The sequence below is a fragment of the Saccopteryx leptura genome, chromosome 9, assembly GCF_036850995.1.
Source record: "Saccopteryx leptura isolate mSacLep1 chromosome 9, mSacLep1_pri_phased_curated, whole genome shotgun sequence".
Taxonomy (NCBI): domain Eukaryota; kingdom Metazoa; phylum Chordata; class Mammalia; order Chiroptera; family Emballonuridae; genus Saccopteryx; species Saccopteryx leptura.
In genome coordinates this window covers 88,512,542-88,656,720 of record NC_089511.1, presented here as the reverse complement: position 1 = coordinate 88,656,720, position 144,179 = coordinate 88,512,542, and the positions used below count along the sequence as shown (strand labels likewise).

At 40.8% G+C, this 144,179-nt stretch overlaps 2 protein-coding genes and 1 pseudogene across 3 annotated transcripts; 1 reads left to right on the top strand and 2 right to left on the bottom strand.

Annotated features, from left to right (window-relative positions):
* Positions 1-28,512: 28,512 nt before the first annotated feature.
* Positions 28,513-34,426, bottom strand: LOC136381524 (WAS/WASL-interacting protein family member 3-like). The gene is made up of 4 exons (XM_066350234.1): positions 34,406-34,426; positions 31,951-32,399; positions 30,916-31,837; positions 28,513-28,553 (listed from the first exon to the last, which is right to left on the bottom strand). Exons 1-4 carry the CDS (start codon positions 34,424-34,426, stop codon positions 28,521-28,523), a joined length of 1,425 nt encoding a protein of 474 aa, XP_066206331.1. The 3' UTR covers positions 28,513-28,520.
* WAPL (WAPL cohesin release factor) lies at positions 31,379-134,463 on the top strand. Of its 2 annotated transcripts, none has more exons than XM_066348119.1 (19): positions 31,379-31,815; positions 34,910-35,430; positions 60,575-61,615; positions 65,134-65,234; positions 97,442-97,537; positions 98,935-99,087; positions 99,354-99,490; positions 100,179-100,290; positions 102,760-102,987; positions 106,009-106,120; positions 106,475-106,572; positions 116,354-116,430; positions 119,575-119,750; positions 120,071-120,186; positions 120,573-120,737; positions 124,667-124,874; positions 127,225-127,313; positions 131,728-131,823; positions 132,141-134,463. In XM_066348119.1, the coding sequence occupies exons 2-19, from the start codon at positions 34,932-34,934 to the stop codon at positions 132,204-132,206; spliced, it is 3,570 nt and encodes a 1,189-aa protein (XP_066204216.1). In that variant the 5' UTR covers positions 31,379-31,815; positions 34,910-34,931; the 3' UTR covers positions 132,207-134,463. The 2 variants fall into 2 exon arrangements, with proteins under 2 accessions (XP_066204216.1, XP_066204215.1); XM_066348118.1 differs by having other exon boundaries at positions 31,380-31,815; positions 65,116-65,234.
* Positions 117,214-117,329, bottom strand: LOC136381638 (small nucleolar RNA SNORA23; annotated as a pseudogene).
* Positions 134,464-144,179: the final 9,716 nt, after the last annotated feature.

Genomic DNA, 144,179 nt, shown 5'->3' with positions numbered 1-144,179 from the left:
AGAACAGGGAGTAGAAACTGAGGAAAGGTGACAAAGGAGATAAAAAATTAAGTAAAAAACATGCAAAATGCCACAAAGAAAAATATGAATGCAAAATAAAATAATTTGTTGATAAATGATGATCAAGTGAGAGAAAAAGAAAAAGAAAAAAAAGAGAAAAAAAGTAAAGGTTTTTAAAATGAAACCCTCATAAAAAGACAAGAATGAAAAATGTAGCAACTATGGATAATGAAGTTCAAAAGGAAAAAGAGACTAAAAAGGAAAGAAGATAAAATGACCAAAATGGAAAATAAAAAGTTATAAAAAATGTAATTTTTCCTGGTTTTGAGAGGTAGCTTCTTCCTTTTTTTTAGGCAGGTGGCGCTGTACTACGGGTTTTGCCTCTGTGGGGCTCTTGAGCAGAGGTTTGCTGTTGTGTCGCTATGGCAATGACGTAGGCTGGGCCTCAGTTTCGTTGATAGGTGGGGCATGTTAGGTCTTGGAGGTTCTGACAATGGAAGAGTCAGTTAGTTTTCCAGGTGCTTCTCCCCACGTCTCTCCCACCTGAGCTAGCAGTCTGGGGACTTCCCTGTGAGGTTGGCTCCAGCCACTGCTTTCAGAGCAAGAGTTATAGAAGCTCTTCTTCCTGGCACTAAAACCCTGAGCTGGGAGGCCTGGTATGAAGCTGGAACTCCTTGCTCCTCTGGGGGAAACTCTGCAGCCAAAATAAGCCTCCTGATCTTTATCCACCACATGTGGGTGTGGGACCAGCCTATTCCACATTTCTGCCCCTTCTACCAGTCTTGATATGGCTTCTTCTTTCCATCTCTAATTGTATGGCTTCCTTTCAGTTAGATTTAAGTCAGTCCATAATGATGGTTGTGTGGCCCTTCACGTCTGCCTATGACCAAACTTCCATTTCAGGCCATTATGGAATAAAAAGGACCAAATTTAGCATCCCCCAAAAGCCCAACAAACAAAAACTAGACAAAATATGTGACACAACAGCTTTCAGACATCAAGTTATAGGCAATGCACAGCTATATTATTTGGGAAAAAGAAAACAAAGGAGTTGAGCCTGCAATCATCACAGCATTCTGCTGGAAGGCATATTTCAGACCATGGCCTAAGAAAGAGGAAGCCTAACAGAGCCCAACAGTCTTGCTTGAAGACTGTTGATGAAGAGCCAGAGACAGAGTTCAGGGTGTCTGTGGTGGCTAGAAATTGCAAAGCAGAGTTCAGAGAAGAGGGAATCATGCAGAAAAACAATTCCAGAAATCTACATAGGTATCTCTATGAATCTTTGCTGAATACTAAGATATTAATACATAGGAGAAAACTCGACAAGTTTGGCTAGAAAGCAACCAGGAAGTTATGAGTTGAATGATTCCCAAAACTCACAAAGAGCTGAAATACACTTGAGTTCTGACCAGCCAGAGCAGAGATCTGTAGTTGATTACTTGAGGCATTCAGCAGAGGCCCTAGGTGGGCCATGCCTTAGTAAAAAGGCAAAACTATCCCTTGAATATAGGCTTCTCTGCATCTGTTTCAACAACACTCTTTTTGCTTTGGCCTGGTAGCTCATTTAGGTAGAGCATCTTCCCAATATGCCAAGGTTGCAGGTTTGATCCCTGGTCACAGCATGTATAGGAATCAACCAGTGAATGCATGGATAAGTGAAACAATAAATTGACATTTCTCTTTCTGTCTCTTTCTACCTTTCTCTCTCCCTAAAATTAATAAAAAATATTTAGACCTGGCTGGGTGGCTCGCTTGGTTATAGCTCCGTTCTAAGGTAGTGCAGGGGTTGCCAGTCAGGGCACATACAGGAACAGATTAGTGTTCGTCTCTCTCTCTCTCTTTCTCTCTCAAATCAATCAATAAAAATTTTTTTACAAATCATTAAAAAATATTTTAAAAACCTCACTTCTTAAAAAGCCTTTAAAGGATCAAACTGAACTGCAGGTAACTTCATTGAACATGAGAGCAAAGTCCAACATCTATTGAAGGAAGAAAACAAAATTCAGGCACTCAACAACTTAAAGCAATTGTCCAGCATCCATTCAAAGTTACTACACACAGAATGAGCCAGAAAATGTGATCTATGACTAGGAGAAAAATTAGGCAATAAAATGGAGTTTAGACTGTCTTTCAAGGCTGCCAACCATTTGAACCCATCTATAACTCGTAGTGGAAGCCATAGACCATTATCTTCCACGTTGGAAACCATGAAATCCAGACACTCCATTTTCCAGCTTCCTTTGCAAATCGGGCATGGGCACATGTGACACAGGCTGAGCCAATTGGTTGTATCTTCTCCAGAACCTGAAGTGGGAGCTGGTGGTCTGAAGAAGCCTTTCTATGGTCATCAGAGGCAGCAAGGGTGCCACTCAGGTCCTGGGAGTGAAGGTGTCCTGGAACCAATGTTAGCAGAGAGCCCAGGGCTGACAATGGTGATATCTCAGGTCCCAGGTTGACAGGCCAAGCCAATGCAGCAGTGACTTCATTTCACATCACCGGTTTCATTTTACAGCATAATTTTTGCTGTGACTTGGGCTGTATAGCTTCCCTCAGACCTCCCTACTGATCACACCTGGTTCCCCAAGTTTCCTCAGTCTTATTTTATAATATCTTTTTTGGAGAAATGTATATATATTCAAGTCATCTGCCCGTTTTTATTTTAAAATATTTTCTAAATTTTATTTATTGATTATAGAGGGAGAGGAAGGAGAGGAGAGAGAGGCATCAATTTATTGTTTCACTTATTCATGCATTCATTGGCTGATTGGGGATCAAACCCACAACCTGGGTGCATCAGGACAGAGCTCCAACCTACTGAGCTACTCAGCCATGGCTTCTGCCCATATTTAAATTGGATTTTTAAAGTTGTTAATTTGTAAGAGTTCTTTATATATTCTGAACATAATCAGTTTTTTTTATCAGACGTATACTGTATTTTCCCATGTATAAGATGTACATTTTTTTGGAAATATTTGGGGCCTAAAAACTGGGTGCATCTTATACAGTGGTTATAGATTTTTTTAGTTGCATTTACCACTTTTTCATGCTTGTTTTTGAACTCATTGTTGAAGACAGTGATCTGTCATCAGACACAGATGAGGACAAGCTAATGGATGAAAGTTTTGACCGTGATGAGGAGTTGTATGAATTTTATGATGAATAAAACTTGAGTTCAATAACTTTATGTAATACATTTCAAATTTGGGGCTCCAAAATTAAGGTGCATCTTATACATGGGGAAATACTGTAATTTGTAATATTCTTTTTTCATTCTATGGTTGTCTTTTCACATTCTTGATGGCGTCCTTTGAATCCCCAAAGTTTTTAAATTTTGATGATGTCCAATGATCCTTCTCCCCCCCCCCCTTGTTTTCTTGTAAATTTGGTGTCATACCTGGCGAAAGTCATGAAGATTTCATTCTGTGTTTTCTTCTAAGGTTTTATAGTTTTAGCTTTTACAGTTAGGTTTGCCATCCATTTTGAGTTGATTTTTCTATATGGAGTGAGGTGGAGATTTGACATCATTTTTCTGCATGTGGATAGTCAGTTGTCTTAACATCATTTGTTAAAAACACTGTTCTGGCCCTGACTGGTTGGCTCAGTGGATAAAGCATTGGCCCGGCACACAAGAGAAGTGATCGTCTGCTTCTCTACCCCTCTCCTCCTTCTCTCCCTCTTCCCCTCCCACAGCCAGTGGCTCGATTGGTTGGGGTGTTGGCCTGGGTTCTCAGGATAGCTCAGTTGTTCCAAGTGTGCCAGCCTCAAGCAGTAAAAATAGCTCAGTGGAATTAAGCATCTGCCCCTCACAGGGGTTATTGGGTGGATGCTGCTCGGGGTGCATGCAAGAGTCTGTCTCACTATCTGCCCTCCTCTCAAAAGAAAAGAGAGAAAGAAAGAAGGAAAGAAAGAAAGAAAGAAAAAAAGAAAGAAAGAAAGAAAGAAAGGAAGGAAGGAAGGAGGGAGGGAGGGAGGGAGGGAAGGAAAGAAAGAAAAGAAAGGAAAGAAAGAAAAAGAGAGAGAGGGAGGGAGGGAGGGAAGGGAGAAAGAGAAATAAGAAAAAGAAAGAAAGAAAGAAAGAAAGAAAGAAAGAAAGAAAGAAAGAAAGAAAGAAAGAAAGAAAGAAAGAAAGAAAGGAAGAAAGAAAGAAAGAAAAGAAAGAAAGAGAAAGAAAGAAGAAAGGAAGAAAGAAAAAAGGAAGGAAGGAAGGAAGGAAGGAAGGAAGGAAGGAAGGAAGGAAGGAAGGAAGGAAGGAAGGAAGGAAGAAAACACTGTTTCTTTCCCATTGTATTGTCTTGGCATCTTGTTTAAAACAATTGACCATAAATGTAAGAGTTTATTCTTGGATTCTAAATTCTACTTTCAGGGTTATTAGTTATGAGCAACAGAAACCAACTCTGGCAGATTTAAGAAAAATGTAATAAGGGAAAAGTCCAATGAAATAAGAACAGAAACCTCAACAAAGAAAATATATGAACGCTCAATGAAAACGGGAAAAGATGAATACCATCTGTTACCATTAGGGGAATGCAAATTAAAACTATGATCAGACACTGCTACACAACCAGTAGCTCAACTAAAATTTTAAAAGAGTAGCAATTGTTTATGATTATAGAGATAAATCAGAACTCTCATATATTTCTGGTGTGAGTGTTAGTTCTTAAAACCAATTAGAAAAACAGTGTGGCGGTTTAAAGTAAAAATTAAACATAGTCTTGCCATAAGACTCAGCCATTGCACTCCCAAAAGAAAGATAATATATATCTACACACAGGTTTATATGTGAATATTCATGATAGCTTTATTTATAATTGCCAGAATCTGGAAACAATATCAATGTCCCTTGACAGGCAAATGGATAAACAAATGATTATCTATTCATACAGTGGTATACTATACAGAAAAAAAAAAAAAAAATCCAGACACCTGGATTGCACCAGGGTTTCTTTGGCTGGAAATTAGAGCAAATGAGGGAACTCACAACTCAGCAAGGATCTCCAGGCCTGTACCTCTGGTGGAAAAGAAAGAGGAGCCTGACCAGGTGGTGGCACAGTAGATAGAGTGTTGGCCTAGGATGCTAAGGACCCAGGTTCAAAACCCCAATGTTACCAGCCTGAGTGTGGGCTCAACTGGTTTGAGTGAGGGGTGGCCAGCTTAAGCATGGGATCATAGACATGACCCATGATTGCTGGCTTAAGCCCAAAGGTTGCTGGCTTGAGCAATGGGTCATTGGCTTGGCTGCACATATGAGAAAGCAACCAATGAGCAACTAAAGTGACGCAACTATGAGTTGATGCTTCTCATCTCTCTCCCTTCCTGGCTGTCTGTCCCTCAGCTCTCTCTCTCTCTCTCTCTCTCTCTCTCTCTCTCTTTCTTTCTCTAAAAAAAGGAAAGAAAGAGAAGAGGGTACAGAAGTCCTATCAATCTTAAGAGATAGGGGTCAGAAAAGAGGGAGGAAAAGGGAGAGGGAGCAGGAGAAGGAGAGGGAAACAAGGCAGCAACAGGGGTAAGAATCAGACATGAGAACACAAGAGGCTTTCCTGGGAAGAGTCTACTGGGCCTAGATCCTGGCTTAGGCTGGTAACTGAGGCTTCCTGGGAATGGTTGGCAGGTGCATGCAAGTGCATGCAGGTGGTGGTTTCAGCCAAGTAGGTATTGAAAGTAAATGTGAAAGTGAAATTCCACATACTTACAATTTGAAATGAAATGATTTTCTTTAATAAGAACCATGAATTTATATCCTGTATTCCTTTTGAAATTTAAAAGACAGAAAAAGGGCTTCAGGGGTGAAGGTTTGCTGTATATACTATATCTGAAAGACTTCCACTTGATCTGATTCATTTAATACATATCACTTAGCCGACAAACAAGTGAGTTAAACATGTGCATCTAATTTATTTTTAATTTTATTGAGAAGAGGGGAGGCAGATACAGACAGACTTCTGCATGCGCCTGGAGTGGAATCCAGCCAGAATGCCCACTAGGAGGCGATGCTCTGCCCATCTGGGGCCCTTGCTCTGTTGCAACCAGAGCCATTTTTTATAGTGCCTGAGGCATATATATGGAGCCATCCTCAGCACCTGGGGCCAACTCGCTCTACTTGAGCCTTGGCTGCAGGAGGGGAGGGGAGGAGAGGTGGAGGAGGAGGAGGGAGAGAGAGAGAATGAGAGGGAGAGGGGTGGAGAAGCAGATGGGCTCTTCTCCTGTGTGCCCTGACCAGGAATCAAACCCAGGATGTCCACACACCAAGCCGATGCTCTACCACTGAGCCAACCGGCCAGGGCTCATGTGCATCTAATTTTAATCATCCAAAAGTGCCAATAAAACTACAATAAAAGGATCCATTTTTTTAGTATATGGAGCCATCCTCAGTGCCTGGGGCCAACTCGCTCTAATCAAGCCTTAGCTGCAGGAGGGGATGGGAGGGGAGGTGGAGGAGGAGGAGGGAGAGAAAGAGAGAGCGAGTTGAGTAATCATCCAAAAGTGCCAATAAAACTACAATAAAAGGATTTATCATTGCCTTTTTCATTTGGATCTCTATATATTGATATTTTATTGTTGTAATATATATATATAAATTGTATTATTTTAACCATTTTTAAGTACACAGTTCAGTGGCAATAAGTATATTAATAATTGTTAGGTTTGGATTTAAATCCAGAGCCCCTTTAAACTCAAATTCCCCTCACCCAAACTCCCACTAGGGCAGCTTTTTCATTAAGCATCTCCCTTACCTGTCCTCCCCCTCCCCTTAAGCAACTCCCCCCACCCTGGGAAAGTTCTGGGAAGTGTCCTTGGGACAAGGCCATTGGGAAGGACCTGAGGGTTGGGAAGGGGAGACAGTATGTAACCAAGGCCACAAACCAGGATATGCTCATCTGAGCATGTGCAGGTGCACCAAAACCCATGCCAGCAAATGCCTGCAGCAACTCCTATATCAGACACCTGCTTCCTGCAGCTCTCCACTGATGCCACTCGGGTCTCAGCCCATGTTTGCAGATGCATCAGGCCTGTGCATCTCTCCTTTGGCCAACCTAACAATAATGTTATTCAATCATCACTACTATTCATTTTTAGAACTATTTCATCATTCCAAACAGAAACTCCACACCCACTGCACAATAATTCCACATTCTTCTCTCTCTGCCTGCCTGGTACCTTTATTCTATTTTCTGTCTCCATGATTTTGCCTATTCTATGTACTTCATGTAAGTGAAATCATACAATATTTGTCCTTCTGTACTAGGCTTATTTCACATAGCACAATGTTTTCAAATTTCATCTCGGTTGTGGTATACATGAGAATTCCCTTTTTTAAAGCTGAGTAATATTCCATTGTACAGAAATACCACATTTTATTTATCCATTCATCTGTTGATGGGCACTTGGATTGTTTCCACCTTTTGGCTGTTGTAAATAATGCAACTAAATATGAACACTGGTATTACAGCTATCTGTCTGAGTGCCTATTTTCAGTTCTTTTGGGTACATGCCTGGAAGTGGGATTGCTGAATCATATGGTAATACTATATTTAATTTTTTTAGAACTATCATACTGTTTTTCACAGAGACTACACCTTTTTTTTTTTTTTCCCAGAGACAGAGAACCAGAGAGAGGGATAGACAGGGACAGACAGACAGGAACAGAGAGAGAGATGAGAAGCATCAATCATCAGTTTTTCATTGCGACACTTTAGTTGTTCATTGATTGCTTTCTCATACGTGCCTTGACCACAGGCCTTCAGCACACCGAGTAACCCCTTGCTCAAGCCAGAGACCTTGGGTCCAAGTTGGTGAGCTTTGCTCAAACCAGATGAGCCCTCGCTCAAGCTGGTGACCTTGGGGTCTCGAACCTCGGTCCTCTCTATCCCAGTCCAACACTCTATCCACTGCGCCACCACGTGGTCAGGCCAGAGACTACATCTTACTATATTTCTACCATTAATATGTGAGGGTTCCAAGTTCTCCACATCCTTGTCAACACTTTTTTAAAAAAAATAACAGTGGCCCTGGCCGGTTGGCTCAGCAGTAGAGCATCGGCCTGGCGTGCGGGGGACCCGGGTTTGATTCCCGACCAAGGCACATAGGAGAGGCACCCATTTGCTTCTCCACCCCCCCTCCTTCCTCTCTGTCTCTCTCTTCCCCTCCCGCAGCCAAGGCTCCATTGGAGCAAAGATGGCCCGGGCGCTGGGGATGGCTCCTTGGCCTCTGCCCCAGGCGCTAGAGTGGCTCTGGTCGTGGCAGAGCGACGCCCCGGAGGGGCAGAGCATCGCCCCCTGGTGGGCAGAGCGTCGCCCCTGGTGGGCGTGCCGGGTGGATCCCGGTCGGGCGCATGCGGGAGTCTGTCTGACTGTCTCTCCCCGTTTCCAGCTTCAGAAAAAAAAATAAAATAAAAAAATAAATAAATAAAAAAATAACAGTGTGGGGGAGAAACAAACTTCCCTCTACTCTCATGGTTCTTCTGGCTGGTCAAATATTCATATAGACATGAAACCAGATTATCAAGAGAAAATAATCAAATTCAATACGTACATATGTATGGGAACCCCACATACATGAGACAGAGACCCCACATGCAGGAGATGTTCAGAGATAGTAAGGGTGACTGATGTACATTAGACACTGTGAACTGGGAATGAGGCAATGCACCAGAAGGGTTTCAAATGGTCATTGCAGGGTGATAAGAAGAGCAGATAGTTAGTAAATGAAAGTTTGCCCTTGCCATATACATGAATTAAAATAAGATTATCACTTGTCTATTATGGACAAGGTCCTTAATTCAAGTTCTTCTAGGTCAATGGTTGGCAAACTCATTAGTCAACAGAGCCAAATATCAACAGTATAATGATTGAAATTTCTTTTGAGAGCCAAATTTTTAAAACTTAAACTATATAGGTAGGTACATTCCTTACTGAGGTAGCGTCCGCACATGTTATTTTGTGGAAGAGCCACACTCAAGGGACCAAAGAGCCGCATGTGGCTCACGAGCTGCAGTTTGCCAACCAGGGTTCTAGGTAATTCAAGGAAGCAGCAGAAGTTTCTCTTGAGCCTGATATAAAATTACCTTTAGCTCAAAATAATCCTCATTCTGAACCCCACAGTAGAACCCTAAGGTATGAAGGGGTATGTCATTGTGGTATAATTACTCTTTAAATGCATACTTTCTCAAAGCAAGGGCTATATACATTCAACCTTGTCTGATTATCAGCTTTCCACTCCATACCCTGGCACTTTTGAGGCCTAAGCACATTTGTTTTAACAAAGCAGAAAGTTTTCCCGGCATTGTGGGATGTAGCTTAGATATGTAGTCTTTGGTCCTGATGCCATGTATCTCGTCTCTAGGCCCACATCCCAAAATTTCACTTCAGGAGCTTTGGTATATAAAAATGGATGTCCGTGACAATATTTGCTTATAAAAGAAAAAAAAATCTAGAATGACATAAATATAAAACAATAGGAGAATGACAGAAAAATTACAGCATATCTTCTCAATGGATATTATGCAATGATTAAAAAAGGGTAAATATACAGTCTTTGTTGACCCACTGAAAAACACTTTTTTTTCTTTTTTTTTCTTTTTTTTTTTTTGGTATTTTTCTGAAGCTGGAAATGGGGAGAGACAGTCAGACAGACTCCCGCATGCGCCTGACCAGGATCCACCCGGCACACCCACCAGGGGGCGATGCTCTGCCCCTCCAGGGCGTCGATCTGTTGCGACCAGAGCCACTCTAGCGCCTGGGGCAGAGGCCAAGAAGGAGCCATCCCCAGTGCCCGGGCCATCTTTGCTCCGATGGAGCCTCGGCTGCGGGAGGGGAAGAGAGAGAGACAGAGAGGAAGGAGAGGGGGAGGGGTGGAGAAGCAAATGGGCGCCTCTCCTGTGTGCCCTGGCCGGGAATCGAACCCGGGACTTCTACATGCCAGGCCGACGCTCTACCACTGAGCCAACTGACCAGGGCCAGAAAAACACTTAATGGAGAAAGTGATCTATGGTCGTATGATAATATGAAGTTATATGGACAAAGGCCAGAGAACACATTCCCCCCAAAAGTTGCAATATTAGGGTGTGGGATTATAGGTAATTTTGGTTTTAAATCGTGCATGTCCTTTCATTGTATTTCCAATAAGAAAAGGGAAGAAAAAAAGTGAACCAGACACTTCACTGAGGTTGCCTGACGAGCGGCAACCAAATATCAGTTCTCATTTTTTAAATCGATATATAATTGACACATAAAATTACAAAATTTTAAGGTGTACAACATATTGACTTGATGCTGATACCTCTATCAGGTCACATAAGTATCATTTCTTCTAGTGGTGGAGACAGTGAAGATCTAGTCTCTTATTATAACACTGTTGTCTGTAATCACTATACTGAATTTCGATTTCCAGGACATATTTATCTACGGGTTGCAAGTACATACTCTTAAATGACATTTCTTCAAGTCCCCCACCCCCCAGGCCCTGGGAACCACCATTCCACTCATCCACTGATGGACACTAGCTTGTTTCCATATCTTGGCCATTGTGAATAATGCTGCAATAAACATTTTTGTCAAGCAGTACATCTTACTATGATTTTGAAATTTATTCTGAATTCTCTGCTGGGGCTTTTTGCTTGGTTCCCTCCTCAGATGAGTTCCAAGAAGGGTGTGATTTAAAATGTGGTGTCCAAATTCCAGGAGGCCTAGACAAATGTCACATTTGGATGAAACTATCACTAAGGTTTTGATTTAGCATTTGATTGTGTGGGAATATCCCAAACACATTTTCCCATGTATTAAACGACCACTAGATGCTGCTATAGGCTGTGATATCCCTCCCAAACAGCCAATGTTTGCCTTTCCTCCTTCCTGTGTGAAAATGACAAGCATTCATTTTAGATGTTTTGTGTCAGGACAACTTGTATGCATTTTTTATATATATCACACAAAGCCCAGCAAATTGTAAGCACCACCTTTCCTACATCTTGAGCAGGGATTTGGAACTAAGGTCTAGAAAGTGCCTTCTCTGGGCCAGGCAGTTTTCATACATTTTTTTCTATTTAATCTCTGTGCTGGGTGTCTTCTGCTTCCTGTTCTATGTACACTTTCCATCCCTCTCCAACCACTGTGTGCCCCAGAGGCTGAGCTGAGATGGCATCTGCCAGCTTCCTCCTCCTCTGGCTTCCCATGGGGTTTGGCCAATGAGGAGCATCAGCAGGAGATGAAGACACACACAGGAGAGAGCACCTGAGGTGTCAGTTTCCGGGTTCCCTCCATGGAATCCACCAGCTGGCTGGGTCCCGGAGCCAATGGTTCCACCTCCCATAAGATGGCCCTCCTCGCAGCCTTTTTGTCTCTAGGTTTTGTTCTCCAGACCCAGGGGAGGTGTCACCTGTTTTCTGCTAGAACCCTAACTGATATAATCCCTAAAGAGATAGGGAGTCACTTATCCACATATAAGAGTTAGTCAGTGTCATAACCGGGCTGGAAAAACAGGTCTGCCTGCATCCTTTGCCAAGTCAGACTACACTGCCCAGGAAGAAGCCTGCTTGAAGAGTGGGCAAATAGGGCACCTGAGATGGGATGGGGTCCAGCTCTGGACACAGGAAATGAATACTTCTCCACGCCGTAGACCACTGCACATCCAGGTCCACTCCCACCTGTCTTTCCTGAAGTTGGTGTGTGCCCTGTAGGAAAATGGCTGAGAGATTAAACTGCAGCCTTGAGACAAGTCTTTGGTGTGGACTTCGGAAAGCCAAGCCCTGCGAGGGCAGAACGCTGACCAGCAAGCACTACCGGGATTGTTTATAGAAAGCAGCTGAACCCTATAGCCATTTTCCTACATGCTTGGGGGGGCATTGGTCAGTCATCTTTCTCTGCACCTGAATCCATTGTAGACTAATTTCACCCAGGCGCTGCTAATTTGCTTGATGAGCAAAGAGACCAATAAATACGATGAGGCTGCAGAGATCTGGGCTCTCAGTCCTAGAGGCTGGGAGACCCCTGTACCCATCTTTTCTCTGTTGTGTCTTGTGCGTGTTTTCTTAAGTCCTGCAGCACCTTTTGTGCACATCTATGGCTGAGCTGGTCTCGGCAGTGTCCCTCTCATCATCAGCTGTCATTGCATTTGTCCACCATGACTTAGCTTGGAGAGCCCAGAATATTCTCCTTAATGGCTCCTGTGATAGTTTTAATACATGTTTACAAATTCTTAGAGATTCTTCCCATCAGGAGTGAAGTAATTCTTTCCCCCTTGAATATGGGCTGACCCTAGTAATTTGCTCCAACAATTAGAATACAGAGGAAGTAATGTGACATTACCTCTGAGCTGAGGTCATAAATGTAGATCAGCTTCCACCTGCCTCTCTGCTCTCGGGATGCTCATTCATGACGTTCAGCCGCCATGCTGAGAGGAGACTTGAACTACGTAGAAACATGAACTGGGCAACCCAACCCCCGCTGAGCTTCTAGCTGTAAGAAAGCCTTCTGAAGAAGAATAGTAAGAAGCTAGAAAAATTTCTTGGCAAGTACAATGGGGAAACTGAGAGAGATAGCTGAAAACGAACTGGCCGAGCAATTTACACCCAAATACAGGTCACCTCCCTATCTAGAACTCCATTGTATTTCAGCTCTAGGCCCAGAAAAGCAGCAAAACCATGTGGGTGATGCCAGGGCCAGCTGCAATAACTAATGACCCCCTGCCTGCTGCTGACCAATCAATGGAGACCACGACCCTGAAAGGCTGATGATATTCTATTGAGATCTCCCCTGAAACCTTTAAAAACCCTCAAACAGCCTGAACTATGGTAGCACAGTGGGTAATGCTATTCCACCTGGAACACTGAGGTTTCCAGTTCAAAACTCCAGGCTTGCCTGGTCAAGGCACATACAGGAAGCAGCTACTATGAGTTGATGCTTCCTGCTCCTCCCCATTTCCTTCTCTCTGTTTCTTTCCTCTCTCTAAAAAATCAATAAATAAAATCTTTAAATAACCCTCAAAACAGCCCTGGCCGGGTAGGTTAGTTGGTTAGAGCATCATCCCGAAGCACAGAGATTGCTAGTTTGATCCCCAGTCAGGGAACATACAGGAACAGTTCGATGTTCCTGTCTCTCTCTTGCCCTCTCTCTTGTTGAAATCAATAAATAAAAATAAAAACCCTCAAAACAAAGGGCCCAGGTCACTACGCCTACGCCTTTCCCTTCACCCTCCTCCTCCTCTTCTCCCACAAGCGTGTATCTCCTAAACTCTAAGGGACCCACAAGACTTGCAACCAGTAGCTTGTCTTGGGCTAACCCCTTCCAAGGCCCCCTTTTCTCTTACTTCCCAGTGTAGGCTCATTTCTTTCTCAGAAGGTTCCTAGAAAGCCAAGGCAGCCCCACCTAGGCTCTCTCCTGTTGCTTCTTTTATTCTGGGTCCTTCCTTGTTTCACTCTCCCCAGCTTAAATAAACATATTCTCAAAATCACCTGGACCCCTGTTGTGAAGTCTTCTTTGCATGAAGCCAAGAACCCACAAACCACTGGCTGACCCTAGGCAGACCTGAAGGGCCAAATCCCCTTTCTGGTAACACTTCAACCCCAGCGATGGTTTGGCAGCTTTCCAAGTGAATGAATATAGGGATCCAGCTTTTTTTAAAAAATGGCTTTACAGTATGAAGCTCTAGTTTTTAAGAGTTTTCCCACACTGGCTCTTTTTCATGGTGTCTCAGAGGTGGTTGGCTGCTTCAGGTTTCAGCTGCACATCTCTTTCTGGCTGCTGGAAACTCACTGACGTGGATGATGAACGCAATCTTCATATTTTTCATAAGAAGTGTGTGGGCACAGAAGTTGCTGCTGATGCTCTGGGAGAAGAACGAGAGAGTTATGTGGTGGGAATCAGTGGTAGGACCAACAGTTTCCCCAGGAAGCAGGGAGTCTTGACCCATGGCCGTGTCCACCTGCTACTCTGTTTAAGGGGCATTCCTGTCACAGACTGAGGAGGACTGGAGAAAGAAATCTGCTTAAGGTCTCACTGTGGATGCCAATCTCCGTGTTTTCAACTTGGTCATTATACAAAAAGGGGGAAAGATATTCCTGGTCTCACTGATACTACTGTTCCTCGTTGCATGGGGTCCAAAAGAATGAGCAGAATGTGCAATTTTTTTACTCTTTCTAGAGATGATATCCACCAACATGTGAGAAAACCTCTAAACAGAGAAGGTAAAAACTTAGGACCAAAGCACCCAAGATTCAGGGTCTTCTTACCTGACGTGACCTGCAACACAAATGTTGGCATATTGTACTAAGAAAAATAAGGAAGAGGCTGCAGAATATGCTAAATTTTTGGCTAAGAAAATGGAGGAAACCAAGAAAAACATTAGGAATGGATTGCCAAGAGATGTAAGTTGTCTTCTCTGAGAGCTTCTACCTCTGAGTCCAGTCAAAAATGAGATTTTCGAAGAGTAAGAAATAAATAAAAATAGCCTGACCAGGCAGTGGCGCAGTGGATAGAGCATCAGACTGGGATGCTGAGGACCCAGGTTCAAGACCCCGAGGTCGCCAGCTTGAGCGCGGGCTCATCTGGTTTGAGCAAAAAGCTCACCAGGTTGGATCCAAGGCCCCTGGCTCAAGCGAGGGGTTACTCGGTCTGCTGCAGGCCCACAGTCAAGGCACATATGAGAAAGCAATCAATGAACAACTAAGGTGTCGCAATGCGCAACGAAAAACTAATGATTGATGCTTCTTATCTCTCCGTTCCTGTCTGTCTGTCCCTGTCTCTGTAAAAAAAAAAATGTAAGAAATAAATAAAAATAGACACACATGCACACACATGAATATGCCCCCAGATAACATCCAGCTACTGCCAGAGAATTTGTTAATTCATTCATTTATACATTAATTTTCTCACTTGCTAATTCAAAGCATCATAAAATGTTCCCTACATACTTAGTGGTAGTTTTTGAGAATGTTAAGAAGTTTTAAAAACTCTAATCCTTATTATTATTTTTTAACAGAGACCAAGAGTCAGGGAAAGGCACAGATAGGGACAGACAGAAAGGGAAAGAGATGAGAAGCATCAATTCCTCGCCAGGGCACCTTAGCTGCTCATCAATTGCTTTCTCATATGTGCCTTGACCGGGGGGCTACAGCAGAGTGAATGACCCCCCACTCAAGCCAGTGACCTTGGGCTCAAGCCAGCAACCTTGGGCTTCAAGCCAGTGACCATGGGGTCATGTCCATGATCCCAAGCTCAAGCCAGCGACCTCGGGGTTTTGACCTGATTCCTTCGCATCACAGTCCAACGCTCCATCCACTGTGCCATGGCCTTGTCAGGCTCTAATCCTTATTTTATAGACAGTTTTTGCTCAAGTTAACCAATGTTGGCTTTTAATTTTGCAATGACGGACCCTGAGTAGAATAGCAGTTCATATGAAGTGTGAGGTGTAAGCACGGGAAATGGAGAGAATCTGAGACTGAGTATCTTCCCTAGATAGGGTTGAAGATAACTGTGGTAGGCAGTCTTTAAGATGTCTCCCAAAGGTTTTCCCCTACTGCTATTCAGATTATTGTGTAACTCGAACCTAGTGACTTGTTTCTAACAAATAGAATATGACAAAAGTGATGCCATCTTGCTCTATTGCCTTCTATGTTTGTATACTTTGATGAAGCAAGCTGACATGTTAGAGAGGTCCAAATGACAAGGAATGAAAGGTGATTTCTGACCAGCAGCTCTTAAGGTACTGAATCCTGTCAACCACCACATGAGTAAGCTTGAGCATGGGTCCTTCACCAGCTACACCTTCAGCTGAAACTACAGCCTGAACTGATACCTTGATTGCTACCTTGACATAAAGGGTGCAGATGAACTGTGCCCAGATTTCTACCTCACAGACACTGTGAGATAATAAGCATGTGTTGTTTTAAGTCCCTACAGTTATTTGTTATGCACTAATAAATAACTAATAGTAATTATTTAGAGATGGGAACTTTCAAGTCTTGGCATGTAGTGATGAAATGCATGATTTAACTTTTCCTTAGGGTTTTCTATAATGAAGTATCCATTGAGACAAGGCTCTGAGGAACCCAGTGGCTGCCACGAAAAAAAATCATATAGGAAATGAGGAATTCAAGGACGCAGGGTGATGCCATTTCTTTGAACTCTGCAGGACAATTTAAGAAAAGAGATTGATAAGCACAAGTTCATAAATTCTTGTTCCTCTTCCCCTTCCCTTTACTTTTACTATTTATTCCCTTCTCTTCTTTTCCTTTACCTCCCTGAAAAAGTCAATCTTAAAAAGGCAGTAGGAAGGACAGAATAAGAAAGACATTTGTGCCTGAAAAAGAAGAAACTATGGAGGCACAGAGTGAGGTATTGCAACTGAACTGGATAAGGAGAGTATTTGGGTAGGAGGGCTGTCCAGCACGGAGAGTCAGAACCGCAGCTGGCTGAGGGGGACATTTACACAGGAGGGTGGTGTTGCATACATATCAGAGCCCAAGAAGGGTGAGAAGGACAGCCCTGCACAGGAGTAGCTCAGTGAGGTATCATAGCCTGATTACGGTGATGAAACTGTGTTAACTATCTCTTGTGGCATAAAAAGCTACCCCCAAACTTAGTTGGTTAGAATTATGATCTTTTACCATCTCAGTTTCTGTGGGTCAAGAATTCAGGCAGAACATAGCAGAAAGGGCTTGTTTCTGTTCTGTAACACCTGGGAAAGGAGTTCTGGCCATTTTGTGTCTTTATATGGACTTTCCTTTTCCTATCATGGACGAGTATGTTGTTTAGTATGCTAATATATTACAATAGGTTTATAATGAGGATAGAGGTTTACCAGCAAGGTGAAATTAGTTGCCATGTTGGATGGAGCTGCTCTTCTGCCAGTTTTAAGCCACAAATGTGTTAGGGGTTGGCTTTATTATCTTTGTGATAGTCCTTGTAGCCCTTATCGGTTACAGCTATTTGGCCACATACCCCATCTCAGTAGCATTTGAGAGGTAATGACCCTTGGCTGCAATGGAGCATGGAGGCAGAGGACTTCAAGGGGGAGCATTTCCTTAGTCAGTTCACTGCTAACAAAAACACTAAAGCTGGATAACAGAGTATCTGCTGGAGAAGAACAAAGGCCAGCGAGGCAGGAGATATGAGAATAAGCAGGGAAATGGAGTCTGGAAGATCCTGAAATCAAATTTTTGTATCTGGGTCTGGACAAATATCATGATCTGGAACTGAAACCGGGTGCGAAATTGGGAGACCACCTGCATTTTTCAAGATACATTATTAAAAAGGGGTAAGTGTTCTTTTCTCAATGGTTGCAACTACCAAGGAGTCTCGGTAACTGTCAGGCAACTGCTGCAGCTTCTGGGCAGAGCAAGATAACACTTGAAGCTGCCTGGGATGGGCCTGAAGTAGCATGGCATTTATCTCACTGGCGCCCCCTAAAGAGGACTGGCATAATTGTTCTCATTTTATCGAAACTGACACCCAGTTCTCTTAGCACAAATCCAAGGATACCCCTGGGGTATCTCTGTGATTGTGGAGAAAAGGGTGCACGTCCCGAGGTGAGTAGGGGAGGCCCAGGGGAGGCCCGTCCGGAAGGAAGCCAAGGCCTGGGGAAGCCGAGGGCACACATCGCTAACTATAACGACGACTATAACTTTGTAGAGTGCTATCGGGGGTCACCGAGGCACTTGGGGGCAGAGAAGAGGCCACGGGTCTGACACTTCCTGTGTTCTGTGTCGATCAGCTTCAGCAGAACAGTGGAAGCAAAACAGACTCGAAAGCGGGAGAAAGAAAAGCACAACAAAGGCGCGCAAGAACCTTGCACCTGCGGGTGGATCCCCTCGGCTGCACCGCGCCCTGGCTGGTGGTCACTGCAGCCCGCGACGCGCCATTACGCGGCCTCAGGTGAGCAGAGTACGCGCCCGTGGCGGGTGTGCGCCCACACTTCCTGCGCAGCAGCACCTGCACGGGACGCAGTGGGCGGGGTGTTCACGTCGTCGGGGCTGGCGCAGTACCCGTTGCTAAGTACTTTTGAACTCAAAAGCTTCAGACTAGGCGATCAAAGCCCAGATGGGGGGTGGACAGGCCAATCTCACAGCCGCTGAGTCGGTCGGGCCCTGCAGCTCGCGAGCACCCAACTGCAGAACCGGTGCACTCGCGTAGAGGCGGCCGCCGCGCGCTCCCCCGCGGGCCGGAGCCCCAGGGTCCGTCTTCACCCAACGCTGTGCCCGCTTCCCCGGCCGCGGCCTTTCAGCCCCGTAGCCTTGGGGCCTTCGACCCGCCCAGAAAGTAGCCGCGAGGTCATCAGCACAACAAAGGCGGTCCTAAGCGGCGCCTCTGTTTGTCAATGTTGGTCCGTTCCCGGGGGTCAAGTGTGGCGCGGGGGTACCTCGAGCCCGCTTCGCCCCTCCCCCAGCTCCTGAGGACACTCTGGGAATGAATGTCAGTGTTTTGAAGCTACCCTTTTGGCCCGGGCCTCGCTCTTTGAAAGCAGAACGAGGCCTCTGATTAGTAAACAAACCGAACCCGCATTTGACTGCGTGGGAACCGGATAAAACATTTATTGGTGGTTCCAAGGAGAGAGGCAGGTGGCACGGAGACAAACACGGGTGAATAATTTCACAGCCCCGCCACTCTCTCTCAAAAGACTCCTTTGTGCACCGATTATTCCAGGAGCTGAAGAAGTCTCCTCAATCCATAGCCCCTTACACCCCACAGGCTGAGGGCTCCGGCTGTGCGCCTCTCGGACCCAGCGTGGCCGGGAGGAAACTGGGTCGCTGGTGGAGAGCGGGTCGGGGCCGCGGCAGGCGGAGCCAAACCCAGATCCCACCTGGTCCTGCTTGGCCGGAGCCCAGCCCGACATTCCTCTGCTGACTGGCGGCTGGGTGATCCTAGTACCCGCGAATGATAAAGTACCCGCGAGTACTTCGGAGCGCTGACACGTGGATTAACCTGCGATGAGACGTAAATGATCGATTCGCTTCTTTCTAGAAAGGGTATAACACCTGCTATACTTCTGTCTTCAGGTGGTGTGAACAGAATGGGGGCGCGCCCCGGTTGTTTATGGGGTCCCTATTGTGCACGTATGACTCCCAAGGCGCGGTGCACTCGTGTGCTGGTGCGGGGCTGCGGCAGTCACCAGGGCACCGTTGAAGTCCTTGAGACGCCGCCAGGCCCTCACAATTCCCCAACTTCAAGGTTCTTTAATCCACTAAATCCTCTAAACAAGCGCTGTCTGGTCTTCCAAAAGCTTTTGCCTCAAGCTGGGAAAGCCCAATAGAGGAATGATCATTTTTCAACCATGGGAGCCAACAACACTCATACATAATGAAGCAAGTCACACAAAGGGCAGAATTCTTTCCCATTCTCCTGGGAGAAGCCTCTCTCAGCCCAAGGAATCTTCAAAACTGCCCAAACTACTCAAACTATGGGCCAGGCTGGGTGTATGGGGGGGGGGGGGGGCAACACTTGCTGAGGAGCTCTCCTACCCACCCAATGGCTGAAGTTAGTCACCCAAAGAAATCCTAGCCCAGGGTTATTCAAAAGCATTTCTTAGAAATCTAAGTCTTTCTTTTTCTGTCCCAAGGGCAGTTGTGGATGCCCTGGACCAGCTGAGGGACACAAAAAAGGCAAGAACAGCTTATTGTAGAGGAGCCCCCTCCATTCCAGTGATAGCATCTGGGTACTGTCAGAGAACCCAATGGACAGGGTGGGAAGAGAATATACATCACCTGGTTAAGACAAGGCTCTGTGGCTTCAAATTGGTAAATAAGCCTAACTTTGTACACATCAGCCTGCCCTCTACCCTTGATGCTCACAGATACATTACCTCCCAGGTCTGCTATACCTTCCTGTAGGCACTAGACCATTCCTGACTCCTCCAACCTGGCCTTTTTCCTCTAAACACCCCTGAGGTCCCAACTCGATCCTTATTCATCCCAACAGGTCTAGACCTCCTGCTTGAAAGGACATCAGGAGGATGGGGTTCCTCTACCTGGCATGATATTTAGGGCCAAGGATAGCACACGCGTCATGCCTATAATCCACGGAAAGACTGATACCTCTTAAGTAGATGGGTGACCTTGAGTAAGTCATTTATCTTTGTTCAGTATTCCTGTAGTTTTCCCATAAGTGAAGTGGTGGGATAGTACCACATCCCTGAAAGGGAGATGTAGAGAAATCTGCACTGTAAATTCAGCACCTGGAAGCTTGCTCACCTGTTACTGCACGATCTCCTGAGCCTCCACTGTTGAGATGGGTAGAAGGAAAAGGTAATGTCACTGCCACAACTGCCATTAGCCCTGGAAGTGAAATACCTGAAACCGAATCACACTGGCATCCTGGTTTGGGTGAGCAGCAGTCAGAGGCAGATTGGCTTTCAGAGCAGGTGACAGCCCAGAGGCCTCTCTCCTATCATGGTAGGGAGGTGGTCAGTTAATACCACCTCACTACTAAGATGGATCTTGCTTCCAGCAAGGTATCCCACTGCCACCTGCATAGGAGGTGAGACCAAGGAGACCTTCACTGACATTTAATCCCTTGTTTTGCTTCCACTGTTTCCATCTTAACGATATTAATCCCTAAGCCGGCCCATTGTTATCAGAATTATTTTCCAACATTTCCAAGATTAATATATAAACTCATATTATCTATTTGGAAACTTACTAGAAAGTGGCAGAGAACACCATATGCCTGGTTTTCTGTATTCACTTTTAATTTAGAACCTATGAAACTAAGGAAAAGAGGATGATTGACTTATATGGGAGTGTATGACACACAATAAGATCCCACAGGTGGAGAAGGAGAAGGATGGTCCAGGCAGAAGGGACTACATGAGTTCCTCCATGGAGGCTTGGGAAGCTTGAACAGACTTGTTACAGCTGGAGAGGAGCGGTGGTGGGCCCCAGGGTGTGGGGAGGTGGCTGGAGGGGAGCGGTGGTGGGAGCCCAGGGTGTGGGGAGGTGGCTGGAGAGGAGCGGTGGTGGGAGCCCAGGGTGTGGGGAGGTGGCTGGAGGGGAGCGGTGGTGGGAGCCCAGGGTGTGGGGAGGTGGCTGGAGGGGAGCGGTGGTGGGAGCCCAGGGGGTGGGGAGGTGGCTGGAGGGGAGCGGTGGTGGGAGCCCAGGGTGTGGGGAGGTGGCTGGAGGGGAGCGGTGGTGGGAGCCCAGGGTGTGGGGAGGTGGCTGGAGGGGAGCGGTGGTGGGAGCCCAGGGTGTGGGGAGGTGGCTGGAGGGGAGCGGTGGTGGGAGCCCAGGGTGTGGGGAGGTGGCTGGAGGGGAGCGGTGGTGGGAGCCCAGGGTGTGGGGAGGTGGCTGGAGGGGAGCGGTGGTGGGCCCCAGGGTGTGGGGAGGTGGCAGAGAGCTGTGAATGCCAGTGCAAATACCAGTGGATGACATGCACTTATCTCCGGGAGACAGTGGGATCCACTAATTTTTTTAAAAGGGGAAAGTGGTTTATTAAACTTATGTTTAAAAATCCCACTCTGGTGGCGGTGCAATAGTGGATTCATTTTTTTTTTTTAATTTTTAAAAAATTGATTTTAAAGAGAGAGTAAGGGGGAGAGAAAAAGAGAAAGAAACATCAATTTGTTGTTCTACTTATTTATGCATTCATTTGTTGATTCTTGTATGTGCCCTGACCAGGGATAGTACCTGCAACCTTGGTGTATCAGGCTAACCAACTGAGCTATATCTGGCCAGGGCTTGGATTAATTTCTTTTTTTCTTTTCTTTCTTTCTTTTTTTTTTTTAGATAAAGAGGAGGCAAAAAAGAAGTATCAATTCGCTCTTTAGTTATGCATCCATTATTTACTTCTCTGTATTCATTTTTTAAAATAGACCTTTTTTGTGTGTGACAGAGACAGAGAGAGACAGAGAGAGGGACAGATAGGGACAGATAGACAGGAAGGGAGAGAGATGAAAAGCATCAATTCTTCGTTGTGGCACCTTAGTTGTTCATTGATTGCTCTCTCATATGTGCCTTGACCCAAGGGGCTACCGCAGACCGAGTGACCTCTTGCTCAAGCCAGCAACCTTTGGCTCAAGTTGCTGAGCCTTGCTCAAACCAGATGAGCCTGTGCTCAAGTGGGTGACCTCGGGGTTTCAAACCTGGGTCCTCTGCATCCCAGTCCAACACTCTATCCACTGTGCCACCGCCTGGTCAGGCAAAATAGATTTTTTAAGAACAGTTTTAAATTCACAGAAAAACTGAGCATATATATACTTAGAGAGCTCCCACATGCCTCCCTTCCCACCACTACATTTTATTATTAATGTCTGGCATTAATATGATATAGTTGTTACAATTAATGAGTCAATATTGATGCATTGTTAACTAAATTCCCTAGTTTATATGAGGGTTCACTCTCTGTGTTGTACATTTATCCTGGTTTTCAAAAATGCTTAATATTATGAGCCCACCATTACAGTATCAATCAGAATTATTTCACTACCCTAAAATTTCTCAGCACTTGGCCCACTCATTACTCCTTCTTCCTCCTCATGAATCCCTGGCTTGATAGCTCATTTATTTTGGTAAGTCTACTCCATATTTTCCTTCAATAAATATTTACTGAACTTTTATATCAGTACTCTCATAGAAATATGTCACAAATTTTTCTAATAGCTGCATTAAAAAGATAAAAAGAGATGAAATTAATAATATATTCTACTTAATTCAATATATTCAAGATTATTCCCTGGGCATCAATTCAATATGCTAAGGTTGTGGGTTCGATCCCTGGTCAGGGCATATATAAGAATCAACCAATGAATGCATAAATAAGTGGAGCAACAAAACAATGTTTTTCTCTTTGCTTTACTCTCTCCTTAATTATTTCAACATTAAAACAGAATAAGAATTGAGATTTTTTTTTTGTACTAAGCCTTTGAAATCCAGTTTGTATTTTATATTTACAGCACATCTTCAGTTGGACTAGCCATATTTCCAATGCTCAGTGGACACATGCAGCTAGGGAGTAGTGTATGGTGCTGGGGATAGAGCTGGGATCAGAACGAACAAAGTCTCTGCTCTCACATAGTTTACAGTTTAGGGTAGGACACAGAGTATAAAGAAGTAAAATTATTTCAGAGAATAGTGTTATTGAGGAAATAATGCACCCATGTTATACAGAGACTGGGAGGCTGATTTAGATTACCTAGGCAGTCAGGAAAGCCTTTCCAAGGCTGAAATCCAAATGAGGAGGCATTAGCCATCAATTATCTATTGCCACAATGATGCTGTAGAACAAACCATTCCAAAATTCAGAGGCTTAACATAATAACTAGTTACTCATGAGTCTGTAAGTCAGCTGAGCAGTTGTGTGTGTGTGTGTGTGTGTGTGTGTGTGTGTGTGTGTGTGTGTGTGTGACAGAGAGATAAAGAGAGGGACAGATAGGGACAAACAGGCAGGAAGGGAGAAAGATGAGAAGCATCAATTCTTTGTTGTGGCTTCTTAGTTGTTCATTGATGGCTTTCTCATGTGCCTTGACGGGGGGGGGGGGGGGCTACAGCAGACCGAATAACCCCTTGTTCAAGCCAGCAACCTTGGGCTCAAACCAGCGACCTTGGGCTCCAAGCCAGTGACCATAGATTCATGTCTATGATCCCATGATCAAGCCAGCAAGCCCCTGCTCAAGCTGGATGAACCCACACTCAGGCGGGCGACCTCAGGGCTTTGAAACTGGGTCCTCCACATCCTAGTCCAGTGCTCTATCCACTGCGCCACTGCTGGGTCAGGCAACTGGGCAGTTCTTTTGGTCCTAGGTGGACTCACACATGCATCTATGGGTGGCTGCAGTTCAGGTAGGTGGCTATGCTGATCTGGCTAGGTTTCCATGTTTGAGGCCTATTGGCTACTGACTGGTGTTGGATGACCTCAGTTCTTTTCTTTCTTTTTGAGAGAAGAAAAGCATCAACTCGTTGTTGCTTCACTTTAGTTGTGCATTGATTGTTTCTCCTATGCATAAGCCAGTGACCCCATGCTCAAGCCAGAGACCTCGAATTTCAAATCCACAACCTCATTCTTCCTGGTTGATGCTCTATCCACTGCTGCACCACCAGTCAGGCCTCAGCTCTTTTCCCTGTGGCTTCTCATCCGCCAGCAGGCGAGCCCAGGCCTGTTCTCATGGCGGAGGCAGGTATCCAAGAGAGAGTGTGGAAGCGTTCAAGGATTCTTATTCTAAAGGCTCAGGCTCAAAACTATATCATTCCTGCCACATTCTTCTGGACAAACACAAGTTACAAATCAGCCCAGATCCTCAGAGGAGCTGCAAAGTCACATTGCAAAAGATGTGCATACAGGGAGGAATGGAAAATTCAGGCAGTTTTTGCAAGTAATCGCTCACATTACTTAAAAAGCTTTCAATTTCACCAGGAAATTATAACAATTCTATACTACTTATATGTGCCAAATATTATTATCCTCAAAAATATAAAAACAAAAACAGAACAGAGAGAAATTGACAAAATTACTCTTAAAGTGGGAGGTTTCGATGTACCTTTTGTAATATTGATAGGTCAAGCACACACACACAAAATTACTATATTTTTGTAAAGATCTAGAATAGTTGAACACTATTTACAAGGTTTTGGGTCAACAAATATTAATGGCACACTTTCTGTGTGTGAGGAACTATTCCAGATCTGGTGGGCATAATAGCAATTAACAAAAGCCAACAGTCTTCCTCATAGTTTATATTCTAGTGGAAGAAAACAACAAAAATGTAAACAAGTTAATATGTAAAACAAACCTGACTGTTCTGGAGAAAAGACAGGTGAAGGATATGAGATACAAAGTGCTAGGATGGCAAGGTGAATTGAACTTAAAAGCATGGACAGGGTAGGCACCACTGAGCAGACCTGAGTGAAGATCTGAAGGTGAGGGAGGAGTCATGTGCGTATGTGTCTTCAGGACTAGTGGAAGGACCAGCCAGTACAATGGTCCTGACTGGAGCTGGTTTGGCAGGTTCTAAAGTAGACAGTGGCAGCCTTGGCACTGTGGGGAGGGGTGGGAGTAGTAAGGAGCCAGATTATGCAAGACCTTCTGCCATGCTAAGGATTTTGGAATTTGATCTTGATGATGAGAGCCCCAGGAGGGTTTTTGTTTAGGAGGGGGGGGGGGAACCATGGAGAGAAGAGTGCTGTTTCAAGGCAAGAGTCAGCTAGCTGGAGCTTTAGAGGTTGCTGGGTACCATCCTTATCAGGCAATATGTCCCCAGGGAATTACCCTAGCTTTGTCTTTCAGCTACCTAGACAGCAGTTTATTTCCCAAAGGATGTCACCATCTCCAGAGAACATATTCCAATTACCCTGAAAAAACAAGGTAATTGGGATTATAGTAGTATTCATTTTCCAATTCTCAGAATGAAAACATCCAATGCAGGAACAAAAGGTAACTCCAGAAAGCACTCCCCTTTCCACTGGGAAACCCTCAACAATCTGTGCAGCCACAGATTCTGTGAAGCTATTGTTAGTTTCAAGTCACTTTCCTTTCAAGCTATAATTTTACATGAAAAAAGGAAATAAATGAGGACATTTATTCAACAGATATTTGTTGAGCACCTACCACATGTCACACTCCTTGCCCTCAGAGAGAAAATAAATATATGTAAGAGAAACACACAAAATAGGTGATACGTTACACGAGAGTATATACTGCTCACAAAAATTAGGCGATATTTCAAAATGAATATGAAGCGATAAAAAGAAGCATCTTTTTTTTTTTTATAAATTTTTTTATTTTATTTTATTTTTTTTACAGAGACAGAGAGTGAGTCAGAGAGAGGGATAGACAGGGACAGACAGACAGGAACGGAGAGAGATGAGAAGCATCAATCATTAGTTTTTCATTGCATGTTTTAACACCTTAGTTGTTCATTGATTGCTTTCTCATATGTGCCTTGACTGTGGGCCTTCAGCAGACCGAGTAACCCCTTGCTGGAGCCAGCGACCTTGGGTTCAAGCTGGTGACCTCGGGGTCTCAAACCTGGGTCTTCCGCATCCCAGTCCAACACTCTATCCACTGCGCCACCGCCTGGTCAGGCAAAGAAGCATCTTTTTTTTATTAAACAGGAACATCAGAAAAGCAAACAAGTCAAAGAAAGTTGTTCAATTATGCAAATGAGATGTAAAACTAACTTTTATTTCATTGGTGAGAATGCACTATACAAAAGGCTGAAAGTACTGGAGTATCTATCTGCATGTTTCCTGATCTCCTAATTTTTGTGAACAGTGTATATGCGTGGAGGAAAATAAAGTAGAAATAGTGAGCATTTGGAAATGGAGATATTACAGTTTAAAAGTCTGGCCAGACCTGACTGGTTGTGGCACAGAGGCTAGAGCAGGGGTCCCCCACCCCCGGGCCGCGGACCGGTCCTCAGAGAAAGAATACATAACTTACATTATTTCCGTTTTATTTATATTTAAGTCTGAACAATGTTTTATTTTTTAAAAATGACCCGATTCCCTCTGTTACATCCATCTAAGACTCACTCTTGATGCTTGTCTCGTAAGTTCAACAATTATATTTAAAAATACCACAGTTTTTACGCCGGTCGCATAATTTTATTTTGTGCATTTATCCGTCCCACCCTAAAGGCTGGTCCGTGAAAATATTTTCTGACATTAAATCGGTCTGTGGCCCAAAAAAGGTTGGGGACCACTGGGCTAGAGCATCGACTTGGGATGCTGAGGACCCAGGTTTGAAACCCTGAGGTCATCAACTTGAGTGCCAGGTCATCAGCTTGAGTGCAAGGTTGCAAGCTTGAGTGTGGGATCATCAACATTATCCTTTGATTGCTGGCTTGAAGCCCAAGGTCACTGGCTCAGCTTGAGCCTCCTAGTCAAGGCACATATGAGAAGCAATCAATGAACAACTAAAGTGCCACAACTATAGGTTGATGCTTCTCATCTCTCTCCCTTCTTGTCTGGTTCTCTCTCCTGTGTGTACGCAATAAATAAATAAATAGGCTGATCAGGGAGAGATCAACTGAAAAGTTACATTTGCCAAATATGGGCAGAGCTGAAGGAGCAGGGGAATGTCAGAGAGAAAAGGGCAGTGCCCAGCCCATCCCTTGAAATACAACCATTACAAGGTCCAAGCGTACAATTTATAATCTTATTCCACATTCTATTCTATGACAAAGAAGAATTTTTTGTAACCTATGTGGCAATTTCTGACTTCTAGTTCTCTGAACTGAGTTTTAACATTTTAATTAAAAAAAAATTTTTTTTGAGAAACATCTATTTGTTGTCCTACTTATTTATGCATTGATTAGTTGATTCTTGTATGTGCCTGGTGGACTGAGTTTTATATGTTGCAACCTATTTTACTAACAGCAGAAAAAGACTAAATAGCTCTATTTAACAACTCCAGTTCTGACAGTTCCCACGTCTGGGAGAGAACAAAGGCACAATAATGTCAGAACAGATTCTTCTATTTTCTTTGCAGGATTTCCTTTTTTCAGCTAAAGCAAAGTATGTGTCCACCTGGGTCATGGGGATTCTGCTCTCCTCTATGCAGTATACAGGAGGGGAGCCCGCTGTATCAAAAACGACAAGCTTGGCTCAAATCCAGGATGTTTCTGGCATAAATATGACATTTAATAGAGGAAAAATAATCAGATGTTTGAGAGCTTGCACAGAGGCATTCTAGCAAAGAAAGCACCTAGCTTGACCAGGCGGTGGCTCAGTGGATAGAGCGTCGGACTGGGATGCGGAGGACCCAGGTTCGAGACCCCGAGGTCGCCAGCTTGAGTGCAGGTTCATCTGGTTTGAGCAAAAGCTCACCAGCTTGTACCCAAGGTTGCTGGCTCGAGCAAGGGGTTTCTCGGTCTGCTGTAGCCCCATGGTCAAGGCACATATGAGAAAGCAATCAATGAACAACTAAGGTGTTGCAGTGAAAAACTAATGATTGATGCTTCTCATCCCTCTCTCTGACTCTGTCTCTGTTAAAAAAAAAAAAGCACCTACTGGCTACCTGCTGTGTATGTGGGAAGATTCCAATGAAGTGAAGAGAATCAATCTAGGTGGTGGAGTATAAACTGAGAAACTCAGAAAACAAAGGCAAAATAAAACTAAAACAAAAAGTTGGTTGTCTTTGTTACCCACACTGGAGTCCAGTTTGCTCACTCTGGTGTGGAACTCAGGGCCAAGTCAAGAGAAGGGGGTGGGGCCTTCAGGGCATTTGCTCGCCACATTGGGACCAAGGCGGTGGTGGGACAGCTTGCAAGCCCAGAGTCTGGACTTCCTCCAGGAAGGGTCCTAGAGTGGGCACTTGTTTTCAGTGTGAGGCATATAAGGGGGAGAGACCTATCACAGCTCTGCTCAGTATTCACACACTAAGCTTCCATATACTTAAACATACAGAATTCTAAATTAAAAAAATTTTTATTTATTGATTTTAGAGAGGGAGGCAGGGAGGGAGAGGAGAGACAGAGAGAGACAGAAACACCAACCTCTTCCTATATGTGCCCTGACCGGGATTGAACCGGCAACCTCTATGCTTTGGGATGATGCGCCATCCAACTGAGTATCTGGCCAGGTCCAGAATTCTTTACTTTTCAAATCATGTACCATCTTCTATCAGATTCAAGAATGTCTACAAGAGAGAAATTAAATGCTGAAGAAAATGTTTGATCCCCTCATTAGCTGCAATGCCTTGAGCAAATGTGAACCTTTCCATCCATTTCCTTGCCTGTAAAATAGGGATGACAGGAAGGGATGCAAATGAAGCATTGCAGGAGAGCTTGGCACCATGCCTGATGCTGAGTAGGTTTTTTATGTCCCCTCCCCCATGCCCCCCCCCCCCCCAATCAACCGCTATGGGTGTGCTTCAATGCTTGTCGGGCTTTAATGTGTGGCCCAGTAATGTGGGGGAATCCTGTAAAAGTGCAGATTCCGATTCAGTGGTGTTTGGGTGGGGACAGGATGCTGTGTTTCCAAATCAGCTCCCAGGTCAAGCCTATGAAGCCCACTGAGGATCATTGTTTGAATAACAAGATGTTAACACAACTAAGTTCCCTATTTAATACTGCTACCTCACAGAAAGCCCTCAAAAGGGCTCCACAGATTGTCTACTGCTATGGGAAAAGTTAACTCTTCACTTCCGTTTAGCAGTCACCTACCCAGTTAGGTTCCCAGCACCAGCCAGACCAGGGCACAATGAATTAATCCTGAGGTCCTGGAGGGTTCACAGCACTCTTCCACCTGAAGATCTTGAAATTGTGACTTCAGCACTTTTTGCTCTTTGATCTTAGCCTTTGCCTCTGATAATTAGCCTTTAATTAGCACCCACCGCTGTGTCATTTAAATAATTATAGTAAGGGCAGCTTGCACCTTAGGGGGGCAATCTTCAAACAAACTGATAAAACAAGATCCTAGGCTGATTTTTAAAGACTAAACTGACCCAAATAAAAAAGTTATGTGCACACCAATCACAGTGGATTATTCAGACCTGATATAACTTCCATCTACATGGGCTACCTAAGAGTTGATTTACTTTGAACCAAAGAAAAGTACAGATATAGCATATGGGAAACTGTAAATGTCAGAATAGAAATTCTGCAAGTAGTGGTGCAGAAGTAAAACATTTCAACCACCCCAAGATCCACCTTAAATTCCTATTGGGAAGGTCTGCAAGATCTCTAAGCTATTTTTTTTTCTTTTTTCAGAGTTTTCCAAATATACTGGAGAAACTTGGTAACTTCTGGGTGCCTTCAAAGCAAATTATCCATTTGTAGAAGAGGTGGGCTTTTCACTGAAAGCAATGAGCAGTTTTCTAACTTCCCAGGTGGATCTACATTAACCGCCCACTAAAGACAGGGCTGTCGCAGCTGGATGAATCATGCACTTCTCAGCAGGACCCGACTGCGCTAGTCTTGAGAACGCAGTTTTCCCCCCTGCAACTTTTTTTTTCTTTTACAGAGACAGAGAGAGAGTCAGAGATAGGGACAGACAGAAACGGAGAGAGATGAGAAGCATCAGTTTTTCGTTGGGACACCTTAGTTGTTCATTGATTGCTTTCTCATATGTGCCCTGACCACGGGCCTTCAGCAGACCATGTAACCCCCTTGCTCAAGCCAGAGACCTTGGGTCCAAGGTGGTGAGCTTTGCTCAAACCAGATGAGCCCGCGCTCAAGCTGGCCACCGAACCTGGGTCCTCCGTATCCCAGTCCGACGCCCTATCCACTGCTCCACCGCCTGGTCAGGCCCCCTACCCTTGAAACCTTAAAACAACTTTCTGTCACCATAGGTGAGTGCATTGATTTGGAAAAAAACCTTAATTTCCCCTCTCATTATCTCCCACCTCCCCGTTCTCCCAGGCAATCACTACTTCATTTATTTAAACTTAATTTTTTTTAAAAAAATTAATTGATCTATTCATTGATTTTAGAGAGAGGATAAGAAACAGGAAGAGACAGGAACACGGATCTGTTCCTGCCTGGGCCCTGACCGGGGACTGAACCGGCAATTTCTGCCTCGGGAGGATGTTCTAAACAACCCTGCCACCCTCCAAGGCTTAATAAAAAAAAATAAACTTTTTATTAAGGAACGTTGTAGCTACACAAGTAGACTGAAATCATGAGCTCGTTTGTACACATCACGCAGCATCAAGTGAAAAGCATCCCGCTGGTTTGGGTTACTCTCCCCCCCCTCGCCCCAGTTTTTACAGGAGTTATTTCAAAGTATATTCTAGGCGCCTGCACACCAGATCATTTTTATCCGTCAAAGTTCTAGCGTATTTTTTTTTTTAACACAACTACATTACCGTTATCACACCGGACAAGGTTAACGATAACTCCTTAATACCATTCAATATTCTCGGGGTCACTTTTATCGGGTGCAGGACAGACAGATGGAGAACTACAGAGGTAAAGGCCGGTGGGCGGGAGGGAGCGCATTATAAAGCCGCGGCCCCCGTGTGCCCAGTCCCCAGGCCTCCCCGGTCCCGCTCTTGTTACCTGCGCCGGGCCAGCACCGACCAGGCCGGGTCGAGGGCGGCTCGGAGACAAGAGCTCCCCGCTCCCAAGCCGCGGCCCCAGCAGGCCCAGTGCAGCTGCATAACCCACCGTCCCCAGACACCGGCGGGTCCCTAGAGGGGAAACGATTGACACAGCTGCCTGCACTGCACCCCCAGCCCACCCCCGCGACACCTGCGTCTCCCGGCGGGGCCGAGAGCTGGACCAGGCTACCGAGCAGAGGCAGGCCTTGGTCGCGGGAGCAGCTCCGCCCGCCGCCCGCTCCCGCGCGGGGCTCTCAGCCCCCGCGACTTCGCGGACCAGGACTACAACTCCCGTCGGGCCCTGCGGCTGGGCCAATGGCGGGCACCGGAGCATGCGGGGCGCAGCGCCTGCGCGGCAGTTTGAGTAAGCGGCCGCGCGATTGGCTGCGGGGTCCAGCGGCCGCGCGGGGTCTGTGGGAAGCGGAGTGACGGAGCGAGCGGCTGTTGGAGGAAGGAGGTGGGGGCCGGGAGCGCAAATGGCGTTGAGATGGTTCAGGGCCCTGTTCAAACTCCAGCGCTGACCATTCACCCGAGGAAGCGGCGGCGCAGGAGGCGGCGGCGGCCCAGGGAGGGCACGCACTGGGCTCCGGTGGCCAGGGAGGCCTAGGCCCAGGCCCGGCTGGCGGCGCTCAAGGCGAGGAGGGAAGTTGCGGTGCCGCCGCTCCTCCCCCCCTCCACCGGGTTTCCTATTTACCGCGAGCGGAGTCCCGGGTTCTGACGGTGGCGGAGCCTCTTGCCACTCTTCGCGCACCAGCAAGCCCTGCTCCTCCGCGCGGGACTTCGGCGCCCCGCCCGGGGGCCGTTGAGGGCGGGAGAGGCGGAGGCGGCCCGAGGCCAGAGCACCCGCCAGGCGCGGAGGGTAAGTGAGTCTCCGCAGCTGCCTAGGCCCGGAGCGATCCCGGGAGGGTGGGGGAGGCCGGGCTCTGGCAGGGGCGATGGAAGTCTCGCCCTCACGCCCCTACCCCCAGCCCCCGAGGAAGTTGGGCAGGGGAACCTGGAGAAGTCTTTTTTCCTCCATTCTGTGTCCTTTATTCTGAGTTTTTCCGAGTGGCTGCTGATTTCCTTCCCATCCCAGGCGCTGTCGAGTGCGTTGGTTTCAGCCCTGCCTCCTGGGCCCTCTCTTGCGCCCCGGACCGCAGCCAAGGCCTTGCTGTGCCCTGAGGAGTCGGTGGCGAAGTCTTCCGGGGCGTCGGAAGCGGCGGCCCTTTCCTGGCGGTGGGGGCGGGGAGGCCAAAAGTTGCGTGAGCCTGCGGCCGGGGGCGGGGGTCTCCTCTCGCTGTGCCCGCGCGCAGCCTGCCGGCAGGTGAGGGTTTCTAGGTGGCTAGCTTCGGCTTTTACGCTCACATTCCCAAAGGGGAGCCCCTTAGCCTTTGGCGAGCCGGAGGGCTCGAGATGTGGACGGGTAGTGTGAGGACTCCCCTGAATAATCGACCTGGTTTGGGGCTAAGGAAGGAAAAGACCCAGCGACCGAAAAAACTTAGTTTTGACTCCTGTCCTTCATAGTAGTATGGTAGTCTGTAGAGGTGGAAGTCGCAGCAGGAGAGCCTGTGTACTTGAAATATAATGTCAGGTAGGTCCGCACACTTATTTTTGAATGTACACGTACTTTACGCTGGAGGCTTAGGTAATACTATCACGGTAATCTGTCTGGTGAGTGTTAGAAAAAGACACCACGGAAAACTAAAGGAAATCAAAAGTAGGGGATATTATGTAATGAACTCCCAAGTACTCATTTCTCAAATTCAGCAGTTATTAACTCCCCTAAAATTTTCTCGTTTACAGGCTTTACACTCTATACCCGTTAAAGTGAGAGTTGACATTTCATCAATATTTAAGTGTATCTTAGTAAAAGACTAAATTCTTTTTAAAAGTATAAGCATGATTTTTTCTTATCCTTTAAAATAATTAGCTCCTTAATATCAAGGCAATCAATCACCTGCAGACTTTCAACCTGCAACTGGTTCTAGGGCCATTTTTGCAATGAGTTATTCTGGTGTGGGCCTAAAGGAGCTCAAGTCGAGATTTTTGGTTTGGCCTCCGGTTAACATTTTTAGGTCATTACCATGCAAGTGTATCCAAAACATTCCAGCCTTGTTGGGGTATGAGTGTAAATGTAGGTCTGTGTATGAGTTTTTACATTCGTGGAGGAATAAAATCACTTTTATTTTGTAATTCTTGTAGCTGCCAAATATACTTAGTTTTGTTTAGAGTATACTTAAGATTCTTTAGTGTACATCTACAGTAGAAGGGAAAAATAGATCTCCCTTAGCAAAAAGTTTTGCGATATGTTAAAAGGTTTTCAAACAGACTTTATGAACTCTTAATGCATTTGTGTATGATGACTAAATTATTTTGTTAATTTAGAATTGGCTTCATATCAGATGAGAGGGGAAAATTGTCTAGTGAATATATATATAAAACAAGTTTATAGTGGTTAAATTAATAAAGGGAGAACATTTAAAGTATAGATAGGAACATTGAGAAGTATAAGTCAAGTATCATTCCAGTTGAAAGTATAAAAATAAAAATTTTTTTTCAAGGCCCTAGACAATTGTTCATTTTTTTTCTTGTTATATTTAAGTTTTGATATTTGAATTTTAGAAAGCCAAAGTGTAAGAAATGGATAAGAGTTGGTAGTGTTTAAAAAGTACTCTAACTTGTTTTTTCAAATGTTTGACTCTTGATTTACTGTTCAGAAAATTTTTGTCCTAGTATTTTTTATTAAAATATAGATAAGTCAGATGAATCAGTTTTCATTTTTATGAAGTGAAAAGGAAAATATACTTTATCGTAGCCAAAAGGTGCAGAAGTGATAAGAGGAAGATAGTTATGGTTCTGTTGCTTTGTTTAATAATCCATGGACCACTGGAATATGATGAACTTCACCAGCTCCAGAAAATGTAACTCAGCAAATGAGCACAGCACTATAGGGACAAGGAAGATAGAATAAATATGGTTTCTTGTGCTCAGGGAGATGACCAACTAAGGAATATTTTTCAAGTCACACAAAATTATATTAGAACAAGAAGTAGAATTTAAGGTTCTGTTAAAAGCTGCGCGTTTTAATATGTGAGAAAACCACACAATTTTCTCTATTTCTCCCTTATTTTAATAAGTATTATGAAATTTCAAAGAACTAAATTTAGTTAATTATTTGATATTTCTGAGATCCTGAAAAGTATGGACATTTTGTGCTTACGGTCTTATATTACGGAAAATTTCTCTTCAGGTTATTTTTAAGGTAAAAAAGTTAGGTTCATAAGAATAGTAAGTAGATTCATTTGAAACAAACAAACAAAACTGACAATTTGCCTGACTGGAAGTGATGCAGTAGATGGAGCATCGACCTGGGATGCTGAGGTCCCTGGTTCAAAACCCTGAGGTTGCAGGCTTGAGTGCAGGGCTCATCCGGCTTGAGCACAGAATCACCAGCTTGAGCGCTAGATTACTGAACATGGGATCATCAGCATGATCCCAAGGTCACTGGCTTGAGTCCATGGTCTCTGACTTGAGCAACGGGTCACTGGCTCAGCTGGAGCTCCCCAGTCAAGGCACATGTAAGAAGCTGCCTATGAACAACTAAAGTGCTGCAACTATGAATTGATGCTTCTCTCTCCCTGCCTGTCTCTTTCTCTTGCTAAAAAAAAAAAAGAAAAAAAAAGAAAAAAATGATGTTCCACTATAAGTTGGATAGTCTTACTTTGTAAGCAGCATTTGAATATGTACTGACTGTAAAAAAAGTTGACATATGGGAGTACATAGTGTAAAAAAAGAGTCTCTCTCTCTCTCTCTCTCTTTACATCCCCTCCCCATATTTAAGAATTTTTAGAGATATGTATCTTGAGAATGTTGAAAAGCCACATGGGGAGAATCCTGGGGGTCTTATTTTTGTGTTCAGTGTTAACACTTAAGTATTTGGTGATTATATATTCTTATTTTCTTTTCCCCCACAGAGAATATGAAACAGGTGTCAAAATGACATCCAGATTTGGGAAAACATACAGTAGGAAAGGAGGAAATGGCAGTTCAAAATTTGATGAAGTCTTTTCCAATAAACGGACCACCCTTAGCACAAAATGGGGAGAGACCACATTTATGGCTAAATTAGGGCAGAAGAGGCCCAATTTCAAACCAGATATCCAAGAAATTCCGAAGAAACCTAAGGTGGAAGAAGAAAATACTGGGGACCCTTTTGGATTTGATAGTGACGATGAGTCTCTACCAGTTTCTTCAAAGAATTTAGCCCAGGGTAAGGGTTCCTCTTATTCAGAAACTAGTGAAGCTGCTCAGCTTGAAGATGACACTTCTGTACTTGAAGCTAATAACAAAATTAGTCATGTGTTGGATGAAGACAGTGTTGTATCTGATAAATGCTTACATTTGGAGGATACTTTGCTTGAGAAAGAAAAGAGCACAAACCAAGTCTTAGAAGATGATACAAGCAAAAGTAGTTGTGCTAAATTAATGACTTTAGGTAAGTTTTGTTTTTTCTTTATTGTGAGCCAAAAGAGCTTTGTGTAAGCCCTTTAGTTAAATGATTTAAATTCTAAAATAATATATATACTCCTTGGGTTTTCTTTCTGCTTTATGATAATGGGAACTTCAGATTTAAGAACTTGAAAGAAACCAGTTTGAGGTTGAAATTTTACTTAAACATCTTGGATAATGTTTCCAGACTTAATCATTTTGGGAGCAGTCTTTTGTAAATCCAATTCCAATAAGAAACATCTCTTTTTGTTGTGTTAGGATTACACAGTATCTCATTTCTATTACTGTGGAGCATTTGGATGGTTACTGATAGTGAAAATGAGATGAGCATTTACAATGAGGATTAGGTTTAGGAGTGTTAGGCTTTCCTCCAAAGCTAGTTCAGAAAGATTAAGGAGGTATGGAGTGCAAACATTGAAGAATTTAACGTTGCAATTTGAGATTAGTTTGCAGTCTCTTTGGCGCCAGTAGCAACTTGTATTAGTAGATTTTAATCCATAAAATCAGATGTAGTTTTAAAATGTTAATTTGTAAATCTGGCATCTAATGTTCATTCCTAAAACAATATATTTTATCAGTCATATTCTTGCTTCTTTTGTAAAGGATTTGAGACTAAAAATAAATGATAAAAGTGCAATTAACTAAAAGACTTAAGGGCTAAGATTGGAGGTGGCAGGGGAGACAGCAAGTGCCTTACCAGCAGTAGGACAAGGATGGCACTGTAGTTGAAAACAAACCTTAGTTCTTGGCAGAGTTTAGTAATATGAAAGGTTATCTAGATCTCATCATATTTTGAAAAGAAGTTAAAGATGAAACTTTCTTAGTACTGAGTTAAGAGGAATTTGTTCTTTGGAGGCTTTTATGGGGGCAGGGGCTCAAACATGATAAAAGTATGATAAAAGATGTTGCCTTGCATGGCTTTAGTATACATGCTGAAACTTTTTCACTCTTTCTCACTCTTGGATGAGAGGATGAGCCAGCTGTTAATGTCATTCCCTTGATTCTCCTGGTTAATTCTGATTTGACTGTTCCTTATGATTTGCTCATATTTTTCCTGAAGTGTGTTCGTAACTTAAGGTTAGGTAAACTTTTCATTTAAAAGCAGAGCATAAAAACTGCTTCCCAGGTTAGCCCTAAAAATGAATTATAATTGAGCCAAAATGCACTTTTAACTCAGCTCTTCTCATTTTATAGATCAGTCTCAAAGAGGTCAAGTTGACTGTCCCAAGGTCAGCTAGCGGCAGAATTGGGATGAGATTAATTTATTGACTTTCAACATGTTGAGCAGCTACGGTGCTGAGGCTCAGGGAATGCTGTTTCACTTCAGTTGTCTAGTGTTCTAATTGTCAAATCTTGCTGTCCTCTGGTAGTTGATCCACATTGTGGGGCATGTAGGCTGGAGGAAGGAAGGTGAGGTTGGGGAAGTGGTAAAACTGGTCAAGGAACATAGACACAAGTTTCCCCAAGAGCTATCTTTTGTAGAATAGGGTATCCACAGGCAGAGGATATCAAGAGGATGAAAGTTTCTGTAGAGAGAGAACAGGAACTGGAAGTGAAATATTTAAAGGCAAGTCCATATATATAGTTTTGCTGGTGTTAGGTCTATAATCTATATGCCCAGACTGCCATTTGAAGTTGTTTGGCGGGAATTGGAAGCAGTATTTTGTAGAAATGAGATACTAGTTTCCTAGGCTGATGTAGTTAAATTGTAGTTTTTGGTGCTGATACTATGGCCTGATTGGGAATTCAAACTCCATTATTAATGGATTTGTGAGGAGAATATATATACTAAAATACAGACAAGTAAACATTCACGAACATTCTGTCATTCTTCTTTTCTCCTTCACAAGGCACCCTTAGTGGGAAGGGTATAGAGCTGTATTTCCTTTTTTTTACCCTCCTCTCCTTTGGCCACCCAGAGCTGCTGCAACCCTGGCAGCCCTCTATAGGATAAGAAGGGAACTTTGAGGGAGTGCTTTTAATTCTCTTGGTAGTCTTATCCTAAGTTGTTCTTATAAAAACATTTATAAGTTTCTATGTTTACAAGTTGGCTAAAGTTCTGGGAATAATTTTATTACGTTATGACCTTTTTTCCTCTTTGCTTCTCCCCTCTAAAATTTGGATTCCTCATGTCTAAACTTTTTTTGCATTATGTTTGTTAAATTGTCATTGCTTTTACTCTCATTTAGAAAGCCTTTTGATTTTATAAGTTTAGAAACCCAAACCTAAGTTTTTGATCAAAGGAATCTATAAATCTGAAGTTGTTCTTAACCTGTTTTGAATTAGATCCTTTTGAGAATGATAAAATTTTGGACTTCAGATAAAAGTTTGATATACCTGCTTAGGTCTCAGAAATCTCTGAAATCCTTTGCAGGTCATGTTCAGACATTTTATTCAAGAACCTTTGAGAAATTTTATCAAGCTTATTCAGAGTGTGCAAGTTAAATTCCATAGTATCCTTCCAGTATAATGTTCCTGCTCATTCAGACCATTTTTCAGTGTGTAATTAGAGTAGACCCCTCCCCCCTTATCTGCAGGAAATACATTCTGAGACCTCTCTAGTGGATTCCTGAAACCATAGATAGTACTGAACCCTATACATACTGTGTTTTTTCCTCTACTGTATGTACATAACCTGTGATAAAGTTTAATTTGTAAATTAGGCACAGTAAGAGATTAACAGTAATAAAATAGAACAATTATAATAATATACTGTAATAGAAGTTATGTGAATGACTTCAGTTAAGTATGGTTTACTTGAAACAAGCACTGTGATACATGACAGTCATCTGATAACTGAAAATGCTACTAAATGACTAATGGATGGGTAGCATATCCAGTGTGGATATACTGGACAAAGGGGTGATTCAAGTTCCTGGCAGGTTGGAGCAGAATGGTGAGATATTTTCATCATGCTACTCAGAAGGGCAGACAACATAAAACTTATGAATTGTTTATACATGTAATATTCTACTTAATCATTTCGGATTCTGGTTGACTGGACAGTTGAAACTGGAAAATGAAACTGCAGGTAAGGGAAGGGGGGCTTGTTGTACATCATATCGGTGTAAAGGGCTTATCTGAGCTTAGACTTACTCTATTATTTCTCCTGGCATTACATTTTCAAGTGATCTCTTTCACTGTAGGGGAGTTTGTAGTTAACTTTTAGGTACTATTAAAATTCTTTGTTTTAAACATTTTATATTAGATAATACTTTTAAAAATTGTGGCTTATATGAAGAGGAAACTCAATGAGGTCATGATAAAACATATAATGTTTGGAATTTTCAAAATAGATGCTTGATGGGTAAGGAAACAAGAGGCAAGATTACAAACTGAATGGAAACTGCAAGGAATAACTGAGTTGGTAAAATGTCCTGACCCTTGATTTAAAAAAACAAAAATTTATCAGCTTCAATGGTTGTCATCATATGGTTAATCTCGTTTCATCTATTTTACTCACTGTTTCCACCTCCCATTCTCTACCCCTTGCATTATTTCAAAGCAGATTTAGGATTTCCCATTTTATTTGCAAATACTTCAGTTGCAGTTGCTATTTAAAGCCAGTGAGTTCTCAGGTGTGCCATTTAAAAAATGACTGTTAACAGGAGCGAAATGTTTGCCCTTTTAAGAGATCTTGGAATATTCTTTAGTGTTGCATCTATGACTATGTGGCATTAAGGGTAAAAAAAGCTTCTCTTGCCTGTATTCCATTTTCTGCCGTGCTTTCTGCTATAAGTTTTTAAATCTGAAGTCTAGAATGAAGTGTGCAAAGACATATTTCTCCTTGGCACACTTTACTTGCTAACCAGCTGGGGTTCAATCTACACACCCTGCCAAATATTGAGATAACTGCTGCATAGGCTCTTAATTTACATGACTGGTTTTGTGGCCAGTAAAGTTTTTTCCATTTGCTTAAAGCTGTACTGAATATTTGTGTAAGTTAGAGGGATGATATTGTCAGGAAGAACTTTGATTTAGAACGGAGGATGATTTTCAGAAAGGCAAATGATTATTCTATTCCTGAAAACTTAAAGTAGGCCAGGAACTTGTGACCTGAGATGAGATTGTCCTCTGCTCATTGGATAAAAGACAGGTGATTAATGAGGATTATTGAAGAATTCTGAAAGTACAGTATCAGCAAGTTACTTGTTTTAATTTAGATATTGAATGTATTTGTTGTATAAAAAATACTTGTTATACCTAAAACTCTTCTTTTAAGATAAATAGGTAAGACTCAGTCATAAAAAAGAATTATTTGCAACAGCATGGATGGAATTAGAGGCTATTATGGTAAGTGAAATAAGTCAGAGAAAGACAAGTACAATATGATTTCACTTATCAATGGCATGGAAAGAGCAAAATTTATGAGCAAACAATTGAAACAGACTCATAGATACAGAGAACACAGACTAATAGTTGCTAGAGGGGTTGGGGATTGAGGGATTAGGTGAAAGGTGAAGGGATTAAGAAGTACGAATTGGTAGTTGCAAAATAGTCCACAGGGATCTAAAGTACAGCGCAGGGAATATAGTCAGTATATGGTGTCAGGAGGGTATTGGAAATACTGGGGGAGAACTTTGTGAAGTATATGATTGACCACTGTGCTGTACACCTGAAACAAATACAAATTAATATTGAATGTACTCTGTAATAAAGTTTAAAAATAAAGAAGTGGGTAAGATACCTATTTATTCAGTTCCTACCTTATGCTGAGCCCTTTGTGTATCCTTTTTTAAAATTTTTTTTAATTATTATTTTTTTTACAGAGACAGTCAGAGAGAGGGATAGATAGGGACAGACAGACAGGAATGGAGAGAGATGAGAAGCATCAATCATCAGTTTTTCGTTGTGACACCTTAGTTGTTCATTGATTGCTTTGTCATACGTGCCCTGACCGTGGGGCTACAGCAGATCGAGTAACCCCTTGCTCGAGCCAGCGACCTTGGGTCCAAGCTGGTGAGTTTTGCTCAAACCATATGAGCCTGCACTCAAGCTGGCGACCTCGGGGTCTCAAACCTGGGTCCTCCATATCCCAGTCCGACGCTCTATCCACTGCGCCACTGCCTGGTCAGGCCCTTTGTGTATCCTTAATCACAACTGTGTAAGGCAGACTTTTCTCCCATTTTATGGATGGTAAAGCACAGTTCAGAGAGGCTGAATAACCTGGCACTATTAAGTGAAATAACTGAGAAACATCCAGAGTGTTTCTTCATATGGTGCTGCTGTGTTCTGATGCGAATAAATTTACTTTTATCATATTTGAAGATTTTTATTTTTTTGACAGAGAGAGGGACAGACAGACAGGAAGGGAGAGAAATGAGAAGCATTGATTCTTCATTGCAGCACCTTGGTTGTTCATCAGTTGCTTTCTCATATGTGCCTTGATGGGTCAGGGGGCTATAGCAGAGTGAATGACCCCTTGCTCAAGTCAGCAACCTTTGGGCTGAAGCCAGCAACCATGGGGTCATGTCTATAATCCCACACTCAAGCTGGTGAACCTGTGCTCTAGTGGGATGAGCCCACGTTCAAGCCGACGACTTCGGGGTTTTGAACCTGGGTCCTCCACGTCCCAGTCAGAGGCTCTATCCACTGTGCCACTGCCTGGCCAGATGAAGATTTATTTTAAAAATAATAGACTGTCCCTATATAATCTATGATCAGTATTGTCTTATGTTGGAAAGAACTATTTTGACGACAAATTATGGATTCCCTTCTGCCTCTAAGTAACTTTTAAAAGTAATAAGTAACTTTTAAAAGTAATAAGAATGATGGTCAAACTACTTCAATGAATAAAACTGACCTTATTTTTACAGGTAATAGGTATCTTCTACTTTTTAATTTTTAGTGCTGTGTATAGCGTGTAAATTCTGACAAGGACACTAATTTTAATTAAATTCATTTATTAAAAAAAATTTTAAGACCATTCATTAGAGGGGGAGAGAGAAGGAAAGAGAGAGAGAGGGAGGGAGGGAGAGGGAGAAAGAAGGGGGAGGGGCCGAGCAAGAAGCATCAACTCCCATATGTGCCTTGACCAAGCAAGCCCAGGGTTTCGAACCAGCGACCTCAGCATACCAGGTCAGTGCTTTATCCACTGTGCCACCACAGTTCAGGCCTAAATTTATTTTGTTTTAAAGTAGAACTTTAATTTCTTGTAAAAGATTTTCTTAGTGAAAGGATCATTCTTAAGGCTTGAGCAATAACAAAAGTGCAGCTGACAACACATTTTTGTAAAGTACTTGATGCTTTTCATATGTATTCCATATTGGAATTTAGAGCCAGATGACACATCATAAATCTTCCTGGTCTATCCACTGACTCTTTAGGTAGCAGGGCCTTTCAGGGCCCTGATGGTAGAGGAAGATGCCTTTGTTCATCAGAAGGTATGGGGCAGGCCTTCCTTCCAACCATCCAGCTCTTTTAGAGTCCTTCATGTTCTGAGTGTTGGGTGTATGTCCATGAACAAGATTTTGCTTATTTCATTCTAGTGGGCAAGGCAGAGATTGAATAAAGAATTACACATGTGCTGAAAATCAGGGAAAAATAGAGGGTGCTGTAATTGTGTGTAATAGGCTCATGTATCTGGTTTGAGGGAGGGATGGGGGCAAGGCTGACATCTCACTTGAGACTTACTGGTACACTAAGAAAGGATAAAAGTGTTAGCTTGGTTACATAGACTGGGAGGAAGAAGGAGACATCAAAAATGATTCCTGGCCCTGGTTGGTTGGCTCAGTGGTAGAGCACTGGCCCAGCATGTAGATGTCCCTGGTTCGATTCCTGGTTCGATTCCTGGTCAGGACACACAGGAGAAGCGACCATCTCATTCTCCTCCCCTCCCATCCCTTGTCCCTCTCTTCTCTTCCTCTCTCCCCTCTTCCTGCAGCCATGGCTCATTTGGTTCAAGTGCATGGGCCCGGGTGCTGGAGGATGGCTCCATGGAGCTTCTGCTTCAGTTACTAAAAATAGCTTGGTTGCGAGTATGGCCCCAGGTGGGCAGAGTATTGGCCCCAGGTGGAGTTGCTGAGTGGATCCCTGTTGGGGCTCATGCGGGAGTCTCTCTGTCTCCCCTCCTTTCACTTGCAAAAAGAAAAAAAAAACATTAAAAAATGATTCCTAATTATTTGCTGTGAGCAATTGAGCTTACAAAGGGATGTCACAGGAGGGTGTATTGTAGTCAAGTTTATCAGTTCTTGGCACATTGGATTTGAGATATTTGTGATATATTCAAGAGGCAGTAGGATCTGCTGGTGTGGAACTTAGATAAGAATCTTGGTTGGAGATGGTAATACATTTGAGATTAAGCATATAATGTTACTTGAAAATATAGGATTAGATGTAGTTATTAAGGAGAGTGTGAGGAAAAAATACTGAGCTATGAAGAACTTGCAATACTTAATAGATGGAGAGAAGAAGAAGGAAAACAAGAACAAAATTGAATAGGAGCAACTACAGCACCTGAAGGAAAATCAAGCAAGTGATATTTTATGGAGGCCAGCAGAAAGGTGTTTCATGAGGAATCAACTGAATTGGAACGCTGCTGCAAAGTCAGTCATGGAGAAGACTGCAGAGCAGGCATTGGCATTTCCTTACTGGATTGGAGTTGTCGCTGAGTAGTGAGTACACAGTGAGGAAATAGGGGTAACAAGTATGCATGACTTGTTAAATATGCTGGGAAGGGAGAATTAAAAGGGCAGCTAGAGATAGATGAGGTGTTCTGGAAGGTTTGATGGCATGAGAGAGCCTTGAAGCATAGGATCCAATGCATATGGGGCAGGAGGTCTAGGAGAAGGGATGCTGCATTTCCTGGACAGGAGGGGCTGAGTGGAAGAATAGAAGATAGACGGCTTTTGGATAGAAGCATTTTATTTTCTCCCGTACAGTTGCAGAAGTTGTCTCTGAAAGGGAGAAAGTAGGGCAGGAGTAATATGATGGGGGCTCAAGGGGAGAGGCAAAGGGTTCAAACATGCTATAGAACAGGAGTCCCCAAACTTTTTACAAGGGGGCCAGTTCACTGTCCCTCAGACTGTTGGAGGGCCACCACATACAGTGCTCCTCTCACTGACCACCAATGAAAGAGGTATCCCTTCTGGAAGTGCGGCGAGGGGCTGGATAAATGGCCTCAGGGAGCCGCATGTGGCCCGGGGGCTGTAGTTTGGGGACGCCTGCTGTAGAAAGTGGAAGGAGCTGTCTAGAGAGGATTTCTGGACATTATTGGGGCCTTAGTTGAAGTTTGTCACTAAAAACTCATGGTCACTAATCTACCCATTGTATGAATGAAGGTGCCCCCTGCCCCAGTAGGTCCTATTATCCAGAACCTACAAAGAATATAGAATATTGGATAGGATAATTAGAATTATCCTGAATTGGCATTTCATCTGACAAGATATGGAATGAATAGGTATAGAGGAAAGAGAATGTAAGGTATTGACCAGAGAATGATTAAAGTGAAAGATTGTAGGATATAAAATGTTCAGTAAATTGGCCTGATCTGTGGTGGAGCAGTGGATAGAGTGTCTACCTGGAAAGCTTGGGTCACGGGTTCGAAACCCTAGGCTTGCTCAGTCAAGGCACATACAGCAAGCAAGCAATGAACAACTAAAATGAAGCAACTATCATTCGATATTTCTCACTCACCCCCGTCCCCCGTAAAATCAATAAGTAAAATCTTTAAAAACAAAACAAAATGCTCAGTAGTTGAACAAATCTGGTGGGTAAGAGAAAGGAGAGAAGAAGGGTCAGTATACGGAGAGACATATTAAGTAAAAGTCAAGAGTGGGATTACTGGAACAAGCAAGTTAGATAGTTGGTAGGTTATAATTTAAAAGTGGGTTCTTTGATTTTAATACTTAAGAAGAGAAGCCTTTTAGGACATGGCAACTTCCTGATGAAATTGAGACATGGTGGCTGAGATGGAATGTAGAAGACTTGATAGGAAGTTAAAGAACTGGGAGGTCAGGGAGGTTGGGATTTGCTAGAATTCAGGGTGATAGCAAAACTGGCATGTAGAGGTAAATTATAATTCTTGTGTAAAATCCTTAAATAAATGAAGAATATGAGGTTGTTAGATGACAGGTATAGGGAAGGTTAGAGGTTAACTGGATAGGTGGCACAAGCCTCAAAAGCATGAGCTTTTTATAAGAGGGGCAGAATAATAGTTCTATAGGGAGGCTCTGGAGAACCAGCATACCAGTGAGCCCAAACCATCCTACTTTGAGATACTCTGGGGCTACGGAAGAAAAGAGGCATTCTTAGGTTTCAGCTAGGACAAGGTGTATATGAGTCTGCTGATGATACTCTAGACCAGTGGTCCCCAAGCCCCGGGCTACGGACCGGTACCAGTCTGTGGGCCATTTGGTACTGGTCCACAGAGAAAGAATAAATAGCTTAAATTATTTCCGTTTTATTTATATTTAAGTCTGAACGATGTTTTATTTTTTAAAAATGACCAGATTCCCTCTGTTACATCTGTCTTAAGACTCATTCTTGACGCTTTTCTTGGTCATGTTATACATTTATCCGACCCACCCTAAAGGCCGGTCGTGAAAATATTTTCTGACATTAAACCGGTCCGTGGCCCAAAAAAAGTTGGGGACCACTGCTCTAGACTTCAGGGGTGGGTGGTAGGTGGGAAAGAAGTACAGATAACATTTTTAGTATTATATACAGGAGAAGGTAGATGACAGGATGTGTTTACATTTTGGATCATGACTCAGAAATGGATGAGAGCCATGGTGGCTTTAGAACTATATTTTCCTCAAGTAGTTTTCTTTTTTAACTTTTTTAAATTTTTTTATTTTTCTGAAGTTGGAAACGGGGAGAGACAGTCAGACAGACTCCCGCATGCGCCCGACCGGGATCCACCCGGCACGCCCACCAGGGGTGATGCTCTGCCTACCAGGGGGCGATGCTCCTCTGCCCCTCCGGGGTGTCGCTCTACCGCGACCAGAGCCACTCTAGCGCCTGGGGCAGAGGCCAAGGAGCCATCCCCAGCGCCCGGGCCATCTTTGCTCCAATGGAGCCTCGGCTACGGGAGGGGAAGAGAGAGACAGAGAGGAAGGAGGGGGGGGTGGAGAAGCAAATGGACGCTTCTCCTGTGTGCCCTGGCCGGGAATCGAACCCGGGTCCCCTGCACGCCAGGCCGACGCTCTACCGCTGAGCCAACCGGCCAGGGCCAATACTCAAGTAGTTTTCAAACCTTTGTTCATAAATCATCTGAACAGTTTTTGAAAACCATCCCCACTTCATACATTCTCCACCTTCTCCAATAAGTTTTTAAAGTTTGCATTTTGATTTTATCAAAGTCCTAAATGGAAACAGATATTATGCCCCAATTAGTCTAATACCAGGAAGGTTTATTTATAAAGGGGTTACTTACAAAGATGTGGGAGGAGTGTTAGTGAAAGCACTGGGGGATGGTGCCCTGGCCTTGCTCAGCTGCAGTGAAGCTGTTATCACCCGTTTTCACAGGTACAAAGGATCATCTGAGCCATATAGAGGAAGCCACCTTCTGTTGAAGGGCCTCATAAGGAAAGCACTGGAGGAGTTACATACCTGAACCTAACTCCTTCCTTTGTTCTTCTGGGGCTCCCCTTGGGTTGAACCCAGTGGATACCTGAGGGTAAGGAAACTTTGATACAGGTCAGCCTCCTAGGGCTGAGATTAGTGTGGAGAGTGGATCTAGGACAGGTGGAAGCTATCTGGTGTACTGTCTAAAAAACAAACACCAAACAGTAAAGTTCTATGGAAATGTATACAGTTATGTAATCACTATCAAGAGCTAGAATAATAGAATTTTCCATTACCTCAAAAGTCGGTCTGTGGTCAGTCCTTTCTCTTGTCTCCAGCCCCTGGCATCCACTGATCTGTTTTCTGTCCCTGTAGTTTCGTTTTCGTCTTTTCCAAAATGTCATACACATGGGAACATGTGGTATGTAGTCTTAACAATCTGGCTTTTTAAAATTTAGTATGCTTTTTAAGAATACTCCATGTTGTGGCATAAGTAGTTCATTGCTTTTTATTGCCAAGTAGTAGCACATTGTATATAATCCATTCATTAGTTGAAGGACATTTGCATTGTTTTTCAGTTTTTGGCAATTATGAATGAAGCTGCTGTGAACATTCACGTTTAGGTTTTTTTAAAAAAATTACTATTCAGTGAGAGAGGCAGACACAGACAGACTCTTGCATGCACCCAGACTGGGACTCCGGGTAGCCTACTAGGTGGTGGTGCTCCGCCCATCTGGGGCATTGCTCAGCAACTGAGCTCTTCTTGAGGCCACTGAACCATCCTCAGGGCCTGGGGCCAACTTGCTGCAATCCAGCTATGGCTGCAGGAGAAGAGAAAAGTGAGAAGGGGAGGGGCAGAGAAGCAGATTGGTCTTCTCCTGTGTGCCCTGACTGGGAATGGAACCCAGAGATGGCTGACGCTCTACCAATTGAGCCAACTGGCCAGGACCACACATTTAGGTTTTTATTTTTTTAAAGTTTTATTGATTTTAATTTATTGTGTTTGCATAGATTCAAGTGTCCCACTGAATATCTGCCCCCTCCCCCCCTGCCCCGTGTTCCCCTCGGTGTCCCTGTTGCTCACAACCTCCCAATGCCTTCCCCCCTTCCCTCCAGGATTTGCTTTGCTGCTCTCTATAATGCTGTGTTATTTTTATATATATATATATATAATATATATATAATTTCACTAATCTCTTTCTCTTCTCTGATCTCATCTTCTCTTCTACTTTTCCTCTGACCACTGTCCCTCTGGTCCCTTTGATCCCACCTCTGTCTCTGTTCTGTTCCTCAGTTCACTTTGTTCATTAGATTCCTCAAATGAGTGAGGTCATATAATATTTTTCTTTCTCTGCCTATCTTATTTCACTTAGCATAATAGTTTCCAGCTCCATCCGTGAGGAAGCAAAAGGTAAGATTTCCTTTTTCAAGACCACATAGTATTCCATTGTGTATATATACCACTGCTTTTTAATCCACTCGTCCACTGAAGGACACTTGGGCTGTTTCCAGATCTTGGCTATTGTAAACAATGCAGTAAACATGGGGGTGCATTTCTTCTTCTGAATCAGTGATTTGGTGTTCTTAAGATATATTCCTAAAAGTGGGATGGCTGTGTCAAAAAGCAGTTCCATTTTTAATTTTTTGAGGAATCTCCATACTGTTCTCCACAGTGGCTGCACCAGTCTGCATTCCCACCAGCAGTGCAGGAGGGTTCCCTTTTCTCCACGTCGTCGCCAGCACTTATTCTGTGTTGTTTTGTTGATGAGCGCCATTCTGACAGGTGTGAGGTGATATCTCATTGTGGTTTTAATTTGCATTTCTCTAGTGATTAGTGATGTTGAGCATTTTTTCATATGCCTATTGGCCATCTGTGTGTCCTCTTTGGAGAAGTGTCTATTCATTTCTTCTACCCATTTTTTGATTGGATTGTTTATCTTTCTGGTGTTGAGTTTTACAAGTTCTTTATAAATGTTGGTTATTAACCCCTCATCAGACATATTTGTCAAATATGTTCTGCCATTGTGTGGTTTGTCTTTTTATTTTGTTCCTATTGTCTTTTGCTGTGCAAAAGCTTTTTAGTTTGATATACTCCCATTTGTTCATTCTGTCCTTTATATCACTTGCCCAGGGAGATAAATCGGCAAATATATTGCTGCGAGAGAGGTCAGAGAGCTTACTACCTGTGTTTTATTCCAAGATGATTATGGTTTTACGACTTACATTCAAGTCTTTTATCCATTTTGAATTTATTTTTGTGAATGGTATAAGTTGGTGGTCTGTCTAGTTTCATTTTTTTTTTGCAGGTAGCATCCAATTTTCCCAACACCATTTTGTTAACGAGGCTGTCTTTACTCCATTGTATGCTCTTACCTCCTTTGTCAAATACCAATTGTGCATAAAGGTGTGGGTTTATTTCTGGGTTCTCTGTTCTGCTCCATTGATCTATATGCCTGTTCTTATGCCAGTACCAAGCTGTTTTGAGTACAATAGCCTTGTAATATAACTTGATATCGAGAAGTGTGATACCCACTTTATTCTTCTTTTTCAAGATTCCTGAGGCTATTCGTGTTCTTTTTTTGGTTTCATATAAATTTTTGGAATATTTGTTCTATATCTTTGAAGTATGCCTTGGTATTTTAATAGGAATTGCATTGAATTTATAAATTGCTTTGGGTAATATAGACATTTTAATGATGTTTATTCTTCCTAACCATGAACATGGTATATGCCTCCACTTATTCGTATCTTCCCTGATTTCTTTTATCAATGTTTTATAATTTTCTGAGTACAAGTCTTTAATCTCCTTGGTTAGAATTATTCCTAGGTACTTTATTTTTTTGGTTGCAATAGTAAAGGGGATTGGTTCCTTGATTTTTCTTTCTGACTGTTCATTATTAGTGTATAAAAATGCCTCTGATTTCTGAGTATTGATTTTATATCCTGCCACCTTGCTGAATTCATTTATCAGGTCTAGTAGTTTTTTGACTGAGACTTTAGGGTTTTCTATATACAATATTATATCATCTGCAAATAATGATAGTTTTACTTCTTCTTTTCCAATTCGGGTGCCTTTTATTTCTTTTTCTTGTCTGATTGCTGTGGCTAGGACTTCCAGAACGATGTTGAATTAGAGTGGTGAAAAGGGGCACCCCTGCCTTGTTCCTGATCTTAAGGGGATTGCTTTTAATTTTTATCCATTGAGTATGATGTTGGCTGTGGGTTTGTCATAGATGGCCTTTATCATGTTGAGGTATGTTCCCTGTATTCCCACTTTGCTGAGAGTTTTGATCATGAATGGGTGCTGGATTTTATCAAATGCTTTTTCTGCATCTATTGATATTATGTTATTTTTCTCCTTCCTTTTGTTTATACGATGAATCACATTGATTGATTTGCGAATATTGTACCAGCTTTGCCTCCCCAGAATAAATCCCACTTGATCATGATATATGATTTTTTTCATGTATTGCTGGATCTGGTTTGCTAATATTTTGTTGAGAATTTTAGCATCTAGATTCATCAGGGATATTGGCTTATAGTTTTCTTTCTTTGTATTGTTTTTGCCTGGTTTTGGAATGAGGATTATGCTCGCCTCATAAAAGGAGCTTGGAAGTCTTCCCTCCTCTTGGATTTTTTGAAATAGCTTAAGAAGGATAGGAGTTAGTTTTTCTTGGAATATTTTGTAGAATTCGCCTGTGAAGCCATCTCGCCCAGGGCTTTTGTTTGTTGGGATTTTTTTGATAACTGTTTCAATCTCATTTGTTGTAATCGGTCTGTTTAGGTTTTCTGATTCTTCTCACATTTAGGTTTTTGTGTAGACATGTTCTCATTTTTCTTTGGTAAGTACCAAGGTATGGGATTGGTGGTCATGATCTTAAATGCTTGCAACGGTTAAAATTTTCTGTCAAATAATGATATAATTTCCTGTAAATACTGACATTTTAAAATAAAACTAACGTGATTTAAGTATCATAGTGATTTCTTTTAATCTTTTTTATTGTAAAATAAAACAGAGAAAACCACACCATATATGATAATATATAAAATATATATTTAGCTTAATGATTGGTAAGAGCAGCATTCTTGTGACCACCACCCATTCTAAGAAATAGAATTTTGCCAGCCACTCCAGAAGGTCTCCCATTTGTCCCCTCCTGCAACCCCCAGATTACTTCTATTCTCTCTTATTATACTCTTGACTGCAAATGCCATAAATATTTGTTGTTGACTTTCATGCATTAATAAAAATAATACCCTGGCCCTGACCAGTGGCTCAGTAGGTAGAGTGTCGACCTGGTTTATGGATATCCTGGAGCTGATTCCTAGACAGGGCACAGGAGAATCAACCCTCTGCTTCTCTTCTTCTTTCTCTACCCCTTCTCTCTCTTTTCCTCTCCCATAGCCAGTGGCTCAACTGGTTTGAATGAGGCCCCGGGCACTGAGTATAGCTCAATTAGTCCCTGCTCATCAGCCTCAGACACTTAAAAATAGCTCAGTACACGAGCATCTGCCCCACATGGGGTTGCCAGGTGGATCCTGGTCGGGACACGTGGGAGTCTGCCTCACTATCTCCCCTCCTCTCACCTTAGAAAATGAAATACCCCTTTTCCTTTTGGAAATTATATTTCTGTTCCACTTCCTTTTTGGAATTTTACTGTAATGTATATATTTGTTTAGTCTTTTAATGCTCATTCTTTTCATAATTTTTTTGTACAAAATATGCAAATAAATTCATAAACTTTTTTTTTCTTTTTTAAGCTTTTTTTTTTTTTCTTATTTATTCATTTTAGAGAGGAGAGGGAAAGACAGAGAGAGAGGAGAGACAGAGAGAGAGAAGGGGGGAGGAGCTGGAAGCATCAACTCCCATATGTGCCTTGACCAGGCAAGCCCAGGGTTTCGAACCAGCGACCTCAGCATTTCCAGGTTGACGCTTTATCCACTGTGCCACCACAGATCAGGCCTTTTTTTTTTTCTTTTTTCCCTGAAGCTGGAAACGGGGAGGCAGTCAGACAGACTCCCGCATGCACCCGACCGGGATCCACCCGGCACGCCCACCAGGGGCGATGCTCTGTCCATCTGGGCGTCGCTCTGTTGTGACCAGAGCCAGTCTAGCGCCTGAGGCAGAGGCCATGGAGCCATCCCCAGCGCCCTGGCCAACTTTGCTGCAATGGAGCCTTGGCTGCAGGAGGGGAAGAGAGAGACAGAGAGGAAGGAGAGGGGGAGGGTGGAGAAGCAGATGGGCACTTCTCCTGTGTTACCTGACCAAGTGACAAACCCAGGACATCCGCATGCCGGGCCAACATTCTACCACTGAGCCAATTGCTTAGGGCCTAAATTCATAAACTTTTAAGAAATTAAACTTTAATTATAACGTTCTAAGTGTTTAAAAATTCTTCTAGATTGTTTGGGCAACAATTACCAGTGCATAATTGATCAAGTATGAATGTTATACATTTTAAGGCAAATTTATTGGAAATGTACCTCTTAATGACATAGGTGGAGTTTTTTCAATTAATTCATGCATATATAGATGAATATCATTGCTAGAGTAAGAAGAGTCTTTGGTGCCTGACCAGGTGGTGGTGCAGTACATAGAGTGTCAGCCTGGGACCCTGAGGATTCAGGTTCAAAACCTCAAAGTTGCCAGCTTGAGCACAGGCTCACTGACTTGAGTCCTGGATCGCTGGCCTGAGCGTGGGATCATAGACATGACCCCAAGGTTACTGGCTTGAGCCCAAAGGTTGCTCTCTTGAAGCCCACGATCATTCGCTTGAACAAGGAGTCACTGGCTCAGCTGGAGCCCCTGGTCAAGGCACATACAAGAAAGCAGTCAGTGAACAACTAAGGTGCCGAGTTGATGCTTCTCATCTCTCTCCCTTCCTGTCTGTCTCTCTTGCTAAAAAAAAAAAAAGTTCTTGACATTTATCTGTTATTTTTTAGTATATGTAAATACTGAGAAACCATATTGATAAAAATAATGGACCGAGTTGTGTTATACCAGTTTCTATTTTGAAAGCAGTAATTGGGAAACACCTGATATGCAAAAGATTTGTTGCCTCAACTTTACTTTTTTATTTTATTTTTTTTATTTTTTTTGTGGCAGAGAGAGAGGGACAGATAGGGACAGACAGACAGGAAGGGAGAGAGATGAGAAACATCAATTCTTTGTTGTGGTTCCTTAGTTGTTCCTTGACTGTTCTCATATGTGCCTGATGGGAGGGGTGGCTACAGCAGACCGAGTAACCCCCTTGCTCAAGCCAGAGACCTTGGGTCCAAGGTGGTGAGCTTTGCTCAAACCAGATGAGCCCACGCTCAAGCTGGTGAGCTCGGAGTCTTGAACCTGGGTCCTCCACATCCCAGTCCGATGCTCTATCCACTGCGCCACCGCCTGGTCAGGCGTACCTCAACTTTAAAGTTACTCAGTTACTAAGCATAGAAGCCAATAATATTTTATATAATTTTTTTATAGATTATGCTCCAGAGTTTGAGCAATGTACCATAGTAATATTAGAGATGAGTGAGTGATAGACCATTATTCACATTGTGAGAGGATTAGTTACCAGTGAGTTAGTTTTGGACCAGAGTACCTACATTCAAAGTTGAGGATTTAGAAATGAATTTCCTTAAAACCTAATTGTGTTTTTGACTGACTGTGGTAGCATCCACCTGGAATGCTGAGATCACAAGTTCGAAATCCTGGGCTTGCCTGGTCAAAACACATATGAGAAGCAAATACGAGTTGATGCTTCCTGCTTTTCCCTCCTCCATTCTCTCCTCCTTCCCCTCTCCCTCCTCCTCTCTCCTCTCCTCCCTCTCCCTTCCCCTCTCTATTCCTCTCTCCCTCCCCTTTCCCTGCCATCGCTCCCTTTCCTTCTCCCTCTCTCTCCCTTCCTCTCCTTTCCCCTCTCTCCCTCTCCCTCCCCCTCTCCCTCCCTCCCCCTCCCCTTTCTCCCTCCCCCTTTCTCCTCCCCCTCCCCCTTCTCCCTCCCCCTTTCTCCTCCCCCTCCCCTTTCTCCCTCCCCCTTTCTCCCCCCTCCCCTTTCTCCCTCCCCCCTTTCTCCTCCCCCTCTCCTTTCCCCCTCCCCTCTCCCTCTCCCCTTTACCTCCTCCTTCCCTCTCTACTTCCCCTTTGCCTCTCTACCTCCCTCCTCCTCTATCCACTTCCCTCCCCTCTCTTCTCTCATTCCCCCCCTCCATCCCCCCCACCCTCTTTCCCTCTCCCCTTTTTTCTCTCTCTAAAAAGAAATCATCTAAAAAAAACTCCACAACCCTAATTGTGTTTATATATATACTTTGGAAGGTGTTAGTATAACTAGGGGTCTGTGGGGTCCATGTACCTATTTTATTAACGAGTTAATTGCCACCTAGAAGGGAGGCCCACTGGTTGAGGAGTTGCTGGGGTATGGGGTGTGTTTCCTGTTCTATTGGTGAGTAGAGATGGCCAGCTTGAGCAGGAGGCCACTGGAGCGGGTGGGCTGTGGCAGTTGACAGTAAGGCTCTCAACAGGCTATGTGGATGTGGGATGAGGGGGAGGTTGAGTTAACTTGAACTGCTGTGTAGTGTGCCCAGTTGAGTAGCATTCTTGAAGTTTTATGTTTATTTTTTGTCTTTTAAAATTAAATGTAAAATTTGTGCTGATAGGTATGCTCTATAAAATATTAAAATGTTTTAAATTACCGTTGAACTATGTAAGATTTTTTAAAGTACTTTTTACCTTTCAACTTTTTGAGTACAATTGATCCACTGAAGAAGATGTGACACAGTTTTTCCTGTGGCTTTTTAGATGCCTCTGGTTAAGAGCCACCTATCCTTGTTGACTGTGAAAAGAATCAGCTCCTTTTCACAGAAGCAAATAAATTTTTTTTATTTTTAATTTTAATGAGAGGAAGGGAAGCAAAGACAGACTCCTGCCTGCCCTGGGACTGACCTGGATCCACCTGGCCAGCCCACTAGGGGCGATGCTCTGCCACTCTGGGGCATTGCTCCACTGCAACTGGAGCCATTTTTTAGTGCCTGAGGCAGAGGTCAGGGAACCACCCTCAGCGCATGGGGCCAACTTGCTCTAATCCAGCCATGGCTGCAGGAGATGAGAGGAAAGAGTGAGAAGCAAGAGAGGGAGAGTTGGAGAAGCAGATGGGTGCTTCTCCTGTGTGCCCTGACTGGGAATTGAACCTGGCTCATGCACACGCCAGGCTGATGCTTTACCACTGAGCCAGCTGGCCAGGATCACAAATAATTTCTTGTATAGCTTTCCATAGTCTTTAATATGCATAAGCATCACATCTTTGTATCATCACACATATCACACAAATGGGAGCTGTGTGTCTGATGCATGCTATATATATAGTACTGTGCCTTTAAAAATACTTAAGGAAAGATCTTTAAAGATGTGCACTTCCCTATATTTTTAGATCTACCTTGTTCTTTTTTTAGCAGCTTCATGTTTTTCCATTGTATGAAGGTACTTGAAACTAGTCTTAGAGATATTTTGGCTGTTTTTAGTCTTTTGATATTACAAATAAATGCTACATTGATTTTTCTACTTCTGTTTTTAAGCATCATGTCTCAGTATAGGAGATGTTTCTAGAAAGGGAATGAAAGGGCATATATTTAAATTTTCAAATGATATTGCCAAATTTCCCACTACCGGTGTGACTTTTTTTTTTTTTTTTTGGTGTGACTTTTTTTTTCATCATCCTCCTATTAGCCAACTTTGCCAACTGAAAAGTAGAAAAATGTTTATTTTGGGGTTTTAAGTTTTTATTTTAGGATTTGTACATCTTTATTTGTATGTATGTATGTATGTGTGTATGTGTGTATATGTATGTATTTTCTTTTCCAAGTGAGAGGAGGGGAGATAGACAGCTTCCCGCATGTGTCCTGACCGGGATCCTTCTGGCAACTCCCATCTGGGGTGATGGTCTTCCCATCTTGGGCCATGCTGTCAACCGAGCTATTTTTAGCACCTGAGGCAGAGGCCCCTTGGAGCCAATCTCCGTGCTGGGCCAATGCATCAAAGCAATTGAGCCATGCCTTGGGGGGGGGGGGGAGAAAAGGGGGAGCAAAGGGGGTAGAGAAGCAGATGGTCTCTTCTTCTGTGTGCCTTGACTGGATATTGAACCCATGACTTCCATAAGCTGGGCTAACACTCTACCAGTGAGCCAACTGGCTAGGGCCTTTGTGTGTGTATTTAAATTTACGAAAATGATATCATGCTGTTTTGTACTTTGCTCTTTCACTTAATGTACCTTGGGGATAATTTTCTGTCAGTACATAGAAGTTTTTTCTGGCCTCCCTTAATTTTTATTTAAAATATTGCTGCATGATTTGTAAACTTCTATATGTGCTATGAATTCCTTAACCAGTTCCTTGTTAATGTCAGGCTTTGGGGTTGTTTCCAGTGTTTATTTTTTTAATTTTATTTTTAAGTTGCTTTATTTTTCAGGCAAACACCACTTAAATGTGTGATGACCATCAACCAGTAACTTATGTCTGTGAGAATGGTATACAGGCTCATATTTCCTTATCTGAAAACTTTGGTGCCAGATTTGTCTTAGAATTTAGGATTATTTTTGAAATATAGACACTATATATTTTACATTAACACTCAAAGACAGTGTTTCTTCATAAAAAGAAAATACCCAATAGCCTCACTTAGGAGAGATAGTGATCAGGTTTTGCTTCACAGTGGATTATGAGAAAACTCAGTTTTCAGAACTTTTTGAATATTGGAATTGTGGATACAAGCTTAGGAACTTAGGATCCACCCGGCACGCCCACCAGGGGCGATGCTCTGCCCCTCCGGGGCGTCGCTCTGCCGCGACCAGAGCCACTCTAGTGCCTGGGGCAGAGGCCAAGGAGCCATCCCCAGCGCCCAGGCCATCTTTGCTCCAATGGAGCCTCTGCTGCGGGAGGGGAAGAGAGAGACAGAGAGGAAGGAGGGGGTGGGGGTGGAGAAGCAAATGGGCGCTTCTCCTATGTGCCCTGGCCGGGAGAAGCAAATGGGCGCTTCTCCTATGTGCCCTGGCCGGGAATCGAACCCAGGTCCCCCGCACGCCAGGCCAACGCTCTACCGCTGAGCCAACCAGCCAGGGCCTAAATTTCTTTTTTTTTTTAATGATTTTATTTTTTTAATGGGGCGACATCAATAAATCAGGATACATATATTCAAAGATAATATGTCCAGGTTATCTTGTCGTTCAATTATGTTGCATACCCATCACCCAAAGTCAGATTGTCCTCTGTCATCTTCTATCTAGTTTTCTTTTTTTTTTAAATTTTATTTTATTTTTATTATTATTATTATTATTTTTTTTTCATTTTTCTGAAGCTGGAAACAGGGAGAGACAGTCAGACAGACTCCCGCATGCGCCCGACCGGGATCCACCCGGCACGCCCACCAGGGCGATGCTCTGCCCACTAGGGGGCGATGCTCTGCCCATCCTGGGCGTCGCCATGTTGCGACCAGAGCCACTCTAGCGCCTGAGGCAGAGGCCAAGGAGCTATCCCCAGTGCCCGGGCCATCTTTGCTCCAATGGAGCCTTGGCTGCGGGAGGGGAAGAGAGAGACAGAGAGGAAAGCGCGGCGGAGGGGTGGAGAAGCAAATGGGCGCTTCTCCTGTGTGCCCTGGCCGGGAATCGAACCCGGGTCCTCCGCACGCTAGGCCGTCTATCTAGTTTTCTTTGTGCCCCTCCCCTTCCCCCTTTCCTTCTCCCTCTCCTCCCTCCCCCCCGTAACCACCACACTCTTATCAATGTCTCTTAGTCTCACTTTTATGTCCCACCTACGAATGGAATAATGCAGTTCCTGGTTTTTTCTGATTTACTTATTTCACTTCGTATAATGTTATCAGGATCCCACCATTTTGCTGTAAATGATCCGATGTCATCATTTCTTATGGCTGAGTAGTATTCCATAGTGTATATGTGCCACATCTTCTTTATCCAGTCATCTATTGAGGGGCTTTTTGGGTGTTTCCATGTCCTGGCCACTGTGAACAATACTGCAATAAACATGGGGCTGCATGTGTCTTTACGTGTCAGTGTTTCTGAGTTTTGGGGGTATATACCCAGTAGAGGGATTGCTGGGCCATAAGGTAGTTCTATTTTCAGTTTTTTGAGGAACCACCATACTTTCTTCCATAATGGTTGTACTACTTTACAGTCCCACCAACAGTGAATGAGGGTTCCTTTTTCTCCACAGCCTCTCCAACATTTGCCTCTCCTGTCTTGTTAATAATAGCTAATCTAACAGGTGTGAGGTGGTATCTCATTGCAGTTTTGATTTGCATTTCTCTTAATAAGAAGTTATTAATTTTAATCAAGTTTCTATTTTATCAGATATTTCTTTTGTAACAAGGGAGTTCACTCTTTTTGTTGGACAGTTTTAATTGATCTTTAATGTTCTTGCTCATCAGTTCTTTTAATCTTTTATTTTTCAATTACAGTTAACAAACATTAGTGTCAAGTGATTTAGACCTTGCATAACTTTTTTTTTTTTTTTTTTTTTTTTTTGATAGAGACAGAGAGAGACAGATAGGGACAGTCAGAAAAGCATCAGCTCCTCCTTGTGGCATCTCAGTTGTTCATTGATTGCTTGTTCATTGACTGTTTTCTCACGTGTGCTCTGACCTGGGGGCCACAGCAGAGCGAGTGACCCCCTGCTCAAACCAGTGACCATGGGGTCATGTCTATGATCCCATGCTCCAGCTAGTGAGCCCATGCTCAAGCAGGCGCGACCTCGTGGTCTTGAACTTGGGTTCTCCACGTCCCAGTCAGTCGCTCCATCCACTCACTGTGCCACCATCTGGTCAGGCAGACCTTGCATAACTTGACACTGTACATTGTTATGAGAATATTATTGACTGAATTTTCAATGCTGCACTTTACATCCCCTTGCTTTTTCTGTAACCACCCGTTTGTACTTCTTTTTTTTTTTTTTTTCATTTTTCTGAAGCTGGAAACAGAGACAGTCAGACAGACTCCCGCATGCGCCCGACCAGGATCCACCCGGCACGCCCACCATGGGGCGACGCTCTGCCCACCAGGGGGCGATGCTCTGCCCATCCTGGGCGTCGCCATGTTGCGACCAGAGCCACTCTAGCACCTGAGGCAGAGGCCACAGAGCCATCCCCAGCGCCCGGGCCATCTTTGCTCCAATGGAGCCCTGGCTGCGGGAGGGGAAGAGAGAGACAGAGAGGAAAGCACGGCGGAGGGGTGGAGAAGCAAATGGGCGCTTCTCCTATGTGCCCTGGCCGGGAATCGAACCCGGGTCCTCCGCACGCTAGGCCGACGCTCTACCGCTGAGCCAACCGGCCAGGGCCCCATTTGTACTTCTTAATCCCTTCACCTGTTTCATGCATCTCTCCCCAACTGCTCTCCCATCTGACAACTGTCAAAATGTTCTGTTTCTGTTCTGCTTGTTCATTGATTTTGTTTTTTTTTTTTTTTTAGATTCAGTTGTTGATATGTATTTATTGTCATTTATTGTTTATATTTTCTATCTTTTTCTTTTTCCTTATTTCATCTTCAAAACCCTTTAACATTTCATATAATACAGGTTTGTTGGTGATTAACTCCTTTAGTTTTTCCTTGTCTGGGAAGCTCTTTATCTGTCCTTTGATTCTAAATGACAGCTTCGCTAGGTAGAGTAATCTTAGTAGTAGGTCCTTGCTTTTTATCATTTTGAATATTTTTTGCCACTGCTTGGCCTGCAAAGTTTCTGTTGAGAAATCAGCTGACAGTCTTATGGGTGCTTTCTTGTAGGTAACTAACTGCCCCCGCGCCCCCCCCCCCCCCCCCCCCCCCCCCGCCACTTATAAGATTCTCTCTTTGTCTTTAACCTTTTGCATTTTAATTATGATGTTGTGTCTTGGTGTGGGCCTCTTTGGGTTTATCCTGTTTGGAACTCTCTGCTTCCTGGACTTGTATCTATTTCCTTCACCAGATTAGGGTAGTCTTAGTCATTATTTTTTTTCAAATAGGTTTTCAATTTCTTGTTCTCTTCTTCTTCCTGCACCCCCATGTTTACACGCTTGAAGTCCCAAAGGCTCGTTATATTGTCCTCATTTTTTTTATTCTTTTTTTATTTTGATGTTCTGATTAGGTGTTTTTGCTTCCTTATATTCCAAATCACTGATTTGATTCTCAGCTTGATCTCAGCCATTATAGATTTCCTGTAAATTATTTTTCATTTTGTTAGTGTAGCTTTTACTTTGTGACATTAAGACAATGGAATGCTATACAGTTATAAATATGATGTAGTATCATGTTAAGTGACATTTCATAGACCTTTGTGTTATACTAAGCATTTCCATAGGCATTTATTCATAAAAAATTTCTTTAGTAACAAAGTAAAGGAGTCTGGGTTAGTAGTTTTTGAACAGGTGAGAAAATTGAAGACTTCACGAAAACTCCCAAAGTTTGGGCTCTTGCGTAAGCTCTAAAGAACTAGTTTAACCGGGGTGATACTAGTTTCCAGACTCAGCTACTAGTGCTCTTTCCACTTGTATAAAAGCAGTGGTATCGTTTCTTCATACTTGATTTTAGACTCGACTTTGCTTATATGCCTTTTAAAGTATCAGATATCATAGTTTATTATTTTTGGTTTTTAGTGTTTTGCGCTTAGTGGTTGGTACTTCTGAGATTATGAAAACTATAGTTCCTTGTCTTCAGCTGGGAAGTTCCTGAGAATAAAACAAATATACCTATAAATTAGATGCATTCCAAGGCTAGTAAATATAAATCTTAACAAGTTAAATTGTAGTTAAATCCATTGGAGTAGCATTAACAAATTAAGGTGCACATTTAAAATTTTTTTTTATTTTTTGGCATAAATATTTGCTAGTGTTTTTCTACCAATGAGTGCTAGAAGAATTAATCATAATACCAGTTTGAATCGTATATTCATCTCATATATAGAAAGGTTAACAAAAATGTCTCTGATGATAAAAATTAAAGACAACAAAAATGAATTCCTCAACTACAAAATGAATAGACAGATTAAGATTTACTCCTGGCTGATATGCATAAATAGGCAATTAACTCAGGCTTTTAAAAAGAAAGTTATTGAAGTCCTAGGACTTAAGATTTAAAGAATGGAAAGCAGAAATGGCTAAAGAAAGGTAAAGCTGGAAACAGGTTTCTAGACAGAGCTGGCATGACAAATGGACAGTCCTACCTTACAGAAATACAGATGCTAGAATGTTTTTATTTATTGTGTTACACTGACTTTATTCTACTTAAATATGTTTTAATTTAAGCATTTTTATTTGAAAAACCATTATACCTCTGAGGTTTGGCTGAGTCATTTATATGTTATTTTGAATTGATCTAATTGCTTAGCATTACTGAATTGGTTTTAGTAACAATTTTAAGGGATGCCTAGTGAGAGGTCTGTAGAAGACGTGAGAATTATATATACATCCTAAAAAGGTGGAAGGGGAAATGTGAAATATATAAGCATTGATTTCACTATTTAAAATAATTGCAGTCATCAAGATTCATTGATTCTATGCTATGCATTACAACTATCCTTGTTATTTGTTTGTGTGCTATTTGTTTATTGACTTTTACTTTGATGTCACTCATTTTTAATTCTGACTTAATTTTTAATTTTTGTAGATAAAATGGAGAATTTTAGTGATGATTATGAAAAGAATAGTTACCATATTCACAAAAATGCTGAAGACAGTACTAAGAAACCCAATGCAGAGACTGTAGTGGCTTCTGGATACAAAGTGGATGAAATCAAGGAAACAAATGATACTTGGAACTCTCAGCTTGGAAAAAGATCGGACTCTCCATCAGAAATACCTCTGATTAAGGGAACTGCAAGAACTGGTTTGTATGAATGGGATAATGATTTTGAAGATGTCAGATCAGAAGATTGTATCTTAAATTTGGATAGTGACCCTCCTTTGGAGATGAAGGATGAGGATTTTAAAAATCCGTTGGAAAATCTAAACGAAGGTATTGAGGAGGACATCGTACAAAGTGTTCTTAGGCCAACCAACTGTAGGACGTACTGTAGAGTCAATAAAGCAAAATCCTCACAAGGAACATCGAATTTTGATAAGCTGTTAGACGGCACCAGTCAGGCCTTAGCCAAAGCAAACAGTGAATCAAGTAAAGATGGCCTGAATCAGGCAAAGAAAAGCAGTGTAAGTTGTGGGACCAGTTTTAGAGGGACAGTTGGACGGACTAGAGATTACACTGTTTTACATCCATCTTGCTTGTCAGTCTGTAATGTCACCATACAGGATACTATGGAACGCAGCATGGATGAGTTCACTGCATCAACTCCTGCCGATTTGGGAGAAGCTGGCCGTCTAAGAAAAAAGGCAGATATTGCAACTTCAAAGACCACTACTAGATTTCGACCTAGTAATACTAAATCCAAAAAGGATGTTAAACTTGAATTTTTTGGTTTTGAAGATCATGATGAGACAGGAGGTGATGAAGGAGGTTCTGGGAGTTCTAATTATAAAATTAAGTATTTTGGCTTTGACGATCTCAGTGAAAGTGATGATGATGAAGATGATGACTGTCAAGTGGAAAGCAAGACAAGCAAAAAAAGAACTAAAACAGCTCCATCATCCTTGCAGCCTCCTCTAGAAAGCAATGATAATTCCCAGGACAGTCAGTCTAGTACTAATAATGCAGGTAAGACTTCTTTAAAAAATTGTGATGAATGCTTTTCAGGTCTAAGTCAGCAGCTGCTTAGTTTCCTCCTACTCAGTTTTAACTTATGTTTAATTTTAATAGAAGTACTGTTTAGAACTACAGATTGCCTTATCCAAAGGTACAACTTTTTAAATGTTAATCAAATTTTACATTGTAAGGAGCCAACTTTTGATTGTGGAGTTTTTTTCATTTGTTTTTTAATTTACTATTAGCATTTGAGAATTTTAAAGTGTATATGTGTATTCCCCCCAAAGTTAGAAGTGGGGAAGCAGTTAGGCAGACTCCCGCATGTGCCTGACCGGGATCCACCTGGCATGCCCACCAGGGGGCGATGCTCTGCCCATTTGGGGTATCGCTCCCCTGCGGCTGGAGCCATTCTAGCACCTGAGGTGGAGGCCATGGAGCCGTCCTCAGCACCCAACTTTGCTCTAATGGAGCCTTGGCCACGAGAGGAGAAGAGAGAGAGAGAGAGAGAGAGGAAGGAGAGGGGGAGGGGTGGAGAAGCAGATGGGTGCTTCTCTTGTGTGCCCCGGCTGGGAATTGGACCCGGGACTTCCACAAACTGGGCCAATGCTCTACCACTGAGCCAACCGGTCAGGGCCTAACAGGCATCTTTTTTTTTTTGTATTTTTCCGAAGCTGGAAATGGGGAGAGACAGACAGACTCCCGCATGCGCCTGACTGGGATCCACCCGGCACGCCCACCAGGGGCGATGCGCTGCCCCTCCAGGGCGTCGCTCTGTCGTGACCAGAGCCACTCCAGCGCCTGGAGCAGAGGCCAAGGAGCCATCCCCAGCGCCTGGGCCATCTTTGCTCCAATGGAGCCTCGCTGCGGGAGGGGAAGAGAGAGACAGAGGAAGGAGAGGGGGAGGGGTGGAGAAGCAGATGGGCGCCTCTCCTGTGTGTCCTGGCCGGGAATCGAACCCAGGACTTCTGCACGCCAGGCTGACGCTCTACCACTGAGCCAACTGGCCAGGGCCCTAACAGGCATCTTGATGTTTCCTTTGGAAAATTCAAATGCGTTGGATACAGGAAGATAGATTTTGGACGTTTAGAACTAGTCTGGTAGATGGTTGTAATGAGGGAAATGTAAGAAACTTAAAATTGATAAAGAACCTTTGCATTTGGCTCAGAACTAAACTAATAAATGTTAAAAACGTTCTGGAGAAATCTTAGTTTGAAGTTAAGTTTAAATCATAATCTTAATTATCCTCTTAAAGTGACAATAAAATTGAAAAGTAATAAGTAATTTTTATTCTTAATGATGAAAATTTGTCTCTTAAGATAGTAGGACCAGTAATACCTAGAGGTCCTCAAGGAGTTAATAGTCTCCACTGTGAGAGACAAGCTAAAGAAATAGGTTAGCTTTGCTATAATTAAGTCATTACTTAACAAGGGTTTTGTGAAGTGAATTGACAGCTGAGTGAGGAAGAATATGTGAAAGCCTCTGGGATACAGGGGCTATATTTATTTGTATTTGACCAAATACAGTTTTTCTGTATTGGTTTACTTGCTAAATAAAGTTTTGGCCCTGGCTGGATAGCTCGCTTGGCTGGATGGAGCATTGTCTTGCAATGCAGAGGTGGCTGGTTCGGTCCTTGGCAGGGGCACATACAGAAACAGATTGATGCTTCTGTCTCCCCCTTACCCCCCTTCCTCTCTCTGGATTCAATAAAAATAAAAATAATAAAAATTAAAAAAAAGAATAAAAAGCTTTTGTCCTATTAGGGTCATAGAGGAATTAGAATTTTAATAGTATTCTTCCACAAAGGTTTTCTCATAGAGTGTAAATCATACTAGAGACTACCTACCACTTTGCTTCACTTGGCCTAAAAATAGTTTTTCTAGATTAGAATCACTCTTATCTAAAAACTAGAATTACACAGGAGTAGCTTCTAAGGGCTCATCCCTAACTCCCTCACAGCAAAAAAAAAAAAAAAAATCAAATAAGGATACTGTCAGAATTATCAATGTTGTCTTGAATCACTGCTGGAGAACTCAGGTTTACAGGAACCTTACTAGTTACTTGAGATCTGACTGGGCAGTCAGCTTTAAAGTTGCTTACTCAGGGGAATGATAAGTAAAAATGTATGACACTGGAGCTCCTGTCTGCTGCAATTTACTTAGCTCGTACACTAACCTTGATGGCAAATTATCTTAATCTGCAATGGAAAATCTGTGGTTGAAATTTATATCTTGGGATAATGTTACTTTTTAAACTTTCAAATGTGAATTTATTAGGCTTCCTTTTAAAAACTAAGTTGAGCCTGACCAGGTGGTGGCGCAGTGGATATATAGAGTTACTGATCTGGACCCTGAGGACCCAGGTTTGAAACCTCAGGTTGCCGACTTGAGCAAGGGGTCACTGGCTTGGCTGGAGCCCCCCTGGTCAAGGCACATATGAAAAGCAGTTAGTGAACAACTAGGGTACTGCCACTATAAGTTGATGCTTCTTATCTCTCTCCCTTCCTGTCTGTCTGTCTCTCACTAAAAAACAAACAAAAAATAAATAAATAAAAATTTTAAATTAGAGATATTTGAGTTGGATTTTTTTTTTTAATTTTTCAATTCATTTGAGAGAGAGAAAACAAGGGGGGTGCCAAGGAAGGGGGGGAAAGGCAGAGAGAGAGAGAGAGAGAGAGAGAGAGAGAAGCATCAGCTTGTTTCACTTAGTTGTGTACTGCTTGATTGCTTCTTGTACATGGCCTGACCAGGGGTCAAACCTTCAACCTCTGGTGTGTTGGTTTGACACTTGCCACTGAGTCACCTGGCCAGGGCTGAGTTGGAATTTGGGTCTTCATGTAATGTATGAAATAGCAAACATTTTTAAAGTCTGTCCTAGAGAAAAGTTTTCCTATTTTATTCTTTTTTAAGCTTGAGAGGGAAAAAGAAAAAGAATATTTATAACCATTTGGGAAACAGTCTGATCTTTTGGTTAGTTTTGTGTGATGGTCCCCTAAATCACTAAACTACACTGGATTAGGTCATTTTGTATCTTTTGCCAAAGATAGCCATTTAATTTTTTTTTAAAATGTGGTCTTTGTAGATAGAAGTGGGCATTCTTTGAAAGCCAACATTATTTTGTCCTTAAATTCTAGGAAAATGTAGAAGATAGAGAGATACCACTTGATAATTGTATGTGGGTGTTTAAAGTAGGCCATGCTGATGTTTGTGTCAGGATATATATCTAATGGTTATTTTGTGAAAGAATTGATTTTCCCATTTATGCAAAATAAAATGGGAGCATATACATAACAGATTTCTACTTTTTTCTTGGGGGGGGGCTGGGACAAGTATTATGAGAATGGGAGAATGAGACTTAATATTGTTGAGAGGATTTTGTCAATTGTGTGGTGCTTTTATTCCTTTATTCTTTTTTTCCCAACAGTGTGCCCCCTCCCTCCCCACCAAATGTTCATAGATTGTTTGGTAAATAATTTGAAATGTTAGAAAGCTAGCTAGTTTTGATTACCATTTCAGAAAACTTGGATTTTACAGAGGACTTGCCTGGTGTGCCTGAAAGTGTGAAGAAGCCCCCAAATAAACAAGGAGATAAATCAAAGGAAAATACCAGAAAGATTTTTAGTGGCCCCAAAAGGGTAAGTAAAGCATTATCCATGACTTGTAATATTTATTTATTATTGGAGGTGTCAGCTCTTTTTTTTTTTTTTTTTTTGGTCAGCTCTTTTTTTATTTGAAAATGACTAAAAGATATTATGGCAATTAAATTTTCTTGCAATGAATAAATGTAAGTCATTTTTTAAAAACATTGTAACCATTTTTTTGAAGTGTGGTAAAATATGTTTATTATATGCAAATATACAATTAAAGGACATTGAATACATTCACAGTGTTGTATAATCATCACTATTATCTATACCCAAAACATTTTTTTTTTTTCTTCATTTTTCTGAAGCTGGAAACAGAGAGAGACAGTCAGACAGACTCCCACATGCGCCCGACCGGGATCCACCGGCACGCCCACCATGGGGCGATGCTCTGCCCACCATAGGGCGACGCTCTGCCCACCAGGGGGCGATGCTCTGCCCTTCCTGGTCATCACCATGTTGCGACCAGAGCCACTCTAGCGCCTGAGGCAGAGGCCACAGAGCCATCCCCAGCGCCCGGGCCATCTTTGCTCCAATGGAGCCTCGGCTGCGGGAGGGGAAGAGAGAGACAGAGAGGAAAGCGCAGTGGAGGGGTAGAGAAGCAAATGGGCGCTTCTCTTGTGTGCCCTGGCTGGGAATCGAACCCGGGTCCTCCGCACGCTAGGCCGATGCTCTACCGCTGAGCCAACCGGCCAGGGCTACCCAAAACATTTTAATCGTCTCCAACAAAACTCTGTACCCATTAAACATAACTCATATAACTTCCCCTTTACTCTCCTTCCTTCTGGTCCTCGTAAGCACTATTCTACTTTCTATCTCTATGAACTTGCCTGTTGTAGGTACCTCATGTAAGTGGGTTATTTCACTAAGCATAATGGTGTCAAAGTCATTGATGTTGTAGCCTGTATGAACATTGCATACATTTTTATGGCTGAATAATAGTCCATTGTTTATATATTCATCTGTTGGTGGATACCTGGTTTTTACCTTCTGGCTATTTGAGTTCCTGCTCCCAATTCTTTTGACTATCTAAGAGTAGAATTTTGGGGGATATATGTTAGGTCTTTGTTTAACTGCCCAAATGTTTTCCACCTTGGCTGTACCATTTTACACTCTTACCAGGGATGCTTAAAGTTGCTAATTTCTTCACATTCTTACCAGCACTTATTTTGAGGTTGTTTTTTTTAATAGCAATTCTAATAGCTGTGAAATGGTATTTGCATTTTCCTAATTAGTGATGTTGAGCATCTTTTCATGTACTTACTGGCCACTTGTTTATCTATTTTGGAGAAAGGTCTACTCAGGTTATTTGCCCAGTTTTTGAGTTGTTTGTGTTTTTGTTGTTGAGTTACAGGAGTTCTTTGTGTATTGTAGATATCAGTGCCTAATTAGATACATGATTGGGGAACAAAATTTTTGTTGCATCCACAAAAACACTTGTTCTTACCTAATTCAAGTGTGCTGATCTCAAATCTGACATTAGCTTTTCTCAGTAAGCTACAGTTTTTTTGCAATTCAAGATTTTAGGTTTTCATCTTATTGTGAAATTTTCAACATTTAGTTTAACATAATGAAGTAGAATGTCTTTTTGGGTATCATCTTTGTGAAAAGATAATTTATATAATGCAATAAATATACTAATACACTAAAAGATATGATTGCATCAGAATTTGTCTACAATTTTGAAATAGAACATATTAAAACTTATTTTAATCATAAAATTTGTGCAAAACTTATATAAAAATTCTATTCAGGCAAAAATTTGCGTTTGTAGCTCTTGCGTTTGTGTAGTTGTTGAGGACAGTCTCATTTGATGCTCCAGCAGTAGTCTGCTCATCACTAACAGCTCCAAGATTTTCAGGAAACTTATCAAAGTGACTGTTTAGGAAGTGAATCTTAACGCTCATGTTACATCCAATGTCACGGAAAGCCAGCAGCATCCTTTGAACCAGAAGTTCATAGTTTTCTGCTTTTTTGTTACCAAGAAAGTTCTTTGTAACCGCCACAAAAGACTGCCATGTTGTTTTCTCCTCCTTATTCATCTTCCTGGCAAATTCTTCCTCACGTATGAGGGTTCGAATTTGAGGTCCATTGAATGAGGTCCATTGCTTTTATCTTGAAAGACAAGGCAGGAAAAGCAGAAATAATATGTTTGAAAGCATTCACTTTCTCTATTCAAAGCCTGAACAAACTGCTTCATTAAGCCAAGTTTGATGTGAAGTGGGGGGGAAAATGATCCTGTCTTGATTAACTACAGGTTCATTCACAGTATTTTGCATCCCTGCTTCCAGAACTTCACGTTTCGACCACTTCTTCTGTGTCCAGTGTTTCTCCCAAGCTCAGCTGTCCCACAAACACAGAAAACAAGGATACTTCGTGAAACCTCTCTGTTGTTCTAGCAGGAAATTTACCATTTTAAGATCCACACAAATGATCCAGTTATGCTCCTCATACTTCAGTAAGTCGAGGACAATTTTTATGTTATTATCTTCTCGCAGATGAGTTGAATAACCAATTGGAACTCCTGCATAAACATTACCATTGTGTAGGAGAACACATTTCAGACTTCGTTTAGAGCTGTCAAGAAATAGCCGTCATTCTGTTGGACTATAAGTGGTAACACCTAGCTGGCTGGGTAGACTACTGATATCATGACAGTAAACAAAGTGTTTGTCTTCAGGAAAAAAGTCCACAAAAAATTTGTTCACACTTCCTGAAATGGGATACTTTAGCTGACCGGTGAAATACATTCTTTTCTTGAAGCCCGGAGGCTAATAACTCAGCTGCTTTCTTTGATAGGCCCAAATCTCTTACTAAGTCATTCAATTCGGGTTGGCTAAACTGCTGAGGGGTTAATGACTGCTTGGCATCAGAAGAAGACCCTTTAGATTCTACAACCATTTCCTCATGCATCTAATCAAAATACACTTGATCACCACGTTCACTTTCTTCGTCCTTAGAAGAAATAAAACCATTGAAAACTGAAACCAGGAGTGTCTCAGAGTGTGGGATAGGTCGTATTGCTGAAGAAATATTAGGATATGCGATCATATGCCGTTTTTTCTTGCCGATGCCCTTTGTATGGATCAGACAGAAATAACAGTCACTGCTGTGGTCCTTAGGTTCACGCCAAACCATGGGAATACCAAAAGGCATTCCTTTGTGTTTTCCTTTTGTCCAGTCACGAAGCATTTCCTCACAATATGACACACAATATGATGAGCCCAATTTTTGTCTTGATCACCAAGGGGAACTTGAAAATAGGCAATATGTGCACGTGTCGCAAATGATGAAATATTGCGCCTTTGACATTGAAGTGTGTAACAGCCACATATATAACAGAAGGTGTCAGGACTATTCTTACATTTATGCCTACTTGAAGAAGCCATGATTCAATCTTAAAACAAAATAAGAGGGTGTTTTTATCAGATAAGTTTTTACATTTAAAAACAACTACAATTATGTAAAAGTGATATTTGTAAAACATTAATTACATTATTATGTTCAATCCAAGAGTCTTTGCCCTTTAACTCCAATTTAAAAACCAATGCATGCCATTAACTGTAACAAAAAGAAACTAAAATTGCATAAAAACTAGAGCATGCGCCAAAAAAAAGGATTTCAGATTTGGAATCAGTGATACAAAAATAAATAGAGTTATAAAACCTCATTGCAACAGAAAATGAAAAAAAAAAAAATTGTTCCCCAATGTATGCCTAGATTCCCCCATTGTTGTCTTTCTACTCGCTGGATAGCGTGCTGTAGCACACAACATTTATTTATTTAATTTATTATTTTTTTATTCAGTGAGAGGAGGAGAGGCAGAGACAGACTCCCACATGCGCCCTGACCAGGATCCACCCAGCGGGCCCACTAGGGGGCAATGCTCTACCCATCTGGGGCATTGCTCTGCTGCTCAGCAACCTATCTCTTCTTAGCTCCTGAAGAGAGGCTGTGGAGCCATCCTCAGTGCCTGGGCCAACTGGCTTCAATTGAGCCAAGTCTGCAGGAGGGGAAGAGAGAGAGAGAGAAGCGAGAGGGGGAGCGGTTGAGAAGCAGATGGGTGTTTCTAAGGGAGGGTTCAGTCTTTTCCAGCCCTGCTCCAGCCAGATGGGTGTTTCTTATGTGTGTCCTGACAGGGAATCGAACCCAGGACATCCATACATTGGGCTGACACTCTATGACTGAGCCAGCTGGCCAGGGCCCACAAATTTTTTAAATTTGGTAAACTCCAATTTATTTTTTCTTTTGTTGCCTGTGCTTTTGGTGTTATATCATTGCCAAACTTGTCATGTAGCTTTGCCACTTATCTCTTTTTTTAAAAAATTAATTTATTTTTTTACAGAGACAGAGAGAGAGTCAGAGAGAGGGATAGACGGACAGACAGACAGGAACGAAGAGATGAGAAGCATCAATCATTAGTTTTTCGTTGCGTATTGCAACACCTTAGTTCATTGATTGCTTTCTCATATGTGCCTTGACTGTGGGCCTTCAGCAGACCGAGTAACCCCTTGCTGGAGCCAGCAACCTTGGGTCCAACCTGGTGAGCTTTTTTGCTCAAACCAGATGAGCCCGCGCTCAAGCCGGCGACCTCGGGGTCTCGAACCTCGGTCCTCAGCATCATAGTCCGACAGTCTATCCACTGCGCCACCGTCCGGACAGGCACTTCTTCTTTTTTTTTATAGTGAGAGTAGGGGAGGCAGAGACATATTCCCACATGCGCTCCAACCGGGATCCACCTGGCAAGCCTACTAGGGGGTGATGCTCTACCCATCTGAGGCTCTTGATTTGTTGCAATGGAGCCATTTTTTAGTACCTGAGGCAGAGGCCATGGAGCCATCCTCAGAGCCTGGGACCAACTCGCTCCAATGGAGCCTGGCTGCAAGAGGGGAGGAGAAGAGAGAGAGAGAGAGAGAGAGAGAGAGAAACAAGAGGGGGAAGGATGGAGAAGCAGATGGGCACTTCTCCTTTGTGCTGTCTGGGAATTGAGCCCTGGGACATCCATACGCGGGGCTGACACTTGACCACTGAGCAAACTACCAGGGCTTCCATTGGTCTAAAGTTCTAAACTATTTATGTATGTATGTATATGTATGTATGTATGTATGTATGTATGTATGTATGTATGTATGTATGTGATGGAGACAGAGAGAGGGACAGAGAGATAGGAACAGACAGATAGGAAGGTAGAGAGATGAGAAACATTAATTCTGTTACTACTCTTCAGTCTCTGTAGTTGTTCATTGATTGCTTTTTCATATGTACCTTGATTGGGGGGGCTGCAGAGGGAGTGACCCTTTACTGAAGCCAATGACCTTGGACTTTAAGCCAGCAACCTTTGGGCTCAAGTCAGTGACCCCACACTCAAGCCAGATGAGCCTGTACTTAAGCTGGTGACCTTGGTGTTTCGAACATGGGTCCTCCACGTCCCAGTCCAACTCTCTATCCACTGTACCACTGCCTGGTCAGGCAAGAGTTTTATACTTTTAAATCTTACAGAAGTGTTTATTTTTGTATTAGTGTTAAGAGGCCAACATAATTTTTTTTTTTGATAGGGAACTCTTTACTAATTTGCATGTCACTCTTACACAAAGGCTGTGCTAATCTCTTTTCATGCAGTTTTAGTATATGTACGACTAAAGTGAGCATCTAACTTCATTCCTGATTCATTATTTACATCATTTTAATATGGTTTAGCATAGATATTGAGAATAATTTGTTTGCCTTTACCTTTTTATTAAAAATGTTTTTATGTCAAGTCCTGCCGGGGGTGAGGACGACGGAGACGCAAAGACCCAACTCCTGGGACCAGGTTCAGTGACGCAGATCCACTTTATCCAGGAAGTAAGCTAGCTTATATATATGAGTTCAGCCTATAGGATGTCCCAGTGTGTCTTTCATAGCCAGTGGCTGAAAAGGTCAGGGAGCTGCATGGTTGGTGCTAAGTCACTTCCTTATAGTGGGCGAGCTTCCTTCCTGGGTATGCCCAGGAGGCTTCTGGGAGCTGGAATATTCTCATAGCATTGCATCAGCCACAGCTGCTAGGAATGTGCTCTGCGCTTCACTCACAGCTCCCCCTTCTCTTTTAATTAAGGCCAGTTGGACTTGATGAATGACAGCTTGCTGTTGTTGTAGATTCTGAATGCTATGCATTATGTAACGGAACTCTAGTAGAACTAAAACAACTATAATACCTATTATACTATATGCTAATAGATTAGCTGGATTAAACAATGAGGCAAGCTTCTGTAATGTTTGACTAGTTAGTAAAAGGCGAAAGATTTATGCGATCTGAAGAGAAACCAGAGTATGTTTGACTAGTTAGGAAATAGAACAGGGGTCTTAAACAGGGGATTCCTCCTAGGGGTCGGGATGTCATTTCCCTCCCATTGTGTTATAGAGACCTGCTAGGTACCATTAAACACAGTTCAGTTTTGATTGTAAAAAATGGACGTAGGTTCATGCACACCCCCTTCCCACAAAAGTCCCATAGTCCAAACATGGAACGGATGGCTTGCTGCGGGCTGCATACTGCATATGGTTGCATTCAATCTCAACTTCCAAAACTGGAGGGTTTGCAGGTGTTGGAAGTGGTGTTGGTGGGGTCATCTTGGGACACCGGGAGTGGCCATACGTTCCTTCCTGGGATCCAAATTGGATGTAGGCTATTTTCTGGAAGAACACAAGCATAACCTCTCCCTTGCATTAGAAGGGGGTACAGTCCCTGCCACTGAGCTGTGGCTGGATCCTTCCAGCGTACTAACAGCAACGGGGTCGGTTGGCTATGAAGGCCTCCCCAATGTTTATAAGCGGGAGTTACTCCTTCAAAATCAAAAGTTAAATAATTAAGAGTGAATACAGCACTGAGTAGCATTTCTCCAGGAGATGCCCGGGGCATATCCCCCCTTTCTTTTTGAATCTGAAGCTTATGTCTCTGTGTCGCCATTCTGCAACAGCTTGTCCTTGGGGATTATAAGGAATGCCAAGGTGGTATGTGATTTGCCATTGGGAACAAAAGGCTTTAAATTGGCTGCTGGTATAACAGGGCCCATTGTCAGTTTTAATTTCCCAAGGTACACCAAGGCAAAGCATAGCCTGTTGAAATGCACAAATTGCATGTGTAGTTTTTCTCCTGCTAGGGCCGTGGCTGAGACGGCTCCGGAGAAGGTGTCTACTGCTATGTGTACGTAGCGGAGTTTACCAAATGACGTGGGGGGACATGAGTGACATCTATTTGCTACATAGCATTAGGCTGTAAGCCTCGAGGGTTGACACCCTGTGGTTGTAGGGGGCCTAAGGGTAGTAAGGGCCTGCACTGTTTACATATGCAAACAAGGTGTTTGCAGGTAGCGTGAGTGAGATGGGGAAAGAGAGGTTTGAGAGAATGGGCAGCAGACATATGAAACCGGGTATGAAGTTGTCTGGCTTGCTCAATAGGGGAGACTGTTAAAACTAGACAATCAACTTGTGTGTTGCCTGCCGCTAGGGGGCCAAGCAAGCCAAAATGGGAGCAAAGGTGCTGAATATACGAAGGGTGTTGATGCTCCTCTAACAGTTCTTTAAGCTTACCTATCTAGTAATGTCTGCTTGGGCTGGAAGGTGGAATGGGCAAGGCATTTGACTGTTTGTCCTGCATAAGCACTATCTGAAAAAATGTTAGGGGGCCATGTTGCCAAAGGTGTAGCACATAGTAAATGGCTAGTAGTTCACCTACTTGTACAGATCCCTCATAACTAAATTTGTGGAATTTAGTGCCTTCCGTTTGTGCTTTGAACACTATTCCACAATAGGACCGGCTGGCATCTGTAAGCGCAAGCATGCTGTGTGGAAGATGGGTAGATGCTGGATACCAATGAGGGGTGGGGGAGAGAGAGTGCGAGAGATACAGAAAAGTAGACAAGACAGACAGAAAGAAAAAAGACACATGGGGGCGTACAGGCTGGCCCATGGGTCTGCAGCAGGAACACGTGTTGGAGTTAAAGCTGGGGTAGAAAATGGGATCTGAGAGGCTGGGGTGGGGCATTGAGCCCCAGCAGGGAATATGGAAGTAGAGACTTCCTCTTTTTCCAGCAGCAGAGCTGATGGCGCAGTTAGCAATTCGGTTGGTTTCGTTTCTGCACGCTCAGCCGCGATTTTGTCAAACTTGGAGGATAAACTACTTTTCTCCTCAGTGGAGGGGGGCAAATAGGGAGGTAGGGGCTCCCCAGAGAGAGAGGCAGTCTGCAATATCTTTGGCACTGGTGGAGGGTCACCAGCAGGAGCACCGGTCAAGCAGGCGTGTATTGCTAATAAGGCTGGAGTGAGGCCAAGAGGGAAGGTTTGTCCCCCATGCACCTTTGCCGAATGAACACTTCGGAGAGCTCAGGCCCAAGTATCCAGGTCCCAGAGTGGCGCGTCCTCAATCCAGGGATTGAGACTAGAGAGGATCTCCCAGTAAGTACAGAGATCCTTTTCACAAACTTCAACTCGCCTGCTCTGCAATAAGGCGTGCAGGGCTCGAGCCTGCGGGGCTCAAGAGTAAGGGAGAAGGTTTCCCATTGCAGAGGGTCACTCACCCGTCCCTTGGTTGCCAGTTAGGTCCCTGCCCCACGTTGGGCGCCAGTTGTGGACAAGTCCTGCAGGGGGTGAGGACGACGAAGATGCAAAGACCCAACTCCGGGGACCAGGTTCAGTGACGCAGATCCACTTTATTCAGGAAGTAAGCTAGCTTATATACATGGGTTCAGCCAGTAGGATGTTACAGTGTGTTCTTCATAGCCAATGGCTGAAAAGACCAGGGAGCTGCGTGGTTGGCACTAAGTCACTTCCTTATAGCGGGCAAGCTCCCTTCTTGGGTATGCCCAGGAGGGTTCTGGGAGCTGGAGTATTCTCACAGCATTGCATTAGCCACAGCTGCTAGGAATGTGCTCTGCGCTCCACCCACATTTTTACTTAGTTTTTTTATGGTGTTAAATATATTTGCTGTTGTGAATTACATTTAGAAGCTGTCTAAGCCTTTTGTAGATTGAACTGATTTTTAGCAACTAAAGAATAAGTGTATTTTTTTAGCTTCATTTTATTTGGTTTTATTTTATGTTGTATTTTTTTTTCATTTCCTTTTTTACCTATGTAAAGAGCCAGTTGGGAATCTTTTCAAAGTAATTGTTCTATTATGTTCCTGCTCCCCCAGATGCCCAACCCCATGAGAAAAAAAAAGTGCTTAATGCTAATTTCAACAGTTAACTTACTTTGGGGGTAGGTGCTTGGGTAGTAACATGGTATAAAGACTAAAGTCATTAGTGCTAAGATGAGGTTTTTGGTTTATTGCAAATTGTGTGTGATAGGTATTGATTTCCATAGCAACAGTTAAATCAGTTTTTTTGTCTGAGGACCACTTTACAGTCTTACAAAAATTATTGAGAATCCCAAATCGCTTTTGATTATATGTCAGTATTTATCAAATTAGAGAAGTGAAAACATTTAAATGTTTATTAGCATTTTACCTGAAAATAACAATAACTCATTACATGTTAACATAACATAACATTTTTATGAAAAAATTTTCTTTAAAAAGTAGGATAACATTTTACATTTTTTGCCACTTTAAAGTTTCACTTTGTAAAAGAAAGCTAAATTCTCATATCCCCTTCAATCAATGTATTTCATTGTGTTGTTTTGGTTAAAATATATGGAGAAATTCAGTCTCACGTAGATAATGGGTTGCATTTTCAATAACCTTTTCAGGTAATTGTAAACATTATTCTTTGATACTGTACTAAACGTAACAAATGGGAGTTCTTAAAAATTAGGTGCAACTTGTTTGTGATCTAAAACCATTCTGATGAACTTTGCATGCTGTGACATTAAAATCTGTTGGTCTGCTTGTACTTCGAATGGATCTTTTACACAAATCTGCTTTGTAACATTATACATTGGTCATTTGAAAAATTGTGATTATACTGACTAATACAAATCTTTCAAATGAGCTCACACCTCATTAAACAACATTAAAAAAATCACATTAATATTACTGCCAAACTCATCAGAAGTGCTTTTAAGTATTGGGAGTGCATCAAGTTCACAGTGGTAGTTAAAAATTCTCCAAATATTTATTTTTTACTTAAAAGTTGAAATTTTTTCATTGGTAAAAATTATTTCAAGGAAAATGACTGACAGCAAGAGACCCACTTTGTTCATTTGAGAAAATGTCTGCCAAATACTCGTCTGTGTAAACAAAGTTTGTCAGTCTCTCAAATAAAAGAATGATGTTTCTGAGAAAAGTTGAGCTTGCAACTCGAGCAGTAATGTTTTTTCTTGAACACAACTACCATGCCCTATATATAGCAGAAATATTTTATGCATACTTGTTTTGTCATACGGAATATTAGTGTACTGAAGGGTTGTGATTTGATAAAATTAATACTTTTTATCCTTCATCAAGGGCTTTATCTAATGTGAAGCTGGCATTTTATTTTTTTAAGATTTCACTTATTGATTTTAGAGAGGGGAGAAAGAAAGGGAGGAGGGGAGTGGGAAGCATCAACTCATAGCAGTTACGTCTTATATGTATGTACCTTGATGGGCCAAGCCCAGGGCTTTGAACCAGCGACCTCAGCATTCCAGGTTGACGCTTCATGCACTGCGTCACCACAGGTCAGGCTGGCATTTTATTTTTTAACAGGTATGTGGCAGTGAAGAATATGACTGTTTAATACATTTCAGAGTCCCTTCCCTGATGTGTAGTAAGGCACCAACAGCTTTACTCACCATTGCTTTTGTACTCTGTACAGAAGTCAACATTGTGTAAAAGGCATATAACATTACTAGAAAGCCTAGCGGTCATATGAAATGACCGCTGTTCTAGATATTATAAATTGTAATTAAAATGACTTGTGCAAAGGTGTCTGCTAATTCAAACTGAATTACCCAGGGCAGGCGGCGAGGACGCCCCTTTGCTTACTGCCCCACAGGGTTTCCCCCTTCTACTTGCTTAATTGCTTAAAGTAGAGTGCAATGAAGGAAACCACTGGCGGTACATTTCTTAAGAGCCACTGCTAGTTCAATAAAGAAAGGTGATTTAAATAATAAAATGTTAATTCACACGTCAAAGATCTCTTTGTACACAACATTTCTTTTTTTTGTTTTTTTTTTTGTTTTTTTTTTTTTCATTTTTCTGAAGCTGGAAACGGGGAGAGACAGTCAGACAGACTCCCGCATGCGCCGGCCGGGATCCACCCGGCACGCCCACCATGGGGCGACGCTCTGCCCACCAGGGGGCGATGCTCTGCCCATCCTGGGCGTTGCCATGTTGCGACCAGAGCCACTCTAGCGCCTGAGGCAGAGGCCACAGAGCCATCCCCAGCGCCCGGGCCATCTTTGCTCCAATGGAGCCCTGGCTGCGGGAGGGGAAGAGAGAGACAGAGAGGAAAGCGCGGCGGAGGGGTGGAGAAGCAAATGGGCGCCTCTCCTGTGTGCCCTGGCCGGGAATCGAACCCGGGTCCTCCGCACGCTAGGCCGACGCTCTACCGCTGAGCCAACCGGCCAGGGCTACACAGCATTTCTTGTGTAGATCTTTCCATCATTTTTAAGCTCGCCTTGCAGAGGACCATCAATTATTTTTAATTTTATGTCCGTTCTTTCACAAACTCTTGAACAGGCAACATAAAGTTGACCGTGTCCAAATGCAGGCTCAGGTAAAAAAATGCCGACACGCTTAAGCGTTTGGCCCTGAGACTTATTGATGGTCATAGCAAAGGCAAGTTTTACAGGAAATTGTCTACGTCTCAGTTGAAACGGCAACCCTGTTTGAGATGGAGCCAAATCAATTCTTGGAATGACATGTATTTCACCTTTCGAGGAGCCAGTCAAAGACTTAGCTATTATGACATTATTTTTCAATTGGAGAACCTCTAGTCTTGTACCATTGCAAAGACCCCTTCTGGTGTTAAGATTTCTTAACAGCATAATAATTGCTCCAATCTTGAACCTCAATTTGTGAGGTGGCATGCCAGAAGGTGGGAATATTTGAATGCCGTGGCAACTTCACCCCATTGGCTAGTACAGTTACGCAAGCAACCAATAAGCTATCAGCGACAGACACTTAAGCCGCATATAATAAAGATTACTTTGAAAATGGTTTTGGCTTTATAGACAATGCTGAAAGTTTTGTGGACCTCTAGGGATACATTTTGACAACTGCTGATTTAAAGCAATTCTATTTTATTTTCCTCCCTCAACTTTTTTATTATGAAAAAGTTTAAATACAGAAAATAATAAGAATGATAAAGTGAATACTCATAACCCCCTACCTAGATAGATTTCCAGTTAACATTTTGACATAATTGCACCAAATGGTTGCCCCCCCCCCCCCCGTTCTATTTGGAAGTGAGTTGTAGATAGCATTAATTTCTTAAGAAAAAAGGACAGTCTCATACTTAACTGTGGTGATATGATTATTGTACTTATCTCTTTATTCTTGAGCACTCTTCTCATCTTTTAAAAATTTCCCATGGAACTGAAATTATTTTTAAGGAGCCCAGTATATTTGTCTTGTAGAATGTTCCATAATCAGAATTTATGTGATTGTTTTTTATGTCAATGTGAGCTGTTACACCACCATATTAAAGTAGTATAGGGTCAGAGAACATTGGAAGTTAAATCTGAGAAGTTTGATTAGGCTCATGTTAAACATAGTTTGGCAAGAATACTTCAGAGTGTTATTGTATATGTTGCTTCACATCAGAAGCTACACAACACATGGTATCCTATTAATATTTCTTAACTACCTATTGAGGTTGTGATAACCAGCTTTCTCCAAAATAAAGTACATTTTTCTTGCACTACTCTGGCACCATGTGACTATCCTGTTCCCCATTATTACTGTTTTACCTCATCATTTTAGCATAATTTTCTTTTTAAGTGAGAGAAGGGGAGACAGACAGGCTCTTTCTGCATGTGCTCCATTTGGGAGCCTCCCAGCAACCTAGTTATTTTTAGCACCTGAGGCTGACCCTTGAGCAATGGAGCTATCCTGTGCGCCTGAGGCTGATGCTCGTACCAGTCGAACTCTACTGATTGCAGGAGGGAGAAGGGAGAGAAGGGGGAGAAGGAGAGGTAGGGAAGCAGATGGTCACTTTTCATGTGTGCCCTGTGAATTGAACCTGGGATGTCCATACACTGGACTGATGCACTGACCCCTGAGCAAACCGGCCAGGGCCATAATTTTTTTTTTTTTTGAAACACACGGACACCAGAAGATAGAAGTGAGAAGTATCAACTCATAGTTGTTTTCACTTAGTTGTGCATTGATTGCTTCTCATTTGTGCCTTGACCCAGGGCTGAGCCAGTGTCTTCTTGCTCAAGCTAGCGACCATGGACTTTTCATACCAGTGACCTTTGGGCTCAAGCTGGTCAGCTTGGGATTGTGTACAATACATAATATACCCACCCTTTGCTGACTAGCCTGTGCTCAGAGTCAGTGACCTCAGGGTTTCAAACCAGTGATCTCGCTTTATCCACTGTGCTGTCACTGATCAAGCCTGCATCATTCATTACACCGACAGTTGCAGAAAGGAGTTTTCTAGTTGCTGTTTTTTCCACATTTAATAACTGGAATTCTGGGCCCTGGTCAGTTGGCTTAGTGAATAGAGTATTGGCCCAGCTTGTGGATGTCTGGGTTTGATCCCCAGTCAGAGCACACATGAGATGCTATTATCTGCTTTTCTTCCCCTCCCTCTTTTTCTTCTCTCTCTCTCTCTCTCTCTCTCTCTCTCTCTCTCTCTCAGCCAGTGGCTCAACTAGTTTGAGCATCAGCCTCAGGCACTGAAGATAGCTTGCTTGGTTTGAGTGTCAGCCTCAGGAGCTGAGGATAGCTCAGTTAAATCGAGAATCAGCCTCAGACAAAGGTTGCTGGGTGGATCCCAGTTGGGGCATACGCAGGAGTTTGTCTCTCTATTTCTCCTCACTTAAAAAAGAAAAACAAAAAACTGGAATTTTATAAAGAGGAGTTCTCTCCCTGCTTCCCCCCACTCTCTTGATTACTATAGACTCAAACATTTTTATGTAATAAACATTTCTAATAGATTAGGCTAGTGTGAACCATTTCAAGCTATCTGGTGTCCTTTGATATAACCCCATCTTCTTTTGAGTACTCCTTGCTATCTAGGCAAAAGATTACCCAGACTCATCTTGTACCCATTTTCAGTCAAGGAATCATTCATTTATTCAAGTATCCATGTGTGTGTGTGTGTGTGTGTACACGTGTGTGTACTTAGAAACCAGACCTGAGTGCTGGATTGCATCTAGGCTCTTTCAGATATGTTGAAAAATAAACGAGTTTAATTTCAAATTTAACATAGAATTTTGTTCTTATCTTACTTGCTTTATCCTATAGGCACACATTACTTTTTAAATTATAATAGTATTACTATGAACAACAAATATTTCCAATTCCTTTGTCTTTAGATTATTTTACTTAAGGATGAAGTAATAGTGATGTATTCTAAAGTTTTGAAATTTTATCTTGTGTGCTTATGTTAATTCAATATTCCTTTGTACTTATTTGTGTTCAGTTTTTAAACTTTGTTTTAAACTTAATATTGGAGTTATTTTTTTGCTAGTGAGTAATATAGAAGGCAGCAGTACATGTACTTGACCTAATTATGAAGAAATCTCTCTGGCCTAGAATAAGTCAGGTCATGCGACCTAGTAAGCAGAAGACCTATTTACTGTTGATAGGTAATGTCAGAGGAAGTATTGTTTATGTATAAAAACAAAAGAACTATGGGATTGACTCATTTGAAAGATGCAATATGGGTAAAGCCCTGCCTTAAAACAGTAGTCCTAAACAATGTTTTATTCCCTGGAGAGACTTAATGTTTAATTTCCTTTTCATCCTCCCAATGAAATATTTTTCAAGGCCCTTTAATTTTAAGGAGCATTATGTCAGAATTTTAAAATTTCGGTATTATAACTAGTCAGGGGTCCCCATACTTTTTACACAGGGGGCCAGTTCACTGTCCCTCAGACCGTTGGAGGGCTGCCACATACAGTGGTCCTCTCACTGACCACTAATGAAAGAAGTGCCCCTTCTGGAAGTGCAGCGGGGTGGGGGTTGGGGGGCGGATAAATAGCCTCAGGGGGCCGCATGCAGCCCCTGGGGACACCTGATTTAGATGGAGCAGTAAGCCTCAAAGATGAAACTTTGATCCTAGATGCTGTAGTCGTTTCATAAAAAGGAATAAAAAATGCTTTAGAGCCCATGAAAGTTAGGTATTTTTATGGAAATGTTTAGGTAAAGAGTTTAGAAGCCTACTTCAGGAAGAGAGCAACAAGAAGTTAGCAGTATAAAATCCCTAGTGTTTGTAAGAAATAGGTAATTCATTTGCCTTCAAGACATTAAAAGACTACTTTAAAAGATACTAAAAAGAAGAGAAGCATTGAGAAGCAGAAGTAAGGGAATATTTTACCTATTGAGTTTTGATGATGGATCAAAGTTTTCAGCATTAAGTTCAGTGACATAAATTAATATGGTGGAAATGATAGATTTGTTTTATATGTAAGAAATTAAGATTCATGTTTTATGTAGAAAAATAAGATAAACTCAATTCCCTAAGGAATTTTTATGTAAGTTATCTCAGAAATCTCCAGAGGAAAAAAAAGGTGGGGAGCACTAGGTAAGTGGGTATAGGAAATATTCTCAGCATTTGTTCCAGTTCTCTGTTATAATATATAGAAACACCAGCATGTAGTTGATAGGACAGAGGGATTGTCTGGCTCTTGAAGACACTAATGACTTCATTTTTGAATGATAAAGAGGTAGTCCATGGACTGTAGTGGCAAGAGTTTCCTTTCCCACCTATCAGGCTTAGCCTCAAAATTGGAGATGTTTTGCACTGTGTTCTGGAGGAAGCCTGGCAGCACCCCAGGCTTTCCCCTCCTCCCTCATTGTTTCAGACATTGCTAAATGCTCTTTGATAGTCAAAATGGAACCCCTCCCATGGGGGAGTTATGAATGACTTGAGAGTAAGTTGCAGACTTGATGGCTATTACTCCTAAATACCTTAGTTTGTACTTTCTAAACACAAGAGCACTTTCCTGTTTAGCTACAGTATATCCATCAAAACCAGGAAGTTAATAACATTGATACCATAATTTAGTCTAATCCAAATGTTTTTCAACTTCCAGTCTGCTGGTCCATGAAAGAGTTAACCACCCTTACATTGTATGAAGATTATACTTTTTTGTGAATTGACACTGGTCTGCAGACTGATGGTTGAAAAACACTGATATAATCCACAGATCAATTCAGAATTCACCAATTGTCTCATAATGGCCTTTATAACAAAACAAATTAACCCCCCCCCCCCAATTTCCCATGGTCCAATCCAGAATCACAAGTATTTTAGTTATCACAAGTCTACTCTTCAATCTGGAACTGTGTCTTTGACATCTTGAAGAGTTAAGGTCAGTTATTTGTGGAACACTCCTCAGTTTGTGTTTGTGTAGATTTAGGTTATGTGTATGTATGTATATATATGGCAGAAATACCACAGAAGAGATGCTGTGTTCTCATTACTTTGTAGTAGTTGGCCCAGTGTCAGTTTATACCATTACTATTAATGTGATCCCTTGGTGGTATCTGTCAGGTTCCTTAACTTTTCTCATCAAACCCTCACCCATTAGTTTTAGCATTGATTTTTGTCTGAATCACTTTTTACTGTGATGGTCGTTGAATGTTTTTTTCCAACATTGTTCCTTCTACAGTTATTAGTATTTGGCCTTCTATGCTATGGTAGATTTTGTCCCTCCCCCTATGTCTATCAGAATATGTAGATATTATTATATATTCATATTCATTCCTTATGTCAGTGTGTGAACATGGATTCCTGTTTTTTTTCAATCATTTGTTACTGTTATTTAACTGATGGTACTGTCATTATTTTTATACTAACATTTTTGTCTTTTATGTTTGGCCTGTGGAGGTTTCTTCAAATTGACTGTTCATGTGTACCACCATTTTGCAGTTTCTTACTGACACACTGGGATGGTCAGACTTGTCATGCACGTTCCTGGCTCTGTGTTCACCCATTTCTCCAAGGACCCATTTTCTTTTAGTGAGAATGGTTTTTAAAAACACAGATCTGGTCACTAGGTATGGTCATTTCTTATGGGGTGTCATTGCTTCTAGGCCTTTTTTGAGTCAACAGAGCTAGGAAAATTGTATGCATGTTTTCTCTATCTCATTTATCTCTAGCTCTCACACACATAGGCACACACTCTTATTTTGTTTCTGTATATGTTTAGAATCATGAGTTCAAACTAATACCTCTAATTCTAGTTCAACACCTCATATTTTATTCCAGTCTTCCCACTTTCCACATTTTACTTCACTTTGCTGACAGTGAGGAATCTGGTTCTCATTATCTTCAACATGTTTACGAACTTGCTCAATCCTCATGTATATAACCAGTTTCCTGACCACGTAAGCCATCTCCTCAGCTTTAGTGCCACTAGCCAAGAGAGCTCTTTTTCTTCCTCCCACCTCCCCGTGTTAGAAGACCTTAACTCTTTAAGCATGCCAGCTGTGAGAATTTCTTCTGACACCTTACCATGGAGGGTTGTTCATAACAATATTGAGGGTTGGCTGGGGGAACAAACACATGAGGCAGAAAGAAGATGCGGAAGGTGAATAAAAATTCTGACAAGGACATAGTTGAAATGATTTTTCAGAAAAGTTGTTATTTGCTGGGAAGAAAAATAAAGATAGGGTTAGAGAGATTAGGTTGGGACATACCTAGATTTAAGTACATGTTTCTAAGTTACAGTTTTATTGATAATTTGGCAATTTTAATACTTTTTAAATATACACTCCTATTTCTAATCACTGGCTACTGTTTCCCTGTGTCCTATTACTTGCAAGTGTCATACACATGCTAATATACTTAGATCATTTCTTTTGCCTGCCTGCTTTTCTCCCTCCTCCCCTCCTCCCCCCTCCCTCCTCCCCTCCTCCCCCCTCCCTCCTCCCCTCCTCCCCCCTCCCTCCTCCCCTCCTCCCCCCTCCCTCCTCCCCTCTCCCCTTCCCTCTCTTCTCCCCCTCCCCCTCCCCTCCCCTCCTCCCCCTCCCCTCCCCTCCTCCCCCTCCCCTCCCCTCCTCCCCCTCCCCTCCCCTCCTCCCCCTCCCCTCCCCTCCTCCCCCTCCCCTCCCCTCCTCCCCCCTCCCTCCTCCCCTCTCTCCTTCCCTCTCTTCTCCCCCTCCCCCTCCCCTCTCCCCTCCCCCTCCCCTCCCCTCCTCCCCCTCCCCCTCCCCATCCTCCTCCTCCTCCTCCCCCTCCCCTCCTCCCTCTCTCCTACCTTAGCTGTTCATTGATTGCTTCTCATATGTGCCTTGATGGGGTGCAGTGGGGGTGAAGGGCTCCAACTGAGCCAGTGACCTCTTGCTCAAGCCACTGATGATGGGGTCATGTCTATGATCCTGTGTTCAAACCAGCGACTTCGGGGTTTTGAGCCTGGGTTCTCAGCATCCCAGTTCGACGCACTATCCACTGCTCTACCGCCTGGTCAGGCTCTTTTATACTACGTGTCTTTGTGCTAGGTGCTGGGGATACAAAAAGGAGTAAGATAATTTGTCTTAAAGAGGCTGTCTGGTAAGGTAAAATGTTTTTCTCCTTGGAAACTTTTGGATAGTCTTAGTATTTTCTCAGTTTGTTCCAAAGCAGAAGCATTTATGTTCTTTTTATATAGATAGTATTTAACTTGAATATTAAGCCAGGTACTTAAATCAATGATCTGTATTACATAAAGAGGAAAATGTATATTATTTTTTCTATGTAGTCTAATTCTTTTTTGTGTGTATGTGGCAGGGTCAGAGAGAGGGACAGATAGACAGGAAGGGAGAAAAATGAGAAACATCAGTTCTTTGTTGCAGTTCCTTAGTTGTCCATTGATTGATTTCTCATATGTGCTTTGACCGGCGGGGGAGCTACAGCAGACCGAGTGACTCCTTGCTTGAGCCAGGGACTTTGGGTTCAAGCTGGTGAGACTTGCTCAAACCCAATGAGCCCGCGTTCAAGCTGGCGACCTCTGAGTCTCAAACCCGGGTCCTCCGGGTCCCAGTCTGATGCTCTATCCACTGCACCACCACCTGGTCAGGCTGTAGTCTGATTCTTGTGGGTTTTTGTTTTCTTGTAATATTTTATTCTGGAAGGATTTTAATGAGGGTTAAAAATATTATTAATATTTTTATTTTCTTTAGCTCAGGTGCCTTTAAAGTTTAAAAGTTTAAAATATTTCACTATAACTTATTTTCCGGAAAATAAAGTTTTGTTTTGAGAGAGAGAGACAGACAGGAAGGGAGAGATAATAGAAGCATTAACTCATAGTTACAGTACTTTAGTTGTTTATTGATTTTTTTTCTCCTATATGCCATGACTGGGGTGCTCCAGCTGAGCCAGTGACCTTGGGCTTCAAGGCAGCGACCTTGGGCTTCAAGCCATGACCACACGATCACGTCAGTGATCCCAGAAGCCAGCAACCCTGCACTCAAGATAGTAGTAACCGTGGGGTTTCAAACCTGAGACCTCAGCCTCCTTTTTCAGACAAAAATCAATGCTAAAACTAATGGGTGAGGGTTTGATGAGAAAAGTTAAGGAACCTGACAGATACCACCAAGGGATCACATTAATAGTAATGGTATAAACTGACACTTCATCCACTGTGCCACCAACCTGTCAGGCCAGAAAGGGAAGTTTGAAATGAGAAAATATAGCCCTATGTTAATCGAGAGCCTGAGAACTTTGGCATACATTTGATACTTAGTCAAAGTGTGTGTGTATTGTGTGTGTTAGAATGTTTGTAGTTTGGAATTATTTTTTCCAATTAGTAATATATTTTATTTGTGGTTCATTGGGATTCAGGCATTCCAAAAACTCTTTGCTCAACTTTCTTTGTCTTTTTTTTTGTCCTTGTTTTCTAAGGAGAGTTGGGGAGATAGACTCCCTCCCGCATATTTCCCTGCCAGGATCCACCCGGCAACTCCCATCTGGGGTGAATACTCTGCCCTTTTGGAACCATTCTTGCACCCAAGATATTTTGGCAGAGGCTCCATGAGCCATCCTTAGCACCTGGGACCCATGAACTTGAACCAATTGAGTCATGGCTGCGGGGGCGGGGGGTAAGGATGGGGGGGAGAAGGGAGAAGGGAAAGGGTGGAGAAGCAGATGGTCACTTCTCCTGGGTGCCCTGACTGGGAATCGTACCAGGGACATCCACATACTGGGCCAATGCTCAACCACTGAACCAGTTGGCCAGGGCCAACTTTCTTATTGATTTATTGATACTGATTTTTCTTCTTTTTATATTGATACTGTTGTGACTTCATGCTAATGACCACAAATTAATGTAAGGTGTATAGTACTGGGAATGCTTTGAGGATGGTGACCATATATTTTTTTTCACCTTAAAATTTTCAGTGTCTGAGATATAAAAGGAGTTCATAAATTTCTGGGATTTTTGGAAGTACTCTTCAGCAACACACACACACACACACACACACTTGAAAAGCGGTAAGCTATCAGATTATGAGATTTCAGCCAATATTCTCAAATATTTTTTGTGTCTGTCTCCCTTTTGAGATTCCAGTTTTTGCTTGTCATCCCTCAATCAGTGTATAAAATCATCAGGGAAGACCTGTAGTCTGACAAAATCAGTCTACTTACTGTAATTAAGGATACTATACACTAGAGCAGTGGTTCTCAAAGTGTGTGCCTATGGTATTCTAGAGAAATATGGGCCTGTTGGGGGACCAAAACACCAACAGGGTTTTTGGAGTTTAGATTTTGGGGGGGGCAGAGGTGTGGAGAATTGGCTGTAAGCTGACAGTCTGTCCAACCCCCCACCTCACTTGCCTGATTAGGGTGCAAAAGGCTGTTAAGCTGTGGTACTGGATTGTTTACACTACCCCCGTGTTCCCCAGAAAAACTGGAGGCAAGTTTCTTCTATCCTTTGTTTGGTGTAAAGTTAAGATGATATGTATGGTGAGGGTTTTCTGCACTCAACACAATTTAGAGTAAAAAGAGAGGAATTCTTCAATGTATTGATGAGGAAACGAGAATTTGCCTTCCAAATATATGCCCAAACATTGAAGAAAGCACTAGGACACATCAGGCTCATGTTTCTCACAAACACAAGAATGGAAAACTTAACACATTCGTGCTGGGACCTGCCATATATACTAAATCTTACTAAGAATGTATCTCTATATATAAAAAGTTAACTTTTTTTCATTTTTTATTTTTAATACCTCTTTTTTTACGAATTCTAAAAAGCGTAACAAAAAATGTAACATAAAAATGTCAGAATAAATTTCATTTTGTCGTATTTATTTCATTTAATTACCATAAAAGCACACTTGGACTTTATTTTTTTTCTTTAATATTTGACTTAATTATAACATTTCTCAGAAATTTGTATATAGTGCGCCTTCAATTATTTGTAGGATTTTAAATGTGCCCTGACTTCAAAAAGTTTGAGAACCACTGCACTAGAGGAACCAAGTGGCATCTTACAAGAGATTATTTTGTGAATATATGGATTTAAGTTGAAATTTAAATGAAACTGAGAGGCTCAGAGCAAACGGGTGCTGTCTGTGAAGAGGTCAAGATCAGGTCAGGGCTGCAAAGTGGGCCTCGGGGTCCTCAACACTTGGGAGCTATGATGTTAAAGTAATTGTGGAATGTTGTATCCAGAAACCCCTTATTTGAAGCTCTCGCTCCAGAGTGACTTAGATTCTTCGAGAGAGGGGAATATTTTAATCTTACAGATATGATTTCAAACAGCAGAGTTTATGATAGCTTATGGTTTTAGTAAACAGAGTTTCACTGTGCATAAGCAAGCAGTAGTAGTAGTCAAAGAATAATGTTTTTATAACACTCTACATCTGTAGCCTGTTAGGCAGATAAAATATATTATGCTCACTTTGTTAAAGATGTTGCTGCCCACGTGGAAGCCTGTTGCCCAGGTGATAATATTAGTTGCCCTTCTTGTTTGGGATGGGCATAATTATACTAATGTGTGTTGGGGGAGGGCTTTCGTGCCAAAAGATTTTAAAAGGAAGAGAGATCACGTCGTTCGGGGGAAGAGTTGATTATTTATAGGAAGAGCGTGTGGAGGCAGGGCAGGGAAGCAAAGTGGAGGAGGCAGCCAGAATGGCGGATTAGGAGAAGGAATGGGGAATAGAGGTGAATACAACTGGTGAGGTAGAAACCTTTGATTCTAGGAAATTCGGATGTGTCAGTGGTTTTGGGAGCCCTGAATGGAAAGGGCAGTATTTCCTGCTGTGTGTATTTCTCGCCTGTCAGGTGCGAGCTAGGATTAAAGGTAATGGCCCACCAGTTCTTGGCTTCCTTGTTTCATTACCATCTGTCCGAAACAAATGCTAACCTGCATGGGCAAGGCGGCTGTGATGGTGGCTGTGGCAACTGACCATACACCTGTCCATTGGAATATATTGTTCCTATTGTCTTTATAGCTGTTTTTTTCTATTCATCTAGTCTCATGAATGGCAGAGCAGAGTTTTGCAATTACAGTTCATTTTTACCTTATCATATACATTTATTGAGCTGGATGACCTAGTCCCAGTGTGCATGAATATTCTGTCCATCCTTTTTTTTTCCCCAGTATTTTTTTCTCTTGGTTTTAGTATAATTAGTTTCTGTTGCTGCATTTTCATGATACTCTGCAATTTCTAACCACCTGTTAATCCCCCAACCAGTATACTTTTTTTCTCTTAAAGTTTAGTTTGGATCTTTTTTATTTTTTATTTTTATGGAGACAGAGAGAGAGGGAGGGAGAGACAGGAAGGGAGAGAGATGAAAGCATCAATTCTTTGTTGCAGCACCTTAGTTGTTCATTGATCGCTTTCCCATATGTGCCTTGACCAGGGGGCTACAGCAGAGCAAATGACCTTGGGCTTAAGCCAGCGACCTTGGGCTTCAAGCCAGTGAGCATAGGATCATGTCTATGATTCTACGCTCAAGCCAGCGACCCTGCACTCAAGCTGGTGAGCCTGTGCTCAAGCAGCAACCTCAGAATTTCGAGCCTGGGTCCTCTGCATCCCAGTCCGATGCTCTATCCACTATGCAACCGTCTGGTCAGGAAATTTGAATCTATTTTATATCTTTTTGGTTACTTAACATATTCAGTGTTTCCTCTTTTTTATTTTATTTTACTGAAGAATGTAAGAAAGTAAATTGAAGGAAGAGAAATAGTAGAGAGGTTAAAGAATAGGAAAATATACCAAAATTATTAATAGAAATAATTTAAAAGAAGGGAAGTATTCTACAATAAATGAAGAAAATTTGAATTTCTTTTCACATTAGACATTGTTTTCCACAATTAGCTAATAGATATTACTGTATCAAAGATCAAGATACATAAAAGCTAAGGGTAAATGTTTGTTATTAGAAAACCTCATTTAATAAGAATGATGATGTGAGATACTGTATTTTTCATGATAGGGTAAGATACAACATGTTGAAGATAAAGCAAATAGCTCAGGTCAAGGAGAAATGATTTGGAGTAAATTTGTCATAATTTGGCTAGTGGAGCCTTTTCAAGCTGGCTCTTTGTCCCTGTAACATGCCATCATTATTTGAGCATCTCCTTTTTTTGGCATAACACAATGTTCCAAGTTCATCTTGTACCTACCTGATCTGCTCCAGCCCTAGAATCAGAGCTATTCTCTGAGGATTGTTGCATTTAGTGGGATATAATTTAGAGGAGACCAAGATCTGGGCTCTAGATGTGCTCACTTCTCACATCCTATTTAAGCAGATGGCGATAAGAAGCATACATATATATGCATATACATTAACATATATTCACATATGCATATAGATCCCTGCAAATGTACATATTTGTTCCAGAAATCATGAGTCCACACTATTTCCAATACTAAGCCATCCTCCACAGGGTTCTTTCTTACCCTCTGTCTTAACCCTGACTCCCAGCAACATCAACATTTTTATTCAATCCTATAATACATTTAAAATAGTTACAGAATGTCTTTGTCCATTTCACTATAATAAATTTAGTGTGTTCAGCATTTCTTTTCAACCCTGCACATGCCCCGCTTTAACCCTGCTCTTGACTGAGGATATTATAGTCAGATACTTTGTTCCTAAATTACTGAGATTAGTTCTGTCTGCTTGCCTCCTGGTTTGTCTTTCTGTTTTCCCTTTAATGTGTTTACTACTCATTTGAATTACAGTTAAGTTTCCCCTTTCCATTCTTATTGATTTATTTTTTGCATATGTACATCATTAACATGCTTCCAAAAGTCAAAATGATACAAAAAGGTAAGTTCAGTGTAGGGTCACTTCATTGAGATATATTCTGGCCCATCATTCACCTCTTGTGGGAATCAGCTTTGTTGTTTTCTGCTTTATCCTTTTTGTTTCTTTTTTAATAAAAATTAGTGCAAAATTTCTTATTTTCTGTCATTCTTATATAAAAGGTAGCATCTATATGTGCTCTTTTGCACTTTGCTTTTTTATTTAGTGATAACTCTCAGAAATCACTGTATTGGGGTTTATAGAGATCTTCCCCAGAGTATATATATTTACAATTTTTAAAAAATTTGGCTTTAGACTGTATGTTTTTTTCTTTAGTTTGTTTCTCCATTCTCCTACACATTGTTTAAATCCTTTAAATTATTTCTTCTTAAGATTACATATATAGGTTAAGTATGTACAGTAAATCTTCACTTAGCATTGTTGATCGTTTCTGCAACTTGAAGTGAAATAACGTATAAACAAAACCAGTTTTACCATAGTTTAATTGATATAAACAGGAGTTTAAATTCCTATGGCATCTCATCAACATTATAATGAAAGGATGTTATTAGAAGACCTATATAAATTCAGTGTTTGCAAAATTTTGTATATCTAGCACATCCAAATTATTATTTGGTGTAACTTTAATTGGAGATTGTTCAAAGGTTGTTTTAAGATTTGGTTCAGTTGCTGTAAAAGAAATTTTAAATGATTTTTTAAATAGGTAGGTGTTGGCCCTTGGCAGGTAGCTCATTGGATAGAGCATTTTCCCTGCACGCCTAAGTTGTGAGTTCAAACCCTAGTCAGGGCACATATGAGAAGCAATCAGTGAGTGCTGATTGGAACAACTAAGTGGAACAAAGAATTGATGAGTTGATGCTTCTCTCTTTCTCTCCCTCTCCCTTTCTCCTCCTCTCTGACTTCTTCCCCTACCTCCCCTGTCCTCTTCTTCTCTCTAAGTCAATGGAAAAAAAATAGCTTATTTTTCTAGTTTACCAGTACTTATCTGTTTTTTGTGGATTGTTTCCAAGTTGCTGTATTGTTGGGGACCAGCTTCCTCTGTGATGGTGTTCTGCCATTTCTAGAGTATTGAAGGGCATAGAAGAAATGAGAAGGGAGAGGCACAGTGAAGAATCCTAGATGACCAAGACCCAGAAGGTTACTGACTTCTGTTCATACATCACTGACTAGAACTTGGTCATGTGCCCACATAAACAGGGAGAAATTTTGGAACATCAGGGCAAGCGTGTGTCCAGTAAATATTCTTAAAGGAAAGTGAAGGGGATAATGAATATTCTTTAGCCACAGTTGTCTTAATGTGTTCACAGTTTCTCTTCTCATATTTTTAAGTTTGATGATCAACCCACCAATACATTATATATTTAATGGTATTTTTAGTTGTAAAAACGGACACCTATTTCAGCTGATATTTTCTTCATGTCTTGTTCTCATATCTTTTATAATACTGAATTAAATGCTAAGTTGTATTTTCACAAAGTGCCAAGTATGGAATTTTATGCTTTGTTATTTGGACTTTTTAATGGTTGTGTTCATATTATGCTACTTCAAGGTGATATTCTAATGTGACAGTGGTTTACTTTTGTAAAATTTTTTCTACCAATTATACTTTTGAAGTTATACTTACAGAATTGAGTAGTAGTATGCATTGTTCTTCAGGTAGATAGGAGTTGACAGCTTTCTCATAAAAGTAACAGTTGTACCTTTAAAAGGTTTATCTGTAGAACTTAATTGAATCAGACAGAGAAGAAAGGTTTTTCAGCTCTATTTCTCACTTGTACCTGTGGATTGTATTGTCTTCATAGTGCTCTGTATTAACATCTTCTAAATGTCTAGTTGTTAGCATTACTGACATTCTTGGTTTTAGTTTAGAGATATCTGCAGATTTTACTCAACTATTTTAATCCTCTGGATATTTAACAAATTTTATTTTAAGTAGTTTATTGTAGTTTATTTTTATTGTAGTTTAGAACAATATGCAATTATATACTTATGCTAAAAAAGTTCTAAAGAACTAAAGGTATTCTAATCTTTGTAAAACTTTCTTACTTAAATTTCCTCAGTTGCTAACCACCCATCTTTTAAAAAAAATCCTTAACAATTCTTTAAAATGCCAAATCCAGATTAATTTTTACCTTTTGAATTGCCACCAAAGTAACACACACATACTCTGTATTGTAGCCCTTTGTTTTTCCCTAGCTTATTGTTTTGTAGAGCATGCTGATTGAATTACTGGTGAGAGTGTGGTTCTTTTCTCATATTTCTGAGTGGGTAAGGCTGAATGGATTCTGATTAGCTTGTTATATTTGTTCTCATTTAGAACATAGTCTTCTTTGAAATTCAAGAATCAATTTGATAATGTTTAAATTCACATGACTTAAAAGTAGTTATTCTAATTTTTTTCCCTTTTGGGAACCAATTTAACAAATGATAACAATGTCATTTCTTAGCTTTTCATGAAGGAGCTCTTCTTTCATCTGCTTTAATTGTGATTCAGCACACCAGTCTTAACCATAGGCTTGGCATTTTAATTGTAAAAACTGATTTTTATCCATTATTTTTATAGAAAGTGTATTCTCTGTCATGGATAAATGCTCCATAGGTCTGTTGTTGGCATATTTTTTTCCTGGCTGTAATAGAGTGTTACATTCCAGGTTGTCTTTGTCATACTTTGGATAATTGAATAGTTAAGAATAGTATGTTTAAGATGACTTAAGGCTAAAATATGTCTAAATTATCCTAAGTTTTAGAATATTCCTAAAGGGCTTTCTACTTAATTTGTTCTAAATATTCTTCTAATTAGATTGCAGAACAAACAGAATCCACAAATATTTTAACACAGAGAAAAGTTAAGGAATCTGAGCATTTAATACAGAGGTCTCAAACTCAACTCAGCATGTGGGCCGCATAGCAAGATCACAGCCGTTAGGCGGGCCGCACTAAGTCTACAAAAGGCAACTGTTACGCAACACTTCTCACTGCAGTTGAAAACAAAAAAAATCAGTACAACAAGCACAATCATACATGCAGTTTACTCAGTGTCACAAAACGACCAGAAACTGTAGTTCGCATCACAACTGCTGTTATCTAAGCTAATATCTAGCTAGGATGCTAGAGAAATGAAAAATACAAGTAGGCCCCTAGGCTTACTTAATTTCATCCAAAATATTTTGAACTTCGTGGATTAGTCTGCGGGCCGCACAAAATTGTTCGGCGGGCCGTGAGTTTGAGACCCCTGGTTTAATATGAGCGTTTGTTTTTGAACAAGATTTAAATTAATAAGATAATATACAAGCATGATGGTACAATCAGAATGACCCAGTTAGAACTTAGCTAGGTTGCCAAGTGGTAAGGATGGTTTTCGTTTCCCAGGAAAAGTTGATTGCTATATGATATTTTTTCAGATACTATATGTATATAGTCACTTGCACTGTGTGACATTATCATGTAATAGTGTTCTGTGGTTTTTGTATACAATTCATTTAGGTGTGTGTGAATTGTCATACCATTTTGGAATAATGTAAAGAGCTCAGAGTTGGTCATTGTCATGCACCAGTGGCCCCCTTTGCCCAGTGTGTATTAACCACATTCAAATATTACTTTTTTACCTCACTAACTTTTAGAAAGTAGGATATATTTTCATCTGCTCTCTCTCCCTGTAATAAACTCTATATTAACTATATACAATTTTTTTTCCTTCTTTTTCCAAGTGAGAGGAAGTAGAGAGACAGACTCCCAGATGTGCTCTAACTGGGATCCACCTGGCAACCCCCCTCTGGGGCTGATGCTCTGCCCATCATGGGCTGTGCTTGCAACTGAGCTATTTTTAGTGCCTGAGGCGGAGGCTCAACAGAGCCCCCCTCAGCACCCAGGGCCAATGCACTCAAACCAATTGAGCAATGGGAGCTGGAGGGTAAGGGGGAGAGAGAGAGAGAGAAGGGGAGGGGGAGTAGAGAAGCAGATGGTCACTTCTCCAGTGTGCCCTGACTGGGATTTGAACCCGGGACATTCACTCGCCAGGCCAACACCCTAACATTGAGCCAACTGGCCAGGGTTTTTTTTTTTGAGAGAGAGAGACAGACAGGAAGGGTGAGAGATGAGAAGCATCAATTTTTAGTTGTGGCACTTGAGTTGTTCATTGATTGCTTTCTCTTCTGTACTTTGATCCGAGGGCTCCAGCTCAAGCCCGCAACCTTGGGGTTTTAGACCTGGGTCCTCAGCGTCTCAGGTCTACACTCTATCCACTGCACCACCACATGGGTCAGGCATGTACAACTTTCATTTTACAATTCAGGAAAGTTCTAATTTGATCCACTTTCTTTTAGATTACTCATTAGCATTAAAATGGTGAAACATCATTTAAAACTTTAAAGTAATAGTATTACTAAATCGCCTTCTTCAATAGAATAAGCAGAAAGTTCATTGAATGTGTCCTTTAATATAATATATTCAGTTATTCTGTATCTGTAACAGTTTGGGAAAAATTTTTTTTTTAATATTTATTGATTTTAGTGAGAGGCAGCAAGAAGAGAGAGAGAGAAAGGGGAACATCAGTCTGTTCTTTTATGTGCCTTAATTGGGGATCGAATCAGCAGCCTCTGTGCTTTGGGATGATGCTCTTAACAAATCGAGCTATCTGGCCAGGGCATGAAGAAAGTTTTCGTTGGGGTCAAAACCATAACATGAGATTACCATTTTAGGAAACATTTTTTAAAAAGATTTTATTTATTGATTTTAGAGGGGCGAGAGGTGGTGGGGAGAAGGGGCAGGAAGCATAGTTTCTTCTTGTTATGTGCCTTGACTGGGCAAGGAGGGGTCTTGAACGGGCAGCCTCAGCACTCTAGGTGGGTGCTCTATCCACTGTGCCACCACATGACTACCCTCTAAGGAAGCTTTTAATGTACAGTACAGTATTATTAGCTGATAACTGTAAGCATAATGTTGCAAAAGAGATCTCTAGAACTTTTTCATCTTGCATGACTGGGTTCTATACTCATTGAACAGCAACTCCCCATTTCCCCTCTCTTGCTATTGCTGACCACCATTCTTTCTGGGTTTGGTTTTTTTTTTGGTGTTTTTTTTTTTGAGTTTTGACAACTTCAGATAGTTCATACAAGTGGAGTCATGCAGTTATTAGTTCTGTGACTTACTTATTTAGCATAACATCCTAAGGGTGTCAGCTGATGGTCTTTAAAGCCAATTCAGTGCCAGCAGGAATCCCCAATTTGGAATCCCAGATTTGATTCAGTGCAAACAGGGATGCAGCATGGCTATGTGGCTGCTCAGGGGCCAGGTGGCCTTGCTGCCAAGCCTGCCTTCAGCTAGGCAGCTCTGCTGTGCTCTGTGATGGTCTGCTTCCCTCTCAGGGTTCAGACTGCCAGGAAGAGTGTACTCCCCACACTAGAGGGGAGCTGGCATATATGGACAGACAACAGTGCCCCTGGTTCCTGATTGGTCCATTCTCTTGCAAATAAGGACACCGGATCCTCACAGTTTGATTAGCCTAAGGGGCACAACTCTGATTGGAAGGGGAAAGCCTCAATTCTAGTGGTTGAAGTAGAATTTCAGGAAACTTTTATAAGGGTTGGCTTTGTTGGCTGAAACAATGCAGGCAGGAAGTTTAGCACAGAGGCTTCTGCAATTTGCTTGAGACCTCTCTTTGTAGAAATGGCTGCTAGGCTCTGCTTTTATTTACTTATTTATTTTGAGCCCAGTTAGCCATAGGAGCCCTTCTTACAAGCATATCATAGAATTTCCTTTTATTTTATGGGTAAGTAATAATTTGGTGTGTGGGTATATCTAACATTTTCTTTATCCATTCATCTGGTGATGGCCAGTTAGGTTATTTCTACTTCTTAGTTATTGTGAGAAAGTACTACAGTGAACATGGGAGTACAAATAGAAATATTTCTTTGAGATCCTGATTTTAATTCTTTTTTTCTTTCTTTTTTCTTTTTGAGAGGGGGACAAGTAGAAAGGGAGAGAGATGAGAAGCATCAACTTGTAGATGCGACACTTTAGTAGTTCATTGATTGCTTTCTCATACATGCCTTGACCAGGGGGCTTTAGCCGAGCCAGTGACCCTTTGCTCAAGCCAGTGGCCTTGGGCTCAAGCCAGTGACCATGGGATCATGTCTGTGATCCCATGCTGAAGCTGGGTGACCCTGCGCTCAAGCTGGATGAGCCCACACTCAAGCTGGTAACTTCAGGGTTTCGAACCTATGTCCTCTGCATCCCAGGCCATCGCTCTATCCTCTGCTCCACCACTTGGCCAGGCTGATTTCAATTCTTTTGGATAAATACTCCAAAGTGTGATTGCAGATCATCTGATAATTTTATTTTTAATGTTTTGGGGACCTCCATACTGCGTTCTATAAATGCCGCACCATTTAAGTTCCTACCACCAGTGTTCATGGAACTGGTTTCAATTTGCATTGTCGCCAGCCCTTGTTTTCTATTCTTTTGACATTGGCTGTCTTAATGGGTGTGACGTGATACCTCATTGTAATTATTTCTTTTCCTCATTGTGAATTTGATTTGCATTTCTCTTGATTAATAATGTTGAGCATCTTTTCATATACTAGTTTTTGTTGAGGATTTTATATCTGTATTCATCAGGGATATTATTCAAGGACTTTAGAGGTGAGTTAGGACAATATATCTCAGTTTGCTTTTTTATAATAGTACATGTTCACAAAGTGTTTTCCTGTCAGTTATTCCATTTGTTTTTTGCATTCCTTGTTAGGTGAATAGAACATATATTCCAGTATTATGAAAATGCTAGGCTCAGAACTGCACATGAATACATAAATTATTATCATTAGTATTGATAATAATTAATACTTGTATCGCACATACTGTTTCAGGCATTCTTCTAAGTGTCTTATAGTTATTTAATCCTCACAACAACCAATTGCAGTAGAGTTTTACAAATGAGAAAAATACCGAGTAACAAGTAGTAGTAGAGCTTACTGTTTAACTGGATTTTTTTTTTTCTTTTTGGTGGCAGAGACAGAGAGTCAGAGAGAGGGACAGATAGGGACAGACAGACAGAAAGGGAGAGAGATGAGAAACATCGATTCTTCATTGCAGCTCTTTAGTTCATTGATTGCTTTCTCATATGTGCCTTGACTGGTGGGGGCTACAGCAGACTGAGTGACCCCTTGCTCAAGCCAGTGACCTTGCACTCAAGCTAGTGAGCTTTGCTAAAACCTGATGAGCCCGCGCTCAAGCTGTCAACTTCGGGGATTTGAACCTGGGTCCTCCGTGTCCTGGTCCGACGCTCTATCCACTGCATCACCACCTCGTCAGGCTAGAATAGTGGAAGTTATTACATAGTACTATTGCTTTAGACTCCACTATGTTTTGTAACGTGGCATATATGCCATATTTACCTTTATAAAATTGGAAAACTTGACTAATGGTACTCATTTGATCCCAATACCCAATATTCATTTAACTTAAATGAATATGGACCTTTATCCCTTGTCATAAGCTGCCCAGTTTCCACTGTGGGAAGAATGTGGGCCAAGAATTAGTAGCATGAGGAATAGAGAACATGTTGAATTGACTATGTTGATATGTAAGTTAGTACAAGCCTGGTGAGAGGCGTAATTTCTTCTCTTGGTTGGTAATAGTTTTCCCAGAGCACTGGTTGTTCATTCTGTGATATAATGCTACACCGACTCCATGCCTGGCATAGGCATGGGAGCATGTTGGGAATACAAGCCTGGTATAATACTGTCTATCCTGCTCTGTCTAGGGTATATTTTATGCATTTAAATCATTCATTGTGATTTTTCTTTTATTAAAGGAGACAATTTTATAATGAAAGTATGGCGACAGTTGACCTTTCTCTCATTTCTGTAGTCTCCTACAAAAGCTGTATATAATGCCAGACATTGGAACCATCCAGACTCAGAAGAACTACCTGGGCCACCAGTAGTGAAACCTCAGAGTGCCCCAGTAAGTGAACTTTACTTTTTTTTTTTTCACTTTGTATTTGTTTAATTTGCTATCTTTATTCATAATTTGAATGTATCTGGTTTTCCTGTTTAACAATTTATTTTGGACTTTCTAACTAAAATTAATGGCTTCAGTTTAATTCATTGGAAAAATGAAAGTTATGGACAGGATTACAGAAATTTTCGTCCTACTAGTTTATAAATTTTGGGTCACTTTTTCATTCTGATGCACATTTTGTGGAATTATAGTGTTTAGTTTTAAAGGACAAATAGTCCATATTTGAACTTCATATTAACTACTAAGAGCTGTATTATAAATTACATCCTACATAGATCTTACAGTGGCTGTGAGTGGTTAATTTTCTTTTTAGAGGAGAACTTTTTCCTGCATCCCAGTACTACCTTTTAGTTCAAAACATATTTGTAAATAAAAGATTCTTAGCAAACTATTTCCTTCAGAATAACTGGTAGGACCATATTAATACTTAAAGATAATGCTAACATTTCAGTCACCCAGAGCTCTCAAGGGGTGAGGTCTTTCTAACAACAGAAGTTAGGGATAGAGATCTTTCTAAAATAAAATGTATAGTTAGTTTCTTCTCTTCTTAGGTTGAATATATTAAACTCATTTTACTAGTATAAAGTCATTGTGCATATTAATAATTATATACTCTGCTCTTATTTTGGTTATTTATTGCTATTCTATAAACTACAGATTTCTGTGATTTAAAAATTCTTTTGTCTATCTGTTATAGTTTTTCTGTCCCTTTTTTTTTTTTGGTGACAGAGAGAGGGAGACAGGCAGGAAGGAGAGAGATGAGAAGCATCAATTCTTCGTTGCAGCACCTTAGTTGTTCAATGATTGCTTTCTCATATGTACCTTGATGAGGGAGGAGGGTGGCGGGTGGCGCTCTACCAGAGCGAGTGACTCCTTGCTCAAGCCAGCAACCTTGGGCTTCCAGCCGGCAACTGTAGACTTCAAGCTGGTGGCCCTGCGTTCAAGCTGGTGAGCCTGTGCTCAAGCCTGCAACCTTTGGGTTTTGAACCTGGGTCCTCTGCGTCCTAGTCCATTGCTCTGTCCACAGCGCCACCACCTGGTTAGGCCGTTTCTAACTTCTTATCAATGCTATTTATGTGTGTAAATTGTGGTTTTTATTCCTTCTAATGGTCCTGGATACAAATAACAAATTATATGAAATGTAAGGTTAGAAAAGAATAGGAGGAATTACTGAGTGATTCTTTTGTAAGTAAAATATATATTAATCTTACCTGCTAGTGAATGGAATTTTAAAATATCCCTTACGACCTTTCTGAGGCTTCCTCTCATCCTTTTTCTTAAGCTAAATTTGCTAGGTAGAAGAGATTACCTGATAACTAACTGAATCCCTTTTTTAATAGGTGAGGCTGTCTTCAAAGGAACCAAATCAAAAAGATGATGGAGTTTTTAAGGCTCCTGCACCACCACCCAAAGTGATAAAAACTGTGACAATACCTACTCAGCCCTACCAGGATATTGTTACTGCATTAAAATGCAGAAAAGAAGACAAAGAAGTAAGCAGCTGTCAAGTTTTACTGCACGTGGATAGAGTTTTGCGTGTGACATTTAGCCTTTTAGTGTCTTGAACAAATAACAGTATACTGATATTCACAGTTTTGAGTCAGTAACTTATCCTAGAACTACCAGTGTTTTAAAAATATATCTTATAATTGCTACATAATAAATGATTTTATTCACTTTAGTACAGCAAACCCATAGATTTAACTAAATATGCACGTTCACAGTTACAAAAGAGGTGGACTTCTCTTTTTCTTGGCAGTTATATACTGTTGTTCAGCACGTGAAGCACTTCAATGATGTGGTGGAATTTGGTGAAAACCAAGAGTTCACCGATGACATTGAGTACTTGTTAAGTGGCTTAAAGAGCACTCAGCCTCTAAACACACGTTGCCTTAGGTAAGCTCTTTGTTTTTATTTGATAATTGTATGTATGGGATATAGCTCATTAAAATTTTCCAAGTGAATAGAGTTAAACACTTCTGATTTTGTTATTTTGGATGTAGTTTATAGCCAGTAATAATAAGTTAAAATGTGATTGATTTCTTATAAGGGACTTGATTATACATGGACAAAGGAAAGTTGGATATTTATAGTTTTTTAATATATTATTATGGGCTTCAGTGTCCAGTTCTTGAAAGAAGTGTTATGCCAAAGAAGCTTTTAAATTCTCTTTCAGTCCAGAGTTTTAGACGTGCAAGTGATTAATTTGATTCATTTAAGCATGTTTTAGTTTGGGTAATCTTTTGCATGCTATAATGGATTAAAATTATCCAGTCAATCAGAACATACCTAATCAAATATTATTTATAGTCTTCATTATGAAAAATAGCTGAGACTTTGTTTTAATTGTAGTACTAATGTAAGAAATAAACTAAAGATGATCATATATTTCTATAATATACACGATCACATATTATACATAGATAAATTTTTAATAATTTGGTTTTCAATGCTTTTTGTACTGTGATCTGTACCGGCAGTGTTTTGGCAGCCCGTCCCCATTTGCTTGTTTTGGTATTGTGCAGAGAAAATACTAATGTACCAAGTATTTTCAGTCTCCCTAACCTAATCTGTTTTCTTCTAGTGTTATTAGCTTGGCTACTAAATGTGCCATGCCCAGTTTTCGAATGCACCTGAGAGCACATGGAATGGTAGCAATGGTCTTTAAAACCTTGGATGATTCCCAGCACCATCAGGTATTTTTAAGTTTCTGGAGTTGAGAAGCATTATTTTAAAATTCTAATCTGTTTAGTTATTGACAAATACCTTTAGTGGATATTCACATATAGTATTTCCTAAATATGGGTTAAGTTTTATTTGCTAAAGTACAGAGCTCTATGTCAGAAGTTATTGCTTAATAAATCATTTAAGATTTCCTTATGACATTTTTTTCCTCTTGTCAATATATAATATTAAAACATTGCCTGACCAGGCAGTGGCGCAGTGGATAAAGTGTTGGACTGGAATGTGGAGGACCCAGGTTTGAGACCCTGAGGTTGCCAGCTTGAGCACGGGCTCATCTAGTTTGAGCAAAGCTCACCAGCTTGGACCCAAGGTCGCTGGCTTCAGCAAGGGGTTACTCGGTCTGCTGAAGGCCTGCGGTCAAGGCATATATGAGAAAGCAATCAATGAACAACTAAGGTGTCGCAACGAAAAACTAATGATTGATGCTTCTCATCTCTCTTTGTTCCTGTCTGTCCCTGTCTGTCCTTCTCTGACTCTCTCTCTGTCTCTCTAAAAAAACAAACAAAAAATTATTATAGCTAACACACCATACCATACTGAATATTTAATTCTATAAGTATTGATTTCCTCTCATCAGAATGTACTGGAAAAAATTTTCTACTCTTTGATGGTAATATTTTTTAAGGCATTTTATATGGATATTGAATCTGGGACATAGCTCATTGTGAAAAAATTCATTTTTATTTTGACTTTGATGCTTTCTCAAAATAGATAATAAAATTCAGTTTTAACATTTTTGAAGTTAAAATAATCATTACTAATTATTATCAGTAGTGATATTTTGAGATGACTTTTTTATATTTTTGTTCAAAGAAATTGTTTCAAATGCGGAATAGGAGACATAATCTACTACTGTGTCTTCTGAAACGGAAAGTCCTGTACTTAACCCTGAGTGAGGATAACTCCATCACCAAGTTGTAGCAGATACATAACAATGAGGGGAGGGAATAGAAGAGAACTGTTAATTTTCAAAAGTAATTTGCTGTGTAAGCATTTAGTCACTTGGTCTGAAATCTCTCTTCTTTTGGGGGTTTAAAGTTTAAATCTTTACATAGTTAATTGTGTTTCTCTGCACTGAAATAAGTAAAAGTACAGTATATCTCATATGTTAGAATATCCTAACATAAACCTTTTTGTTATTTTTTTATTTTATTTTAATATTAAGTGAGAGGCAGGGAGGCACAGACTCCCAACTGGGATCCACCTGGCAAGCCCACTAGGGGGTGATGCTCTGCCCATCTGGGGCGTTGCTCCATTGCTCAGCAACCGAGCTCTTCTTAGCACTTGAGACACAGGCCATGGAGCCATCCTCAGCACTTGGGGCTAACTGTACTTGGACCATTTGATCCATGGCTGCAGGAATGGAAGATAAGAGAGGAGAGGGGAGGGGTGGAGAAGCAGATGGTCATTTCTCCTGTGTGCCCTGACCGGGAATCAAACTCGGGACTTCCACAAGCCGGGCTAACGCTCTATCACTAAGCCAACTGGCCAGGGAGGTCTTTTTGTTATATTAATGCTTATCTAAACTACACTTTCATTACTTGTAGATGTTAATAATTATTGTAAGCAAAATGTGTTAACTATCTGATTTGAATGATTTTGAGAACACATTTTATTTTTAATTACTTGGTTCAATCAGACCTGATTGGTTTATTTTAAAGAAATTAATCTAAATGTGCTTATTTGGGCATCTTAACTTTATATATTGACACAAACTCAGTTGTGTTTATTTTATAGAGAAAAGTAGCATAAGTTTCTGCTACAACAGAATTTTAAAACACATTATTGATTTTATTTACTGAAATTTGACTTTATTTAATAATAAAGAATAAGTGTGATTGTATTGTAGAATAGGATTATACAGTCAAAGCTGAAAAAAAATGTTCTGTAGTCTGACTGGTGGTGGTATAGTGGATAGAGTGTTGAGCTGGGATACTAAGATCCCAGGTTTGAAACCTCAAGGTGACTCACTGGCTTGAGCCCAACCAAGGTCACTGGCTTGAACAAGGGATCTCTGGCTTGACTGGGGCCCTGAGTCAAGTCAAGGCACGTATGAGAAGCAATCAATGAACAACTAAAGTTGATGCTTCTCATCTCTCTCCTTTCCTATCTCTCTTTCACATACATGCACACACAATTTCTGTCAACTCTGTGTAGCATGGGATGGCCTAAGAAATATGTATTTCCACTTATATTCCTCCAGCTTTGGAACATTCATGTGTGGAGATCTGTAGAAAGCAAAAATTTAAGCAGCGTGCTTTAATTCATATTTCTAAAGAATATTTTAAGTGGTCAGGATTTCAATGAATAAAACATTTTTAAGGTTTCCACCATGTGAATGAATGTCAAAATGGTCTTATTTCCTGAAATTGCCACTAATTGATTACATCAATTTTTTTTTTTTTTGGGATCTGTTGAAGAATCTGTCCCTTTGTACAGCTGCCCTCATGTACATATTGAGTAGAGATCGTTTGAACATGGATCTTGATAGAGCTAGCCTAGACCTAATGATTCGACTTCTAGAACTGGAACAAGATGCTTCTTCAGCTAAGCTACTGAATGAAAAAGACATGAACAAAATCAAGGAAAAAATTCGAAGGCTCTGTGAAACTGTACACAACAAGCATCTTGATCTAGAAAATATAACGGTGGGTTCCTTCCTTCCATTATAAAATAAAAATTTCAGAAAGTTTTTAGTCACAGCAAGTATGTGACTTTGGACAGATTTAACCTAATGGTTTACAATTCAGCAAATACTCCTAAAGTTTAGTTCTGAGCATAATTCTGTTCCCTGCCCAAAACTCCTATACTAGCCCATCTGTATTTAGTTTTTTGCCAGTAAATTTTTTATTGCCTTTTGCCTAATCCTTTTCTCTTATATATTCTTTTAAAATATAGAAACTACATTTAAGCTAGTAGAAATTTGAATTCTTACTCTCTTTGAGTTTCAGGAATAAGGATTCAGAGAATTTGCAAGGGCCATTTTCAGTGAGCATTCACTTATTTCAGAGTATCTCAGGGTGTTCCATTAACTGCTTCAAGGGACCAAGACTCTTGAGCGAAGATTCCAAGGTATCTGCCCTCCCTGGAGCAATGTCCCTCATAATCCAGGTCATGGCTACCCTTATGCTCAACACATATCTCCAAGTTAAAGATGACTATCGCTTTTATGTCTTTTTCACTTATAGAATCAGTAATATTTCCCAAGATTACTGGGACAGTAGAAGATAATTTGCCTTGTTATTTTTGGAAAAAATAATAGTATTTGTTTATGTGTCATTTGACTTTTAGGTATTTTCAACATCAAAGCTGTAAACTGTTTTGTTTTGTTTTTCTACTTTATACTAAACTGTAGGCTGTAGCAGTTGCCCTAAAAATTATAGAATGCTTTGTTGTGCTAGCCAGATGTGACTTAGGGATAGTGCTCTATTTGGTGAAGGTAGGGTAGGGAATTTGGGTAAACTGGGAATTGAGGGGAGGAAAAGCAAGGTAACATTTAAAGGCATGATACAAAATTGACACGTACTACTAATAGTACTTCCACATATTAATTACAGTTAGACAAATATGGATAAAAGATTACCTCACTAAACTATTTTTATTCTATTTTTTAAATATATTAATAGTTATATTCACTTTTAATATTTTTGCAACATATAAAATTTTAATGATATAAAAGAATAAATCTTAGTCTATAATTTTTATTTGCTGCATAATTAAATAAATGTACCTTTATGGGTTTTTTTTTTGTCTCCCTTATTATTCAACATTTAGACTCATTCCAGATATTTGATATTAAATATCTTGATAAACTTGTTTATTGAATTACCTTCAGGGTTTGTTAACTTTATTAGGGTGGTAAATACCAGCACAATAACTTTCTTACTGTGTTAAATAGTTTACTCACATGATTAAAACTAAAACTAGAGCACTCAAGTTGCTAATTTTAAAATGAATGTCTTTTTTTCTTCCTAACTTAATATCAGTGTCTTAAGTAGACATTGTTTGTATAGTGTCTGTCCCCCCATACGTAAGTTTTGTTTTATTAATTGCTTAATTTCTTCCTTGAAATATATTGCTGCTCCTGGTGTGCAATGGAAAGATAATAAAAAACATTAATATTAAAATGTTTTCAGATGTAATTTAAATAACAGAACTATCTGTAGCCGAGTATAATATTTTGATTAAATGATTGGGTTGTGCTGTAAGTCTTTGAGAACTATTCCAGTTTTCAAGTAACATGTTTTGGAATTATAGGCTGTGTTTAAATGCTAATTTACACTATCCTGAAAATAGCCTAAATTATAAAACAATCCTTTTTATGGCAATAGAAACAAATGGTAAAGTCCCTTCTTAGCCTAAAAACTTTTGAGCTTTTGCTATATTAACATCAAATTGCTGTCCCCTTTCTTCCTAAATAAAGAAGCCTCCTTAGGCTTTAGCTTCACTGTGACTCATGAGCTAATGTACCTCAACTGATCTTATTAAATTACTATTCCAGGGACGTGGGCAAAATGGAATCTGTTTTTGTAGTATTGAGTTCTAGTTCTGTATTCTTTACCTTCATCACCACGGACATCAACCTTGTTAAAGATTAGACTAAAATATTTTAGATCTCCTCTAAATCTGTAATACTAAGATTTGCTAGTAAGATGTGTTTTTTGCACTTCTGAATACCTATTTTATATTCAGTTCCAAATAGGCCAGGAGGACTTAATGTAAACTTGCATCTTTCAAAGGAAAGGAGCTTTGGGAAGAAAAGCAGGTCTTTTCAGCTTTGCGAATTAAAACATTTCTTTTATTATGCTAAATTTCCTGTTGCAAGAAGAACCAGATTGTTCTTTGGGGATGGCCATGTGCTTTTAAAAGAAAACAGTAGAAAAGAAAATAAAGGCAAAGAGAAAGAAAAATTTGTCAAGTTGTAAATATGACTTATTGTTTTGTGCTTCCTCTAGTGGTGGTCTTGAGTAATTTATATGTAATTTTGTCACGGTGGCCACATGATGTGTGTATCTAAGCTGCTAACTTCGCAGTATAAAGTTTAAGCCTGATAAATTTGAAATACTAAAAGTAACAAAAGATTTTTATTTGGAATAGATATTACATATAACAATAAGAAAAAGATAAGCAAATGTGCAGGTAAATAAGAAAGGAAGAATTGACAGGGAAACACAATATGTGAAAAAATGTTGGTTTACTGTAGTTAGAAAAATGTAAACGAAAGCAATAAGAAAACATTTAAAGTGATTAGTGTTTGAGGATTGAGGGCAACCCAAATTTTGCTCCTGGAGTATTACTTGGTTTTGCCCTTGTGGTAAATTAATCCAATTTATTGATTACAGCTAAAGTACATGTACACTTGAATTCATCAGTCTCACCCTTAAGCCTGTATGCATACCATAGGAATAAAGCCAGTATGTATATATTCTTGAACTGATAATTGATAGACTTTTAATAATGGGTTTTCTCTATGAAAACAAGCAATGGTTAAAAACATTTCTTTAGCTTAGACTATTGAGATAAAAATTAAACTCACTTCATTTACTATATTATAAAGAATATTATGGGCTGGTATCATGCAGTGAACTTTTCTAAAGGAAAACAGCCTCCGTAAGTACTGCCTCATTGCTAAAAGTGAATTTTCATTAATGGTACTTCTAATTTTTTAGACTGGGCATTTAGCTATGGAGACACTACTGTCCCTTACTTCTAAACGAGCAGGAGACTGGTTTAAAGAAGAACTCCGGCTTTTGGGTGGTCTGGATCATATTGTAGATAAAGGTATGATAAATACATGTATTACTTAAAAGCCTGAAGAAAATATTTTATTTACGTTTCAAAAATAGTTTCATCATTTTGAAAAGATCTGTTCTTTAGTAGCATGTTGCAAATCTAACTTTTTAAAGGAAATGCCATTAATGCTTTGAAATTGGGAAGTTATGGAAATAAAATAATTACAATAAATTAGAGTCTTATACATCACAACATCCCATAATATAAAACTTAGAATAAATAATGTTCAGGGAAGTTTCTGCATATTCATAGCATGTGTACAGATGGCTTTTCATGTTATTTAAGGGGGAAGGTACTGAGATGTTGAGACATAGTAATTTGTATCCATTTCTTCTCTACTAGTGAAAGAATGTGTGGATCATCTAAGTAGAGATGAAGATGAAGAGAAACTAGTAGCCTCACTGTGGGGAGCAGAGAGATGTTTACGAGTTCTAGAAAGTGTAAGTATAAATAACTATTTGGGTTATTTAACCTTAATTGTGACTGAGACCATCACATAACTTATATTACATATTCTAGAGTTTAACTTTTTTTTAATACAAATTGAAATTATAATGCATACTTTGAACAGTCAGTGTTACTGAACAAATTAAATGACTAGTTAGGTAATTTAAGAATATATCTATGGTTGTTCCATACAAAACCTTGCATGTCAGGTTTGTTTATATTGCCAAGTAGTTTCATTCTTTCCTTAATGTGGAATTCTGCTTAAATGTATTAACTTGTTTAGGGAAAATGATAGTTAAATGCAGTCAGGTTTTTGTTTTGTTTTTTAATTAATAAAGATTTTCTTGATTTAGCCATTATTTGAGTCAGATTGTTTGTAATCACAGCTTATAATAATATTTTTTGGTGTTGAAGAATGATACTGTTGAACTCTGTGTTAGATTTGTTCTTTGGCTTTTATGAATAACTTAACCCCATTCAGTGTAGATTAGAATTTATGCTGCTGTTGAATTTCAGGATGCATAGATTGTGTAATTATCAGATTAGATTAGCTAGATGCTTTTTGAAATTTCTGTGGGAAAACAATCTAATGTAATTAAATGTTCTAGCATAGTTGAAATTGAAATTGTTCCTTCAATTTCAGTTGTGCTTAGGTATGTTTGATAAACATATATATAGCAGTAGGCAAAAGTAGGTTTACAGGTGTTCATATGGCAATAATATAAATACAAGAATAAAATGTTTTGTGTACTCAAAACTGTGAACCTACTTTTGTCCGCTCCTTTATAATTTTTATTCTCAATGAACCCACTTAAGAACCTGATTAGTTTGTTTATAAGACAGAATTTGCTCTTTTCTGACAAAGTGTAGTAATTACGGTGAATGTATAGCACAAAATACATTATTTATGAAGAAGCCATTATAACAGTGATACTTTAATTTTTTTTATAAATAAATTTTTATTTTAATGGGGTGACATCTATAAATCAGGGTACATATATTCAAAGAAAACATTTCCACATTATCTTGTCATTTAGTTCTGTTGCATACCCATCACCCAAAGAGAGATCGTCCTCTGTCACCCTCTATCCAGTTCTCTTTGTACCCCTCCCCCTCCCCTTCCCCCTCCCCTTCCCCCTCCCCTTCCCCCTCTCCCCCCTTCCCTCTCCCCACCCCCCATAACCACCACACTCCTGTCCATGTCTCTTAGTCTCGCTTTTATGTCCCACCAATGTATGGACTCCTGCAGTTCTTGTTTTTTTCTCATTCGCTTATTTCCGCATAATGTTATCAAGGTTCCACCATTCTGCTGTAAGTGATCCGATGTCATTGTTTCTTCTAGCTGAATAGTATACTATGGTGTATATGTGCCCCATCTTCTTTATCCAGTCTTCTATTTTTTTTTTTTTACAGTGATTAAAAGCCTTTAAGCAAACTCTTGGCCTGTACAGCAAGAATCCATAAAAGAGTAGTGTCCTTCACCTGTTCACCAAGTCCAAATTGGCCCCATCACCATGCGAAATCCCTGAAAAATGCAACCCAACCACAGTTCAGTCTGTTAGGAGTTGTCACAGGGAGCAGGAGTCCAGGAAAAGTCCACATCCAGGAAAAATCCGCATGGCACTGGAATTGTTGTCACCATTCTATATTTTGCAGCTCATGTCCAAGTCCCAATGACTGCTGCTTCTAGCTGATAATGATTCAGGTAGACTGGAAAAGCCATTTGCAGCATGCGTGGATATGGAGCTTCTGTTCTCCTCTGCCTGGAGAATTGAGATCAGGTTGCTTTTCCCTCAAGCTCTGCAACTGTGGCATGGTAAAGAAAACCTTGGGATAACACTAAGCTGGGTGGCAAAGGTAGATTCATAATAGAAGTTGGCAAAAGGGGGAAAGAGAGCTCTAAATTAGGAGTAGGTCCCAGCCTGAAAAATGAGTGGGACATTGAGGTAGGAGGGATAAAGGAAACACTATATATTAAGCAAAGCAGCAGAAAATAGGACTATCAACACCCACAACAGAGATCTTTGAAGGAAGAATAAAACACCTGATTATCCAGGCAAAACATAGTTAAGTGGCCCTTGTGCAAATGAGATCAATTTACCTGCTTCTTGGAAGAAATACCCTAGGCTTGTCCACAGTGTCATAGATGGGGCCGACGGCCCTGGGCACCTTCAGCCTTCAGTGGCAAACCCCAGCATTCTGGGCAAGGTTAGGTCATAGGTGGCTGGAGCAGGGCTGGAAGAGACTGAACCCTCCCTTAGAGGAGCGAGGGGGAAGCCTACCTTCCAGTGTCCCTGTTTCCTCACAGCAGAGGCATGTAAGCCTGGCAGGCTTTAGCTCAATGACCTTCCTTTCCACTATTGAAGCAGGACCCAGATGGCGTCCTATGAGACCCCTTTGGGGCATTGTAGCCTTTAAGGGTGTATCCTAAAAGCTGGTAGTTCCCCTGATCTCTATTGGGCTTTTTCTGCCTCTAGGTATCTTAAAAGCCATGCTCAGAAGATCTTGCTGAGGGGTTTGAGGATCCCCATCCGCCTATATAAATCTTTTCCGTATATCTGGAGCTGTTTGGAAAAAGACAAAACAGTGTTAGTAGCTGGATCTAATAAAGAAGGTAGTAGTTTGCAGGCAAAAGAGATTTGGTGTCTCCTGTTCATCAGCCTTCAAAAGAAATGTAAAAATTTTTTTTTTTTTTAAGTAAAAAGCATGATATGGTAGACCCGTAGGAGTCATTGGCCTGGTGTGCTGGATTCCCGGGTTCGATTCCTAGCCAGAGCACCCAGGAGAAGCGCCCATCTACTTCTCCACCCCTCCCCCTCTCCCTCCTCTCCATCTCTCACTTCCCCTCCCGCAGCCAAGGCTCCACCAGAGCAAAGCCACCCCAGGCAGTTAAGGATGGCCCCATGGCCTCCCCCCCAGTCGCTAGAATGGCTCTGGCTGTAACAGAGCAACACCCCAGATGGGCAGAGCATTCCCCCCTGGTAGGCATGCCAGGTGGATCCCGATCAGGCGCATGCGGGAGTCTGTCTGACTGCCTCCCCATTTCCATCCTCAGAAAAATACAAAAAATAAATAAATAAAAGAAATAATACTACCAAAAATAAAAATAAAAAAGGGCGTTCCCTTGTGTTAAAGCTCCAGGAAGCATGGAGTGAGCTTGAGTATGTCCTATGAAACGTGGAGCTCTATGTTGACATATAAGTCTTTGAAGAAGGAGGAACTGCTGAAATAGTTCATCAGCATTTGTCCCTAAGACAGCAGTCTTTATAGTGGAAACACCATAAGTAAATATTTGCTGTCTGTCTATAGATTAAAGGGGAAATATGGCAAATGCTGAAAAGCCATGCTCTTTGTGCCCCTCCCTTCCCCCAACCCCCTCCCTCTCCTCCCCCCACCCTGTACCCCCAACACTGTTGTCCATGTCTCTGAGTCTCATCTTTATGTCCCACCTATGTATGGGATCATATAGTTTTTTCTGATTTACTTCTTTCGCTCAGTATAATGTTATCAAGGCCCATCCATGTTGTTGTAAAAGATCCTATGTCATCATTTCTTATGGCTAAGTAGTATTCCATAGTATATATATACCAAAGCTTTTTAATCCACTCATCCTCTGATAGACACTTGGGCTGTTTCCACATCTTTGCTATTGTGAACAATGCTGCTATAAACATGGGGGTGCATTTCTTCTTTTCAAACAGTGCTATGGTGTTCTTGGGGTATATTCCTAACAGTGGTATAGCTGGGTCAAAAGGCAGTTTGATTTTTAATTTCTTGAGGAATCTCCATACTGTTTTCCACAGTGGCTGCACCAGTCTGCATTCCTACCAGCAGTGCAGGAGGGTTCCCTTTTCTCCACATCCTCGCCAGCACTTATTCTGTGTTGTTTTATTGATGAGCGCCATTCTGACTGGTGTGAGGTGATATCTCATTGTGGTTTTAATTTGCATTTCTCTAATCATTAGTGATGATGAACATTTTTTCATATGCCTGTTGGCCATCTGTGTGTCCTCTTTGGAGAAGTGTCTATTCATTTCTTTTGCCCATTTTTGGATTGGATTGTTTGTCTTCCTGGTACTAAGTTTTACAAGTTCTTTATAAATTTTGGTTATTAACCCCTTATCAGACACAATGTAAAATATATTCTCCCATTGTGCAGTTTGTCTTTTTATTCTGTTCTTATTGTCTTTAGCTGTGTAAAAGCTTTTTAGTTTGATAAAGTCCCATTTGTTTATCCTGTCTTTATTTCACTTGCCTGTGGAGACAAATCAGCAAATATATTGCTGCGAGAGATTTCAGAGAGCTTACTGCCTATGTTTTCTTTTAAGATGCTTATGGTTTCACGGCTTACATTTAAGTCTTTTATCCATTTTGGGTTTATTTTTGTGAGTGGTGTAAGTTGGTGGTCTAGTTTCATTTTTTTGCAGGTAACTGTCCAATTTTCCCAACACCATTTTTTGAAGAAGCTCTCTTTACTCCATTGTATTTCCTCACCTCCTTTGTCAAACAAATATCAGTTGTCCATAGAACTATGGGTTTATTCTGGGTTCTCTGTTCTGTTCCATTGATCTATGTGCCTGTTCTTATGCCAGTACCATGCTGTTTTGAGTACAATGGCCTTATAATATAACTTGATATCCGGAAGTATGATACCTCCCGCTTTATTCTTCCTTTTCAAGATTGCTGAGGCTATTCGTGTTCTCTTTTGGTTCCATATAAATTTTTGGAATTTCTATAAGGAATCTTATAGATTCTATATCTTTGAAGTAAGTCATCGGTATTTTAATCGGTATTGCATTGAATTTATAAATTGCTTTGGGTAATATAGACATTTTAATGATGTTTATTTCTCCTAATCATGAGCACGGTATATGCCTCCACTTATTGGTATCTTCCTTGATTTCTTTTATCAATGTTTTATAATTTTCTGAGTACAAGTCTTTAATCTCCTTGGTTAGATTTATTCCTAGGTACTTTATTTTTTTGGTTGCAATGGTAAAGGGGATTGATTCCTTGATTTCTCTTTCTGACAGTTCATTATTAGTGTATAAAAATGCCTCTGATTTCTGAGTATTGGTTTTATATCCTGCCACCTTGCCAAATTCTTTGATCAGGTCTAGTATTTTTTTGACTGAGACTTTAGGGTTTTCTATATACAATATCATATCATCTGCAAATAATGATAGTTTTACTTCTTTTTTTCCAATTCGGATGCCTTTTATTTCTTTTTCTTGTCTGATTGCTGTGGCTAGGACTTCCAGAACGATGTTGAATAAGAGTGCTGAAAGGAGGCACCCCTGCCTTGTTCCTGATCTTAAGAGGATTGATTTTAATTTTTGCCCATTGAGTATGATGTTGGCTGTGGGTTTGTCATAGATGGCCTTTATCATGTTGAGGTATGTTCCCTGTATTCCCACTTTGCTGAGAGTTTTGATCATGAATGGGTGCTGGACTTTATCAAATGCTTTTTCTGCATCTATTGAAATTATCATGTGGTTTTTCTCCTTCCTTTTGTTTATGTGATGAATCACATTGATTGATTTGCGAATATTGTACCAGCCTTGCCTCCTAAGAATAAATCCGACTTGATCATGGTGTATGATTTTTTTCATGTATTGCTGGATCCAGTTTGCTAATATTTTGTTGAGGATTTTAGCATCTAAGTTCATCAGGGATATTGGCCTATAATTTTCTTTCTTTGTGTTGTCTTTGCCTAGTTTTGGAATCAGAATTATGCTCGCCTCATAAAAGGAGTTTGGAAGTCTTCCTTCCTCTTGAATTTTTTGAAATAGCTTAAGAAGGATAGGAGTTAGTTCTTCTTTGAATATTTCGTAGAATTCACTTGTGAAGCCATCAGGCCCAGGACTTCTCTTTTTTGGGAGTTTTTTGATAGATGTTTCAATCTCATTTGTTGTAATTGGTCTGTTTAGGTTTTCTGATTCTTCCAGGTTGATTTTTGGAAGATTATATGATTCAAGGAATTTGTCCATTTCATCTAGGTTGTCTAGTTTTTTGGCGTAGAGTTCTTCATAGTATTTTCTTACAATATTTTGTATTTCTGTTGTGTCAGTTGTTACTTCTCCACTCTCGTTTCTAATTTTATTTATTTGAGTCCTCTCTCTTTTTTTCTTGGTGAGTCTTGTTAAAGGTTCATTGATCTTGTTTACCTTTTCAAAGAACCAGCTCCTGGTTTCATTGATCCTCTGTATTGTTTCTTTAGCCTCTATGTCATTTATTTCTGCTCTGATCTTTATTATTTCCTTCCTTCTACTAGCTCTGGGCTTTACTTGCTGTTCTTTTTTTAGTTCTTTTAGATGCAGGGTTAAGTTGTTTATTTGAGCTTTTTCTAGCTTCTTGAGGTATGCCCGTAATGCTATAAACTTCCCTCTCAGGACTGCTTTTGCTGTGTCCCATAAATTTTGAGTTGATGTATGCTCATTATCGTTTGTTTCTAGGAATTTTTTAATTTCTTCTTTGATCTCAGTGCTAATCCATTCGTTATTTAATAACGTGCTATTTAGTTTCCAAGTGTTTGAATGTTTTTCAATTTTTCTATTGTGGTTGATTTCTAGTTTAATGCCATTATGATCAGAGAAAGTGCTCGATATGATTTCAATCTTCTTAAATTTGTTGAGACCGCTTTTGTGCCCTAACGTGGTCTATTCTAGAGAATGTACCATGAGCGCTTGAAAAGAATGTATATTCTGCTGTTTTAGGGTTTAAGGTTCTGAAGATATCTATTAAATCAAGTTGATCTAATATGTCCTTTAAGTCTGCTGTTTCTTTGTTGATTTCCTTTCTTGAGGATCTATCTAATGATGTTAATGGGGTATTGAAATCCCCTACTATTATAGTATTGCTGTTGATCTCGCCCTTTAAGTCCATCAAAGTCTGCTTTATATATTTAGGTGCTCCTATATTAGGTGCGTAGATATTTATAATGGTTATATCTTCCTTTTAGATTTCTCCCTTTATCATTATGTAGTGACCTTCTCTATCTCTAACTATGGTCTTGGTTTTAAAGTCCATTTTGTGTCATATAAGTATTGCTACCGTAGCTTTTTTTTCATTTCCATTTGCGTGAAATATTTTTTTCCATCCTTTTATCTTCAGTCTGTGTGCGTCTTTTGATTTAAGGTGTGTCTCTTGTAGACAGCGTATGTATGAGTCCTGTTGTCTTATCCACACAGCTGCCCTATGTCTCTTGATCAGATCATTTAATCCATTAACATTTAAGGTTATTACTGATATGTACTTGTTTATTGCCATTTTTTTTTCTTTAAAACTGTATTCCTCTTTTGCCATATTCTTTTTTTCCTTTGATCTGTTTACATCAGGTCCCTTAGCATTTCTTGCAGCCTTGGTTTGGTTGCAGTGAATTCCTTGAGTTTTTTTGTCTGTAAAGCTTTTTATTTCTCCTTCAATTTTAAACGATAGCCTTGCTGGATAAAGTAGTCTTGGTTGTAGGTTCTTGTTCTGCATTATTTTGAATATTTCTTGCCATTCCCTTCTGGCCTCAAGTGTTTCTGTTGAGAAGTCTGAAGTCATCCTTATGGGGGCTCCTTTGTAGGTGATAGTCTTTTTTTCTCTAGCAGCTTTTAATATTTTCTCTTTATCATTTAGCTTTGGTATTTTAATTATGATGTGTCTTGGTGTTGGTTTCTTTGGGTTTCTCCTTAATGGAGTTCTCTGTGCTTCCTGAACATGTGTGATATTTTCCTGCCTTAATTGGGGGAAGTTTTCCGCTATAATATGTTTGAACAAAGTCTCTATCCCTCGTTCTTTCTCTTCTTCTTCAGGAACCCCTATGATGCAGATGTTATTTTTCTTCATGTTGTCACAGAGCTCTCTTAGAGTTTCCTCACTTTTTGAGTCTCTTTTCTTTTTTCTGTTCTGCTTCCGTGCCTTTACTTATTGTGTCCTCTGATTCACTGATTCGATTCTCTGCTTCATCTATCCTGCTTTTAATTCCTTCCATTGTATTCTTTATTTCAGATATTGTATTTGTCATTTCTGATTCTTTTTTATTATTTCAATGTCCTTTTTTATATTTATCTCTTTATTTAGGTTTTCGTAATGGCCATCTATGGTTGTTCTGATATCTTTGAGCATCCTAACAATCGTTATTTTAAACTTTGCATCTGGTAATTTGGTTATATCTGATTCACTTAGGTCCTTTTCTGGGGATTTCTCTTGGTTTATTTGTGTTGTATTTCTCTGCCTCCGCATTTTCTCTTCACGGGAGTGGCTGTGATCACGTGCTCGGGTGCACAAGCGTTGGTGGCCTTGGCCTTTGTCCCACCCCCATGTGTGATGTTATGCTCGGTCCTGAGGGCACTGGCGAGCACCTTTGCTCAGCTGCGGGTCTCCGCCTGTTTCCGGGCTTTCGCCCTGCCCTTGCAGGAGGAGCCCACTTAAGGAACAGCTGCTAGCCTTGGCTCTACTGCCAGGCAGGACTGCGTGCCCAAGCTCAGCTCAGTAGCGGAACTCCGCCTCTTCTGGGCTTTTGGTTCCACCCCCGCGGGAGGAGCCGGCTACCAAGTCAGACCGCAAGCCTGGGTTGCACGGGCGGGGCAAGGCTGTGCTCCTCTGCCCTTGCTCAGGGGCTGGTCTCCACCCTTTCTGGGGTTCCTGCCCTTTTCCCTGCAGGCTGGATTACAGGCCACCGGCAGCTGAGCTTGACCGCTTTTGCACGCCCCCTTCTCCCCAGCCGGGCAAGATTGAGCTCACACCTGAGCCCAGTGGTGGCCAGCTGGTTTCCGCCCCTGCTAGCAGAACCGTGCTTTTGTCTCCCTCTGCCGCCCGTCCTCCTGCGCCCCTCAGCCGCGTGGGTGGGGGCGTTGCAGCTCGGACCCTAAGACTCACTACTGTAGACCCAAAAGCTCCCTCCTTCTATGCGACTCTGCTCTCAGTGCCGCAGGGGAGCTTGTTTGGCTGCTCTCCTGCTTCCCTTTGCTGGTATTGCTGTTTCCGGGGGAAATATTCACTTCAGCTTTGGGGAGTGACTCGTCCCAGGGGTTAGGGTGGCTATCTCCCAAAATGCTTCTCCCTGTGCCTCCTAGATTACACTCTCTTCCTGTTACTCTGGTCCGCTCCTCTCTCCCCCTGTCCCCAGGAGCCCCGGGTGGGTGGTTATGAGAGAGATGTTCTACGTGGTCCCTTTAAGAAGGATCCTGGGTCTGAGAAATCAGACTCTTTCTCACAAACAGTATCCCGACTTTTTTCCAGCTAAATGCTCTCCTTACACCTCTTCTGGGCTCTGTGGCTGCAGGCTGGGGCTTTGTTCCTGGGGCTCAGGACCCTTCCCCCTCTGCTAAACTCACTTTCCGCCACGTGAGTCTCTCCCTGCTGCCGTTGCTCCGGGGAGCTGGGCAGCCCTCTCCGCATTTCCCCGTTTCCGCTTTTCCTACCAGTCTCTGTGTGGCTTCTTCAGCGTTCTTTGGTTGAAGAGTCCTCTTAGTTTAGACCAAAGTTGGTTTTTCCAGATGATAGTTCATAAAATTAGTTTGTAATCCACTTTGGTTCTGGGAGGTAGGTGTTGGTACATCCACCTACTCCAGTGCCATCTTGTCTCTCCTCTCGATATTTTAATTTTGTAATAAAGTGATAGCTCTATTATTTTAAATCTGGAACATGTGGGTTGTTACTCCTTATGTGACAAGGGCTGAATCTTCTCATCTTTATTATGTCTTTTAGACTAAGCATAGCATGTTATATGTGTGAATGAATGAAAATTGCAGATTGCCATAATCATTTCACAATTTTTCCTTTTAGGTAACAGTGCATAATCCAGAGAATCAGAGCTATTTGATAGCATATAAAGATTCACAGCTTATTGTTTCATCAGCCAAGTAAGTTTTTCTGAAATATCACTTTTTATTAAAGCATTTGGATTGACCATAAAGGAAATACAATTGTATCACCTGCCTTCATACAATACTTCTGTCGAATTCTGTATACAGATGCGGTACAGCATAGTGCAAGTTAGTGTTTTCTCAGATCTTTACGTAATTTCTTCCTCCCCCAGTGCACACATTCTCAGCTTAATTTCCATGACATTAGTCTAATGGTGTCACCTCAGCTAATGCTAGTGCCTCTTTTTAATATCTTTATCCTAATTATTGATAGCTCTGCCCTAGTTGTCTGGCGTCTAGTCTGTCTAGTACAGTACCACAGGAGGTTAACCTTCCACAAGCCTCTGCTTTATTAAAATAATCCCAAACTCCAAATCTCCATGATTCCTTACTGTTTTTGCATATGTCTAAAGTTCTTAGTATAATATGAAAGGCCTACTCACTACCTGTCTCAAGTTTATCTTTTTTTAACCTCTTATTTTGGAGAATTTCAAACACGACAGAAGGCGATAAAATACTATAATAAACTCAGATGTACACATCGTTCAGCTTGAATAATCATGAATCATGACTAGTCTTGTTTCCATCTGTAACCCTATCCATTCGTCATTCTATATTATCTTGAAGCAAACTACAGATTTCATATCATTTTATTTGTAAGTACTTGAGTATATAAAAGATGACTCTTAATATTACCATGTTACTATTTTCTTTTTCTTTTTTTTTAGTTACTGTAGATATATTAAATTCCCCCAAGCTATACAGTATCACCATTCCCAATTCTGTGTGGGAATTTGGAGACTGGCCAGTGAAAAATTATGTCCGTGAGACAACACTAGACCTGTACTATGATCCCAACTTAGTCTTTGGCTGCATAATCTTTACCATGTTACTATTTTCATACTCTATAATTTATTAATTACTTAATATTATATGTCCAATTTTTAATTTCCAGGTCTCAAATTTGTAGTAGTGTGTACTTTCTAATAATTTTTTTTAAGTCTTGTGGCACACCAGTTTTTGTTGTTTATTTTATTTTTAGGTGAGAGGAGAGGAGATAGACAGACTCTCACATGCTCCCCGACCAGGATTCACCTGGCAACCCCTGTCTTGGTCTGATGCTCGAATCAACCGAGCTATTTTTAGCACCTGGGGCTGTGGCACTTGTACCAACCAAGCCATCCTTAGTGCCTGGAGCACTAAATTTCTCGAAACAGTTGAACCACTGGCTATGGGAGGGGAAGAGGGAAAGAAAGGGAGATAGAGGAGGAGGAGAGAAGCAGATGGTCACTTCTCCTATGTGCCCTGACTGGGAATTGAATCTGGGATGTACATACACTGGGCCAACACTTTATCCCCTGAAGCCACTGACCAGGGCTCTAATAGATAATTTTTATTTTCATTTTTTTGGTTACAGAGACAGAGGGACGGACAGACAGGGAGAGAGATGAGAAGCTTCAGTTCTTCCTTGCGGCACCTCTCCTTAGTTGTTCATTGTTTGCTTTCTCATATGTGCCTTGACTGGGGGGGAGGGGAGGGGGGGTTACAGCAGACCGAGTAACCCTTTGCTCAAGCCAGCGACTTTGGGTGCAAGGTGGTGAGCTGTGCTCAAACCAAATGAGCTTGCGCTCAAGCCTGCAAACTTGGGGTTTCAAACCTGGGTCCTCTGTGTCCTAGTTCGATGCTTTAATAGATTCTATTAATCTGTAAATTTCCCCTCCATCTCTTTTGTCTTGTATTTTGCAAATTTTGTATCTCTTGGTACCATCAAAGCATGTATTCTAGCTTTTTTTTTTTTTTACTGTTTAATCCTTTCTTACCGGAGTATTCTTGCAAGTTAAATTTGTTTCTTATCTTTAAAATATCTCTTGTATATTTTATGACTCCTGACAAGTACTTTCTAAAATGAGGTGTTTACTGTGACAGGTTTTAGCTTTTTTGTTGTAACTAGGAACTTTGCATCAAATGTCTTAGAAGTAGCAGTAGTGATCCGAGTTGGATATTTGTGAAAGATCACTCACCTGGTTTTTTAAACATTTTCGTAAAACACCGATAAATGCAGGTATTAAGGGTTTCGTATAGTGTACACTACTTGACAAATCAGCTGACAGAGTCAGTTTATATCATCTCTCCAAGACTTTTTTTAATGGACTTGGTGATTTAAGGAGAGTCTTCGGAAATACCAGACCTGCTTAAGCATTACATTTTCCTGTTATTTTGGGTAGCATCTTGAGAGTCCTTGAGTGCAGCTGAGACCTTGATGTGTGCCAGGAGACATATCAGTTAAATGACCTCCTGTCATTTGCTCTAATGTTTATGAAGCGTTTAATACCCATATATACAACAAGGTTATTAGGCAGTATTAATATAAATAATATTATCTACCTGCTAAGAGCATGCATTCTGAATGAAAAACATCTAAATGAAGTTCAGAAGTGTCTAGTGTTAGCTCTTTAAAATTTTAGCCTGTTTGGGGAGGGGTTATGGTAGGTAATTCAGTTGTGTTGGAGAGATTGGTCAAATGGGGGACAGCTGTAGGTCGACAGAATAAAACTTCTGTATTGAGTTTAATTAGGTCTGGGAAAATTTTAATTATCAAAATTACTTAAAATAAGTCAAATGTAGCAGCTAGTGTGATACCAGACATACCATATTTCCCCATGTATAAGACAATCTCATGTATAAGACACACTTTAATTTGGGGGCCTGAAACTTTAAAAAAATCTATTATATAAAGTTATTGAACTCAAGTTTTATTCATCATAAAATTCATACAACTCATCACTGTCAAAACTCCCATCCATTAGCTAGTCCTCATCTGTGTCTGATGTCTGATGACGAATCACTGTCTTTATATATTGCCTCGTCCTCAGTTCCATCTATGACATTTGAAATGTCACAACCACTGTATAAGACGCACTTAGTTTTTAAACCCCAAATTTTTCTAAAAAGGGTATGTCTTGTACATGGGGAAATATGGTACTTGGTACATGATTGAATAGTCAATACATTATAACTTTGGGAACAGAAAAATAATTTCGCAGCATTTATGACAGATTTGAAACATTAAGGTTCAGTGAAGTAGAAATTTTTAGTATATTGTTGTTCAGCATAATAGTCTACATTTTGTTTTCTCTTAAGAGCATTGCAGCATTGTGAAGAATTGATTCAGCGGTATAACCGTGCTGAGAACAGTATATGTTTCTCTGATAGCACGCCTCTGCCTCAGCAGAGCGTAACTAACCACGTGGGCAAAGCAGTGGAAGACTGCATGCGGGCCATCATTGGGGTGCTGCTTAATTTAACCAATGATAATGGTAAGTAGTGTTTCTGCATATATGTTCAGGGAAGGATTGTATATTTACATGTAAAAACAAGTTATTTCCCTTGTTTCTTCTTGATGTAGTGATTTTTTTAAAAATTACTATCATGTAATTCACTTATACATGTATAGATTTAACTGCTTTTAGTTTTTAGAACCAGCCTAGTAGCTTGGCTTGGCAATACTACAATCAACAATGTATTTCAGTAAAGAAATAGTTACACATTTTTAACTTTTAATGTTCTTGTTAATATATTGCTTATTGTTGTCACAAAGAAGAATCAGTAATTTTCACACTCATACTTTCTATTTTAGAGTGGGGCAGCACCAAAACAGGAGAACAAGATGGCTTGATTGGCACAGCAATGAGCTGTGTGCTTCAGGTTCCAAAATACCTACCTCAGGAGCAGAGATTTGATATTCGAGTGCTGGTGAGTCGATGTGACTGTTTCAGAAATGAGTATTTGATTCATTAAATACTTGATTGACAATAAAAGCTTTATCCTAGCTTTGGGGTTAGAACTGATCGTTTGCAATATTGTGGTTTTCAGTAGACTCCTTATGAACATGATCTTACTGTACAAAAGTGAGATGTGGAGGACTTTATATACAAATAATAAATATAAGAACTGGAAGTGGTGATTTTGAAAAGTGGTAAAATTCTTTGGGAAGAACATTACCTTACATACTAGTTTTTAACCATTTTGTGGATGGTAGGACACTGATTAGTTTCTTTTTGCCAATAAAAGTTACGTATATTGTGTTCATTTGCTTTTAATTGTCACCTGTAGTAATATGCATGTTTTAATTTTTGTAGGGCCTAGGTTTGCTGATAAACCTAGTAGAGTATAGCGCTCGGAATCGGCACTGTCTTGTCAACATGGAGACGTCGTGTTCTTTTGATTCTTCCTTCTGTAGTGGAGAAGGAGATGATAGTTTAAGGATAGCTGGACAAGTTCATGCTGTTCAGGCTTTAGTGCAGGTAAGCAACAGCCTTGGCTGGATAGAGTCTTGTTGGTTAGAGAGCATCATCCGGAAGCACAGGGGTTGCTGGTTCGATGCCGATCAGGGCACATAAAGGAGCAGATCGATGTTCCTGTCTTTCTCTCATCAGTTGCACCTTCTCTTCCCCTCCCCTCCTCTCTCCTTTCACCCCCTCCCCCCCTTTGCTCACTCTCATTCTGTTCTCACCAGTTCAGTGAGAGGTGCACTGGGTTAGAATGAATATGCTTCCTTATTTTTACTCTGCGGACTGTCTTTAACTATTGTAATCACTTAGGCATTGTTAGCAAAAAGCATTAACAAGACATATTTGTTTATGAGTCAAAAATAGATAACAAATTAGGATTCAATCTCCAGCACCATCTCATCCAGTGTAAGTCCTCCAGCATTTACCTAATAGTTTGATATGTTCCTGAAACTATGTGTACCTAAATATTGGGCTATACTTTTTGAAGTATGTCTGGGAATTGTGTCAGTATATTTGAAATTGAGCCTGGGCTGTGGTGGTGCAGTGAATAAAGCATTGACCCGGAATGCTGAGGTCGCCAGTTCAAAGTCCTGGGCTTGCCCTGTCAAGGCACATAGGAGAAGCAGCGAGTTAATGCTTCCCGCTCCTCTCCTCCCTTCTCACTCTCATTCTCACTCTATTCCTCCCTCCCTGCCTCCTTTTCCCTTCTTCCCTCCCTCTCTTTCATTCCCTCTCTCCCTCTCCTGTTTCTGAAATCAGTAAATAAAATCTTAAAAAAATTAAGTTGTGGTCCCTAACTCACCCCACCCCAATCACCAAACATACATTTCCTCTCCCTTCCATTTATACTTCACAAAAAAAACCTGAGTTCTTGTTTTATGACAATGGTGGGCCTTACAATTATTACTTTTTGCCAGTCTCATAGTTCTAGCTGCCTCAGTCATTTCCTTAAATGACAGTATTTGCATGTATGTATTCAGAAGTGAAAATGAACCATTCTTTACATTGTTTCTGAAGCCTCTGTCTACCTGTTAACCCTTTTGGCCTTTTTGTAACTAACAGTGCTTGAACTATGTCTTCAAAAAGTCATCTACAACAACTCGATCTTTTCCTGAACTGTAGTTAGTTAGCCCCTCAGTCTCATCTCAGACATTTTGACCTCAAGACTTTCTTATACTTAAATATTATTGGAGACTCCAAAGATCTTTTGCTATGTGTGGTCTATCTTTCCATACTTACTGAATTAGAAATGAAAACTGAGACAGTTGTGAAACACAGGCATCCATTCCACTAACCGTTTGAGCAATAGTATAACCAATCACATGGTGCGTGTGTTCTAGAAACTGCTGTACGGTCATGTTAAAATGAAAGAAGTCATTTGATCTGTTAATATAATTATGAACTCAGTTGTGACCTCTAGAATACCAGAAAGGAACTTGGGGATCCTTAGGGATTCTCAAACCAATTTTACAAAATACTGCTTTTTAGCCTTGGCCAGGTTGCTCAGTGGATGAAGTATTGACCCAGCTCACCAGTGTTGTGGATTTCATCCCTAGTCATGGCACACATGAGAAGCAATAAATGATTACACAACTAAATGGAACAACTAAGTAGAATAGAGAGTTGATGCTTCTTCCCTCCCTTCCCCAATCAATGGGAAAAAAAAATCTGCTTTATATAAAATACTTAAATTTTATTTTTATTTTTTATAATTTTTTTATTTCTATTTTTTATTTTTTACAGAGACAGAGAGAGAGTCAGAGGGATAGACAGGGACAGACAGACAGGAATGGAGACAGATGAGAAGCATCAATCATTAGTTTTTCGTTGCGCGTTGCGACTTCTTAGTTGTTCATTGATTGCTTTCTCATATGTGCCTTGACTGCGGGCCTTCAGCAGACCGAGTAACCCCTTGCTGGAGCCAGCAACCCTGGGTCCAAGCTGGTGAGTTTTTGCTCAAGCCAGATGAGCCCGCGCTCAAGCTGGTGACCTCGAGGTCTCGAACCTGGGTCCTTCAACATCCCAGTCCAATGCTCTATCTATTGCGCCACCGCCTGGTCAGGCTAAATTTTATTTTTTTAACGATAGTAATTTTTTTTTTTTAAACAGGGACAGAGAGAGAGTCAGAGAGAGGGATAGATAGGGACAGACAGACAGGAACAGAGAGAGATGAGAAGCATCAATCATCAGTTTTTCGTTGCAACACCTTAGTTGTTCATTGATTGCATTCTCGTATGTGCCTTGACCGTGGGACTACAGCAGACCGAGTAACCCCTTGCTGGAGCCATCGACCTTGGGTCCAAGCTGGTGAGCTGTTTGCTCAAGCCAGATGAGCCCGTGCTCAAGTTGGCGACCTCGGGGTCTTGAACCTGGGTCCTCTGCATCCCAGTCCGATGCTCTATCCACTGCGCCACCGCCTGGTCAGGCATGGTATTAAATTTTATATAATACTTTTCTATATATAATACTAAGCAAAACTTTGAGATCAGTTAGTTGTCTTTAGTAACTCGGGGGTTTTCCCAAATCGGATTAGTAAGTTAAATACTTTTTGTATGTTCAGCATGGTACCACCCCAGGGAAAATAAAGTGGAGAAAGGAGTTTAGTGTATGCTCTTTTGACTTTTAGAGTTTTCACTGTGTACTTCCAGTGACAATTGCCCTTCCACTTTTAGTAAGATTAGTTGAGTTCCAGTTCTGGGTCTTTTCTCTGAGACATTTTGCTTTTTACTGGTTTTTGTTTATTTTGCTCTTTTTTTTTTTCTTTTTTTTAAGATACCATGTTGCTTTTGCCCAGTATTACGTAGTTTTATTCAGTGTTGTTCTTTCTTTTCAGTTAATTCATTTATTCTGCTTGGGTCTTAAAAATTTTATTCAAGTTTGTGGGTGTTTTACTTGAATTTTTGTTTGAGTTTTTTGTCAGTATTATCCAAATTAAAGGAAAGTGTTGAGACTATCATTCTTACAGACAGAATGCCTTTATCATTAGTAGATACTTTTAATTTGATTGACTGAATCCCAGCAGCATTTATGCTTTTTTATTTTGGCCTTCATAGACTATAGAGCAAGGATGGTCAATTCGAGCAAGGGCTTTTATTCATATTATTCATACTTAACCTTTTTATCAGACAACATGATTCATAGGGTTAGTGATATTTAGAAATACAACTTGGCCCTGGCCAGTGCCTCAGTGGGTAGAAAATCAGCCCAGTGTATGGACGTCCCAGGTTTGATTTCTGGTTAGGACACACAGGAGAAGTGACCATCTGCTTATCTACCCTTCCCTGTCTTCTTTTTTTTTATTTTTTTTCATTTTTTCCAAAGCTGGAAACGGAGGCAGTCAGACAGACTCCCGCATGCACCCGGCATGCCCACCAGGGGGTGATGCTCTGCCCCTCTGGGGCGTCGCTCTGTTGCATCCAGAGCCATTCTAGTGCCTGAGGCAGAGGCCACAGAGCCATCCTCAGTACCCGGGCCATCTTTGCTCCAATGGAGCCTCGGCTGCGGGAGGGGAAGAGAGAGACAGAGAGGAAGGAGAGGGGGAGGGTTGGAGAAGCAGATGGGTGCTTCTCCTGTGTGCCCTGGCCGGGAATCGAACCCAGGGCTCCATGCCAAGCCGACGCTCTATCACTGAGCCAACCAGCCAGGGCCCCTTCCCTGTCTTCTTTATCTCTCTCTTCCCCTCCCACAGCCAGGGCTTCATTGGAGCAAAGTTGGCCAGGGCACTGAGGACAGCTGCATGGCCTCCGCCTCAGGCACTAGATTGGCTCCGGTTGCAATAGAGCAACACCCTAGATGGGAAGAGCATTGCCCCCTAGTGGGCATGCCAGATGGATCCCAGTCGAGGCACTGCCTCACTATCCCCTCCTCAGAACTTTGTATTTGGGTACATATATGTTGGTTGTGATCTCTTTTTAATGATATTCAAAAATATTTTTTGTCAGCTATTCCTTGAACGAGAGCGAGCAGCCCAATTGGCAGAAAGTAAAACAGATGAGTTGATCAAAGATGCTCCCACCACTCAGCATGATAAGAGTGGAGAGTGGCAAGAAACAAGTGGAGAAATACAGTGGGTATCAACTGAAAGGACTGATGGTACAGAAGAGAAACATAAGAAGGAGGACGATGATGAAGAACTTGACCTCAATAAAGGTATGTTTATTTTGAGTGGTATATTCAAATTGAAAATAATTGCTTACTTTTTTTCTTTAGACCATACCTTTAGTTAATTAAAAAAATTTTTTATTTTTTACAGTGACAGTCAGAGGGAGGGATAGATAGGGACAGACAGACAGGAACGGAGAGAGATAAGAAGCATCAATCATCAGTTTTTCATTGCGACGCCTTAGTTGTTCATTGATTGCTTTCTCATATGTACCTTGACTGGGAGGCTACAGCAGACCGAGTAACCCCTTGCTCCAGCCAGTGACCTTGGGCCCAAGCTGGTGAGCCTTGCTCAAACCAGATGAGCCTGCGCTCAAGCTGGCGATCTCGGGGTCTCGAACATGGGTCCTCCGCATCCCAGTTCAACACTCTATCCACTACGCCACCACCGGGTCAGTCTTAATTTCTGTATTGTCATAATCTTTTATTTAATGTTTTATGGTCTCTGTAGTTCAGTGCACACAAGCTTTGATACCTCAGTGCCCAAAGGAGTTCTTCCCTAGCTTCCTGGCAGTGAGGAGGCACCTGTGCAGTGCAGGCAAGATCTGACTTTCCTTGCTGGCCCGGCCTTACTTACCTTTACCTGTAAGGAGAAGCAGCTGAACAATGACCCTAAACTGTTACAGTTTTTAAAATTTGAGATTCTTTTATCAGCCTCATTTTATAAACTGAGATCTATTGTGGTGAACTATAGTCATTGTTTTCAGATGGTATGTAGTTGGTGGAGAACACAGTAAGGAATATACTGAAGGTAATGTCTTCACTAATCAGACAGTATCTACTGTATTAGGAACTGATACTTGATGCATGTAAGTTCTGTAAAACAGCCATTTTTAATTTCATGTCGCTCAAGTGATATAATTTAAGTAATAAAGTTATCCTCACTCAGCTAGGAATCAGGCGCCAACAATGTGTGATTCTGAGTCTAGTCTTTCTCTTATGCCCACTGCTCCCCAAATCTAATGTTAGTAGTTCTGATACTGTAAGAACTTGGTTTTCACATTTACTTAGTTTTGCTTTTTTCTTTGGCATGATGTTTTTGGTTGCTTGGCAGTAATTTTAACTAGCCTAATTTGGATAAGTATCAACATGCTAGGGCTGCCATAACAAAGTACCATAGACTGAGAGGCTTCAGCAACAGAATGTATTTCCTCTTGGTCCCAGAGGGTCAGGTGGCATCAGGGTGGCGTCTGCTGAAACCTCCCCTTTGGCTTGTAGATGACCGCTTTACCCTGTGTCTCTCCATATCTGTTGTCTGTGCGTTGTTTTTCTAATCTCTCCTTATGTGGACAATAGTCAGATTAGGGCCTACCCTTATGACCTCATTTAAATTGGCTGCCTTTTTCATTAAACACGCTATGTCCAAATGCAGTCATATCCTGATGTCAACATCAAATTCACCTCATAAACAAGTTCAATTCATCCTTTTAAAGTAAACAATTGAGTACTTTTCAGTATATTTACAAGGTTATACAGTCATCACCACTAACTTCAGAACATTTTCTTCATCCCCAAAAGAAACCCCATGAACAGCCACTACCCCTTATTCTCCTTTCCATAGCAGAAATTACCAACCCACTTGGGTCTCTGGGTTTGTGTCTTCTGGAATAATACAATATGGCCCTTTGTCACTGGCTTCTTTCACTTAGCCTAATGTGTTCGGTATTCATCATCTTAGAGCATATGCCAGTTCTTGACTTTTATAGCCAAGTAATAGTTCATTGTACGTATAATATATACCACATTTTGTTTAGTCATCAGTTGATGGACATTTGGGTTTGTGTCTACCTTTGGCTGTTACGAATAATGCTGCTGTGAATATTCATGTAAAAGTTTTTGTGTGACCATATATTTTCAGTTCTCTTGAGTATATACCCAAGTATGGAATTGCTGGATTATTTGTTAATTCTATGGTTAATATTTTAAGGAACTGCCAAATTGTTTTCCAAAGTGGCTTCACCATTTTAATTTCCTACCAGCAGCAGCACTTAAGGCAGCGGTTCTCAACCTGTGGGTCACTGCTCTAAGTTTTAGCTGCTATTGCTGGTTATTTTGTCATTTCTGATTATAATATTATATCTAAGAAACCATTCTTAATGTAACAAAATTTAGTCTTGTGTTTTCTTCTAAGGGTTTTATGGTTTTAGCTCTTATGTGATCTTCTATTACCTTATAGCTTCCATTTGAGTGACTTTTTTCGTTAATTTGTGTGGATATCCCATTTTTATAGCGTCGTTTACCAATATTTAACATTTTGAAGAAAGATAACTAACAGAGTTGTTAGTTTCTTGGGTTTTTATTTGTTGATACGCTGTTACTGTTTCTTGTTTATTCTCAGCCCTTCAGCATGCTGGCAAACACATGGAGGACTGCATTGTGGCCTCTTACACAGCTCTGCTGCTAGGCTGTCTCTGTCAGGAGAGTCCAGTAAGTAACAGTTTGTTGTTGCTTTTATATGTGCTAAAAAGATTCTATTATGACATTGCCTTAGTGTTTAAAACTTTCATATATTTGGTGAACTTTTAAGGATTTTTCCATTCTGGTTTACATTCAGTATTATTTTGTATTAGTTTCAAGTGCACAGTGGTTAGACAGTCACATACTTTACTAAGTGTTCCAGTATTTCCAGTGCCCACCTGGCACCAGACAGTTAGCACGTTGTTATTGACTATATTCCCTATGCTCTATGTCACATTCCTGTGACTATTTTGAGTATTTGGTGAATTTGTCAAAGGACATACCAAAGTAAGAGTATATTTGGTTAGTAAGAAAATTCTTGACTAATGGATGATGAATGGGTTCAAATGCCTTTGGGTGAAGAGAGCATAATGTAGAGCCTGTGCTCAGCTGGCTTCAGTGCAGAAGTGCAGCCTTAGTGATGTCCAGGACTCAGATCTGTCGCTAAACTCCACTGTCCCCTGCACGCTGCCTCTGCGAGCTCGCCTTACGGCCCTGTGCTGGCAGAAAGAGGTGGCCTCTTCCTATAGATTCCTGTAAGTGCAGTGCTTTTCCCCTCGACCCCTTTCTACCAGCTATATCAAGCAGACTCCTCTTCATCTTGGCCAGTGTGACTCGCATGCTTTCATTTGAACTACTCACTGGCCAGAAAAATGGGGCTGTGTAAGATTTAGATCATTGTGATTTAACTACAGGAAGTATGAGTGTCCACACAGCTTTGTGCCAAGAAAGCACAGAAGTGGATGGTTCTGGCCTTTGGGACAGTTTATTTTAAAATGGGGGACACATGGAGTTCTTGGGTTTGTTTTCTTTTTTTTTATTTTTTAAGGGAAGGTACCAGGGGAAGACTCAGAGTTTAAAATGAAAGGGAGGTATTTTTAGGAGCCAGGACATTCGGGAGGCGACACAGTAGAGCTGTATTGTGTGGTGGGAAGGTTCGCGTCTCTCTCTGAGCCAGGAAGAGGAAGGGCTCTGTCAGGAGGGACACTCCCTCTGGGGTCTGTGCAGCCACCAGCACTATTTGTTTTCACTGCCGAGTTGTATGCATCGCCTCTCCCCACGTCCCTGGAGCCATTTGTCTGTCTTTTCCCTGTTTACACTGCAGTCAAGGCTGTGATCTGCATGTACACTAGCCCACATCGTGGTGGTCCTTGGTGGCACCACTGCTTTTAGGATCAAGAACACACTTCTTCTCATCATAGCTCTGGGGGTCCTGAAAGATCTTCATTCCCTTTCTGTGAATCTCCTCAGCTCACCCTTTACTCATCCTAGTTTCAGTCATGTTCTTTCTTAAATAATGGTTCTTGAAATTAACTTGTTTTATTACCTCATGTGGTTTATCTGTGGCATCTTTCCTGTTCATTTTCTCGCTGTCTCTAAAGAGAAGATAAGGTCTCTTTGTTGTGGGGAATGTTGTGAGTTAATAGAGCCAGATGTTTTTGTTGCCTTGGGGATCATTATGATTAACCCAAAAAAGCAAACTGGTACCACAAAACGTGAAGCAGATTGGTTTGCCCAGTGTGTTAAGTGGAAGAGAGACAAGAAAGTAGATAGTTGTTTATAGTGAATACTGCTTTGTGGTGAAGGGTCATTTTCCATTGCCTACCAGGCGTCTGGTGCCTGCAGTGTTCTTGCAGGTCTACCTGTCCTTCCTGCTCTCTTGGCTCTCCATTCCTGCAGTTTTGCACACTGCCACCATAGCTGCTTCCTTAAGAGCACATATGACTGACTCCTCTTACCAGTCCTTCTTACTCACCATCATTTAGGGAATAATGACTATGTTTACTGCTATAAGACCCCAAACTTAAAACTGCTTCTCCAGTTTTTCAGTCTGGTGCACCCCTTGGGCACTTTACATTTCCCAGACAAACCTTGCTGTCTCACTCCTCTTCTTTCTGTACCCACACATTGCCCTGCCCACCACTGTCCTAGCATCTCTCTTCCCTAGGAACTGCTTAAAGACATGCTTACACCCAGCTTTCCTTTCACTCTGTAGGTAACCATAGCCATTACTCTTAATATTCTCCAGTTATTATATTTTTTAAACATTTAGTAAAATCTCATAATTGTTCTAGCTACAGAATTTGTGCTGGGGACTAACGGTGGCTCTTGGTGGGGAGGTTCACTAGAATATGGATGATTGATACTGCATGCCTCGGCACATGGTGATTTTAGCAACATTTTATTAAGATCTTTTCTGAAACGATTTGTACCATTATTTTGTGTATTTGTACCGTTATTTTGTTTCTTTATATAATTTCAAAAGTACCCGGATGGAAGCATAAAAAAGGGAGGGGTGGCAGATTTTCTAAGAGAGTAATTTTAGTCTCCTTTCCTGCCCCCACCAACAAAACTCAACCCAGAATTGCTCCTGCCCCTGCACACCTCCCACTCCCCACCCCAACCTCAGGAGAGCTATTCCTTCTGTGCTTTTTTTATTATTATTATAGAAAGCTCTTTTAAGAAAAGCTTTTCCTTTCATTCTTTATGAACTTTTAAAGCATTTTAAAGATATATTGAAGTAGAGCAGGTTTTATCCCCACAAATAAGATTTTTTCTTATCATTAAGTATGAATTTTAAATAGATTCTTGGCCTGTGGTTTATAGTCATCAACTCATTCAACTTTAAAACCTTTCTCATCTCCCAGTAGCTTTTCTGTAACTGCTGCCTTGAGTTTTTCCAGTTCACACTTGGGCTTCTTCCACATTTGACTTTGCAGCAGAGACATTGTGCGGCAGGTACACAGGTTGGCAAGCCTTTCTGTGTCTTTCCCAGGGCTCTCTGGGACCAACCTACTGGCCACTTCTTCAAGGTCATTTGTCTGCACCTCTCAGGTCACGATTTCTATCATCATCTCCTAGATCTGGCGCACCTATTGATATTGAGCATAAGAGGTCTTCTGAATCTGGTTATTGAGTTTTTTAGTAAAACCAACGGAATAGATGAAGCAAATAACCGTGGGTAGTCTTGACATCGTGAGCTTCAGTCATGGTCTACCATTTTTAATCATGGGGAGCACATTTTCTCATGAGTAACTTCCATGCCATAGAAATTAGGCATTTTTTGTTCTGAATATCCTCAGTAATTAGCTTGAATTTTCTAAATGCAACTTCATCATATTGTAGATCAGCTAGGCTCACTTCAGAAACATGAACCTTGAGACCATCAGGTACAATTTTGATTCCTTGCATTCTCATGACCAGTGTTTTTCCAGGGTTTCTAATAATGACCAAAGCTGGTCCTTTAACATCATACTAATAACTCTTAGAAAGTGGATCAACCACTTTCTTGGCTCCCTTTCTTGTTGCCTTCCATAAGGCTCTTGTTCTTGCCGACTGCCGTGCTGGTCAGAGAGCCAAAGGGTGAAATGGAGCAGGTATATTTTTCTTATAACAGACTGGTTTCTATATAGTTTGGCTGCCTCTTGCTAACAGTGAAAGGAAACACCTTAATCTCTCCTGGCTTACTGACACTCTCCCCCTCATAGATCATACTAGATTTCCTTCAGAAAGATCTAGTTAATTTTTACCCCACATAATTAGTTAAATTCACCTGTGGAACAGGAGGAATTTTCTCTGCGATCTTTTTTTTTTTTTTTTTTTGCATTTTTCTGAAGCTGGAAACAGGGAGAGACAGTCAGACAGACTCCCGCATGCGCCCGACCGGGATCCACCCGGCACGCCCACCATGGGGCGACGCTCTGCCCACCAGGGGGCGATGCTCTGCCCATCCTGGGTGTCGCCATGTTGTGACCAGAGCCACTCTAGCGCCTGGGGCAGAGGCCACAGAGCCATCCCCAGCGCCTGGGCCATCTTTGCTCCAATGGAGCCTTGGCTGCGGGAGGGGAAGAGAGAGACAGAGAGGAAGGCGCGGCAGAGGGGTGGAGAAGCAAATGGGCGGCTCTCCTATGTGCCCTGGCCGGGAATCGAACCCGGGTCCTCCGCACGCTAGGCCGACGCTCTACCGCTGAGCCAACCGGCCAGGGCCGATCTTTTTCTTTTTATTCCATAAGCAGCTCTGAGTATATTCTGAAGTGTAACATTTTAAATTCTGCCCTCCTCCTTTCCTAACACAAGCCTCCCCCTCCCCCCAATGTGCACATGCTCAGCAGCACTTTCTGTGCATTTACAAGAGTAAATACGCACACATACATTCATTTTGTGGCCTTTACTAGCTTAAACTTGGCCCTTTCTTTCTGTGGATAGGATGGGGTAGGGAGTGGCAACACACATACACGCAGAGGTGAGTATGGAAAAGGAAATCACATATTAACCAGGGAGTTCAGGGACCCTGGAGAGAACATGTGCCAAAACCACCAACACAGAGCAGGATGCCCACTCTGTGTTCTGCCACCTGACTGGGATTTCTTTGCTGTTTCCTCAGATCAATGTGACCACTGTGCGGGAGTATCTGCCTGAAGGGGACTTCTCAATAATGACAGAGATGCTCAAAAAATTCCTGAGCTTTATGAATCTTACTGTAAGTAGCTTCTATTGCAGCTTCTGGGGTTTTAAATGTGTTTAACACATGAATGACAGTAGAAATAAAAATACTGTGACCATAGTGAGTGGAAGGAAAACAGGATCTTCTTTCAGTAAGTGTACCCTATTTCTCTTTTAAAGTAATTAATTATTTTGACCAAATTATTATCAAAGCCATAATTCAATCTCTGTGTTTTGATTCATAATGTTGAGTTTAGTCAAACTAAAGAATTTATGCTTTGATCTAATAGTTTTTAAACTTTATAAAACATTAATTGTTACTTCCTCTCTCCCCACCCACCCTCCTCCTTTCAGTGTGCTGTTGGAACCACAGGCCAGAAGTCTATCTCTAGAGTGATTGAGTACTTGGAACATTGCTAGCTGCTTCACCTTTGCTTCAGGTGCTTGGTAATGCCGGAGTGACTCTTAGACAAAGAAAAGTCATGAAAGAAGTCCTTGAAGATACACCAAGAACATTCATCAGTGTCATTCATGTTTGGATTTTGAAGGCCTCCTGATTTCTTCGTCATGCATTCTGCATTTGCTAGATGACAGTTACTGCACCAATCTGCAACTATCAAAAATGAGGGGAAGGTTCAGGCTGTTAATCCCATGCAGTATTTAAGTACACTTACTTTGGCAGAGTTTATACTCTCCCTTGTCCTCTTGCTTTCCTCTGGGCAAGTTGAAGGGGAAACTTGTGCTGCTGTTAGTGCAACTGCTGTGTATGTTGAGCCACTGTTGTCATGCCAGCCAGGTGCAAAGGCAGCTTAGCTACTGAGGCAACGAATGTTCGGAGGACATTCTAGACAACAGCTTAGTTCCTTTTTTCAGGCTCATTTGCTTTTGCTCTTTTGTTGAATGATTCCAATCGTAAATAAAGCTTTTAATAATTTGTGAATTTTTTCTTGTTGTTCCCTGAACTACTGTCTATATTTAAAATTAGATGGAATCCAAAGACACAAGGGATTAGTATCATATTTTTTATTCTTGATTTGATATGGGTTCTCAGACTGTTGTTCACTCTTCAGACCGTGACCATGTTCATTATGCTACCGTAGTGAGTCATAACTGTAGGCGCAAGAAAACTCACAGTATAGGGGACGATGACATAGATGATGTGCCCAGTTAGAGGATGAAGCAAAACAGACAAACCCAGGGTAGTTTACACTTACTGTTAGGGGAGGCTCTTGAAACATTATGAAGTTTTGAGGAAGGACTCTCTAGATATATTTTCTAATGTTCAGTACAATAATTATAAGGAAGCTAAAACACCAATGTGGAATTCATGTTTCCAGATGACGTGTATATTCTTCTAAGAGTGACAGGATCAAATGCATAAGCGCAAAGCCTTAAATTGCTGGTGTAGAAAGATCCTTTTCTTTTTCCATTCAGAGTCTTAGTTCATAGGGCAGTGTGCTGTTTGGAAAGCAGTCATGGAACACACACAACACTATCCTTAATTTCACAACATTGCAAGATTTTTCTTGTGTTACTGTTCAGACCACTAGTTATACATTTTTTCTTTATCAGACCCCAATGTAGGCTTTCCAGAGATCTATTTCATTAATATTTTTAAATATCTTTCAGGTAGTTACATTGTTTCGTCATTGAATTTGTAAAACTTGAAGCCATAAAAATATTAAGTTTGGTGTGTACTGGGGAAAATAGCTAAAAGTCTAATTTTTACTTCTTTAGACTTTGTTATTTCCTTGTATAAAGTGACAAATCGGGGCTCTTGTATCAGTGCCAGCTGTAATGTTTTTTAATGCAGTGGCTGCCTTCTAATGTCTTCCTATTTTTGATAATGCAGATTGCTGGGAAATCTATAAGGAAGTAACTGGTTCCAGGCAAATTGTTTTCTTCTTTGTCCTGCCTACCCAGACCCCACCCATCACCTGAGAGCATAGTATGCCAGTGTAACTTGGAAAACACTTAGTTTGTATTTGCCCTGAGTATAAAAGCTAGCTTAGCAAACTATTTTAAAAGCATATTGGTAAATGATATTCATAAAAATGAATTAGATATATTTTGTTTAATTATTGTAAAATATGTTGATATTTATTAATCATTGATATAGGAGAAAGAACAGATTTTTGGTAAAATGGACTTGTGGAAGGTGGTAAGAAATAGCAAACATTTGGATGAGAACAATCAGGGCGAACTACATTTTTCTGTTACACTGGTAATCATTGGAGAATTGATTTACCTCAGTGTTTAACAGTTTTTTGTTTTGTTATTTAAATAATAACTAATTGTCGAGCACTGATAAGAGATGCAGATTTTGGTGGGGGTGGGGTGGGGGAGAAATCACCTCACCAACTGCAGTGCATTTGTGTGTTGAACCCTCAGAGAACTCTGCATTTTAGGGTACTTGAGGCTGACTTAAAAATTAAAATTTTAAAGTAACCTTTTTTTCCATTGTAAATATTTGTGTAAATACAACCAATTGGAAATTAGACAGTAGAGTACTTTTCTGAATCCAATCTTATTTTTATTTTATACAGTATTTCTCAGCTGTGATCTTTGGAGCAAAAGCCAACGGCAGGAAAAAAATAGTTTGTACCAGTTTCATGAAGTATGTCTTTGGGTTTTTGTAAATAATTTTAACTCAAATAAAATTGCTACTTTCAATACATATGTTGTCTTTAACAAATCTATTTAAGTGTTTTGGAGCAAGAAGTCTTACAAACTTCATAAAGCTGACAGATGGGAAACAGCAGTTTGTCACTCTAAAGCCAGTAGCCACAGCCACCATCACAGCCTCCTGGCCCATGCAGGTTCGCATTAGATTCTGACAGACAGTAATGAAACAACAGAGCCAAGAACTGGTGGGCCATTACATTTAATCCTAGCTTGCACCCTGTGGGCAAGTAAAAACACACTCTGGGCTCCAAAACCCACTTATTCAGTGCTCACAAAGCTACTGACTTATCCGAGTTTCCTAGAATCAAAGGTTTCTAGCTCACCAGCCTTATTCACCTCTATTTCCCATCTCCTTCTCTCCGCACAAACTGGCTTCTTCAGCATTCTGCCATCTTGGCTGCCTCTCCTCTCCTTCACGTGACCTCTCCCTGCTCTCCTTTCTCTGCTCTCTCCTCTAATGCTAATCTCAGGAACTGAGAGAGAGCAAGCTCCCAGTCTGCCCCACTTTATAGTGTAGAAACCAAAACCTTTAATCCAATATACAAACGAGGGAGTCTCTGATACAGTCATTTATCTGAGGCATAATGGGATTCCTCATGAGAGTGCACCACCCCACATCAAAAAGGGTGGGAAAGGCTTAGTCCCAAAACCAAGCCCCAGGCTACAAGGATCCTGCCAGCCCACAGCCGCCCCCAAAACACATTAATATAATCACGCCCATCCCAAGCGAGAAGGGCAACCAATACCATCACGTGGGCAACAGGCTTCCACGTGGGCAGCACCATCTTTTTTTTTTTTAAATTTTAATGGGGTGACTGATAAATCAGGGTACATATGTTCACAGAAAACATCTCTACGTTATTTTGACATTTGATTATGCTTCATTCCCATCACCCAAAGTCCAATTGTCTTCCATCACCTTCTAACTGGTTTTCTTTGTGCCCCTCCCCTCCCCCAAACCCCTCCCACCCCATAACCCCAATACTCTTGTCCATGTATCTGAGTCTCATTCTTTTTAATTTTTATTTTATTTTATTTTTTTATTTATTCATTTTAGAGAGGAGAGAGAGGGAGAGAGAGAGAAAGAGAGAGAGACAGGGGGGAGGAGCAGGAAGCATCAACTCCCATATGTGCCTTGACCAGGCAAGCCCAGGGTTTCGAACCGGCGACCTCAGCATTTCCAGGTCAACGCTTTATCCGCTGCGCCACCACAGGTCTGAGTCTCATTCTTATGACCCACCTCTGTATGGAATCATACAGTTCTTAGTTTTTTCTGATTTACTTATTTCTCTCAGTATAATGTTATCAAGGTCCATTCTTGTTGTAAATGTCATCATTTCTTATGGCAGAGTAGTATTGCATAGTATATATGTACCAAAGCTTTATAATCCACTCATCCTCTGACGGACACTTGGGCTGTTTCTAGATCTTCGCTATTGTGAACAATGCCATAAAAATGGGGGTGTATTTCTTCTTTTGAAACAGTGCTATGGTGTTCTTGGGGTATATTCCTAAAAGTGGTATAGCTGGGTCAAAAGGCAGTTCGATTTTCAATTTTTTGAGGAATCTCCATACTGTTTTTCACAGAGGCTGCACCAGTCTGGATTCCCACCAGCAGTGCAGGAGGGTTCCCTTTTCTCCACATCCTGCCCAGCACTTAAACTCTGTATCGTTTTGTTGATGAGGGCCATTCTGACTGGTGTGAGGTGATATCTCATTGTGGTTTTAATTTGTATTTCTCTAATGATTAGTGATGTTGAGCATTTTTTCATATGCCTATTGGCCATCTGTATGTCCTCTTTGGAGAAGTGTCTATAAATTTCTTCTGCCTATTTTTTTTTTATTGGATTGTTTCTCTTCCTGGTGTTGAGTTTTACAAGTTCTTTATAAATTTTGGTTATTAACCCTTTATCAGACTTATTGTCGAATATGTTCTCCCATTGTGTGGTTTGTCTTTTTTATTTTGCTTATATTGTCTTGAGCTGTGCAAAAGCTTTTTAGTTTGATATACTCCCATTTGTTCATCTTGTTCTTTATTTCACTTGTGCGTGGAGATAAATCAGCAAATATCTTGATGTGAGAAATACTGGAGAGCTTACTGCCTGTGTTTTCTCCCAAGATGATTATTGTTTCATGACTTACATTTAAGTCTTTTATCCATTTTGAATTTACTTTTGTGAATGGTGTAAGTTGGTGGTCTAGTTTCATTTTTTTTGCAGGTAGCTGTCTAATTTTTCCAACACCATTTATTAAAGAGGCTGTCTTTACTCCATTGTATGCTCTTATCTCCTTTGTCAAATATCAGTTGTCCATAGAGCTGTGGGTTTATTTCTGGGTTCTCTGTTCTGTTCCATTGATCTATATGCCTGTTCTTATGCCAGTACCAGGCTGTTTTGAGTACAATGGCCTTGTAGTATAACTTGATATCCGGAAGTGTGATACCTCCCACATTATTCTTCCTTTTCAAGATTGCTGAGGCTATTCGTGTTCTCTTTTGGTTCCATATAAAGTTTTGGAATATGTATTCTATATCTTTGGAGTAAGTCATTGGTATTTTAATTGGTATTGCATTGAATTTATAATTTGCTTTGGGTAATATAGACATTTTAATGATGTTTATTTTTCCTAAACATGAGCATGGTATATGCTTCCACTTGTTTGTACCTTCCCTGATTTCTCTTATCAATGTTTTATAATTTTCTGAGTACAAGTCTTTAATCTCCCTGGTTAATTTTATTCCTAGGTGCTTTATTTTTTCGGTTGCAATAGAAAAGGGAATTGCTTCCTTAATTTCTCTTTCTGACAGTTCATTGTTAGTGTATAAAAATGCCTCTGATTTCTGAGTATTAATTTTATATCCTGCCACCTTGCCGAATTCATTTATCAGGTCTAGTAGTTTTTTCACTGAGATATTAGGGTTTTCTATATAAAATATATCATCTGCAAATAATGATAGTTTTACTTCTTTTCCAATTTGGATGCCTTTTATTTCTTTTTCTAGTCTGATTGCTGTGGCTAGGACTTCCAGAACTGTGTTGAATAAGAGTGGTGAAAGGGGGCACCTCTGCCTTGTCCCTGATCTTAAGGGGATTGCTTTTAATTTTTGCCCATTGAGTATGATGTTGGCTGTGGGTTTGTCATAGATGGCCTTTATCATGTTGAGGTATGTTCCCTGTATTCCCACTTTGCTGAGAGTTTTGATCATGAATGGGTGCTTTTTCTGCATCTATTGAAATTATCATATGGTTTTTCTCCTTCCTTTTGTTTATGTGATGAATCATATTGATTGATTTGCAAATATTGTACCAGCCTTGCCTCCCAAGAATAAATCCCACTTGATCATGGTGTATGATTTTTTTCATATATTGCTGGATCCAGTTTGCTAATATTTTGTTGAGGATTTTAGCATCTAAATTCATCAGGGATATTGGCCTATAATTTTCTTTCTTTGTGTTGTCTTTGCCTGGTTTTGGAATCAGAATTATACTCGCCTCATAAAAGGAGCTTGGAAGTTTCCTTCCTCTTCAATTTTTTGAAATAGCTTAAGATGAATAGGAGTTATGTCTTGTTTGAATATTTGGTACAATTCACTTGTGAAGTCATCAGGCCCAGGACTTCTCTTTTTTGGGAGTTTTTTTGATAAATGTTTCAATCACATTTATTGTAATCGGTCTGTTTAGGTTTTCTGATTCTTCCAGATTAATTTTTGGAAGATTATATGTTTTAAAGAATTTGTCCATTTCATCTGGGTTGTCTAGTTATTTGGCGTACAGTTCTTCATAGTATTTTCTTACAATATTTTGTATTTCTGTTGTGTCAGTTGTAATTTCCCCACTCCCATTTCTAATTTTATTTATTTGAATCCTCTCTCTTTTTTTCTTGGTGAGTCTGGTTAAAGGTTCATCGATCTTGTTTACCTTTTCAAAGAACCAGCTCCTGGTTTCATTGATCCTCTGTATTGTTTCTTTAGCCCTTATGATATTTATTTCTGCTCTGATCTTTATTATTTCCTTCCTTCCTACTAGCTCTGGGCTTTACTTGCTATTCTTTTTCTAGTTCTTTTAGATGTTGTTTATTTAAGCTTTTTCTAGCTTCTTAAGGTATGCCTGTAATGCTATGAACTTCCCTCTCAAGACTGCTTTTGCTGTGTTCCATAAATTTCGAGTTGATATATACTCATTATCGTTTGTTTCTAGGAATTTTAAATTTTCTTTTATCTCATTGTTAACCCATTCGTTATTTTATAACATGCTATTTATTCAATAGTTTCCATGTGTTTGAGTATTTTTCAGTTTTTCTGTTGTAGTTGATTTCTAGTTTCATGCCATTGTGATCAGAGAAAGTGTTCAATATGATTTCAATCTTCTTAAATTTGTTGAGGCCACTTTTGTGCCCTAACATGTGGTCTATCCTAGAGAATGTTCCATGAGCACTTGAAAAGAATGTATATTCTGCTGCTTTAGGGTGAAAGGTTCTGAAGATATCTATTAAATTGAGTTGATCTAGTATGTCCTTTAAGTCTACTGTTTTTTTGTTAATTTTCGTTCTGTAGGATCTATCTAGTGATGTTAGTGGGGTATTGAAATCCCCTACTATTATAGTATTGCTGTTGATCTCGCCCTATAAATCCATTAAAGTCTGCTTTATATATTTAGGTGCTCCTATATTAGGTGTGTAGATATTTATAATGGTTATATCTTCCTTTTGGATTGCTCCCTTCCTTATCTCTTACTGTAGTCTTTGTTTTAAAGTCCATTTTGTCTGATATAAGTACTGCTACCCCAGCTTTTTTTTCATTTCCATTTGCGTGAAATATTTTAATCCATCCTTTTATCTTCAGTCTATGTTCATCTTTTGTTTTAAGGTGTGTCTCATATAGACAGCACATGTATGGGTCCTGTTTTCTTATCCACGCAGCTACCCTATGTCTTTTGATCAGATCACTTAATCCATTTACATTTGAGGTTATTATTGATATGTAATTGTTTATTGCCATTTTATTTTTTAAAATTGTATTTCTCTTGAGGAAAAGATGGCAGCGGATTAGGCGGACGCACAGACGCCCAGCTATTACCACCAAACTGGAATACAAATCAATTTAGGAAAAATCAGCATGAAAAACCAACTCTGAACTACAAGAACAGCTCTCAAAAACCAAGGAGCAAAGAAGAAGCCACAACAAACCTGGTAGGGAGCGCCTGAATCTCCCCTGCTTACAGGAACGGAGGGAGGGGATGAGGCTGAGAGCCCACAGGGGATCTCACAGAAGGGAAAAGAGCAGAAACTACTGCTCACAGCCACTTGCTTGGCAACCAGAGAGCGAGGTGTGTTGAAAAGACCAGCTTATCTCCCAAGTGGAAAGGAAAGAGAGGTACAGACTGTGAGGGACTAAGGAATGAAGGAAATGACCTAAAAAAGCTGACTCATCCATGCTGGAGGCGGCCATAGCTAGGGGAGGGACTGAATGGTTCTCAAAACAGAGCTGAATTGCTTCTGGATCAGAAATCTCCAGACATCTATCCAGCTCCAATCAGCACAACAAGACACAGCTGAAAACAAGAAGTGGGGAGGAGGGGCAGTAACTCAGGTCTCCATGGAGATCTGAGATACACCTCCCCCTACTGAAGCTGAGAAAACACCCTTCCCCCAGAGAGATTAATTGGCTAAAGAGGCCTTCAGAGTCTCAGGTTACACCCACCACAATCCTGGATACAGTTTCAAGGAAGCCCCCTGCTGAGATCATTAAAAAGACTATCACCTGTTAAGAAAACAACTCAAAACTTCAAAGCTGCCCAAATCCGAAAGTGGATTACAGATAACAGCTGATACCAACCCAAGAAGACCTAGAAATAACACAACTGAAAACTGGATGCAGACAACACCAAGACTGGACTCAACCAACTCTACAAATATAACACCCAAAAACAGACAATGAGAAGACAAAGAAGTACAATCCAAATGAAACCACAAGAGACACCTTCAGGAGATGAACTGAGTGATATGGAAATAATCAAACTTCCAGATGCGGAGTTCAAAATAATGATTGTAAGGATGCTTAGGGATCTTAGAACAACAATGGATGGTCATTATGAACACCTAAATAAAGAAATAGCAAGTATAAAAAAGAATCAGTCGGAGATGACAAATACAATATCAGAAATAAAGACCACAATGGAAGGAATTAAAAACAGGATAGATAGAGCTGAGGATCGAATCAGCAAGTTGGAGGACAACTGGAATGAAGACATGAAAGCAGAGAAGAAAAGAGAAAAGAGACTCAAAAAGTCAGAGGAAACCCTTAGAGAGCTCTGTGACAACATGAAGAGAAATAACATCTGCATCATAGGGGTTCCTAAAGAAGAAGAAAAAGAACAAGGGATAGAGACTTTGTTCAATCATATCATAGCTGAAAACTTCCCTAAATTAATGCAAGAGAAACTCTCACAAGTCCAAGAAGCACAGAGGTCTCCATTAAAGAGAAACCGAAAGAAACCTACACCAAAACACATCATAATTAAAATATCAAAGCTAAGCGATAAAGAGAAAATATTAAAAGCTGCAAGAGAAAAAAAAGTTATCACCTACAAAGGAGGCCCCGTAAGGATGACATCTGACCTCTCAACAGAAACACTTGAGGCCAGAAGGGAATGCAAGAAATATTCAAAGTAATGCAGAACAAGAACCTACAACCAAGACTACTTTATCCAGCAAGGCTATCATTTAAAATCGAAGGAGAAACGCTTCCCAGACAAAAAACAACCTAAGGAATTCATTACAACCAAACCAATGCTGCAGGAAATGTTAAGGGGCCTGTTGTAAACAGATCAAAGTGGGAAAAGAATATAGCACAAAGGAATACATCTTTAAAAAAGAAAATGGCAATAAACAACTACATATCAATAATAACCTTAAACATAAATGGATTAAATGATCCAATCAAAAGACATAGGGTAGCTGCGTGGATAAGAAAACAGGACCCATACATATGCTCTCTACAAGAGACACACACCTTAGAACAAAAAATACACATAGATTGAAGTTAAAAGGATGGAAAAAAACATTTCATGCAAATGGAAATGAAAAAAAACTGGGGTACCAATACTTATATCAGGCAAATTGGACTTTAAAACAAAGGATATAGTAAGAGATAAAGAAGGCCACTACATAATGATAAAAGGAGTAATCCAACAGGAAGATATAACTACTATAAATATCTATGCACCTAATATAGGAGCACCCAAATATATAAAGCGGACTTTGATTGATTTAAAGGGCAAGATCAACAGCAATACTATAATAGTAGGGTATTTCAATATCCCACTAACATCACTAGATAGATCCTCAAGAAAGAAAATTAACAAAGAAACAGCAGACTTATTGGAAACACTAGATCAACTCAATTTAATAGATATCTTCAGAACCTTTCACCCTAAAGCAGCAGAATATACATTCTTTTCAAGTGCTCATGGTACATTCTCTAGGATAGACCACATTTTAGGGCACAAAAGGGCTCTCAACAAATTTAAGAAGACTAAAATCATATCAAGCACTTTCTCCGGTCACAATGGCATGAAACTAGAAATGAACCACAACAGAAAAGCTCAAAAATTCTCAAACACATGGAAACTAAATAGCAGGTTGTTAAATAATGAATGCATTAAGAATGAGATCAAAGAAGAAATAAAAAAAATTCCTAGAAATGAATGACAATGAGCATATAACAACTCAAAATTTATGGGACACAGCAAAAACAGTCCTGAGAGGGAAGTTCATAGCACTACAGGCACACTTTCAGAAGCTAGAAAAAGCTCAAATAAACTACTTAACCATGCATCTAAAAGAATTAGAAAAAGAACAGCAAGTAAAGCCCAAATGTAGTAGAAGGAAGGAAATAATAAAGGTCAGAGCAGAAATAAATGACATAGAGGCTACAGAAACAATACAGAGGATCAATGAAACTAGGAGCTGTTTCTTTGAAAAGGTAAACAAGATTGATGAACCTTTAACTAGACTTACCAAGAAAAAAAGAGAGGTCTCAAATAAATAAAATTAGAAATGAGAGAGGAGAAATAACAACTGACACAACAGAAATACAAAATATTGTAAGAAAATACTATGAATAACTGTATGCCAAAAAACTAGACAACCTAGAAGAAATGGACAAATTTCTTGAAAGATAGAATCTTCCAAAAATCAATCTGGAAGAATCAGAAAATCTAAACAGACCGATTACAACAAATGAGATCGAAACAGTTATCAAAAAACTCCCAACAAAGAAAAGTCTGGGGCCCGATGGCTTCACAACAGAATTCTACCAAATATTCAAACAAGAACTAACTCTTATCCTTCTCAAACTATTTCAAAAAATCAAGAGGAAGGAAGACTTCCAAGCTCCTTTTATGAGGCGAGCATAATTCTGATTCCAAAACCAGGCAAAGACAACATAAAGAAAGAAAATTATAGGCCAATATCTCTGATGAATATAGATGCTAAAATCAACAAAATATTAGCAAACCAGATCCAATAATATATGGAAAAAATCATACACCATGATCAAGTGGGATTTATTCTGGGGAGGTAAGGATGGTACAATATTCGTAAATCAATCAATATGATTCATCACATAAAGAAAAAGAAGGAGAAAAACCATATGATAATTTCAATAGATGCATAAAAAGCATTTGATAAAATCCAGCACCCATTCATGATCAAGTCTCAGCAAAGTGGGAATACAGGGAACATACCTCAACATGATAAAAGCCATCTATGACAAACCCACAGCCAACATCATACTCAATGGGCAAAAATTAAAATCAATCCCCTTAAGATCAGGAACAAGGCAGGGGTGCCCCCTTTCACCAATCTTATTTAACATAGTCCTGGAAGTCCTAGCTACAGCAATTAGACAAGAAGAAGAAATGAATTCAAGTTGGAAAAGAAGAAGTAAAACTATTATTATTTGCAGATTATATGATATTGTATATAGAAAACTGTAAAGTCTCAGTCAAAAAGCTACTGGACCTGATAAATGAATTCAGCAAAGTGGCAGGATATAAAATCAATACTCAGATATCAGAGGCATTTTTATACACCAACAATGAACAGTCAGAAAGAGAAATTAAGGAAACCCCCTTCACAATTATAACCAAAAAAATAAAGTACCTAGGAGTAAACTTAACCAAGGAGACTAAAGACTTGTACTCGGAAAATTACAAAGCATTGATAAAAGAAATCAAGGAAGATACAAACAAGTGGAAGCATATACCGTGCTCATGGTTAGGAAGAATAAACATCATTAAAATGTCTATTTTACCCAAAGCAATCTATAAATTCAATGCAATACCAATGAAAATACCAATGACATACTTCAAAGATATAGACCACATATTCCAAAACTTTATATGGAACCAAAAGAGAACACGAATAGCCTCAGCAATCTTAAAAAAGAATAATAAAGTGGGAGGTATCACACTTCCTGATATCAAGTTATACTACAAGGCCATTGTACTCAAAACAGCCTGGTACTGGCATAAGAACAGGCATATAGCTCAATGGAACAGAACAGAGACCCCAGAAATAAACCCACAGCTCTATGGACAACTGATATTTGACAAAGGAGGTAAGGAAATACAATGGAGTAAAGACAGCCTCTTTAACAAATGGTGTTGGGAAAATTGGACAGCTACCTGCAAAAAAAATGAAACTAGA

Bases quoted from the DNA above. Each gene is read 5' to 3' on its own strand.
- LOC136381524 (XM_066350234.1), bottom strand. From the start codon at position 34,426: ATGCTGATGATCCCATGTTCA. The intron at 32,400-34,405 runs GTAATCTAGCGC...TTCCTTCCTTAG, and splicing joins TGCTGATGATCCCATGTTCA to CCCCAAACCAGGTCGATTAT. The intron at 31,838-31,950 runs GTTCCCCTGCCC...CTCCGGGCCTAG, and splicing joins AGGAAAAAAGACTTCTCCAG to GCAGCTGCGGAGACTCACTT.
- WAPL (XM_066348118.1), top strand. From the start codon at position 34,932: ATGACATCCAGATTTGGGAAAACATACAGTAGGAAAGGAGGAAATGGC. The intron at 102,988-106,008 runs GTGGGTTCCTTC...CTAATTTTTTAG, and splicing joins TTGATCTAGAAAATATAACG to ACTGGGCATTTAGCTATGGA. The intron at 106,121-106,474 runs GTATGATAAATA...CTTCTCTACTAG, and splicing joins GGATCATATTGTAGATAAAG to TGAAAGAATGTGTGGATCAT.